The sequence below is a fragment of the Gigantopelta aegis genome, chromosome 9 (assembly GCF_016097555.1).
Source record: "Gigantopelta aegis isolate Gae_Host chromosome 9, Gae_host_genome, whole genome shotgun sequence".
NCBI lineage: Eukaryota > Metazoa > Mollusca > Gastropoda > Neomphalida > Peltospiridae > Gigantopelta > Gigantopelta aegis.
In genome coordinates, this window is record NC_054707.1 from 41467952 (window position 1) to 41612130 (window position 144179).

Below are 144179 nucleotides of genomic sequence, written 5' to 3' on the forward strand. Positions count from 1 at the left end.
TTAATTGGACCGTGTAATCACGTTAATTAATGTTTGCAAGATGAAAGGTTGGATCGGACTGAATCCAGTTGACAATTCTGTTGTCACGTATGGGTGCAGGTTTGGGTTTTCTCTCGGGACTGACTGAGGCAGCCTGCAGAGTTGGAACAGGACATTCAATTTGAGTTTATTCTCACATTAATTAAAGTTCAGAGGTTGGACTGACTGAGGCAGCCCAGCATGATAATGTTTGCACAGCACAAAATTGTTCTCACATAGATACAGTGAGCTTAAGAGTTCGTGGCATATGTGTTACTAAGTTTATTCTTTTTCTACACTATCAACTCTCTGTAGTTTTTGCAATATTTTGAATGTAATCAGATTGTGTTATGTTCTACTAAGACTGTATGAGTGATGAACTATGGTTGGTGACCAGTGGGATGTCGTGTTGTTCGATTATACAACACAAGTGGGTAGTACTTTGATTTATGTATCAGCCACGTGTGTGTGAAGGAACTAGTACATTTTGGCATTCCCATTAACTTGGTTGTTGGTTTGATTGTATCTACTACCAGAGGCATATTTTGGGTGGGGCAGCTGCTCCCTGTTGAACCGGCCTCGGTGGCGTCGTGGTTAGGTCATCGGTCTACAGGTTCGGATCCCAGTCGATGCATGGAATTTTTAATCCAGATACCAACTCCAAACCCTGGGTGAGTTCCCCGCAAGGCTCAGTGGGTAGGTGTAAACCACCTGCACCGACCAGTGATCCATAACTTGTTCAACAAAGGCCACGGTTTGTGTTATCCTGCCTGTGGGAAGCGCAAATAAAAGATCCCTTGCTGCTAATCGGAAAGAGTAGCCCATGTAGTGGCGACAGCGGGTTTCCTCTCAAAATCTGTGTGGTCCTTAACCATATGTCTGACGCCATATAACCGTAAATAAAATGTGTTGAGTGCGTCGTTAAATAAAACATTTCTTTCTTTCTGCTCCCTGTTGTTTCACAAGTTGTTGCATCTTTGTGGCGTTTTTTAAGCCCCACTTTCGCTCTTTGTAACTTAATAACAGCAAATTACCATATTTTATTTATAATTATATTATCAGCACTTGAGTTGTTACTAGTCATATGTGTTTGACTAACTTTACCATATGAATTATGTATGATATTCTTTTCATGACGTATGGTGTTTATTAAATGCTCAATCTGAAGCTACGTTTATAAACGTGTGGCATTTAATAAATTGCTCATATCACATTTTTGTTTCCTTTTGTTTTTAAGGATTGGGAGCGACCATAGCAAAAATATGCCTCTGGTTAATTCGTACTTATTTTCATTTAAGAGATCATAATTGGCTTTATGGCACATAAATAAATTTATGAGCTCTAAATATTTTGTATGGTTTCTATTGTAAATATAAATATTGTGGAGGTGTGCAACCTTTTGTTTTTTCTTATACTTCTGGAGTACTGTGGAGTTATTCCCCCATTTTTGTTTCAAGCGTGAGTACTACACGTAAATTAAAATTTGAATTTGAACCTCCGCCCCTCCACCAATCTGATTAAAATTAGCTCTACTGGATCCACCAGTAGATCTATCGGCATTGCGTGGACTCACATGTCCAGGTGACATTTCATCTATAAATAACAATTTTAATATCGAGCAATTACACTTCGCCTTTTGTAGCGTTATTCGGGAGCTTACAAATTCTAAAAATATCGGGCGAGACTATTTATGCAATAGGCAAACTTGTTGGGTCTATTTCAACATTGAAAAAAACAGGGGGAAATATGCAGTAATAAACTCTGGATCGTATACTAGTATAAACAGATTTTATGGCTATACCATCACGGTTTTTTGTTCGTCTTGAAACGAATTTTATATAAAATTTTATATTGCAATTAGTTTCCGGCATACTTCTTAATTCACCCGAATCATTTCGTATACACTCGGCATAATCCCGAATGTTTTCAAATTCTTTTCAAATCACTGGCATGATTTTGCAAGTAAAGTTTTGATTGGTCGAATGAAAGGTCAACTGGACATGAGCTCCAACGGGCTGCTGTTAGATCCACATGCAATAGTGGAGCTAATTTTAATTAGACTGCCCCTCCATCTTCCAATATTTCTTGTTTACAATAAATTTCTGTAGGGGCGTTTTTTAGGCCCCACCGTCGCTCTTTTTAACTTAATAACAGTAAATTACCATATTTTATTTCTAATTATATTATCAGCACTTGAGTTGTTTCTAGTCATATGTGTTTAACTTTAACTTTACCATATGCATTATGTATGGTATTCTTTTCATGACGTATGACATTTATTAAATGCTCAACCTGAAGCTACATTTATAAACTTGTGGCATTTAATAAATTGCTCAAATCACATTTTTGTTTCCTTTTCTTTTTAAGGATTGGGAGCGAACATAGCAAAAGTATGCCTTTGGTTAATTCGTACTTATTTTCATTTAAGACACCCATTAACCGATGATTAATAAATAAAATATGCTATAGTGGTGCATTAAACAAATCAAACTTTTAACTTTCCTTTAGTCCGTTTGCATCAAACGGGACCTGATGAACTGACATGTAATTTGGTAATGAACAACTTCACGTCTTCTAGAATGTTTATAAAATCCACTACACATGGGATAGTGTTTTAAAAATGTACTAGCCACGATTAAAGATTCACTAGCCCTACTTTACTTTAAGTTAATACAATTTTACTAAATAATAGTCATACTCAGATATATCACCTAAATAGGGAGATATAGCTTTAAAACACTAACATTGGGGTGTTGGGTGAGGGCAGGATATCCATATTTACAAAATAGACTTAACTGCAACATTTGACAAATGTTTTTCACTAGCCGTCGGGCATGGCAATAGTAGTTATTTAGTAGCTGAACACTGAACATCACTAGCCATGGGAGTGGGACTACCATAATCTAGAAGCCCTTATTATAAGTTATTATAACTTAGGTGCAACTATAAACCATATTTTGTGAGATATTGAGGTAAATGCGAAACTTTTAACTTTAAATTAACGCAAACGTATGGGTTTACAATTTAACCAAACAGAACTAACCGACATTCATCTTGGAACCCGGGTAAAACCTTTTGTATTTATTGCGATGCATATTTGACTGGTACTGATTTGTGTTCATGCTGGGTCTACAAAACACAGGCCTAATATAAAAACCAAAGATATTACACTAGGTCTCTCTCTCTCTCTCTCTCTCTCTCTCTCTCTCTCTCTCTCTCTCTCTCTCTCTCTCTCTCTCTCTCTCTCTCTCTCTCTCTCTCTCTCTCTCTGTCTACAAATTGGCCATAGTTTAAAATGTGATTAAAATGGCGTTATATAAACATACCTGTCCTAGGTCTATAAAATGAGAACACACTTAAGCTACTCCTACCAATTATCAGCAACAAAATTTATATACACTTGCCCATGTATGACAGTACCTACCCCGTTCTTTCAAAATTCATTAGTTGTGACATGGAAAATCATTTGTCCACTAAGAGCGACCTGTCTACAAATTTGATTATAAGTTAACACTGAAAATTTTAGCATCTATCTTCTAGTTTTTTTTGACTGGATTGTTGTGAACCTTGGTACAGTGATCTTCTGGGACAATCTTTACAAACTAACATAGAGTTATTTAGGAAATTATCGATTAAAAAAAAATAAAGTTTAGAAAATGAATGAATGAATGGATGTTTTATGACTCCCCAGCACAAAAATAGAGATGGGCTATTGGGTGTCAAACAAGGTAAGTACACCAGTATGATTATTTCCATTTAACATAAAAGTTGTATAATTATGTAAAACACAGTGTAAAGAGCAATGGGAAATAGAATAGAATACAGTACAATACAGATATCAAGCATGTATATTTTTAAAATGTTGTAGAATGCAAAAATCAAGGTAAGTATATTTTAAAACTTTGTATAGAAATCAAAATGTTTTTAAAATTTCAAAATTAATTTTGGCCTATTACTATAATTCAATCTTCCCCACCTACGATTCAAAACATTATTTTACTTGAATAGTTGATTTTAAAACTCGAAAACCTACAAAATTAAACATGCTCTACTGTCTATCTCAGTATATTCTATAAACTATATATGACCAATCAAGCTAAACTAATGTTCAATTTTTTGTGACATGAACAGAGAAGTACAGTTACACTAGATTTGAAAGAATGCCTTTTAACTTAATTTTATCCTTGCTGTTTGACAAAAAATAGCTTTGTAATTGCAAAAAGAACCTACATAATGCAAAACAGTATTGCATTATGTTGAAAATGTAAATAGTGTAGTTTCTTCCTGCAGATATTTTGGGTACATTTTACACAAATATTTGATTGATGTTTGGTTGCTAACTGGGAGGAAATGATCTGATATGATTAGATATGATTAGATTATGGTATGATATGTCGTGGTTATTATGGTATGGTGACAACTGAACTCAGTCTACATGAAACCGTCATGGAAGTGATTTGTAAAACGTTAGTCATGACACGTGAAAAGCGAATTTCTATGGAAACCCAGCGTTAGTGTTTAAAAACTAAGATATGTCACTTTAATAGCGAATACACGCGAGTTGATTAAACAGTGAATTTTGGTTTGTATTTTGCATTAATAAACGATGCCTTGGATATTACAACTTTAAGCATAATTAAGACCAATCATGTCAAAAAGACTGTTCGAAAAATGGGTAAATGTAACCCTCGCACAAAATCTAAAACTCGAAAGTAAAACTGAAATATTAACGAGACCCGATAAATCCTATTTCTTAAACAATAAATACATTTTAACAAGACAAGCTGGCGGGAATTGTTTTGAAAACAAAATTGTTTAAAAATATATTCATTGTTAATAAGTCACTATAGTCCTTTTCAATTATGTTTATGAACAAAATTGTAAAACACTATGGAAGAATGTGGTTGACAAGGTGTTATTTCAAATGATTTTTTATGTTTATATTTGATGATGATGTGTCATCTGTTTCTGACACTCCTGCACAGTTACTAAAGAAAATTAGTGTATTAGAACAATTTAGAAGTGTTTTTTGTAATACTGTGGCTGTGAATTAAAAAAAAGACTTAAGTCATTGTTTTTAGATATGGAAACATGAAAAATATTCTTTTTTAAATTTGAAATAGTATTGAGGTTGTATCAAATTATAGATCTTAGGTATTATGGTCTACCAGAACTAATATGGGCTAAAGCACAAACTTGCATTACACTATAAAAAACCCCATAATGGCTATAAATAGGTATCAACAGACATTTGATCATATTCCATGTACAGATTTATTTAAGATATTTGATGATATGGTAACTCCTATTTTATTTTATTATTCAGAAGTATGGGGTAGTTGTTACTGTGACATTATTGAGGATGTTAAGATTAAAATGTGTAAGTGGTTTCTAAAATCGGGGGAAAAACCCTTAATAGTATTATGGCTTTAGGTAAATGTGGTAGAACTCCTTTACGCCTTATTTACACTACCAGAGCTATTAAATATTGGTGTAGGTTACTATAACTGAATGAAAACCGGCTTACCGATCAGTGTCATAATATGTTATTGACATTTGATGAAGCAGGACGTAGCATATGGGTAGCATATTAAACATGTTCTTTTTAAAGTAGGATTTGCTCAGGATGCTGAAGATACAAAATGCTTTATAATTAATTTAGACAACGATTCACAACCTCCAAGACAAGTGATGTAGTTTTGTTACTTTACTGTAATTGTTAAATGTAGAACGTTATCTCACTGAAATCCCAGCTTATCTTAGAGTAAAATATACAAAATGTACATATAGTAATGCACTCTAGACTTGCTATAGACCAAGGAAGATATAACAATGTAACCTATACAGGCTATGCTATTAATTAAAAAATCAGCATGTATTATTTAATGTATGTCTTTATTTTTATATAATGTGCAAACAAAAGTAGAAATACATAAATGCTTAAATATACCTATATAATAGTCTGTGCAAATGTCAGCTACATGTATGAGCAAAATGTAACATATGCTTCTGATTGCATTATACTTTTAAACTTTGATACTGAATAAAATGTCTGTCTGTTCAATTATTTAAAACTTAAGTGTTTTCCTAATAGTATACTTAGTACCTATTCAGTTTTTCCTATCCTGTTTTTTCTGTACATACTCATGACAACGATATCAAATTCCAACAAATGTAACTAATAATCCATTCAATATTAAGCAAATCTTTGTTTTAAATGCAACATATTTGTTTTACAATTGCGCATAGATTGACAGCTACAAACAATTCTTTTTAACATTTGATTGATCGTATCTATATCTGAAGAAGTTTTTGTTTGTTTGTTTCCTTCTTTTTATCTATTCATCTTTCTGTTTCTTGTACTCATGTTTCCTAGTGTCCAGAACATTTCCCAATCAATTATGCAAAACCTTTGCTTCGCTAATATCCTACTTTTCCCGTATGACGTTTAACCAAACTGTTTAATCTTATTATTAAATATTATGCATGTGTACATACATCAGTGTGGATTTCTCGTGCTGCTTGTCTCCCCTTTTTTTTATATCGATGTGTGTTTATTCTTATTTCCAATCGCTTCTCTGTCCCTATCTCTCTTTATCTTTCTCTCTCTCAGAACGACACACACGCACACGCACACACACAGACACACACGCGTGCACACGCAGCGCAAGTACAGACTGACTAGACGAGGTTGACGTTTTACATATTAAAAAAGACGGTTTTATCTCGCTAGTTTTCGTTGTACATCACGAGAGCTCCTTTAAATCCCTTGGCATCTGGATCTGTTGTCATGTATTGTACTTCTAGAGAATCATTTTTTAATTGTGCCAAACAGTCCTTAGCCCATTTATTTTCATCTCCAATAGACATTGTCATGGGGATGTTACGAAGGCATGTTGTGTCTTGCAGGCATATTTCAGAAGTACTCATGTTGTGATGTTGTGATGTTTAGAGCATAATTTGTTTTTGGTAGAAATTGCTAACACTTGCTTTTTGCGTGTGTTGTGTTCAACTGCTGTATACACGACCTGGGTTGCAGGTTGATAAGGTGTCTTACCAACCCCTGAGTACAGCGGATTGTTATACATGTCTTCGCATTGTAGGTTGACAGTGTTCAATTTGGAGCCCCTTAATTTGTTTATGTCTCTTAGTGTCTCTCTCCTGTTTTTATGTCTGCGGTGTGTGATGTTACTATATTTTGTACAAACTTTATTTGCAGTTTTTTGGCATCCACTCGCTGATGGTGCAGGGATATTATACACAGACACAATAGACAGAAGTTGTTGGCATCTATGGGCACTTTTGTTAGCCCTACCTGGACTGTCACATTTGGCTGAGCTGCCCTCCGCCCCCTGGATCTTGCTTCAGTGTTCCCCACTTCATCATACAAGGTAAATGTATTGGAGAGGTAACTACATTTCTCACAGAAAACCTTCAACCGCGTGCAGATACCCCTCCATTCTTCCATATCAAAGTCGAAACGAAATACACCACAGCAATTAAGGGACGAGTCAGCATGTTCGATCGGATTGGTGTTAATAAGCTCCTCCAACCTCCCTATATGTAGCACCCTGTAGATGTTTGCTTCAGATCTATTAAATAAAAATGAAAATAATAAATTGCTTTTTTTCCTGCAATGCTAAGTGTATTTTAATGTACATTGTATTGTCAAACTAGATTATTTCCCTTTGGTCACGTGCTAGATTAATAGCATGCTACTGGTTCTAATAGACCAAATCAATTCCTATTGCCGATAATGTTAACGTTTACTAATAAAACTGACATAAGCAGCGCATCATCACTACTGTAATCTGACTTCAGTGACAAATATTTGAGTGACACTTGTAGTTATCACAAAGAAACAGAAACTGCATTACAAATAATGTCTTAGGCAAAATGTTACATTTCGGTATAAATTTCCCTATCATTTTGTTAATATTTGAGCAATTTTCACCCATAAAATGTAAATAAATACCATTACAGCAAGTATATCAAAATATGTAGTGTGTCTACTCTAAGACATGAAATCAGTTACCTTGAGCCGGGTACTTTCTTTGAAGTTATTTCCAATTCAGTTGGTGGGTCTGGTACTGAACGTAGAAGCCGATACGGCTCACCAGTCGACATTTCACTCACTTGTACTCCATGGGCATTACAGTCGATAACATGTTTAGTCATTGATTTATACAGTCTGACTGTCCTACTTTTAGCAGTAGGTGTTGTTAGTTTCCTACACGTTCTGCATTAGTTGTTTGAGAGATATCCCTTTTTGAAACCACGTTTTCCTTTCGTAGTAAGTGGCGGCATTTTTAAATTACTTTAATTTTAAGACAATATGGTTGAAGTTGTTTTCAATCAAGTACCCTTTGTGAAATGACTGGGGTTACCTGCTTACAACTGATAAACTTAGAGCAGCTGACCTAATTACCAGTGATTATAATTAATATGGACAGGGGCAGCCATTACTGGGTCAGTGTTTTCAAACTTATCCTGCTGATGACAACAATCTGTCATGCTTGTTTGAAACAGACATTGTTTCTCAATTTAGTGTGCATTCCAGCAGTACTTGAGAAGAGTTCTTTGACACTGGATTAATTGTTTGATTAATATAGGTTAATGTTCTGATTTTTCTCATTTCTGGGTTACCAGAGTAAATTCGACCCTGTTCTCTGTTAGGAGGTAATGTAGTGCACTCAGTATGCTTGTTCTAACATGTAAGTGATGCACAGTACATACAACTAAATTGAGATGAGTGTAATACATTGTAATCTTTACACACAAAAGAAAAGGCAAAATGTGTTATATATCACATGTTTAATTTTTATTTACAAATATTGTTCTATATACATTTTAAACTTTCACCCTGTATTTAATATAATTCTGATAAATTATTTGTATATTATTTAGGACATGTAAGGCTGTCCTCAAATGCAGCCCACTGAACACTTTCTGAAAGTGTGTGGTAGCAGTATAGGTAGTAGTCTACCAAATAGCATCTCGTCCAGGTCAAAGTTCGAAGTGCACCCAACTTTTGATACAGCACTTCATGGTTCCTCTAATGCCATTAGTGATATATGTGACAGGACTTGTAATAAAGTGTTGTTTTATGTGACCAAAAACTTGCTGTGATTTGATTTGAACCAGTGCTAGTGTTCCACGTACTGTGATGCTTGAAAGATAGGTGGGACGCCATAAAAATAAGCTTGTCAATTTTTGTGCGGGACAGCGGTCGTGAAGGACGCTTCCTGTTATTTCAGAAACTAGCATCTTGACCCCCCCATTTTTTGTGATTTATTTCATGGGTAAGGTGTTCTAGTATTGATATCTGTTGTGTGTATGTTGATTTTTACGTTACATGTAACTGTTATAGCCCCATATGTTGCTATGGTCGTCTATGGGATTTTATTTTCTGTTATACACTCTATAACACTTGTAAAATAACATCTTAATTCAATTTGTAGTAAATCACAGTAATAAAGTCGCCGCCATCGGTAATATGACGTCATCACGATTAGCAGAAATTAGTTTGACGTCACACATTTAAAATAAATCTCTGAAAACGTTACACAGGTCTTGTTGGCTTGTAAGGAAATGGCCCATCCACAACAACACATTACCAAGAGACTTTGCAAATGTGCATACCATTATTAACCGGGTTAATACATTAAATTATCACATGGGTTTATGACATGGATATCATGGGTAAGTTATATGATAAATTGCAATATGGGTTTATTTTATCGTATACAGTTTGACCATATTGTTGCATACATAATTATTTTAAAACATACTGTGATGACTGTGTTATGAAAATAGCACTAAGTATAAACTTGCATTGAAAACATAAAACGACTTTTTAAATTGAAACCTTAATGTCTTTTAGATGAATTATATATAAAATGTGTTCGTTTGAATGTGCATGTAAAAAACCCAGGAATTGGATAGAAATTAAAAATGTAGTATTAGCAAAATGCCGAGGCTTTAAATAATTGAACAGAAAATCAATATTTGCTTTAACTGAGAAATATGCAATTTATTTTGAAAAAGTTAAGAAAGAATCTAAAGGCAAGCAGTATCTATAATTTATATGTGTATAATACTGAGTATCCCTAAGATGCCTGTGAGCCTTCATCTGATCTGCTTATTTAAGGACTGTCTCGTTTTAGTTCATTCTTTTCAGTTCGTCATTAACGTCTGATTTACCATCTCTCTGTGCAACACACCGACAATGAAAATGTGTATGGAGACCGCGTTTTGTAAATTCAAGGTATATTTCTGCACTATATTCATACACGCATCTTTGGTCATTTTCATGACAGAAATAATTAATGCGAACCCAGGACGTTCAGACCAATACAGTTTGGTTACCAGTGCGAGATCGTCGGTAATTTCGTGTGCCGCAAAATGCACAAGGACGGAACAATGCAAAATGATTCACTTTGTGAAAGACAATCAAACGTGTGAGTTATCGGACTCGGATCCGAATGCACTGCGTGATGTTTTGTATAGTAACGGTTCGTCGTGCTATCGACAAATGGCCGAGGCGTTTGTATCTAAAACAGAAAACATGCATTTGTTTGTATACGTCAAGTGCTCGCCACAAGATAACCCTCTGATCTGTCCCCATCCGGACAAGTTAGCCCACGCGAAAGCCTCCTATGAGAATCGCGTAGCAGGTTCGACAGTAAAATACGAATGCGATTCTGGTTACAAATTTTGCGGTTTAACCGAAAATAAAATAACGTGCCTTGACAATGGAACATGGGAAACTCACGACGATGTCTGTTTACAAGTGTGTGGATAAGACCAAGGGTGTTCTGGGGCCACCACCTGAATTGTTCACTCAAAATAAGCTCGTCAGTGGAAATTATAGAAATGCCACACAACTCGCCTTCTAACGCAATTAGTATGAACCTCCTTAACAAAGGAAAGTAGTAAACACAACGGCTGACATATTGAAAATGAAGGAAATGTTTTATTTAACGACGCATTTAAATACATTTTATTTATGGTTATATGCCGTCGGTATTGAAAAAGAGATCCAGATCTGAAATACTGTGTACCGACCCAAATGGTGAAAGTGATGTCTCTAAAAATTGGGTGTTTAACAATGGACAAAAAGTTCAACTTGACAATTAGCATAAGGAAGGCAGGCTACCACATCCTGGTTGATGGAAGAAAAGTAACAATGTGCAAACACCTGACTCCATTCCAGAAGATCGACGAGTTCACTTTTGAGGAAAACGAATTGCTACAGATATACCACTTTTGAATTCATGCTTAAAAGTACTCAATCGCATATACACTGCAAATAACAATGCTTTAAAATTAATAATCTCTAGCTTTGTTATCGGCTTATAGGTTTCTCAACAATGTATTTTACATTCACCTATGTATTTGGTTAATTGTGTCATAATATAGCACCATATTTTTAAAAGATCGTGAGTACTAACTATCTATATGACCAATATATTGCACTTGTTCGTGAAATGGTCATTATTTGCAATATTTCTATTATGTTTTACTATACTTACAGCTTCGAAAAATTTAGGATTTCGATTGGCATATTTACAACTATATATATATATATATATATATATATATATATATATATATATATATATATATATATATATATATATATATATATATATATATATATATTGTTTACATAAGACAATGGTGTTGTTTAATAAGATACTCTGTAAAGGATTCACAAGTAATGTTTCGATTATATTAAGATTTACAATCAAACCTGTTTTATCACTAAACCACATTTTGAATTGTTGCTAAAACGTTTGAGAAAGAGAGGAAAAAAAAAAAAAAAAAAAAAAAAACCCAACATAACTTGTCACTTTGTATACAACATTTTTATAGGTAAGTATTCGTCGTCAGAATGCGATGCATAAGTTTGAACTGGAAATTCCGAGTTTTAATATCTATTATTATTTTTTTTATGCCATTTCAAAACATTTAGACAGAAATGTTTCAATAATGTCATTAAGGTTTGTGACCATTTGCAGCTCATGTTAGACATGGATGACTGAATTATATTCACATATAAATTATATATGACAGGAATTATTTATTTTTGTGCAGTCTTGTTACTAAACAATTATTATCTAGGTTATTAAAATAATTTTCTGTCGTCTTATTCTATGTAACCGGTTTTTGGGAATGTAGTTAATTAATCTGAAATAAAGCAAATAATTACCATCAAATTAAATTTTCTTTGTAGCGATTTAAAAATTTGAATTTCCCTGTTTGGGGAAAGTATATCTTCTGTACGTTTTAGGCCGTTGGTGTACCAATTAAGAAATAGTTTGATTGATTTGGGAGGGAGAAAGTTTAGCAGTGATGTTTCAATAACTTGTTTCGCTCTGAAATCCAGTTGTTTTTGCCACTGCGAAATCAGATAAGACGTCTTTCCAAAATAAATTTGGAATGCATTTTGAAACTTTAACTAATTAATCTTTTAGGAATGTAAATGCATTTGTACCCCCAAATTCTAGCAATAACGTTTCTGTTAGTTTTTGCCACAATCCATCTGAAATTAATAGTCGTTATATCCATATATTTACACAAAGCTATCGGGTCTACCATTTTGAGCCCGCTGTTTGTATAATCATTCATTAACATTGTCCGCTTAATGCTGTCCCTTTTGCCGTTCCAGATACATTTATAAAGTAGTGTATTTAATTTCTTGAAAAAACGTTTTATCTGGATCGGGAAGAGCAACGAATAAGTGTTAGGAGAGGAAGAATTTGAGATTTAATAATAGTTATTCTTCCATTAATTGTCAAAGACCTATTAGACCAAGAACATAATATCCTTCTTGATGGCTGTTTTTCAAAATTGAGAGAGAACACTTGACATAGATCTGTCGAAAAGATTATTCCGAGAATTTTAGATGGTTCTTTTAACCAATGCAGCAGTATGTGAGGACACAGTTTTTTTTTATTTGAACCTATCTTTGAGCCAAACCATATCGCCACACTCTTGTCTGCATTAAGCTTTAGTCCAGAACTTTGGGCAAGCGTTTTAATAGTTCTGTTAACGTTCTTTCTGATTCATCTAAAGTAAATTTTGTATCGTCTGCGTATTGAAATATGGTGTACATTTGATTATTTATGTGTATGTCTTTAATATGTTCATTTCTTTTTACCGCAAGAGACAATAATTAGACACATACAAGGAATAAATAAGGAGAAATAGGGTCACCCTGTCTACACCCCTGTTCACATTTGAAGAAATCAGAAAAATAACCAAAATTAATATTTGCACTACAGATATCCTTAAAAAATGAGTTTATCCATTTACGGAAAGAATGTCCAAAATTAAAAGTGATTTATTAATGAACTCCCACTCTACTGTATCAAAGGATTTTTCAAAATCAGTTGTCAGTAATAGACCCGGGATATCATTTGGTTTACAGTAGCTGATAATATCATAAAGAATTCGAGTAATTTCCGTAATAAATCGACCTTTTTAAAAACCTGTTTGTGATTCATCGATTATATTTGGTAAGACCTTTTTCATTCTTTGAGCAATAACTCCAGATACAACTTTATAATCTACATTTAATAAAGTAATGGGTCTCCAGTTTTTTTTTATTAACCTTCTTTCTGTCTCTAACTTCTTTTGAAATGCAGGTTATAATACCTTGCCTCTGAAAATCGGAAAATCTACCAGAATTATATGCAAAATTGATGGAACGCCAGAGGAAAATACCAATTTCTTCCCAAAAATAGTTATAAAATTCTGCACTAAATCCATCTGATCCTGGACTTTTACCATTTTTCATCTGTTTAATTACTGCTGTACATTCATTAAAATATATAGTTCCTTCACATGCGTCCCTTTCATTTTCTGACAATTTTACATTAATATTCGTGAAATTATTTATATTTTCTTGTGCTAATATATCTGTTGATACTAAAAATAGCCCACTCTGCTTTGTTTGGCTAATGTTTCTGCCACCATGTATACTGATGTTTATCAGGGTTTAGTAGTCTCCACGGAACATCTAAATCTAAATAGTGCTTTATTTCTATAATTTTGTTATGAGATAAAATATTGCTTTTCTGTTTGTAATTATAGTTATCTTGTGTATGTATGTACACACACACACACACACACACACACACACACACACACACACATATATACATGCACATACACATATACACACGCACGTACGTACGTACGTACACACACACACACACACACACACATATATACACACACACACACACACACACACACACACACACACATATATATATATATATATATATATATATATATATACACACACACATAATTATATATATACATACATACATACATACACACATATATAATTCATCCATACATAGAAAAACAAACTCGTTATGCGTGCATACCTTCATTTGAAAACAAATATATACTGGGATTTCCCTTATTTAAGCCCACGGGAAATTAAGCCCATGGGCTTAAATATGGATACAAATTTATTGTTACCTCCCCTGGGTTACCAAACAATTATGTCATATTTATAAAAAATAAATTTGGAGGACATAAAATGGAAGATTTAAACAAAGTATTCAGAATTAAGATTTTGGATATATTCTCATTAATAAAAAACAAATTTACTGTTGTGGGATGGGGCGTAGTCGTTACTATTGTACGTTTTGAGTATGCCCGCTTGACATTCGATATTTACATTTTTACCAATCCTTTCAACCACAAAAACATATCAGAACCACAGGCACATGCGCCTCCAATTTACTGTTTATTATGTAGTGTATATAGCAATCTCGTAGCGTTACTGATTAGGGACACCTGTAGTCAAAACAGCAAGCAAATGACTGTATTATCAGTGATATAAAATTTTTTAAAATCATTCTATATGAGTAATAACAAAAATTTATAAATAACAAAACAAATGTATATATAAAAAGGCAGACGTAATGTTTGTTAGCACCTCACCGGAAACAAAATTTATTTCGTTTAGGCCTAATACTTTATATATTGGTTACTGCACAATATCTTCAGCCTCTGGATATTTCTGGAGGTGTGAATGGCCCATTCAAAGCTAAGCTCCGAGAAGACTGACAGGACTGGCTAATAAATGGTCCCAAAGAGTTCACCGCTGGAGGAAACAGAAAGAGACCATCTTATGAATGTCTCGTTGATTCAGAAATCTGTTACTCGATCGTTTGAGTTGTGTGGCATTGCTGAGAAGGGTAATAATCTAACCATACATCTCCTGAATGGACGACTCCGTCAGCTATTGGGATTCCAACTGGGATTTGAAGAAACCTGTGCCATGTCCGATGAAGATGATGATGTTAGTGACCATGATTATCCGTTTGAACCATCTTCAGAAGACGAGATGGACCTCCTGGAAGCAGGGAATGCTAACTAATAAGCCATAAGTCGATTAAAAAAAAACGATTGACAAGTTAACAGTTACATTAAAATAGTTTTATGAATATTACATATTTTTGCTTCACGTTTGTAGTTTCATATAAAATGCGCGCAGATGACTGGCATCAATGAGAATCGTGAAATGGACTTTAATATTAGGCTATAACAATGTCCGAGTTTAACAAACTTCTGGATAGTTTCATCATGTCACTGCTTTTACATATCCACGTGTAATTTGAAACCGAATTATTCGTTTTATATATTTATGTTAATCATGTATGTAAACAGTTCCCGTTACATTTGTATCAGTGTTCACACATACCATTCTTTGATAAGCAATAGCTATGTCATTTTGTTATGTTGACGTTTGAAGTTTATTTGATTTGACAAAGTTAATTTTTCACAATTGTGGGGAAAAAAGGCTGTTAACAAAGTCTGCTGTATTAATAAATACTATTTACAATTTTCTAATAGTCAGCCCTGTTACTTCAGTGGGTTATAGTGTGTAAAACTATAATTTTCCTAATTTAAACCCTGGGCCTAATTACGGATAAAAAGTTACCGTCTTGAACGCGGCATTTTCCCTATTTAAGCCCGGGGCTTAAATACGGAAAATCCCAGTAGCCCCTTCACACATACACAACATACATGAATATATACTTAAAATACACATATACACTAAAATACTCGCGTACACATGATAACAAACTCAGACGTGTACATTGATCTAATGTCATGTGTAACTCATCATATACAATGTTGTTTTTCTCCGTGTGCACACTATATACATATATGGAGTTCATTGAATATTTATTAATTAGCCACATGAATATGTCGCCATTGTTGTTATTTATTCCACTCTTCTTCGTCGTCGTTGTCGGTCTCGGATTCGTAAGCATCCGCATTCAAAAATGAAACTGAGTCCACGCGGGTTACATGTTCCGTTGACGTCAACTTGACAAAAGCGACTGACTCGTGCTCTTGTTGTTTCGGTAAATAGGATAGGAATGAATGAATGAATGAATGAATGTTTAACGACACCCCAGGACGAAAAATACATCGGTTATTGGGTGTCAAACTATGGTAATGCAAACAAATAAGGTGATGATCAACATTAATATAAAAATTCAAGATCAAACAAAAACAGTGTAAAGAACTGTGCAAACATACAAATATCACAGATAGATACTGACTTTTACTCAAAATTTCAATTTGTGCTGTATTGGCCATTCTCAAAGAGAATGTTACACCCCTGCACCACGGTGAGGTTACAGCACGCGCAGGGGTAAATAGGATAGGTGTTTTACTGTCAAGTCTTCACATATTCCCATCCCAGTTCCTTTTAGCTTACGTCTTGGATGCAGTACTCGGTGTTTGTGAATTCGCGAGACAAATTTGACTTCGACTTCGACTTTGAAACAGTATTTACATGTCTCAATCCACTAGGGTTCAGGCATGAAAAAGTAAAAAATGGGGTAAATTTTGACTTGAAACCAAAAGGGATATGGGAGTTTAATAATAGTCATTGCTGATTGGAAGGTTATTAATATTTAGATTTTTGCAAAGTTTATGCATATCAATTCCAAATGAATCACCCACGCCCTCTGTTGATTTAAATCCCAATCCTACTATAGGTGTGTATAACACCAAATAAAATCCCATAGACGAGCATAGTAACATATGGGGGTATAACAGTTAGATGCAACGTATCAATCAACATACACACAAAATATATAAATACTAGAACACCTCACCCTTGAAATAAATCACAGAAAATGGGGGGTCAAGCTGCTAGTTTCTGATATAACAGGAAGCGTCCTTCACGACCGCTGTCTCGCACAAAAATTGACAAACTTATTTTTATTACATCCCACCTATCTTTCAAGCATCACAGTACGTGGTACACTAACACTGGTTCAAATCAAATCATAGCAAGTTTTTGGTCACGTAAGACAACACTTTATTACAACAAGTCCTGTCACATATGTCACCAATGGCATTCGAGGAACCATGAAGTGCTGTATCAAAAGTTGGGTGCACCTCGAACTCTGACCTGGACGAGATGGTATTTGGTAGACTACTACCTATACTGTTACCACACACTTTCAGAAAGTGTCCAGTGGGCTACATTTGAGAAGGACAGCCTTACATGTCCTAAAATATACAAACAAATAATTGATCAGAATTGTTTTAAATGCAGGGTGACAGTTTGAAATGTATATAGGACAATATTTGTAAATAAAAATTAAACATGTGATATATAACACATCTTGCCTTTTATTTTATGTATAATGAGTACAATTTATCACACTCATCTCAATTTAGTTGTGTGTACTGTGTATCACTTACATGTTAGAACAAGCAAACTGAATGCACTACATTACCTCCTAACACAGAACAGAGTCGAATTTACTCTCGTAACCCAGAAATGAGAAACATCAGCAAAAATGGATCAAATTAACCTATATTAATCAAACATTTAATCCAGTGTCAAAGATCACTTCTCTTGTGCTGACTCGTACAAGACCACGTACTGCTGGAATGCACGCTAAATTGAGAAGCAATGTCTGTTTCAAACATGCCTGGCAGATTGTTGTCATCAGCAGGATAAGTTTGAAAACACTGACCCAGTAATGGCTGCCCCTGTCCACATTAATTATAATCACTAGTAATTAGGTCAGCTGCTCTAAGTTTATAAGTTGTAAGCAGGTAACCCCAGTCATTTCACTAAGAGTACTTGATTGAAAACAACTGCATCCATATTGTCTTAAAATTAAAGTAATTTAAAAATGCCGCCACTTACTACGAAAGGAAAATGTGGTTTCAAAAAGGGATATCTCCCATACAAAAAACACAGAACTTGTAGGAAACTAACAACACGTAATGCTAAAAGTAGCAGGACAGTCAGACTGTGCAAATCAATGACTGAAAAGGTTATCAACTGCCATGCCCATGGAGTACAAGTGAGTGAAATGTCAACTGGTGAACCGTATCGGCTTCTACGTTCAGTACCAGACCCACCAACTGAATTGGAAAAAACTTCAAAGAAAGTACCCGGCTCAAGGTAACTGATTTCATGTCTTAGAGTAGACACACTGCAAAATTTGATATACCTAATGTAATAGTACTTATTTACATTCTATGGGTGAAAATTGCTAAAAACTGAACAAAATGATAGGGAAATTTATACCGAAATGTAATATTTTTCCCAAGAAATTATTTGTAAGGCCTGTCACATGCAGTTTTTTTCTTTGTGACAACTACACTTTCTCTCTAACCATAAACAAACACGCAACAAGTGTCACTCAAATATTTGTCACTGAAGTCAGATTACAGTAACATGCTACTAATCTAGCAAGTGGCCAAAGGGAGATAATCTAGTTTGACAATGCAATGTACATTAAAATACATTTAGCACTGCAGGAAAAAAAAGCAATTTGTTTTAATTTTTTTATTTAACAGACCTGAAGCAAACACCTACATATGGGGAGGTTGGAGGAGCTTATTAACACCAGTCAGGTCAAACATGCCGACTCGTCCCCTAATTGCTGCGGTGTGTTTCGCTTCGACTTTGATAGGGAAGAACGGAGGGGCATCTGTACACAGTTGAATGTTTTCTGTGAGAAATGCAGTTACCTCTCCAATACATTTAACTTGTATGACGAAGTGGAGAAAACTAAAGTAAGATCCAGGGGCGGAGGGCAGCTCAGCCAAATGTGACAGTTCAGGTTGGGCTAACAAAAATGCCTATAGGTGCCGAAAACTTCCGTCTATTGTGTTTGCACATGAATATCCCTGCACCATCAGCCAGTGGATGCCAAAGAACTGCAAATAAAGTTTGTAAAAACATAGTAACATCAAACACTGCAGACATGAAAGCCAGGAGAGAGACACTTAAGGCACATAAACAAATTAAGGGGCTCCAAACCTAACACTGTCAACCTACAATGCGATGGCATGTACAACAATCCACTGTACTCAGGGGTTGGTGAGACACCTTATCAACCTGCGACCCAGGTCGTGTATACAGCAGTTGAACACAACACACACAAAAAGCAGGTGTTAGCAATTTCTACCAAAAACAACTTATGCTCTAAACATCACAACATTAGTACTTCTGAAACATGCCTGCAAGACCTAACATGCTCTCGTAACATCCCCATGTCAATGTCTATTGGAGATGAGAAAAAAATGGGCTAAGGACTGTTTGGCACAATTAAAAAATGATTCTCTCGAAGTACAATACATGACAACGGACCCAGATGCCAAGGGATTTAAAGGAGCTCTCGAGATGTACAACGAAAACAATAGCGAGATAAAACCCCAAATGTTACTAGACACCCGACATCTGTCCGAAAATCACAGAAAATTTGTAAAAAATTCTAAATTTGTTGAAAACATGATGCCAGGACGGACAGTGTCTAATAGAAAGAAAATGCAAATAAGATTCTCCAATGACATTGCCATGAGGTGCCAAGCAGAGTTTGAACAAGCTTACAAACAACATGCCGGAAACACTAAAAAATTTATGCATGCATTAAGGTACATTAGCGATGCCATCGCAGCCTGTTATCAAGGCGTACACAACAAATGTAAGAGACACTCATTTGTTTGCAAAAAGAAAAACTGGCTCACAAAGAGTAGCTTTCTAAATTCTGATTTCAAAATTCCTAAATCCATACAAAACAACACAAACCTTAGGAAGTGCATTGATTATCGTCTCGGCCCAAAAATGTTGCACCTTACAAAATTTAACACACACACACACAAATGTGAAGCTGTGAACAAATGCATTCGAAAATCTTTACCCAGACACACCACCTTCAGCAGGAATTTCGCAGCTAGGGCCCACAGTGCAGTCCATACCATTAACAATGGGCCTGCAGAATCTTTACTCTTACTTTCAAAAGACATGGGCTGTACGTTTTCTGCCGGCAGTAAAGTTGTTGCAGATCTCTCTAAAGTTGAAACACTGCAAACTCAGCAACTGATTAGAAAGAAAAAAACCACTTACAAAATTAAACGATGTGAATAGAGAAAGGCCCTCTATGAAATGTATGAAAGACACCAAAACGATGAACTGTATGAAAAAAAATAGCCTTATGCGAAATCTCGTTCCGAAAACCACACAAAATAGTACGAAAAAAACATGTAATAATAAAAAATAAAATACATAATGTACAATCTTACATGTACATACAGTGGAAATAATATAATTTAGTATTTCACAGCACAGTGTGGCCTGTGCCCTTTTTGACACCCCCCCTGGTCTTTACAATGTACCCTGTCACTGTTACTTGCATGACTCTCCAATACTAAGTGCTCAGGATTAATGCACTGCCGATTATGGCACAGATGGGAAACTTCTAAAACACCGGCACATGCAGCCATGTCAGAAGGAAGTAGCTTGTTACAGATCATGTAGGAAAGTCTGTGAGCTTTCTCTATTTTTGGTTTGTCCATTTTAGGCCAATTAACTTTCTGTCTGCCATAACCAACTTCATTCACAGATCCTAACCATACTGTACAGTCATATTTTCCGACATGAAAATCACTTTTCCTGTCCAAAAGATATTGCAAGTGTTGAAAAAAAGTTTCCATAATAACTGACACAAACAATGTTGCTTCAAGTGAAAAGCAAAACCAGAATAAATTATTATAATTATGTACCGCAACAAAATGTGAAATTCCTGTATAGGGTGTATAACACCAAATAAAATCCCATAGACGACCATAGTAACATATGGGGGTATAACAGTTAGATGCAACGTATCAATCAACATACACACAACATATATAAATACTAGAACACCTCACCCTTGAAATAAATCACAGAAAATGGGGGGTCAAGCTGCTAGTTTCTGAGATAACAGGAAGCGTCCTTCACAACCGCTGTCCCGCACTACACTTGACAAGCTTATTTTTATTACATCCCACCTATCTTTCAAGCATCACAGTACGTGGTACACTAACACTGGTTCAAATCAAATCATAGCAAGTTTTTGGTCACATAAGACAACACTTTATTACAACAAGTCCTGTCACATGAGGAACCATGAAGTGCTGTATCAAACGTTGGGTGCACCTCGAACTCTGACCTGGACGAGATGCTATTTGGTAGACTACTACCTTTAAAGGCTGGATGAGTGTACAGGTTTAAGGGGAGTTAAATGTTTGCATTTCATCCAGTATTTAAGACAAAGTTTATTTCGTATTTGAACCAAAGGCGGGACTCCAAATTCAGCTTGGATATTTACAGTTGGAGTGGTAATACAAGCTTTTGAAATGATCTTTAAAGCTTTGTTTTGAACACTATGTAATAAATTTTAAATGTTAGGATCTGCGCAACAGAAGGTTTGGGCTCCATATTGTAACTTGGATACAATAAAAACATTGTATAATATTAGTAAAGTTTTTCTGTCTGCACCCCAGTTTGTGCCGGACAGTATCCTGAGAATATTGATGTATGAACCACTATGGGCTACAATATCATCAATATGGTTTTTAAAAGTGAGGGACTGGTCGAAAATTACTCCAAGGAATCTAACTTTATTAACTTGCGTTAATGCTTTATCATTTAAAGTTAAATTTAGATAAATAAATACAGTTTTTGTTTCTGAGATTTTGACACCACAGGTGTCGGACCATTTTTCAAGTTTAACAATGTCAGACTGGATAGACTTTTAAAGAACATTGCCATCTATTCCAGATCGCCAAACAGCAGTATCATCTGCAAATACCCGATTCTAAATTTTGCACTTTTATACTGTAGATTATCAGTAATTGCATCAACCAAATCTGTGATAAAAATACTGAATAAAGTAGGAGCAATGACTGATCCCTGTGGTATGCCATTATTTAAATTAGTTAATGATGAAAAAAGCCATTAAAGGGACATTCCTGAGTTTGCTGCAATTTTAAGATGTTATCGACTAACAAAGACTTTTTAACGATTGTAATTAAATATCAAATATATTGTTCTACATAAAATATTAGTGGCTATATATTAAACGTGTTTCTGATCGTTATAATATTTGTACTAAAATATAATTTTTTCGTACGTACGAAATTATTTGATGATAAAATCCAGTTTGGGCTTCTTACAAATATTAAGACGACCAGAAACACATTGAATATACAGACACTGATATTCTGAACCAGAAAATGTATTTAATATGTAAGTTTAATCGTAGAAATATTTTATTAGTCCCAAAAATCTTATAATGCAGCAAACTCAGGAATGTCCCTTTAACATCTACTTTAAATATACGATTTGAAATAAATTTTTCATTAAAATTACAAAAATTACCTTTAATTCCCATTTTGTATAATTTTTCAAGCAAACCATGGCGCGAAACCATGTCATAAGCCTTTTCTATGTCAACAAAGACCGCTGCCACCGTGTGCCTTTTTGAAAAAGCTTTGTTGATTTCTGATTGCAAACGTACAAGGTGATCTATGGTTAAATGGTTTTTCCGAAATCCACTTTGAAATTTAGTAATTAATTTTTTTTTTTCCAAATACAAAGTTGATCTATTGTTGACCATGGTTTTGCACACATTTAAAGTTAAAGATATAGGCCTATAATTAGTAAGAATACTAGCATCTTTACCCTTCTTGTAAAGACTAAAAACAGTGGCAATTTTCCAACGTAGTGGTACGTAGCTCTGTGTCCAGGAAGATACCAAGGGTTTCTTCAGGCATATGTTTAAAGAAGACATAGCTAAAATTATCAGGGCGGGTAGCAGTACCTTTCCTATGGATAAAACCCTAGATAAATTCCTGTTTAGTAAAGTTATTATTAAGGTCTAAATTGTCTGCATTAAATTTAGCATTTAGTGGTATTTTTTTATTTTCTTTATTTACTCTATTTTTCTGAATTTTTTTTTATAGTAAAATTGCTGTTACTGTAATTTTAGCAAATAATTCTGCAAAGATATTTGCTTTTTGTTGATTAGTTTTGTACTGTTTATTGTTAGCTAAAGAGACTTGATTAGAATGTTTTTTGTGTTTTTTTACCTTGTATTCGTTTAATTTTCGACTGTTAGTATCCTGTGAAATTGAAGAACTTAAGTTTTCCCCGGATAACATTTTTGCACTTAGTACCACTTGGGTAACTAAGTACTTACTGTGTTTGTATTTATATATGTTGGCATCAGATTTATTTTTTTCATTATAGCCCTATTTTTATTACGTTGTTTTATAAGGTCTCCAATTTAGTCCACCAGGTGACTTTTTGCGTGGAAATAGGTATTGATTTTTCTGCAATTTTAATTAGGTTCTTAATTAACTCATCATAATATTTATCTATATTACTAGATTTAATGTCTTTTGAATTAATTTGTTTACATAAATTATAAAATAATTGCCAATCGACTTTTTAAAAATTATATTTATTTTAATAATTTGGTAATTTTCTCCAATCACTGTTTATATCATAATTAATTAAAATAGGTAGGTGGTCACTTCCAAGATTGTTAAGAACCTCCCATTCACAGCTTGGAGCCAGCTGGCTAGAGACCAATGTCAAATCTATGCATGTGAAGGCAGAATTGTTATCAGAAATAAAAGTTGTTGAGCCATCATTCGAACAAACCAAATTATGATGGTCCATAAAATCTTCTATCATTCTGCCTTGCTTACAAGTTGTTTCGGACCCCCGAACGATATTCCTGCTGTTAAAATCTCCTACTAAAATAGTTGTTTGTTTATTATCTATAAGCTTACTGTAATGATTATCTGTGATATCTTTTTGTTTTTCCCCTGGGTGAATATAAATATTATATAAATTAATTTCATAGACAGAAATGCCATTGACCTCTATATTGTCATGTAGTTCCAAACTAGGTAATTTAGAATAGGCTATATTGTCCCTAACAAAACAGGCCAAGCCACCTCTAGTGGTAATATTAGCGTTGGTATAAATGGCTATAAATCCTTGAATAGAAACGGGATACATTGATATATTGACATTTTATCTGTATACCAGGTTTCCTGGATACATACAATATCTATTTTAGGGATATTATATATAAAAGCTTTTAGTTCATCACCATGATTCATAGATTTAAGCCCCATGGCATTCCATTGAAGAATGGTTGGACCGTTATTTAATCAATTTATTGGATAATCATTATCTTTTTTAACTTTAAAACTAACATTTTTAGCATTAATAACCTTAGAGCTGTGTCCCATTATCATTAATGGTTTGGTGAAGGAGGACGTCCATGTACTGGTTGCTCCACACCACAGCATTCTTAATATTAAGTGGTGGGTTTTCAATTCTTAGCTTGGTGAGCAAGTCCGCACCTGAACATCCTACACTTTTTGTTTTTACAATAAATCTAAACTGATAAATAACATCAAAATTCTGGTGTTTTTTTTAACTTCCAAACAAGATTTGTTTTCTTCAGTAGCATTGGTTTCACTCTGAAAGACCTGTTTAACTTTAGTTGACTTATTTCCAAGTAGAATTACCACATAAAAAAGAACTGTTCTGTTTATCTGCAGGTTTCTGCTTTATTTTGTTTTCGGATTATAAAATGTTAATATTAACTTTGGTTTCAGTTGTTTGATTATCCAGATTATTGATCAGTTCTGGAAATTCTTCCTCTTTATCAATTGAGTCCAATTTTTTGGGCATAGTTGGTTGAGCTTTAGTAGAAGATAATTTAGTTATTTTGCTGTTTAGATTCTGATCAACATTTTTGGTTTTAATAAACTCAGTTTGGTTAAGTTTGTTTTCGATGACAGGATTTAAATTGTATTTGGAAAAGGAAAGACCGGGAGCACGTCCGTTAGCCACTGTGTGTCTGCCGGATGCAGTACCGTATTAGCCCATGGCAGGGCCCTTAGGCTTCGAGCTTCTTTGGGCCCCTCGACATCCCCCAACGCCCCTCCTAAAAGAAAAAAAAGAGGTTGCATGGGCCCCTGGTTTTGGTAGGCCCCTAGGCTTCAGCCTAGTCAGCCTTAGGGATAATGCGGCACTGGTCGGATGCGCTTCCGCTCCTTGGATCAGATTTGGTACGCGGATCAGCACAAAATTTACTATTTGTCCCCTGAAGTGGTTGAACAGGCCCTTGGCGTTCAGAGCCTCCTCTCTGGAACCGCTCCTGTCGCGCCTTCAGTAGCCTGCTAAATACTTACATCTACCACCATGTCCGAGTCTCCCCCCCCCCCCCCCCCCCCCCCCCACGCTCGCAAGGTCATTACCAGGTGAGGTCAGGTCATTTCAGGTAAATGTTTTATGTGCGTATATACCACTAAGGTTTCACGCACGTCTGTCACGGGCTTAATTTCTGACTTTCGCCAGTGACTTAAGTCCGGGCCGGTGTGTGGTGTGTGTGTGTGTGTGTGTGTGTGTGTTAAGTTTCAGGTGGGCGGAATTTGGAATAAAATTTAGAAGTTAGGTCAATTTGACCTAAAGCCAAAAAGAGCTGCATTTGTCTGGACAAAATTTAAAATCCAAAAATAATATCAGCGTGCTGGGCCTAGAATGTTTTAAGGTGATTGAGCAATTTTGACGGGCTGCCAAAGTAAAGTGTGTCAGACTGTTTACCAAAAAATAAACATAAAATCCGACTAAGCCCCAAAAAGGAGGTTACCTGTCCTAGGAAAGGTTGGCTAAGGTGAGCTGATGAGTGGAGTCGCAGCAAATCGGGGGATGAAGCGCTTCCATTTCTGATGTTGTAAATGGCTGATGACGCTTCCGTAGTCGTCGCCGAAAAGAGCCTTGACGATCCGATGAATGATGTGGCTATCCATTTCGTTGATCAGGATCGCTTGGCGGTAGACATCTCCTCGGCGTTGAGTGACGACTTGCCCCGACTTGCCGGTTGGGGACTTGATGGAGTGCAGCTCGAAGGCGCTTCCACCAGAGAGGGGCTGTAATTCTTCGTCCACTACTCCACCAAGCAACGTTGCCTTGTCCTTAGTGTCGCCCTGTATAAACTTCAGAAAGCCGGACCTGATCTTCCCGATCTGTACTTGCCAGACGGCATTCGAGCCCACAGGGGCAGGAGCTGGTGGTGTTTTCGGTGTTGGAGGAGGCCGGGCCTTGTCAGGTTGGTGGCTCGGCTGAGCGACGGTTTTCCTCTTCCCAACGGCCGGTGGCTTGAGGACTGGCGGTACTTATGAATTTTTATTTATTTATTGATTTTTTTTAAAAGTTTAACATGGATGTTTTGACTTTGTACTTTTGGTTGGACAATCCCGGAATCACGTTCATCCTCTGAATATGTAGGGGTGGGTGGGCAATACCTATTTTGATAGGAGCCTTCCTGGGGAGGAGGGTAGTGATTTTTCCAAATGTGACTGAAATTTCTTTATTGCTATCGAGGTCTGGCCTCAAAATCAAGATGGAACCTATTATTTCCAGTGCTGATTCACAAGCTCTAATGAAGGTCTCTCCATTTTGCAGTTGAGAATAGAAGAAAACTTCATTCTTTATTTGAGGTTTCTGCAATTTTTTAATTTCTGTCATTGAATTTTGGAGAAATAAACATTCATAGGTTGAGGGGTTATCGTTGTTAAAACAAACCTGTCTAATATCAGGTATTGGCAGGTTTGGTTTGCTTTTCTTTGGGTTTTTTGGGAGTAGAATTTTCAAGAGAGTCCCTCTCAAATTCAATGTCACTTTCTGACAAATTTTCAAGGAGATTCCATCTATTTGAGATAGGGATATCTGGATTTAGTGAGTGTCTATCATCTTCCTGAGAAGAATTAAGAACTTCAGCAGTTCTTTTTCTAGAGATGTTTCCATCTTGAAGATTCAAGCTGGAAGCATTTTGTTTACTTTTTTTATTTATCATTTTTCTCTTCAAGTTTTTTGGTTTGAGGGGTATCGGGTTTTCTCCCAGTTGTTGTTGTTGCATTATAAATAAACACAGTCTGAGTAAAAGCTTTATTTGACAAAGTAGAAAATGGCTCCACTTGCGATCTTCCAGTGATGTAGTTTCCATCAAAGTTTTCCTGGAGTTGGAACGGGAAAATTCGCGTTTACTAGAGGTATTTCGGATACCATTGGTTTTTCCAGTAGTTGGTTGTTTGTGTTGATGTTACCAACCAAATTACAAGCGTTCGTTGGTGTGTTTACATTGGGCGGTTGGGACTGGATATCAGAGGTATCGGAAGCATTGGAGCCGGTGGATACAATATTAACATCCAAGTTACCTGTTTCGTTGAGTGATGTGTTGTAGACTATCACCAGATGTTCTTGTAGTGTAGCACTCCCGGCGTCAACCTTACCTGTGAGCTCTGTACTTTTCTTGTCTTCATGGTCTTTCACCCGAGCTGAGGTGGACTGCTTCTTAGACCTCTTGACTGTTGGTGGGCTTTTATCAGCAGAGTCGCCCAGCTCACCAGACTCCTTGGTCACATTAATAAAGGAACTTGTGTCCACTCGGCTACTAATGACTAGCCTATCTAGATGGGAGTCGTCCGCCAAGGATTCATTGGCGGTTAAGGTGCTATTGGGGGCTGACATTTAGAACTCACCATTGTCCCATGTTAAAGAGATATTCTTACCGCTATTATTAATTTGAGCCATGACTCAGGTATAACACAGCTATCACTATGCAATAAGTGAGAGTCAGAACACTACTACTATGGTTGGAATGGGAAATTATACAGTATAGGAGGTCTTAGCTGACACTAATACCTTCTACACGAAACACCACTAATTTTAATTATAACACAACAATATTAAACAGCCTATCGTCCAATATGACTTGTAATGTAATAATAACGGGATGGTCAGGTCAGGTAATTTTTAAACATGCTCACATACCACTAAGGCTTCGAGCATTCTGTCCCGGGGCCGATCTCTGAATAGCCAGAAGTCAGTCCCAGGACAGAGACGGGTTGGAATGGTATATATGATGGTCCGGCAGTATAAACTGGCACTAAACATGGAGCGCAGCGGATAAGGTTTAATGTGCACATGTACCATGAAGGTTTCGCACACGCCTGTCACAGGCTTAGCCTCTGACATTGCCAGGTGGGCTGAATTTGTAATAAAAATTTAGAAGTTAAACCTAAGACCAAAATAAGCTGACTCGATTCTGCTCATGTTTTGACAACAAAAAAAAACAAAAACAAAAAAAAATCCAAAAATAAATTAAAGTGCTCGGCCAAAAAGGTTTTAAGGTGATTTGAGCAATTTAGATGGGCTACCAAATTAAAATGCGTTGAACTGTTTACAAAAAAAATAAAAAATAAAAATAAACATAAAATTTTGAATGCCGAAGAGCAGCGTGGCACTCAGGTTCGGGCTTTGATCCTTTTTGGTCAACAAGTCTGCAATGACGACGTGGTACCCGGCGCCGCAGATGGTCTTCACATTCCTGTGTATGGTGTGGCTATCCATTTCAACAAGCAGGATTGCTTGGCGGAAGACCCCTTGGCGCCAGTGCGTCACTATCAGTCCCGATCGGTTGCTCAGTATCCTGAGTGTGTGGAGCTCGTAGGCCCTCCCGTCTGGCAGTGGCTTCCAGTCATGATTGGAAAATCTGCCCCTCAGCGTCGTCGTATCCGTCGTGTCGTGTCCCCCTGAATGAACAGGCTGCTCACAACGGGAGCGGTCGGTATAATTGACCGCTTCACCGGAGTGGGCTTCGACTTCGAAGTGGGGGTGGGGGGCGGCGACTGGGTGTTAGCCATAGTCATTGCTTCACTGGATGCATCAGAGGTTGCGCCGGCCGGTGGCGTCTTCTTCCTCTTCTGCTGGGTCGGCGGGGTCGACGGTTAAGCCGCCAACTCTGAATCCCCTGTGCTGCCCCCGGCGCACGTCTCCTCGTCCCTCCTCTTCTTTACCGAGTCGCCATACACTAAGGTCACGGTTGCCCGTGACCCAGTGTACGCGACTCGGTACCCCATCAAAGCACCGTACGTAGCTATCAAGCCCCCGAGGTGTGTGTGTGTGTGTGTGTGGGGGGGGGGGGGGGGGGTGCAAGTCGAGAGTGAGTAACTCGTTTTACTGCGCATATACCATGAAGGTCTCGCACACGCCTGTCACGGGCTTAGCCTCTGATATCATTTTTCCTAGTGTCCAGAACATATCGCCATCAATTATGCAAGACCTTTGCTTCGCTAATATCCTACTTTTTCCGTGTCACGTTTAACCAAACTATTTAATCTTATTTTTGAATAGTATACATGTGTACATACGTCAGTGTGGATTTCTCGTGCTACTTGTCTCCCCCTTTTTATATCGCTGTGTGTTGATTCTTATTTCCAATCGCTTCTCTGTCCCTATCTCTCTCTCTGATCGACACACACACACACACACACACGCGCGCGCGCGCGCGCGCAGAGTTCGCAAGTACAGATTGACTAGACGAGGTTGACGTTTTGCATATTAAAAAAGACGAGTGGCGAATTGTTTTTTTCCTATAAGTAGTAGTCTACCAAATAGCATCTCGTCCACGTCAAAGTTCGGGGTGCGGGACAGCGGTTGTGAAGGATGCTTCCTGTTATCTCAGAAAGTAGCAGCTTGATTGTGACGGAACATGCTCTTAATTTTGTTTTCGCCTGTGGCGATATTAATTGTTTTAGAGGGCTATATGCAGTTCTCAATACACACCCAGCCCAAGTGCGGAGGCCATGTGGCCAGTACTTACGTAATACCTCCGCGCGACCATGGAATCTCTAGCGAACTGGCGACAGTAAGTCTGGCGATCTAAGAAAAATATACCGCTTGGTCGCTGTGAAAATAGCACTTGTAGGGATTCGGTGCCGCGATGTACCCCCAGGCGATATTCGGTTTTATGATAAATAGCTAAGGTTTTAGAGATATCAGGGAGAAACATAGGAAGGCTTCCAGGGGGAACGTTAGTCCGTCCGGACTGGTAAATATATATTTTCAGCTCTGTGTATAACCTTGATGTGATTGATGTGACTTTAAATATTTTAATACTGTATTATACCAATATTATTTAGACGGTGCTGCCGGCCATCTGACGCAGTAAACTGTAGGCTCACTGATCTAATATATATAAGGCTTAGCCAGTCATCCTAGAGGACCTAGGTAAACTGTAGGTTATTGTCTTTATTGTGATAGGTACCAGTATTAAGTCTGTATTACAAGGTTATTGAATGAGTAGTTAAGGGTTAATTAAAAATTAACCAGTTAGGAATAGAGTTGTAATTCCTTTATTAATTAAGTTCCCCTGGAAGCGTTTCTCAATTATCACACGTTGCTGAACGAGTAGTAAGGGTTAATTAAAAATTAACCAGTTAGGAATAGAGTTGTAATTCCTTTATTAAGTAAGTTCTCCTGGAAGCGTTTCTCAATTATCACACGTGTGGGTGTTGTGTCACGGTGAAGTGATTAGCATATTGTGTAAACTAGACACCTAGAGATTAACTAATTAAGTGATCAGTTCTGGGTTGTTATTATTTGTTGTTGTTAATTAACTACTGCGGCAGTACATTTGTCAGCGTAGGTTAATACAGATTCCAAAGTGTATTGTGTTTTTGTTGTGTTTTCTAGTGAACTAAACGTGCTATATTATATATACTTTATATACGATCGTATCTCTGATCATACCTAGAAGAGCCACACTAGGGTTTTAAACTGCCCGTTACAGAGAGATCTAATAGATATACAGTTAGGAGAGATATTTGGATAATCGTGTTTTATTCGGTTACGGGTATATTAGGATCCCCGTGACATTGATCCACCATTTTCTGTGATTTATTTCAAGGGTGAGGTGTTCTACTGTAGATATGTTGTGTGTATGTTGATTGATACGTTGCATGTAACCGTTATAGCCCCATATGTTACTATGATCGTCTATGGAATTTTATTTGGTGTTATGCACCCTATACAGGATTTTCACATTTTGTTGCAGTACATCATTATAATAAGTTATTCTGGTTTTCCTTTTCACTTGAAGCAACATTGTTTGTGTTAGTTATTATGGATACTTTGTTTCAACACTATGACTGTACAGTATGGTTAGGATCTGCGAATGAAGTTGGTTATGGCAGATAGAAAGTCAATTGGCCTAAAATGGACAAACCAAAAATAGAGAAAGCTCATAGACTTGCCGATATGATCTGTAACAAGCTACTTCTTTCTGACATGGTTGCATATGCCATTTGTGCCATAATCGGCGGTGCATTAATCCTGAGCACTTGGTATTGGAGAGTCATGCAAGTAACAGTGACAGGGTGCATTTTAAAGACACAGATCACACTGTCTGCTGTGAAATACTAAATTATATTATTACCATTGTATGTACATGTAGTATTCTACATTATTTATTTTATTTTTTATTATAAATTTGTTTTCGTACTATTTTGTGCGGTTATCGGAGCGAGATTTCGCATAAAGCTATTTTTTTCATACAGTTAATTGTTTTGGTGTCTTTCATACATTTTCCCCTGCGCGTGCTGTAACATTCTCTTGTAAAATGGCCAATACAGCACAAATCCCCTTGTTTTTTTCGAGATACAATTGAAATTTTGAGTAAAAGTCAGTATCTATCTGTGATATTGTATTTTTACACAATTCTTTATACTGTTTTTATTTAAATCTTAAATTTTTATATTGATGTTGATCATCACTTTATTTGTTTGCATTACCATAGTTTGACTTCCAATAGCCGATGTATTTTTCGTGCTAGGGTGTCGTTAAACATTCATTCATTCATTCATACATTTCATAAAGGGCCTTTCTCTTTTCACATCGTTTAATTTTTAAAGTTTTTTTTCTTTCTTTTCAGTGAGATCTGAAACAACTTACTGCCGGCAGAAAACGTACAGCCCATGTATTTTGAAAGTAAGAGTAAAAATTCTGCAGGCTCATTGTTAATGGTATGGACTGCACTGTGGGCCCTAGCTGCGAAATTCCTGCTGAAGGTGGTGTGTCTGGGTGACGATTTTCGAATACATTTGTTCTCGGCTTCACATTTGTGTGTGTGTGTGTGTGTGTGTTAAATTTTGTGAGGTGCAACATTTTTGGGCCGAGACGATAATCAATACACTTCCTTAGGTTTGTGTTGTTTTGTTTGGATTTAGGAATTTTGAAATCAAAATGTAGAAAGCTACTCTTTTTGAGCCAGTTTGTTTTGCAAACAAATCAGTGTCTGTTACATTTGTTGTGTATGCCTTGATAACAGGCTGCGATGGCGTCACTAATGTATCTTAATGCATGCATACATTTTTGAGTGTTTGTAGCATGTTGTTTGTAAGCTTGTTCAAACTCTGCTTGGCACCCCATGGCAATATAATTGGAGAATCTTATTTGCATTTTCTTTCTATTAGACACTGTCCGTCCTGGCATCATGTTTTCAACAAATTTAGAAAAATGTTTTTACAAATTGTCGGTGATTTTCGGACAACTGTCGGGTGTTTAGTAACATTTGAGGTTTTATCTCGCTAGGTTTCGTTGTACATCTCGAGAGCTCCTTTAAATTCCTTGGCATCTGGATCTGTACTTCGAGATAATCATTTTTTAATTGTGCCAAACAGTCCTTAGCCCATTTTTCTCTCATCTCCAATAGACATTGATATGGGGATGTTACGAAAGCATGTTGAGTCTTGCAGGCATATTTCAGAAGTACTCATGTTGTGATGTTTAGAGCATAATTTGTTTTTGGTAGAAATTGCTAATACTTACTTTTTGCGTGTGTTGTGTTCAGCTGCTGTATACACGTCCTGGCTTTCATGTCTGCGGTGTCTGATGTTACTATATGTTGTACAAACTTTATTTGCAGTTTTTTTGGCATCCACTGGCTGATACTGCAGGGATATTCATACACAGACACAATAGACGGACGTTTTCAGCACCTATGGGCATTTTTGTTAGCCCAACCTGAACTGTTACATTTGGCTGAGCTGCCCTCCGCCCCCTGGATCTTGCTTCAGTGTTCTCCACTCCATCATACAAGGTAAATGTATTGGAGAGGTAACTGCATTTCTCACAGAAAACCTTCAACTGCGTGCAGATGCCCCTCCATTCTTCCGTATCAAAGTCGAAACGAAACACACAACAGCAATTAAGGGACGAGTCAGCATGTTCGACCTGATTTGTGTTAATAAGGTCCTCCAACCTCCCCATATGTAGTACCCTGTAGATGTTTGCTTCAGGTCTATTAAATAAAAATAATAAATTGCTTTTTTTTTCCTGCAATGCTAAGTGTATTTTAATGTACATTGCATTGTCAAACTAGATTATTTCCCGTTGGTCACTTGCTTGATTAGTAGCATGTTAATGGTTCTAATAGACCAAATCAATTCCTATTGCCAATAATGGTAACGTTTACTAATAAAACTGACATAAGCAGCGTATCAACACTACTGTAATCTGACTTCAGTGACAGATATCTGAGTGACACTTGTTGCGTGTTTGTTTATAGTTGCAGAGAAAGTGTAGTTATCACAAGGAAACTGCATGTGACAAGCATTACAAATAATGTCTTAGGCAGTTTGTTCAGTTTTGAGCCATTTTTACCCATAGAATGTAAATAAGTACCATTAACAGCAAGTATATCAAAATATGTAGTGTGTCTACTCTAAGACATGAAATCAGTTACCTTGAGCCGGGTACTTTCTTTGAAGTTATTTCCAATTCAGTTTGTGGGTCTGGTACTGAACGTAGAAGCCGATACGGCTAACCAGTCGACATTTCACTCACTTGTACTCCATGGGCATGACAGTCGATAACATATTCATTCATTGATTTACACAGTCTAACTGTCCTCCTTTTAGCAGTAGGTGTTGTTAGTTTCCGACACGTTCTGCATTTGTTGTTTGGGGGATATCCATTTTTGAAACCAAATTTTACTTTCGTAGTAAGTGGCGGCATTTAAAAAATACTTTAATTTTAAGACAACATGGGTGCAGTCGTTTTCAATAAAGTACCCTTTGTGAAATGACTGGGGTTACCTGCTTACAACTGATAAACATAGAACAGCTGGCCTAATTACCAGTGATTATAATAAATATGGACAGGGGCAGCCATTACTGGGTCAGTGTTTTTAAACTTATCCTGCTGATGACAACAATCTGCCATGCCTGTTTGAAACAGACATTGTTTCTCAATTTAGTGTGCATTCCAGCAGTACTTGGTCTTGTACGAGGCAGCACGAGAGAAGTGAACTTTGACACTGGATTAATTGTTTGATTAATATAGGTTAATGTTATCCATTGTTGCTGATTTTTCTCATTTCTGGGTTACGAGAGTAAATTCGACTCTGTTCTCTATTAGGAGGTAATGTAGTGCATTCAGTATGCTTGTTCTAACATGTAAGTGATACACAGTACATACAACTAAATTGAGATGAGTGTGATACATTGTACTCTTTACACACAAAAGAAAAGGCAAAATGTGTTATATATCAAAAATATTGTCCTATATACATTTTAAACTTTCACCCTGTATTTAATATAATTCTGATAAATTATTTGTATATTTTAGGACATGTAAGGCTGTCCTTCTCAAATGCAGCCCACTGGACACTTTCTGAAAGTGTGTGGTAGCAGTATAGGTAGTTGATGATGATAACTAGTTTAACGTGCCCATATACCACTAGGGTTTCGAACACGCCCATCCCGAGTCCGACCTCCGATAAGATCGGTGGCCTGACTCGGGATGGAGCGGGGGAGGGGGGGGGGGGGGTGAAAATGGGCAGAATTTTGAAAATAGCAATTAGTAAAAAAGTTAATAGATTAAAGAAAAAAAAGAAAAAGGTTACAAGCCAAAAAGAAAAAAAGAATTGACTGCTCGGCCGAATATTTATATAATTTGGAGCATTTTAGAAGGACAGTCCAAAATTAAATAAGAGAAAGAAGAGAGGATCGGACTATTTAATAATATTACAAAAAAGAAGTAATTTCGACATAAAATTCTGAACGCAGATCTAAACGTTTAAAGTCCGATCGATATGTCCACGCGAGTGGCCTCGTTAAGGCCGTTTGGGTGCACAGCTTAAAGGGACGAGATGGGTTGCATCCCGTCAAGAAAACCCCTAGATTGACAGTCGATAGACGTTGAAGGTGTAGTGCTGTGCTGAAATACAGATCTTGAGAAGCCGGATTCGTCTGAACGAGTAGAGTATCAGACTAGGGTATAGTCCAGTCGTCATGGGTTGGTATAGTGGTGCGGACGGGCCCGACTCCGGAGGATACGAGATGGTATCACTATAAAACAATGTAAAGTCTAGAAAAAGAGTAGTAGGGGCCGACCCCGCTTCCTATTTGTTCTTAGAGTGGGGCGGTCAATCTTCCAGTGCTGCTAGGACAGGCTCGGACATGTAGAGACTAAACGCGAACAACCGTGGCGTTCTGCAGAATGGCCGTCATACGAGTCACGAAAAAACAAGTCAACATAGTCAGACGGAGAAAAACGTGGAGGCGAGGAATCTCGCTGAAAAAGAATCCAACCTGGTGGTGCAGACTGTCGAAACGAGAAGCGTTCCAGCGTTCAATCAGTTCCAATGGCCGCATACATCCCAGTAGAAAACTTCATTTCGCTGACAAAAACAACGAAATGAAGGACCCCCAAGTCGAGCACACGAAAGCACGTGCAGTGTGCACAACCGAAACAAACACGTCTTACCGCGTGGAGCTCCAGACTGGGAATGGTATAGGTAGTAGTCTACCAAATAGCATCTCGTCCAGGTCAAAGTTCGAAGTGCTCCCAACTTTTGATACAGCACTTCATGGTTCCTCTAATGCCATTAGTGATATATGTGACAGGACTTGTTGTAATAAAGTGTTGTTTTATGTGACCAAAAACTTGCTGTGATTTGATTTGAACCAGTGCTAGTGTTCCACGTACTTTGATGCTTGAACGATAGGTGGGATGCCATAAAAATAAGCTTGTCAATTTTTGTGCGGAACAGCGGTCGTGAAGGACGCTTCCTGTTATTTCAGAAACTAGCAGCTTGACCCCCCCCCCCCCCCCCCCCCCCCCCCCCCCCATTTTTGTCTGATTTATTTCAAGGGTGAGGTGTTCTAGTATTGATATGTGTTGTGTGTATGTTGATTGATACGTTGCATGTAACTGTTATAGCCCCATATGTTGCTATGGTCGTCTATGGGATTTTATTTTCTGTTATACACCCTATAACACTTGTAAAATAACATCTTAATTCAATTTGTAGTAAATCACAGTAATAAAGTCGCCGCCATCGGTAATATGACGTCATCACGATTAGCAGAAATTAGTTTGACATCACACATTTAAAATAAATCTCTGAAAATGTTAGGCTCAGGTACACAGGTCTTTTCGGCTTGTAAGGAAATGGCCCATCCACAACAACACATTACCAAGAGACTTTGCAAATTTGCATACCATTATTAACCGGGTTAATACATTAAATTATCACGTGGGTTTATGACATGGATATCATGGGTAAGTTATATGATAAATTGCAATATGGGTTTATTTTATCGTATACGGTTTGACCATATTGTTGCATACATAATTATTTTAAAACATACTGTGATGACTGTGTTATGAAAATAGCACTAAAAGTATAAACTTGCATTGAAAACATAAAGCGACTTTTTAAATTGAAACCTTAATGTCTTTTAGATGAATTATATATAAAATGTGTTCGTTTTAATGTGCATGTAAAGAAAACAGGAATTGGATAGAAATTAAAAATGTAGTATTAGCAAAATGCAGAGGCTTTATATAATTGAACAGAAAATCAATATTTGCTTTAAGTGGGAAATATGCAATTTATTTTGAAACAATTAAGAAAGAATCTAAAGGCAAGCAGTATCTATAATTTATATGTGTATAATACTGAGTACCCCTAAGATTCCTGTGAGCCTTCATCTGATCTGCTTATTTAAGGATTGTCTCGTTTTAGTTCATTCTTTTCAGTTCGTCATTAACGTCTGATTTACCGTCTCTCTGTGCAACACACTGATAATGAAAACGTGTATGGATACCGCATTTTGTAAATTCAAGCTATATGTCTGCAGTATATTCGTACACGCATCTTTGGTCATTTTCATGACAGAAATAATTTTTGCGAACCCAGGAAGTTCAGACCAATACAGTTTGGTTACCAGTGCGAGCTCGTCGTTAATTACGTGTGCCGCAAGATGCACAAGGACGGAACAATGCAAAATTATCCACTTTGTGAAAGACAACCAAACGTGTGAGTTATCGAACTCGGATCCAAAGGCACCGGGTGATGATTTGGATCGTAACGGTTCGTTGTGCTATCAACAAATAGCTAAGGCGTTTATCTCTAAAACAGAAAAACGTCTGCGTTCGTCAAGTGCTCGCCACAAGACAAAGCTGTGACCTGTCCCCATCCGGACAAGTTAGTCCACGCGAAAGCGTCCTATGAGAATCGTGTAGCAGGTTCGACAGTAAAATACGAATGTTATTCTGGTTACTCGTTTTGCAGTATAACCAAAAAGGAATTAACGTGCCTTGGCGATGGAACATGGGAAACTCATGATGATGCCTGTTTACAAAATGTGTGGATAAGACCAATGGTGTTCACTCAAAGTAAGCTCGTCAGTGGAATTTATCGGAATGCCAAACAACTCGCCTTTTAGCGTAATTAGTATGCACCTCCTTAAGAAAGGAAATACAGTAGTAAACATAACGGTCAACATATTGAAAAAGAGATCCAGATCTGAAATACTATGTACCGACCCAAATGGTAAAAGTGATGTCTCTACAAATTTGGCGTTTGGCAATGGACAAAAGTTCAACTTGACAATTAGTATAAGGAAGGACGGCTACAACATCCTGGTTAATGGAAGAAAAGTAACAATGTGCAAACACCTGTCTCCATTCCAGGAGATCGAGGAGTTCACTTTTGAGAAAAGCAGATTGCTACAGATATATCGCTTTCGAATTCGTGCTTAAAAGTACTCAATTGCATATGCACTGCAAATAACAATGCTTTAAAAAGAACTGGGAAATAGTTAAATAGTCTAAAAGTTCTTGTATATAAGCATCTATGTTCGTATGCAGCCAGTGAAAAGCTGTATAGATTGGCAGACGAGATAACAAAGCTAAAGAACTTTCTAACTATAGTTTGTTTAAGCGGTTATATTTAACAACTATTTATACAATCCGTTGTGATCGCATGTTAAAATTCAAGATAGATGACGTGGTTTGAAACATTGCCAGCATTGCTTGTTTTGTTCCTCGATGATTTGATAATCATATCTCAACGTTTCACAGAGTATACCTAAACATGCACGCATAATTCTTGTTTCCTACATAAGACCATGGATTAAAATACGACAATTTGTACACTACATATAATTGGAAGATAGTTTACCGAGTCTAAACGACAAAACCGTTACCGTGATCAAACGTAATATGTCTGCACAATGCAGAGTTATAGAGATGTTTTCGCAAGGTCGTAATTGCTACCATGAACCACCGTCATGCATTTGTCCTCACCTGTCTACGGGAGGATTGCCACTATCAGGACTAGTTCGACAAACTTGTACAATACAGAACTCCATAAATGTCTGTACACACAGCGTTGATCACATACGTCTGTACACACGTTGCAAAGGGTTGTAATGCTTACTGTTTAGAAGTATCCTTGTTGAACGTTTTATCAATTTCTAACGTGTAAGGAACTGACATGCTTGGCTTAATTTTAAATACTCTTGAGTTCTTGTTTGTAAGCTTATATTATTGGATGTGCACACAACTAATTGTTTATTAAAGTAAATGTTCTTTGAAATTTAAGTTTCGAGCGTTCACCTAAGAAAGTCAAAAGTGTATTTGTATACGAGTCGCTTCAAGAAAAGAGAAATTAAAAAGTTAATATGACCCATCCCCCCCCCCCCCCCCACACACACACACACTATAGAGGATGTGACCCCCACTCCAGGTATTGTCCCTACGGGCCTTACACACACACACACACACACACACACACACACACACACACACACATTCACGTACAATGCTATTAGTGACTGAAATTTGGTCTACAACCACCAAGTGCCCAATTACTTCTTTCTTTCTCTACTCGTGTAAACCGGATTAGACTGACATATCTTCTTTCATTTCGGTTTATTAAAAGTTTAATGACAGACTTGCGACCATTTTAGAAAGGTATATTACATAATTAAAATGTAACTTTTACTTAGAATTGTGAATTTTATCTCAGGAATATATATTGCTCCTTAATGAAATACATTTTCATTCAAACACATTCAGTCGTATTTTAAGATACGGTTATTACGGAAGAAAAATCATGGTTAGTTGTAAGTTGTTTGTTAGAGAAAGTCAAAGTCGTGTCTTACTGACCCACTAAAACTCAATCTAAGATAGTATCAGAATTGTGATGACTATTACTGAGTAGTATGGGCTTGGAGCTAATTACGATCCAAGCACGCATTCCTCAGCTATCAGAGGCGGATCTAGGGAGGGGGGGGGGGGCTAAATTTTGCGATAGTTATAATTTTTTTCATTTTTTTACGATTCCCCTTCAAACCTCCCCCAAAGTTCCCTTGGTATTCCACCTCATGTCACCCCCCCCCCCCCCCCCATCCAAATGGATTTTCTGGTTCCGTCACTGGCTATTTAGGCTGTCTGTCTGTCGGGGCAGTGGGTTAAATATACATCGTTGCCTCAAAGTTACATAAAGACTTAAACTATATATTATTTTTTTCTTGTGAAATGTACAGATATAATATTATCTTTAATTTATACCCACAAAAACTGTATCCAAATAATTCCATTTACTGCCATATTAAAACTTCAGGGTGGGACGTTGGATCGCGGTAAAGCGCTTGCCTGATGCGCGGTCGTTCTAGGATCGATCCCCGCCGATGGGCCCATTGGGCTATTTCTCATTCCAAGCACTGCACCACGAATGGTATATCAAAGGCCATGATATCAACTATCCTGTCTGTCGGATGGTGCATGTAAAAAATCCCTTGCTACTAATGGAAAAATATTGCGGGTTTACTCTGCAAGACTTTATGTCAAAATAACCAAATGTTTGACATCCAATAGTGGACGATTAATAAATCAAAGTGCTCTAGTGGTGTCGTTAAAACAAAACACACTTTAAACACACTTTTAATTATTTTATAAACTCATGACGCGACAGTTTAAATTTGAAGTTTCTTTTAGTATATTAACAAAGAACTGGCTGCCGTTTTGATGGATAATTGATGAACATTTTCTATGTACATTATATTTTTTGCCAAGGATTCCTAAAAACCCCACTGTGTAGGCTTAGACCGAGTGGCGATTTTACAATGTTAATATTCTTGAGTGAATTATGCAAAAGTTATATGTGGGATCAATTAATGTGTTATGTATCTCAAATACATGTTAAAAATGTGAAATATGTGACTTGTAACAGCTATACTATATAACACCTCTCATGGTTAGTTGTTAAATACTAACTCAGTACGTACCAACCGTAAACTCGAGATCCGTTTAAAAAGGCTAAACATTCGAAAGATTGCTTACCTCAAGGTGTGAATATTTATATCATACAAAATAGATCGCAATTGCTCGTTGAATGTTCGTCCGCCTGAACACGCCACATTCATTTCAATTTATTTTGTTTTACTATATCCAATTAAAGTTCAAACATGCTACCCTGGGTATACCATATACGAATCCAAGGGTGGGGGGTATTTGAGGACCTCGTCTTCCTCGATTAGTAAAGCAATTGTCAAAGGGATGCCCTTTTAACGAGTTGGTCCATGTGTGGCATTTAGCTCAATCGGATGAGTGTTCGCATGAGGTGCTTGCGTCACAGGATCGAACCACCTCGGTGGATCCATTCATCTGATTTGGTTTTGCCTCGTTCCAACCAGTGAACCACAACTGGTCAAAGGCCGTGGTATGTGTTTTCCTGTCTGTGGGAAAGTGCATACTCTCTGATGACTAAGGGGCGAGACGTAGTCCAGTGGTAAAGCTCTCGCTCGATGCGCGGTCGGTCTGGAATCGATCCCTGTCGGTGGGCCCATTGGGCTATTTCTCGTTCCAGCCAGTGCACCACGCCTGGCATATCAAAGGCCGTGGTATGTACTACCCTGTCTTTGGGATGGTGCATATAAAAGATCCCTTGCTGCTAATCGAAAAGAGTAGCCCATGAAGCGGCGACAGCGGGTTTCCTCTCTCAATATCTGTGTGGTCCTAAACCATATGTCTGACGGCATATAACCGTAAATAAAATGTGTTGTGTGCGTCGTTAAATAAAACTTCTTTTTATTTCTTTCTTATGACTACGTGTCAGTTACCAAATGTTTGACATCCAATAGCCGATGATTAATTGATCAATGTGTTCTAGTGGTGTCGTTAGACAAAACAAACTTTCAAAAAACTTTGCCCCAAATATGTTCTGGGTCCGCCCGTACATTCACCTCAGCTATCTGGGCTGTCTGTCCAGGACAAAGGCTAACGTTTGGCGGCTTTACACCTCCACACTGAACCGTTATAACTCACTCTAGTTGGAAGCCGGCACCGGGGTGCGAACCAACTACCTACCAACTTTAATGTCGAAGTCTTAACCACTCCGACTACAAGGCCGATAACCATGATAGATTGCGCCATCGACGCCAGTCCGGTCGTTTACGTAACCGGTTTTATTATCTCTGAGCAACGCATAATCTAGTTCACGGTGGAGTGGTCGATGAGTCAAGATTTGTGATGTCCCCGTGGCCTACGGACATTGCCGTGGCTGTCAAGTCAATGTGTACAAAACAGCAGGTCACCTCATCACATATTGCGACAGAATTTATTTCTTCAGAAAGGCCCACAAAGAAATATGTAAAAAAAATATCCGAAATTTAAAGGGACATTCCTGAGTTTGCTGCTATTTTTAAGATTGTATCGACTAATAGACTTTTTAACGATTGTAATTACATATCAAACATATTTTTCTGCATAAAATATTAGTGGACGTATATTAAACGTGTTTCTGATCGTTCTGATATTTGTACTAGGTTAAGTTTCATTTTATTTCCTAAAATAAGTTTTTTTCGTACGTACGAAATTATTTGAAGACAAAATCCAGTTGGGCTTCTTACAAATATTAAGACGACCAGAAACACATTGAATATACAGGCACTGATATTCTAAACAAGAAAATATATTTAACAAAAAACAACAACAAAAAACCCCGAATAAAATATAAATAAATAAAACAACAAGAAACAACCCCTCCCCCCAAAATACCCCTCCCTAAAAAAAGAGAAAAAACTTCGTTTTTTTTTTTAAATAACAAAACATTCAATTTATGTATAATTCGTGAAAACATCAACATTGATCAAGATGTAAATGAAACAGGAATTGTGATAATGAATGAAAGTATTATTTTCATTTATTCCAATGTTTTTTTCTGAAGACCTTTAATATTCATAAAACCCCCACATCGATTTAAAATTAATAGCATTTAGTATTAAAACATAAACTGACTTGCATTATATATATATATATATATATATATATATATATATATATATATATATATATATACCAGATTTCCCAGAGGTACCCAAATAACTAAGATATTATATATGTATAGATTGTAGTAGTCGGTGATATATAATAATAATAATAATAATAATAATAATAATAATAATAATAATAATAATAATAATTATTATTATTATTATTATTAACTCTAATTTGTTGAATGTATTGATATTGTCATATGTTTTTGTACTGATTGTTTAAAACCTTTTGGGCCGATTTCATATGTCTAGGTTTCGAAACACCGGGTTATATCAAAACCTAGGTTTAACACTGGTTTACGTAAAACGCTGAAAAACTTGACCAAGACCTACACCCGTGGAGCATTTCACGTGTGTGAGTTTTACCCGTGTTTATAAAACCACGCTTTTGGCATGGGTTACCCGCAGATCTGGAAAGGGACATATTAATAATAATTTATTCGCCGTAAACATACAGTTCATAGGCACACATACATTATTCATACATACATACATACATATATACATACATACATATATATATATATATATATCACATAATTATACATACAAATAGTACATTATCTATAGTTTATCATATAATTATACATACACATATTATACATTAACCGTAATCCACCATATAATTGTATATTCATCTCATAATAGTATATAGCAGTACATTGTACAAAGTGATACGTAGATCTATTATACATATAAGTTATCGTTTCTCTCTGAGTTGTTGCTGCTAATAAATATTTACACAATGTTGTTAACCGCTTTATGCTATTAATGGACAGTAATTGTATTAATTTAAATGAAGATGGTCGTGTATAACAATATGGTTTAATATATCTGCCTCTCAGAGTAATATAAAATGGACAAACTAATATGAAGTGGAAGTCATCTTCAACTGCATGCATGTTGCACAAATTACAGTCTTTTTGATCTTTCTGTATTATTATATCTGCCCGTTTCTATAGCATGGCTGTGTGCAAATAGTCTATATTTACATAATATGTGTTTATACTTCAAAGCAATATATTTTTGTAATAATATTGCAAACATAAATTATCAACAAGATATTTGTATATAAAACATTTTGAGGATGTGTCAAGAATAGCATACATGGATTGGGTGAATTGGTCTTTCATTCTCTCTTTAAATTCCGTTAGAAATATAACACTGTCATGAACTTTCTGGTGGTACCAAATAGTAGCATATCCAAGGCTACAAAGCAAATCACGTACCTGACTCACCCAATCCACCGTGCTTGATTTTCGTAAACAATTATCATTTAATGTATTATAGCACTGATGTAAAATACAGTTATCCGTTTCCAACAATTTCAACCAATATTTAATAATACGTATATTTCTATTTATGTATAGTGGTAATCTTCCCAATTCACAGTATATCGTCATATTAGTCGTATTCCTTTTCACACCTAATATTCTTTTACATCCTTGCATATGTACAGTTTTCACGTTATTAGCTTTGTTGAATCCCCAAACTGTAACTTAAAATACTACGTACATACGTGTCAAACAATGATAATAATATCACTGTATTTTAGGATTAATTAGTCGTTTCATTCCATAAAGCAGCCATAGCTTCTTCTTTTTTCTTTTTTTTTACCTTGATTCGCTATATCCTTTTGAGCAACATTGAATTTACGATTATAATAATAACAAACTCCTAAATAGCTAAAACAATCAACAACTTCTAAATTCTCACCATTATAAAACCACGTTTCGTTTTGTTTTAAGTTATCCCCTTTTCTAAATACAACTATTTTCGTCTTGCTAATATTAATATTCAAATTCCACTTAGTACAGTACTCATACAGATTATTTAACATAGTCTGTAAATCAGATTAATTTTCTGAAATAAAAACCCCTACGGAAAGAAAGAAAGAAATATTTTATTTAACGACGCACTCAACACATTTTATTTACGGTTATATGGCGTCAGACATATGGTTAAGGACCACACAGATATTGAGAGGAAACCCGCTGTCGCCACTATATGGGCTACTCTTCCGATTTGCAGCAAGGGATTTTTTATTTGCGCTTCCCACAGGCAGGATAGCACAAACCATGGCCTTTGTTGAACCAGTTATGGATCACTGGTCGGTGCAAGTGGTTTATACCTACCCATTGAGCCTTGCGGAGCACTCACTCAGGGTTTGGAGTCGGTATCTGGATTAAAAATCCCATGCCTCGACTGGGATCCGAACCCAGTACCTACCAGCCTGTAGACCGATGGCCTACCACGACGCCACCGAGGCCGGTTGAAACCCCTACGGTGCCATCATCATACATTAATAAACAAAGATTGATGAAGTCCAGTTCATATGTTTGGTCGATAGTACTGAATAATTCCATTTCTAAGTCGTTGACAAACGAAGAAAATAGTAGAGGCGATAATGCTTCACCTTGAATTAAACCCGATTTACACAAACATTATTCTGATATGTTAATGCAATTTTACACAAGATTTTACCTGACTATACAACGATTTAATCACTTGAACAACTTTGCTGTTTAATCCAAGCTCTGTAATCTTAAACCACAATTTATCATGCGAAACACTATCAAAAGCTTTACTATAGTCTATGAAGGCACAGTACAATCTCTACCTTTTCCCAAGAGCGTTTGATATTAAAGATTGAAGAGCAAACATTGCATCGACATAAGCGAGGGATAGCTTACACTTCATCACTTTGTAGTTGAAATTAGTTACCGGTAGTTATTAGCAGTCGCGTACAAGATGGGGGATCAACTACCTCCACCCCCCCACAACAGTCTGGGGCAAACCTTTGCATTGGGGCAAAAATGATGGAGATGTTTGGGCAAAATTAGCTGGTCTGAAAACATTTCACCATGTATTTCCATCATTTTACTCACAATATTAGTTACAATCCATGTAACATGTGTAAAGAACCCTACATATCTGTTGGTAATAACGCAAATATGAATAAACGTTGTTACCCAGAATCGGGCATTTCCTTTTAATTTGGGCAAAAAGCAGCTTGCCACCCCAACCCCCAAAACAAAATACTACTAAATATAGAAATATTTTGAATTGGTGTAACGTACACTATTACTGGACGATTTGACACTTCGTCGGTACTAAATATGTCCTCACAATTTGGCTCGTAAAAGAGCAGCATATGTGGCGACAGCGGGTATCCTCTAAAAAACTGCCAGAATGATCATATGTTTGACGTCCAATAGCCGATTATAAGATAAAAAATCAATGTGCTCTAGTGGCGTAGTTAAATAAAACAAACTTCTTCTTTTTTTGAAATGGTGAAATACCCTCTAAAAATAAACTAAAACTCGACTCCATAACTGCTACTTCTCAAACGCACGTGCGTTTTTAAAAATATGAGAAATGCATTTTGTGATATTAAAAACACCAGAATGGACCAAAAACACGTGGATAATCTAAACAATAAAATCTAAGTAAATTATGATTTCAGTTATCAAAAACGGCTCTAATAGTAAAACCAATATGCCGTAGTGTTTAAAAACTAGGCTATGTTCCTTTAAAGAGTTTGCGTTCATGACTATGTGTTTGGTGTTAAATGTATAACAAAATGTCATTTTAATGCAATTCATTATAAAGAGAACTTTTGTTTTTGAAAATTATTTGTGAACGTGATCGAAATAAAAGGTTATAACAATACTCAGAACAGTGTGTAAAGTGGTTTACATCGTTTCTATACATATATGTGTATGTGAGTCTAAAATAAAGCCGTTTAGAGGAAAAAAATAGCTGGAATACTAAATAGAATAACAAACTCGGTACTAGTTATTATCAAATTTATGTCCCTCGTCAAATAATTTTCATTTGTCACTCTCTAAAGCTCGTGATGAATACAATTATTTTACATAAATTTTATATTATATCTCAGGCGCTTTGGAAGGAAATGTTTTATTTAACGACGCATTCAACACATTGTATTTACAGTTATATGGCGTTGGACATATGGTTAAGGACCACACAGATATTGAGAGAGGAAACCCGCTGTCGCCACTTAATGTGCTACTCTTTCCGATTAGCAGCAAGGGCTCTTTTATATGCACTATCCCACAGACAGGATAGTACATACCACAGCCTTTGTTACAACAGTTATGGAGCAATGGGCTTACCAACGGGGATCGATCCTAGATCGATCGCGAATCAGGCGAGCGCTGTACCACTGAGCTACGTCCCGCCACACTTAGGCGCTTTGTTGTTCGTTCGTCATCAAACATGGTGAATGCTTGTTAGGTGAAGCGGTGCATCTAATTATAGTCTTGATAAGAAAGGGCTTCTTGTCAAATGGGGGGGGGGGGGGGGGGTGGGGGGGGGGGGGGGGGGGGGGGGGGGGGGGGGGGGTGGGTGGGATGGGGGGTGGGTTACGAACCCCCTGACCCCCCATCCTTAATCCGCTACTGTAATGGGTTTAAATGGATACAATTGTAATCCAGTGTTAAACTAGGGTTATTGAAAGCCAGACGTGAAATGCACAGTAAACATGACCCAGGGTTTAACTTAGGTTTAACCCATATGTTTCCATAACCCACCGTTAACCCAGATATTTTGAGATTTGTTTGGCATACAGCTCCAAATGTGGAAATAAGTAAAATACTTCTTTAAATGACACCACTAGACCACATTTACTATTCATGTCAAACATTTAATAATTCTGATAATTATAGCAAGGTATCTTTTACAAGACAGCACACACCACGGCTTTTGATATACCAGTCAAGTCAAAATGTTGCATGCATACTTGCAATTAAATGCATCTTATCTTATTCACCAAACCTCTGCCCAGCACACTAGCCATGCACTCCACGGCTGAAAAAAGGAAATAAATAAATTTAGTTTTGTTTAACGACACCACTGGAGTACATTGATTAATTAATCATTGGCTATTATATGTTCAACGTCTGAAGACGGTTCCTGGGACACGAACCCAGTATCTGCCGGCCTTGAACTGATTGGCATGACCACTAGGCCACCGAGTCCGACTACTCGAGATTTTGTTTTTTGGTCATGCGATTTGCACACCAGTTGGCTGTGTATTTAAAACCCATTGTTTGTTTACAGCTGTAAACTTGTTTATTTTGCGAGCTAGGCGTGTAAAGACGAACTCTTTAATTTACTGACCAGCACGTCGTGCGTTTTATTCCTATGTAAAGGTTAATTACCGCACAGGTGTGAAGTTTAAGGAACTCCCGACGTCTTGAACGAAAAATTGAATGGGTGATACCCAGGTCGATAGTCGCAGTAGTTTCATAAAATAAATTGAAAAATTGATCAGAAATTCATTATCATTCACACGAATTTCATTTCTGCATAGACAGGTGTGCTGTTACATAGTTATAATTTTTTGTTCACTTCTTCAAATTAAAGGGGCGATAATTAACGTTGAAAAGTAAATATTGTTTTACACCGAATACACGTTGACCGAGACTAGTGCGATTCGTGTCAAAGTCCACGAAGGCGGGAACAGTTCACGGTCGGTTTTTGCGAAATCGATTCATCGTATAACGGTGGTTTCTATTTGCTTTATTGGAAGCTATTATGAACAGTTATGGTGAATTTCAAAAGATAAGGGTTTCTGTAAGTATCAAATGTATCGAAGATCTATCAGATGGCACGCACCGTGTCCACTTCGCCCAACGTCAAATCGTGACTTATAAAACGTCACGTGACGTAAGCAACTGGACGTTTTCAATGCATTCATGAAGGAGAGCCAGTCGATAATGGAAGACAAGTAGGGTGTTCGATGTTTATTTATCTATTATGTGACATCGAGGATTCCACATTTTCGGAACAATAAAAAAGAAAGAAAGCAGAGTTTACCCAGACGATTTTTATAGCGGTGAAGAGGGAGGATAAACCAGAGAGGACATTGTATCACACCCGGCAACGACTGCTGTTGAAATGGCTTTAATATTTATTTGTCTTATAGCAATTTTACGTAAGTTATTTTATACTTCTATTTATATTTATCGAAATGTACTATCTATAAATGTGTTGTATTTAAAATGGTGTTTTACAAAATGATTAAAGAGACATTCCTGAGTTTGCTGCAATTTTTAAGATGTTATCGACTAACAGTGACGTTTTAACGATTGTAATTACATATCAACTATATATTTCTGCACATTAAACATGTTTCTGATCGTCCTAATAGTTGTACTAGGTTAAATTTCATTTTATTTCTTAAAATATTTTTGTTTTGTACGTACGAAACTATTTGAAAACAAAATCCAGTTTGGGCTTCTTACAAACATTGGAACGACCAGAAACACATTGAATATACAGACACTGATATTCTAAATAAAAAATTATATTTAATATGTAAGTTTAATCGTAGAAATATTTTATTAGTCGGAAACATCTTACAATGCAGCAAACTCAGGAATGTCCTTTTAAAGTTATCCGGACTCGATGTGTGGTATATAACGTTTGTAATATGAAATGTATTATTATTTACTAAATATAGATATGAAATATATTGTGTATAGACTACTCACAATGTCTTTAGATATTCACTTTTAAATATAAGTTTACATATGTGTGTGTGTGTGTGTGCGTGTGTGCGCGCGCGCGCGCGTGTGTATGTGTGTTTGTGTGTGTGTTTTAAATAGAAAAGACAAAACTGATAGAAAAATATATCAGAAACAGGTTAAAAATCAAATACTATTAACAAAAAGAAAATTAAAAGTTTAAAGTTTGTTTTGCTTAACGACACCACTAGAGCACATTAATTTATTAATTATCGGCTACTGGATGTCAAACATTTGGTAATTTTGGCGTATAGTCTTAGGTAGGAAACCTGCCACATGTTTCCGTTAGTAACAAGGGATCTTTTATATGCACCATCCCACAGACAGGATAGCACATACCACGGCCTTTGATACACCAGTCATGGTGAACTGGCTGGAACGAGAGATAGCCCACTGGGTCCACCGACGGGGATCGATCCTAGATCGACAGCGCGTCAAGCGAGCACTTTACCACTGGGCTGCGTCCCGCCCCTTACAGAAAATTAATTTTTAATGTAATTTATTTTCGTGTTTATATGCAATTGAAGACAAAGTACGCTGTATTTGGAACACATCTCAGTGATATGGGATTATGGGAAGCCTGTCTAAGATGCCTCGATGGTGTAGTGGTTAAACCAAATGACTTAATGCTGGTAAGTACTGGGTTCGCATCCCGGTACCGGCTCCCAACCAGAGCGACTCAGTAAGTAAGTGTAAGATCACTACACTGACTGACTACTGTAACCAATAACCCACGGGACAGACAGCCCAAATAGCCGAAGACAAGACCGCGTGCGTGAACCTTAATTGGATATAAACATGAAAATTAGTACAAACAAACAGGATAGTAAGTTATTAGTGGTTAGTGAGAAACGTTTAGCATTTATTTTAATATCAACACGCGAATTTATCAAAATAAAAACAAAAATTCAATACACAAAAATAAACTTGGATTTGTACAAAATTTCACTGTTCTACATTACACATTGTTCCGGCTATATACAACTTCTACAGTGGGATATATATATATATATTATTAAAAAGGGGGTTGATTCATACCAATATAAAAAATCAGTAGTAAAAATAAATGTTTATATATATTATATTTATGAGCAAGCAATTCATTTTCTTTATTAGTTCGATAATTCATTCATTCATTCATTCATTCATTCGTTCATTCACTCGTTCGTTCATTCACCATATATAATCACTACTAATATAATGCCAATATAACTATGACTGCATCTTACATTTGTAATCTAAACGTATTGCTGCGGGCGGTTTCATGCAGTTGGTCGGACATCAAGGGAAACTGTTACCGATTAGATGCATCTGGCCACTGGCTAAGACTTCACGTTGATTATCATTCGCGTATTATCAGATATACATTACTAGTATTACGCAACAATACTCACAATATACAGCTTAAAGACAAGTACACATACATTGTGAACCATGTTCAAATCTGTCCCCGGTTAGGCTCCTGGCTATCCAGAGGCCGAACCCGGGACAGACATGCTCGAAACCACTGTGGTATATGAGCATGATCAAAAGTTATACACACACACACTCACACCATCTTCAAATAATAAAATAAAATAAAGAACTCGGTGATGTCGTGGTTCAGTCATCGGACATAAAGCTGGTAGGTACTGGGTTCGCAGCCCGGTACGGGATCCGGATCCCACCCAGAGCGAGTTTTAACGACTAGGCGTGGGTAGGCGTAAGACCACTACACCTACGTCTCTCTCACTAACAACTAACCCACTGTCCTGGACAGACAGCCCAGATAGCTGAGGTGTGTGCCCAGGACAGCGTGATGGAACCTTAATGGGATATAAGCACAAATAAATGAATTGAAAGAACTAAAGAAATCAAATTCTAAGTAAGCAAAACTTTCTAGAAACCTATTATATCCACCTTTCTCTATATCTCTGTATGTCTGTCCGTCCGTCCGTCCGTCCGTTTATGTATACATGTATGTTTATGTCTGTTCTGTATGTGTATACTATGTATGTGAGAGATGAACACATGCACACAAACATACTCAGAGAGAGAGAGAGAGAGAGAGAGAGAGAGAGAGAGAGAGAGAGAGAGAGAGAGAGAGAGAGAGAGAGAGAGAGAGAGAGAGAGAGAGAGAGAGAGAGACATACACACACAGAGACAGAGAGACAGACACCCAGATAAACATCTATATATATATACACAGAGAGAAAGAGAGACAGACAGACAAAAAGACATATATATATATATATATATATATATATATATATATATAGAGAGAGAGAGAGAGAGAGAGAGAGAGAGAGAGAGAGAGAGAGAGAGAGAGAGAGAGAGAGAGAGAGAGAGAGAGAATGGTCGAAAACATTTGTATAGAAGCTTGAAAAAGTGTTGGATTCAAAAAATAAAATAATACACTACTATTCAAAAACTCGACAAGCTCTGAATTTAATGGTTAACCCCCACCAACTCCCCCATCTCCATCCCCCAAAAAAGAAAGAGAGAAAAAATCCATGGGATGTTGTACACTATCTTGGTTTCCACAACATGCCATCAGAATCATTCATGAGCTTTTTCAAGCGTGACCCCGGAGCAGGATCCGTGTTTATAATGAGACCCATTTGTGGAATTAAGGATTAGAATATGCTAGCGATCTCTCTGTTCCCAACCAACCCGTAAACCCGTAAAACATTCAAGAAAAAATCTATTACTTGACTTGCCGAACATAACCACTCCCTGAAACGCGCTTTTTCTGTCCTATTCACGTACACTGGACCGGCCAGAGAATATTTTGTATTATTCTTTCCAATCGCCTTTCACCCACAAGGAATGAGTCTTAATTGTAAATCAGGAACCTAAAGGAAACCACCTCGAAAATCAATAGGCGATGTCGTATGTGCGTTTCGTCATTCAAGGACAAACGTTGTGAAATAAGCAATTAAATTGTACAATGGCTAGGTTGAGTTACGCCTAATTAGTAACTTAAAGAAGTATTGTACGTTGTGATATCCTTTCGATTTCGGCGATACGGTGTGCACAGCTACTTCTACACTACCCACCCCGATACGGTGTGCACAGCTACTTCTACACTACCCACCCCGAAACGGTGTGCACAGCTACTTCTACACTACCCACCCCGACTTCGAACAAAAAGTAAATACAAAAAAACACACCTAAATCTATTACCTGGCATGCATGAAGTCTATAATAATAATACAGGGGCGTAGCGTGATCGGGACCGGGTGTGTGTGTGTGTGTGTGTGTGTGTGTGTGTGTGTGTGTGTGTGTGTGTGTATATATGTGTGTGTGTGTGTGTGGGTATGTGTGTTCGAATATGAACAAGTTGACCCTTTTTCTATTTTGTTTTTGCACCGCCAGAAACTCCAATATGTATAATCCTACATGTTTTTGTTCTGAAAGCGGACCATTTGCCTGTAATAATAATAATAATAATAATAATAATAATAACATTAATGATCATCGTCTCCCATCATTATGATGATGATGATTATAATAATGAATAAGATGATGATGATAATCATCATCAGCATCATTAAGTAACATACTGAACGAAAAGCTATGCTTTGTTCCTGCGATTTAATAATAATTAGCAGTTAATTGGGTTTATTAAAATTAAAATTAAAGGGACATACCCTAGTTTCAACCCGTGAAAATTAACACTAAGTTTAGTTAATCTACAAACCTATAACACATCTGGATAAAGTTACAATAGAGTGAAACATGAGTCTGTGACTTTGAAATGGTGAAATGCCTTCTAAAAATAGACTAAAACTCGACTCCATAAGTGTTACTTCTCAGACGCACGTGCGTTTTTAAAAATATGAGAAATGCATTTTGTGATGTTAAAAACACCAGGATGACCAATAAGACTTCGAATGTACGGAATTGATAATCTAAACAATAAAATGTAAGTAAAGTATGATTTTAGTTATCAAAAACGGTTATAATAGTCAACAATATGCCTTAGTGTTTAAAAACTAGGGTATGTCCCTTTAACACTGTTGTAAAACATTTAAGACGGAGAAGAATCAAATATAACAAAACAACACAAGCACCTCGACTCCATCCATGGTAGCAGTTCAACATGTCCCAGCTGCCCAACATGTCATACAAGCCACCCCACACCCCCATCCAGGTAAAGTAAGTTTGAAATGTTAGGATCTTTACTATATTTCAGTGTTGTTCTGAAAACACTTTTATTTTAGTGGCATTGGTATTTAATTTGAATGCACAAAGCATTAATATTGCTGTTATACAGAAGAATATAAAGGCCGTATTTTATACTTGCTTTTATAAAACGAAAAACACGTAACAAGAGGCATTTGCCAAAATAAATTGGCCTCGGTGGCGCAGTGGTTAAGCCATCGGAGCACAGGCTGGTAGGTACCGGCTCCAACCCAGAGCGAGTTCTTAAGGGCTCAATGGGTAGGTGTGAGGTCACTACACCCTCTTCTCTCTCAAAAACCACTAACCAACTAATCCACCGTCCTGGGCAGACAGCCCAGATAGCTGAGGTGATTGCCTAGGACAGCGTGCTTGAACCTTAATTGGATATAAGCACGAAAATAAGTTGAAATAAAATGAATGCCAAGATAAAGTGTATTGTAGCGCACCGGTGGCCAACGTTTTGAATAAATGTTATAATAATAATAACATCCCTTACTGTATGTTATTCTTTAAAAGTGTAGATTGTATTAATTTATTAAACTATTTTCTATTAATACAACTCATGAATTAACGAATTTCTGTATATACTCCATTAAGGAGTTTGCAGGAGGGATGAAATCTCATATTACGGACCTACTAGGGGAGTGGCAGTCCTCCCGGTGAAGAGCACCTGATAGTAGATCATGGAAGCAATCATGACTTTGCCTAACATCATTTCGACTCTTTCTTGTGCAGATATATGATTTTGATCAATAAATACAGTTTTGTCGTTCAGATTTATGATTGGAACAAAAGGTCAATTTATGCAAAACCACGGACGTTTATGGCTAGGAAACAAAAAAGGATTTGAAAGTATCACCAATTCATGAAAATGCTATACACTTGTTACATAATTAATACATAAGAGCTCCGCCGTAAAGAACTTTGAAAGTGCACTGCCGTCCAAGATGCATACAAATGTCTTATGAACGACCGTAGACTACAGACAGCCAGACAGACAGACAGACAGATAGTTTATTAAAGTCTCACCTCATTACAACAAAATAAAAATACAACATATACATACAATCAATAAAAGTAATAAAATTGTAATGAACCACTCTATACTGAGTTACGAGAGACTATTGAATAAAAACAACAAATATACAACTAAAACAATTACAGCACAGATAAAACAATAAGATAGATACACGAATCATTTCATAGTGTACTGTGTAGGTTGAAGTCTAGAACATTTTAGATGTTCATAGTTCCATTCAGGTTCATATTAAATCAGCTTCGTTATTATTTAGACAGATTCCTTCACTAATAAATATATTTTTAGAGTTTCATGAACTGTTTTTCGGTTTAACAGAATGTGCACCGTGAATCAACAGTTGTAATATATATGTTTAGTGTTTCATGACGTGTTTTGCATTTTAGCAGAATGTGCACTATGAATCAAGTTGTAATATATACATATATTTAGGGTTTCATGAAGTGTTTTGCGTTTTAGTAGAATATTAACCGGAAAAAAAGTTGTGATATATATTTTCAGGGTTTCATGGAGTGTTTTGCAATTTAGCAGAATGTGCACCTGGAATCAACAGTTGTGCAGATACTATGTTCAGTGAGACGGCAGCTGCTGGCTCCAACTTCACCCTCGTCTGTCAGTAAGTATATACTTAAAGTCGCGCAGACCTAGTTTCAACCCTTTAAAATGGACACTAAGTTTACTTAGAACAGAGTAATATCCTTTAAAATAGACTTGAACTCGACTCCATAACCGTTACTTCTTAGACGCACGTGCGTTTTTATAAATATGAAAAATTCATTTTGTGGTATTAGAAACAGCAGGATGACCAGAAACACTTCGATTGTACGAAAATGGTAATTTAAAAAATACATTTCAGGGATTTATCCCTGATTTTTTTTCCCACCAGAGTCCTATGGCTGATCGGAATGGGAAAATTAGCGCGATTTTAGTAATACTTGGGAATTTTTGGGAGCCACTGAATTTATGCATCTGTAATATTATTTAAAACATATAATTAATTATATTAATTTTGTTTTAATACATTGTTCTTAATTTAATAAATAATGAAATAAAATTCACCTATTTTTATTGTTCGGACTTTCAGTTATATATAAAATGAAGACAACTGTTCTTAAATTTCGTTGATTCAACTCCATCATAACTTAAAAAAAAAAAATAGTTATTCACTCACAATGACACGAAGAGGAACTGAAGTTTTCAGTTTGGACTACATTTAACATCAATGTTCACAGTTCAGTACATGTAGATGTGGCAGCAACACATACCAATTTAAAGTTTTAACTTATTAAAGGGACGTTGAACGTGGTATTAAATTTCTGTTCCACAGTATATTACACATATTTAAGAATATACGTATTTAAAGGGACATTCCTGAGTTTGCTGCATTATATGATGTTTCCGACTAATAAAATATTTCTACGATTAAACTTACATATTAAATATATTTTCTTGTTTAGAATATCAATGTCTGTATATTCAATGTGTTTCTGGTCGTCTTAATATTTGTAAAAAGCCCAATCTGGATTTTGTCTTAAAATAATTTCGTACGTACGAACAAAATATATTTTAGGAAATAAAATGAAATTTAACCTAGTACAAATATTAGAACGATCAGAAACACGTTTAATATACAGCCACTAATATTTTATGCAGAAAAATATATTTTATATGTAATTACAATCGTTAAAATGTCTCTGTTAGTCGGTAACATTAAAAAATTGCAGCAAACTCAGGAATGTCCCTTTAAATAACTGTAAATAACATTTCTCAATACCATATAGTGACAACCCATCACATAATGATATATTAAAAAGAAGTCTAAAAGTGTAATACTGGTATGTGAAAAGTACCTATTAAAAAGAATAATATTAAAATAAATTAATATCCAATTATTTATGCAGATCTATGATAAAGAAAAAAACACACCTTTGTTAGCAAAACTGTATCACAGTTAGAAGGCTTGTAGTACTATACTCCCACCCAAATATTAGTAATAAAATGAGAAATAAAATAGGAACAATTGATTTTTCTATATAAGTGCATTTATATTACATTTGTGTTATTTCATCATCTAATGAACTTGAAAAATAAGTCTTGTAAGTCTTGCAATTTTAATTATGTAATGTTTGAAAAATAAATAAATAAAAATAAAACATAATTAAAAAAACACTTTAAAAGGTTCGCAAACATAAATGGCGACGTGCAACCTTAAAAAAGTCTGGTCACGGCTTGTATAATTACAACTGCACAGTGTTACAGTAACAGCTGTTGGCAGCTAGTGCAAGGCTTCTAGAATTTTCGAACAATCCTCTAGCCATATTTAAAAATCTATTAGCCCTACTTCTGTATGTTCTGTAAATTTGTACCAAAAATACTAGAATTACCCCCCCCCCCCACCCCCACCCCAATATGTCCAAATCACTTTATAATCACTATGTTAATAATTAGTAACATGTAATTTGTAATATATTTATTTTCAAGTGCAAATATCATTAACTATTCCAACTAAATTAATATATAATATTTAGTGTACTATTAAAAATACAGGGGCGGGACGTAACCCAGTGGTAAAGCGCCCGCTTGATGCGCGGTCGGTTTGGGATTGATCCCCGTCGGTGGGCCCATTGGGCTATTTTTCGTTCCAGCCAGTGCACCACGATTGGTATATCAAAGGTCGTGGTATGTACTACCCTGTCTGTGGGATGGTGCATATAAAAAATCCCTTGCTGCTAATCGAAAATAGTAGCCGATGAAATGGCGACAGCGGGTTTCCTCCCTCAATATCTGTGTGGTCATTAAGCATAATATGTATGACGTCATATAACCGTAAATAAAATGTGTTGAGTGCGTCGTTAAATAAAATATTTCCTTCCTTATTAAAATACAAAACTGGGGACTGCTAAATATACATATTTAAATATCTATCTATCTATCTATCTATCTATGTACATACATACATACATACATACATACACACATTGATTTGTAGTACTTGACTGGTTTCCGTTTGCATTACGCCTACAGCGTGTTACTTAATATACAAAATCACTGAATACCAGTGTAAACAGCATGTTCAGTATTTATTAGAAATCGTTTTTGTCTGTTCAGCTTAGATGTGAATAAAATTAAATTGGTAAGTAGATTGATTTTTAGATGTTATATATTGATTAGATTGTGATATGAGATTGGTGATTAATTGGACATTTATATCCAAGAAATTGGGAATTTTCTGTGACATTTGCTTTTGGGAAAGCGCCGATGTTCGGTATCGTATAAGGCCTGGATAAATCCCTGACAATATAATTAATATTTGATTTCAGTGATGATAAACGGCTTTAATAGTAAAACAAATATGCCTTGGTGTTTAAAAACTAGGGTCAGTCACTTTAAGCATCAATTCTAGGTTCTAATCATTGGCCAGAGGTGGAATCTATCTCACTCGAGCGCTCGACCGAGGTGCGTAGGTCAAAGAATGAACTCTGCTCGATTGGCACATTCTCTGATTGCCCCCCCCCCCCCCCGCATCGCAAGCAGTGCCTCACAACTGGTATATAAAAGCCCGTGGTATGTGCTGTGATCGGCTTTTGGGTGTCAAACATTTGGTAATTCTGACACGTAGATTTTAGAGAAAAGCCCGTACATGTTGCCTTTTACATATGCACTTTCCCACAGACATGGCAGCACATTCCATGACCTTTGAGGGGACTTGCTGGGGCGGGAAGAAATCCTGTCAGAGAATAGGTCCACGATAGGAATTCGATCCGTGGACCCATGCACGTCAGTCGAACGACCGGCCTCGGTGGCGTCGTGGTTAGGCCATCGGTCTACAGGCTGGCAGGTACTGGGTTCGGATCCCAGTCGAGGCATGGGATTTGTAATCCAGATACCGACTCCAAACCCTGAGTGAGTGCTCCGCAAGGCTCAGTGGGTAGGTGTAAACCACTTGCACCGACCAGTGATCCATAACTGGTTCAACAAAGGCCATGGTTTGTGCTATCCTGCCTGTGGGAAGCGCAAATAAAAGATCCCTTGCTGCTAATCGGAAAGAGTAGCCCATGTAGTGGCGACAACGGGTTTCCTCTCAAAATCTTTGTGGTCCTTAACCATATGTCTGACGCCATATAACCGTAAATAAAATGTGTTGAGTGCCTCGTTAAATTAAACATTTCTTTCTGTCAATCGAACGCTCTACCGATTGAGCTAGATCTCGCTCTTTAATCATAATGGATATGGACATAAGCCTCAACGTAGACCATGTGTATACCAACCTCTGAATGGGCAATCGAAAATACTGACCCATTGATTACATTAAAGCAATATCTTAAAGTTTGTTTTGTTTAACGACACCACTAGAGCACATTGATTTGTTAATCATCGGTTATTGGATGTCAAACATTTGGTAATTTTGACATGAAGTCTTAATGAGGAAACCCGCTACAGGAAAGCCCAGTCGTGGTGCACTGATTAGAACGAGAAATAGCCCATAAACTAATCCTACCGAAACAGCAGTCATGGTTATTTTGGTAATTTTTACATGTAGTCTTAGAGGGGAAACCAGCCACATTTTTCCATTTGTTGTTGAACTTATTTCCGTGCTTATATCCAATTAAGGTTCAATCACGCTGTCCTGGGCACACACACCTCGCCTATCTGAGCTGTCTGTCCAGGACAGTCGGTTAGTTGTTAGTGGTTAGTGAGAGAGAAGAGGGTGTAGTGGTCTTACACCTATCCATGGAGTGGTTAAAACTCGCTCTGGGTGGGAGCCGGTACCGGGCTGCGAAACTTGTACCTACCAGCCTTATGTCCGATGGGTTTTTCCATTAGTAGCAAGGGGTCTTTTATATGCACCATCCTACAGACAGGATAGCACATTCCACGGCCTTTAATATACCAGTCGTGGTGCTATGGCTGGAGCGAGAAATAGCCCAATGGACCCACCGACGGGGATTGATCCTAAACCGACCGCACACCAAGCGAATGCTTTACCACTGGGCTACGTATCGCTCCTAAAGCAATATGATGATATCAAACTACGTTAGTATCTTCTTGTTGCCACTACTGATTGTATATGACATTGTGATATTTAACACGACATAAGTGACTTCTGCTTTATTTGACACTAGATCCGTTGACAAGTCCCTCGCATGCATTGCCACCGACGCGGCGGACTGTGACTTACTGTCCAAGGCTGAGATTGCGGCCGCCATGTTGCCTTTCATCCAGTCGTACCAGGGGTCCGAATACAACTGTTCACTAGGTAGGTACCGTCTATTGTTGCTCTCACTTGGCGTTTAAAATGTATGCATTTCTGCTTTAAACCATTTTTAGTATCCCTTCAATTCATTCATTCATTCATTCGTGCATTCATTCATTCATTAATACATTCATTCATTCATTCATTCATTCATCCATACATTCATTCATTCATTCATCCACCCATCCATACATCCATTCATTCATCAATTCATTCATCCATCCATTTATCCATTCATCCATTCATTCATTCATTCATTCATTCATTCATTCATTCGTTCGTTCATTGATTGATTGTTATATTTTGAATGGTGTTAATATGGCTGTAACTCTTATATCAGTTCAGGACAACTGGCGAAGAGTATTTGTTGCAAACCTATATATTAAATAAAATGTTTTCCCCTTTGTTTACGGAATCTGAAGAAAGATTTCCCACAGGAAATGTGTCGACCATCCATCCAAATCCATCCATCAATTCGTCCATCCATTCATCCATCCATTCATCCACCCATTCATCCATCCATCTATCCAGCTGCCCTTCCACCCATTGATTGGTCCAAACATCTGCCCATGTCAGCAAGATATACATATTAAACTGTAATAATTAACTAATTTCTATAATAAGTGAAACAGGCTGTACGTATGTAAAACAGCGGTGCTTAAAGGAACATTCCTGTGTTTGCTGCAATTTTTATGATGTTATCGACTAACAGAGACTTTTTAACGATTGTAACGATATCAAATATATTTTTCTGCATAAAATGTTAGTGGCTGTATATTAAACGCGTTTCTGATCGTTCTAATGTTTGTACTAGGTTAAATTTCATTTTATTTCCTAAAATATTATTTTTGAATATACAGACACTGATATTCTAAACAAGAAAATATATGTAAGTTTAATCGTAGACATATTTTATTAGTCGGGAACATCTTACAATGCATCTAACTCAGGAATGTCCCTTTAACCATTATATCGGACGCCATGTAACCGTAAAGTACAAGCTGCTTTCATTGATAAGAAGTTGTTGATTCAACCAATCAACCATTTGAGTACACGCTCTACATTGTATAAATCGAAGAAAGAATTCCGAATTAGCCTCTTCTGGGACCCATTATTTTTTTTTTTGAAACAACATGAAAACTGTTTTTTAAAAATAGTAATTGTATATTTTATTCCAGCAAACTCTAACGACCCGACATTCCAAACAAACGATTGTACCGACGCCATTTCGTTGTGTACCAACTACTACTACGACGCCGAATACACAGAAAACCTGACTGACGCATGCGGGTAAGTTTGTAAACGATAAATATACGCACTGTACATCTACTTTTTAAAAATTTATTTATTTATTTTGTTTGTTTGTATGTTTTTTGTGTGTTTTTTTGTGTTTTTTTGGTGTGTGTGTGTGGATTTTGGAAGGGTGGTGGTGGTGCGCAAGTCCCGAAAAAGAACTTTTTTTCCAAATGCATGCTCCTCCTTAAAAGGTTTAAAACTAATTGAAGATTTCTGCTGGAGGCTAATAAATGACACACAGTTTGGTTATGCATGTTTACCCATGAGTTCTTTTAATACATTTTAAAATATGTTTCGCTAAAAATAGAGGGGCGTGACGTAGCCCAGTGGTGTAGGCCAGTCGTAAAGCGTTCGCTTCATGCACGGTCGGTCTAGGATCGATCCCCGTCGGTGGGCCCATTGGACTGTTTACTCGTTCCAGCAAGTGCACCACGACTGGTATATCAAAGGCCGTAGTATGTACTATTCTGTCTGGTGGATGGTGCATATAAAAGATATCTTGTTACTAATGGAAACATGTAGCGGGTTTCCTCTCTAAGACTATGTAGAACTTACAAAGATGAACAAATCTGGGAGTGGCTGTCCTCGTTTTGGCGGTAAAGGATCTCCTAGGGAGTGGCTGTCCTCCTATAGACCAGGCACTCATGGAATCGACCACTCTTTTGCCAAGTGCCCATTCGACTGCACTGTGCAGACATACGGTCCTGATCATGTTTTTGTCATTAATAAATCAATGAGCTCCAGTGGTGTCTGTAAACAAAACAAATTTTAAGTTTTTTTTTTCCTCTTGCAGCTTATTCGACACGTACTTTGAATGTATGGCGTCAAACACGTCTGTGTGTACGAATTCTGAAGCCATCACTGCCATACAAACTTCCGTCGACAAGGCCAAAGTGTTGGTGAATGGGGATACCTACTATTGTGAAGAAAGTAAGTGCTCCTCTTTATACATACGTAAAAACAGTAGCCGTTCAAAGTAAAATTTCCCATCAGATGTAAAATACACCAAACTCTTAAACATTTACATTAAACTGTACAATATGGATTGGAGATTATAGTTAGGTAGTGAATCAAATGAATGTTGAAATAGGGTATAACAAGCTAAAAACAAATTCACAGATTTGTTTAAAAATATGTTTTGAATGAAATTCTGTAGGGTTCCACTTTTGCATATTTGGGCAGTTTCTTTTTTAAAGTAATAAAAAAGCTGCCGCCAAGCCTGCATAAAATCATACATTCCAAAAAACCTTTTGTTAATAATGGATCTTTTTGAAGTATTTAAACATATTTGTATGTTTTCTGACATTAAAGGGACATTCCTGAGTTTGCTGCATTGTAAGATATTTCCGACTAATAAAATACTTCTACGATTAAACTTACATATTAAATATAGTTTCTTGTTTAGAATATCAGTGTCTGTATATTCAATGTGTTTCTGGTCGTCTTAATATTTGTAAGAAGCCCAAACTGGATTTCGTCTTCAAATAATTTGGTGCGTACGAAAAAATATAGTTTAGGAAATAAAATGAAATTTAACCTAGTGCAAATATTAGAACGACCAGAAACACGTTTAATATACAGCCACTAATATTTTATGCAGAAAAATATATTTGATATGTAATTACAATCGTTAAAAAGTCTCTGTTAGTCGGTAACATTTAACAAACTGCAGCAAACTCAGGAATGTCCATTTAGAACGTAACATTACAATTTACCATTTGCAATAGAAATTGTAAATGAATGTAGATTAAAAGTGACAACATGGATAGTTGACAACACATTGTCCGAGACTACTATCGAAGACGAGTTTCATTATCTGTTTATGTGTTAAACTCAAAAGAAGACAGAGTGACAAAAATGCTAATGTGTGAGACCTATCTGATGACACTGAAAGTATTCTTTGCAAAATGTGTGGGAATTTATTAACATTATAAATATCAAAATTTTCTCCTGAAAACCTATTTTATTTAATTTTATGTTCTGTAATTTTAGCATTTGTATTTGTTTATGTATAGGGTCGAGAATCTAGCTTTATTTGGAAGTGTCACGGGGATTCTATAATCCCCGTAACTGAATAAAACACGATTATCCAAATATCTCTCCTAACTGTATATCTATTAGATCTCTCTGTAACAGGCAGTTATAAACCGCTTTGGCTCGTCTAGGTATGATCAGAGATACGATCTTATATAAAGTATATATTATTATAGCACGTTTAGTTCACTAGAAAACACAACAAAAACACAATACACTTTGGAATCTGTATTAATCTACGCTGACAAATGTACTGCCGCAGTAGTTAATAAATAAGAACAATAATAACAACCCAGAACTGATAACTTAATTAGGAACAATAATAACAACCCAGAACTGATAACTTAATTAGTTAATCTCTAGGTGTCTAGTTTACACAATATGCTAATCACTTCACCGTGACACAACACCCACACGTGTGATAATTGAGAAACGCTTCTAGGGGAACTTAATTAATAAAGGAATTACAACACTATTCCTAACTGGTTAATTTTTAATTAACCCTTAACTACTCATTCAGTAACCTTGTAACACAGAATTAATACTGGTACCTATCACAATAAAGACAATAACCTACAGTTTACCTATGTCTTCTAGGATGACCGGCTAAGCTTTATATTACCAAATACTCGTATAATGTTAGAACAAAAAGTCTACGATTTACTTCGTCAGATGACCGAAGACACTGTCTAAAGAATATTGGTATAATACAGTATTAAAATATTTAAAAGTCACATCAATCACATCAAGGTTATACAACAGAGCAGAAATAAAATATTTACCAAAGTCCAACCGGACTGACGTTCCCCCGGGATACCTTCCTATCGTTCTGTCCTTTTTGCTTCCCCCAGATATCTCTAAACCCTAGCTATTTATTATAAAATCAGAAAATCGCCTGGGGGTACAAGGCGGTACCTCACGTATCATCTGAATTTCCACAGCGAGCAAGACGGCATATCTTTCTCTTAGATCGCCAGACTGGCTGTCGCCAACCGCGAGCAATCCCCTGGCCATAAACAGCACTACCGGAGATATTACGTAACTACTAGCCACATGGCCTCCACACCTGCTCTGGGCGTGTATTAGGCGTACGGATCGAGGACCGTCGCGCAGAAGTATTACGTAACAAGTTGCCCACCAGGCTAAGTGCAATTTGGAACTGCACACGGCCTTCTAAAACAATTAATCTCGCCACAGGCGAAAACAAAATTAAGAGCATGTACCGTCACACCCCCCCACCTCAAAAAGGATATTTCCTCTACTCTAGGAATAGGGAAATATACTACAATAAAACAAAATGGTGCGTTAACCGACGCATACGGGCATTTATAACACATGTAATAATAAGGTGACTACCAGTAATCACACTGAGTCTCTGAGTCCCTGGTATACAAAATAAAATATATATAAACAAAACAGAAATCAAGAATGTCAACACATTATCATAACGTTCAACTTCGGGACAGGGCATCAGAGATTACATTGGATGTGCCCTTGATATGTTCAATGGTAATTGGGTATTCCTGCAGAAGGAGACTCCATCTCAAAACTCTATGGTTGGAGGGTTTCATTAGGATGGTCCAGTCCGTCTTCGTCTTCTTGGAACAGCACAGCTCCAGCACCCACGTCACTGGCATCCACAGCTAGCTTGAATGGCATTCGGTAGTCTGGTGCTGCCATCACGGGAGACGAGTAGCGCATCTGCTTGAGACGGTTGAATGACTTCTCGCATTCACCTGACCACTGGAACTTCGTTTCTTTCTTTTTCAGTGTCGCACGTTTTCCAGGTTTTCTCCGATAGGCATGCTGTCGAATCGGTGTATCGTTGGGTTCCAAGCGCACATCCTGGCTTAAGGGGTTGGTAATCGTTGGAAAGTTCTGACAAATGGAAACATTGTCTTGTTTCAACGTAGTTAACTTTGCTCGCTGGGGGTTCAAGTCTGCTAGAATCTGGCTGTTGGCCAATTTTCTCTCTGCAGTCTTGACGTCATCACAGGAAATTGAGTGACTCTCAATTTGGACCGGTAACTCTGGAACTATCGGCAGTCTGTCAAAATAACCTTTTAGCAAATTGATGTGACAATACCTACTTTTCCTAACCCTATCAGGAGTGTTTATCACATACCCTTTCTCATTAACCCGTTTGAGCACAACATAGGGCCCGAAATAACTGTTCTGCACAGAACCCCGTTTAATGGGAAGGTACGGCAGCACCTTATCCCCTGGTTTAAATTCCCGACTCCTAGTCTTCCTATCAAACACTGATTTTATTTTGCTCTGAGCATGGCTCAGTTGCTTCCTATCCTTTCTATCAAACACTGATTTTATTTTGCTCTGAGCATGGCTCAGTTGCTTCCTAGCCTTCCTATCTCTAACTCTCTTATTCATTAATACTCCCTTGTCCATATCATAACCTGACATCTGATCCTCCATCTCACCCTTAGTTAACAACGTAGTGCGAGCTGCCAACAATTTTGGATCAGCCCCCTGCTCTAGAATTAACTCTTGTCTATTACAAGGTAATTCCCCTCTATCAAGCACAACTGGTTCAATTCCCCTCTGCGGGAGATCAACAGGTTCCACCACATTTAATTCCTCAGTTGACTTATCTACCATTTTACTGATAACCTCATCCACTCCAATTTCATGGCTCACACACGTATCAGACAAATCACAAATATCCTCTGGGTATCGTGTTACCCTACTGGCCATAGCCCTAGTCACTACACACGCAGGATATCTAATCTCATCAACCTCACTCTCTCCTACTCGTAAAGGGCTGTCTTTAATTAACAACTGGTCACATTTCGGCTGACAACACTGACTAGTCAAATCATTTCCCAACAAAACGCCTATGTTTTCAACGGGCAAGTCCTTCACAACACCCATAATGACTGGTCCCATCACAAACTTCGAACACAAGAAAGCGTTATGTAACCGAACAACCATTTTTTCTCCAGTAACCGAGGTTAAAGCCAAACTACGTCCTGAATCAGAATTTTCAATACCAGCTAAACACTTTTGCGTGATCAAACTCTGACTACACCCGGTATCTCTATAGATTGATATAGCCTTAGGACTCAATTCTTGTTTCACATCACAAACCATACCAGTGGACACATACGGGTTTACTTTCTCTGCCATGGGACTAAACATTAACTCTCTCGCTAACGGAGCTGACCTCACTAAACCGACCACGTGCGCATTATTGCGTTTCCTTTTAAAACAGTCCGCAACAAGATGGTTATCCTTTTTACAGTAACTGCAATGTGGACGAAAAGTTCGTACATTGGCTGATAATGCAGGCCTATCCTTACTTTGCCCACCAGGTACATTCCTTGCCTGACTAGCTGACCAACTAGATGACTCTCCCCGATAGCTACTTTCCCGGGAAAAATCTGGCTGAAATTTCTTCTTATCACCCTGTTGTAAAGAGCTACCCTGTACTGCCTGAGCTTTGTGTATTAACACGTAATCATCTGCCACTATGCCTGCTTCCTCTATCCTTTTGACATCACGATCCTCTAAATGAATACGTAAGCTAACTGGTAATCCATTTTTAATGTCCTGTAAGATCAACAACTCCCGTAACTCGGTATATGACTCTACCTGATGAGAAACCACCCATTTATCAAACATCCCTGCCTTCTTAGTCACTCAGAAACTCACTATAAGACTGACCCTGCGTTTTTCTCAAATCGCTATACCGTAAACGATAATCCTCAGGTCGTAATTCATAAGCCCTCAACACTGCAGCCTTAACTAGGTCGTACTGACTTGCTCGCTCGTCACTCATTGAATTATAAGCTACACTAGCCTTCCCCTTAAACTTAGACACGGCTAACAATGTCCACTTAGACTGCGGCCAATTTAGCTGCTTAGCGGCCCGTTCAAAAAGTTGGAAGAACATATCTACCTCCTGGTCATCAAATACCGGCACTGATCTATAAGCCTCCGACATGTTAAACCCATTTCCGGCTTCTCGTCTGACTTCTTCAGTATTCAACTTTAACTCATGTTCCACTTTTAATTTTTCTAACTGGAATTCTCTATCCCTATGTCTATCTTCTCTATCTCTCTCTTCTCTTTCTCTCTCTCTCTCTCTCTATCCCTCTCTCTATCCCTATCTCTATCTTCTCTATCTCTATCTTCTTTCTCTCTATCTCTATCTTCTTTCTCTCTATCCCTCTCTTCTCTCTCTCTCTCTCTCTCTCTCTCTCTCTCTCTCTCTCTCTCTCTCTCTCTCTCTATCTAATGCACGTTCTTCTCTTTCGTACTCAAGTTTTTTAAAAGCTAATTGTTGTTCCACACTTAACTCATTTATCTCTATCTCTGGAACTATCTCACTGTCTTCCATAACAGGCCTATCACCAAAAACTTCCTGGATAATAATTATCTTTATATCACCTAAGTTTTTAGCTGATGTTAAATCAATTTCTCGCTCACCCGCGATTTCAACTAACTCGGCCTTACGTGCTCGCTTAATCTCCACTACACTGAGCGTAGGCCTATCCAGCAAATTCTTATCCATGTTTAGATATGACGCACTTAATATTAATTAATTTTCTAGTGAACAACGTTGCTACTTCTAGTTAATTTGTAAAATTAATTTATAAAGCCCCCATTTACAAACAATACTTTTTTAAATATGCATGTCCCGTTTCAGATCCGGGACGAGCGCCTCAATTTTCTACTCCTGTCACGGGGATTCTATAATACCCGTAACTGAATAAAACACGATTATCCAAATATATCTCCTAACTGTATATCTATTAGATCTCTCTGTAACAGGCAGTTATAAACCGCTTTGGCTCGTCTAGGTATGATCAGAGATACGATCTTATATAAAGTATATATTATTATAGCACGTTTAGTTCACTAGAAAACACAACAAAAACACAATAAACTTTGGAATCTGTATTAATCTACGCTGACAAATGTACTGCCGCAGTAGTTAATTAATTAGGAACAATAATAACAACCCAGAACTGATAACTTAATTAGTTAATCTCTAGGTGTCTAGTTTACACAATATGCTAATCACTTCACCGTGACACAACACCCACACGTGTGATAATTGAGAAACGCTTCTAGGGGAACTTAATTAATAAAGGAATTACAACACTATTCCTAACTGGTTAATTTTTAATTAACCCTTAACTACTCATTCAATAACCTTGTAACACAGAATTAATACTGGTACCTATCACAATAAAGACAATAACCTACAGTTTACCTATGTCTTCTAAGATGACCGGCTAAGCTTTATATTACCAAATACTCGTATAATGTTAGAACAAAAAGTCTACGATTTACTTCGTCAGATGACCGAAGACACTGTCTAAAGAATATTGGTATAATACAGTATTAAAATATTTAAAAGTCACATCAATCACATCAAGGTTATACAACAGAGCAGAAATAAAATATTTACCAAAGTCCAACCGGACTAACGTTCCCCCGGGATACCTTCCTATCGTTCTGTCCTTTTTGCTTCCCCCAGATATCTCTAAACCCTAGCTATTTATTATAAAATCAGAAAATCGCCTGGGGGTACAAGGCGGTACCTCACGTATCATCTGAATTTCCACAGCGACCAAGACGGCATATCTTTCTCTTAGATCGCCAGACTGGCTGTCGCCAACCGCGAGCAATCCCCTGGCCATAAACAGCACTACCGGAGATATTACGTAACTACTAGCCACATGGCCTCCACACCTGCTCTGGGTGTGTATTAGGCGTACCGATCGAGGACCGTCGCGCAGAAGTATTACGTAACAAGTTGCCCACCTGGCTAAGTGCAATTTGGAACTGCACACGGCCTTCTAAAACAATTAATATCGCCACAGGCGAAAACAAAATTAAGAGCATGTACCGTCACAGGTAGAGTACTTACCTGAGGTGCTTGGGTCATAGGGTCGAACCCCTTCGGCAGACCCATTACCTAGATAGTGTTTTCCCCATCCCAAGCATTGTCATTATCAAAGGTCTTAGTATGTGCTATCCTGTATTTGGGAACATGCGTATAAAATATGTGTTGCTACTAATGAAAAAATGTAGAAGGTATTCTATATGTCAGAATTATCAAATATTTGACATTCAATAGCTGATGATTAGTAAAGCAATGTGATATAGTGGTGTTGTTAACAAACCCTGCAATTATGAAAACATGCCTCGAAAAAAAGCACAAAAAGTTAACAGAAAAAAACCCGCTGCCGTGGAGAATTAAAAATACCACACCTCTACGGCATTGCCTATTGCCGTGAGCAATTGCATGATTTGGCAAAACAAAACAAACTCTTAAATGTTTTTGAATGTAATCTAGACTATGACTCTTGAGTGAAATAAAGATCTCTGTTGGAGGAATGTTCATGCTTACTTTGAAGTTTGCTGACTGCGTGATAGAACATAACCCGTTTACATCATAAATACATTTTGAACATGCTACTGGGGTTTTTTCAATTTGAGTAAATATAATAACAATTATATAACTAAAAATACCCCTTCACTTTAGGAAAGACTTACACACTGGAGGCTTGTGATAGTGGATTTGACAACTGTGTGGCACCGATTTCCGACATCGGCATTACCATGAATACTTCCAGTCAAGCGTGTCCGTAAGTTTAAAGAATTATATATGTTTTAGCATTATATTGGTTTTGACTCAGGAAAAGTGTCCCGACTCACTTCTTTTCAGTCATACTGGGTATGGTATAAAATGTGTGGCATTCATTTGTTTGTGATGCTTGGTTGCAGAAATACATGCATGTTTGTGTTGGTCCAGTAAAGGCCACAAGAAATTGGTTGTACCGAGAAACGAGAGTAACGCATGGCTTTAATGCAAATCATTGCGGTTGTTTTGATTATGTCAAATATAGAACACCCACAATCAACTGTGTTTCTTCGTAATACAAATACAAATGAAAAGGAATGGAAGAGAGAGAGAGAGAGAGAGAGAGAGAGAGAGAGAGAGAGAGAGAGAGAGAGAGAGAGAGAGAGAGAGAGAGAGAGAGAGAGAGAGAGAGAGAGAGAGAGAGAGAGAGAGAGAGAGAGAGAGAGAGAGAGAGAGAGAGAGAGCGCGCGCAGAGGAGTGGAATAAAAATGAAATGAAATGAATGGAATGCAAATGGACTGGAATGGGAACTGAATAAGAATTAAATAAAATGTGAATGGAATATGAAAGGGATGGAATAGGAATGGCATGGCAATAGAACTAGATTGGGATGGAATAGGAATGCAATGGAACAGGATTGAGAATAGCAATGGAATTTCATGGAATAAGAATGAAATGGAATTCAGTAGAATAGCAATGCCATTCAGCATAACCACTACCAATAAGGTAAACTAGAAAAATATATATCGAAATTAAGTGTTTTAAGATAATCAAATTCAATGGTTTAACCCTGTATTCATTAGGATGAATTCAACCATATAATTACTTTGTTGTAGGATAGTGGACACGATGAACTCGTGTGTTGTGACTCTAACGGCTCCTACAAGCGTTGAATGCAGTCCTCGGTTATCTGCCCTTTACCAGGAATCCATTGCGAATCTATCAGCAGACTTCCAGGGAACCCCGTTCTACTGCGGCTCGGGTACGGCTGTAGTACTACATTCATTTGGGTTTACTGGTATTAACTACTCAGTAGAGCATCCGCCTGAGTGCGATATTATATCCATTGATGTAACGTGTGAAGTATTGTAAGTATTGGAGTTTGAATTTAAACATCTAACCAGCTTCGGATGTTTGTTTTATTTACTGACAATATTAAATCTAAATAGGTAAATAAATAATTGAATTTTAGAAAGCCTGTTCAAAACAGGCGCATGCTTTTATATTTCAATGAGTACTGTTCAACGTTGGATTGCGCTTCATAAAATAAATAAATATTTTATATGTAGAAATGGTATACCATCAAGGCAAACAAATTATAAAGGTACATTGCGAAAAAGGTGATTTATTTATGTTTTAACCATTATTCTCCAGTCCATGTCAAAAATTATTATTATATATATATATATATATATATATATATATATATATATATATATATATACTATCTTAATATTTTAGCTAACCCGTGCATGGAGCTGTTCAATGACTGCTATAATTCACAAACAACGGGCGTTACGGATCCATGCAGGTATGTATACACAGTTGGTATCAGAGGTTACCATCATGTTATTTTGGTTAAGACTATATTAAATGATCTGGGGAAATAAATGTATAAAAAAAAAAAAAAAAAAAAAAAATTAAACTCAAAACCATGTCTCACTATTACTAATAATGTTAAATACAGACACACCTACAGTTTAAAAACAAAACGTGTGCTATCGAAAATTATCGTTATCGTCAACCGTCTTCATGCAACATAAACGCGTGTCGCACTTTAAAAACACAAACAAATGAGTTACGAAGTGTGAAGACTACAGAAATCGTGGTTAATGGACCACCCTTAAGAGTTCTATGTGGCTGGCATCAGTAGCTTGAAAGATAGCTGGGCGAAATATAGCAAGGCCAAGGATGAATATATTGGAAAAGAGTTTAAAATTCGTTTAACGACACCACTAGAAGCACATTGATTTATGAATCATCGCTATTGGATGTCAAACATTTGGTAATTTTGACACGCGCGCGCACACACACACACACACACACACACACCACACACACACACACACACACACACACACACACACACACACACACGCACCCACATATTAGAGGGAATTGTTTACAAATGATCTCATGCTTCTATTTTTGGTAGGAATAGTTGGAGGAGACAGCAGGTAAACGTCCGTCCCTCAATCAAGTCTCGAAATAACCGAATGTTTGTTTGTTGTGTTTTACAACACCACTAGAACACATTGATTAAGCAATCATCATATTGGATGTCAACAGTGGAAACCCACTACATTTTTACTAATGCAGCAAGGGATCTGTTATAAGCGCTTTCCCACAGACAGCAAAGCACATACCACGGCCTTTTGACTAGTTGTGGTACACTAGTCGGAACGACAAAAAACCCAATCAGTTGAACATTTGGAGAGGCAAGGACTGGGATGTGGAGGTGGACAGCGAAAGAAGTTGAAAGATAGGAGGAGTTGCCAAATCGGGAAGAAATGAGATGGAGTTCTAAGGAGAGAAAGGAAAGGGGACAGTGGAATAAAAAAGAAAAGAAAAAAAAAAGCAGAAAAAAAGCATCTCAGGCGAGCTCTCAACTAATTAAGCTAAATCCCGCCACTAACCAAATGCTAGGCAGCCAATAGTTTACAGGGGCGGGACCTAGCCCTGTCTCGGTAGATCGTAGGATCGAATCTCCTCGGTGGGCCCATTCTCTGATCATGTTTTTTCCCATACCAAAAGATGTCCCACGACTGGTATGTCAAAGGCCGTATTACGCATAAGCGTACGGAACGAGACGGGTGGGGCCAAATGCCATCCGCCCCTAGTGCTGGAGCAAAACCTCAAATTCGGGCCAAAAATGATAGAGATATTCGAGAAAAATGTGCTAACCTGAGACCTTTTCATGATGCATTTCCATCATTCTACCCTCAAACTGAGCTATAATCCATGTAAAAATGCGCATTGATTCGTTTGAAAACCTATGTAGCTGTTTGATAGTAATGCTAACATGAATAAATGTTTTTATCTAGCCATCCATCCAGCCTCCCCCACTCCCCATTACAAACATGGGGGTACGTGCTGTCCTGTTCTTAGTAAAGATCCCTAGCTGCTAATGGAAACATGCCAGAATTATCAAATGGTTGGCTTCCAATAGACAAAAATTAATTATTCAGTGTGCTCCAGTGGTGTCGTTAAACTCAACAAACATTTATCAAATAGTTTAAAATGTCTTAAAGTTTCAAATATTTCTTTCCTTTACTGGGTCTATTGCAGCTTAGTGACCGCAAACAACTACTGTTTGTCGTCGGTGCAGGACATCTGTGATGTGGACACGTACACGACAACGGCGACTGAAATAAGTGCACAAGTAGTCACCTTAGACGCACAGTGTAAGTCAAGCTTTATAATGTTAACAAGGATCAAGTCCGCTGGCCTCTATGGTGTGTGTGAGAGAGAGAGAGAGAGAGAGAGAGAGAGAGAGAGAGAGAGAGAGAGAGAGAGAGAGAGAGAGAGAGAGAGAGAGAGAAAGAGAATTCCATTTTACTAAAATTTAACCAAGAGCAGAAAACCATAGTTTTGGTCAATTGCAATTTGAACATCAATTAAAAATAAATCAGAATCCTTATAGTAAATTATTGTAATGTGGAATGACGTTTAAAAATAAGTACCCAACATATCAGCATCCGGACAGTAAATCAACAAAATGATATCACTCTTCCCGTAATGACTATATTGGTCGTATTTAATTATTTCTCCATTATGTCAAGTCACTCATGTTAATTGTAATAAAACATATATAACTTATAAGCAACGTTACATAAGAATGCATTTGTTTATTAAATGATCAATCCAGAACTTAAAATAACCTAGTTCATCAAGATTAACCTCGAATTCGAGGTTAATCTTAATGAACTAAAAATAACCATGGACATTTGCGATTGTTAATTAATTTTATTGTATTACAGGCCAATCAACTACAGCAACTACGACAACAAGTACATTTTCTATTATATGTACAAATATCCCCTTCTATCTTATCGGTTCTGATAAACAATCAATTAAAGAAACAAACAAACAAAACAAACAATCAAACACTTACCTCTATTGATCCTTCCACTCAACATTTGCAGAAAATATTACAACAGAACCGCACAGTAGTTAGATATCGCCATTGAATAGTAATAATTTCATGCACAGATATTTTATATTTATACACATTTAAAACAAATATGGTTATGTTAAACAGTGATCTTTTCTCACATTTCTGAAGTTATTAACTATATTCAGATAAATGACGTCAATAAGCATTGTTGACGTCACGTCCAAAGAATGTTGGTTTTCGGTAATTTTCGTAACTTAACGGAAAATGTCGAAATACCATTCAAATGCGCACCCCCAACACCCTCTCCCTGGATCAGTGCCTGACAAGGAATAAACGTAGCGCAGAACTATATACAATAATAATCCACTGACCATCACCGGCAGGACTCATGATACAAAAAAAATAAAAATATATAAAGTACATACAAATATTCATGTATTAAAATAACAGCCTGTTCTTTGTCAAATTCCAAGTGTATCGTCAGGTCTTACCGTATGAACCATCCCCTACTAGCGCAAAGTATCGCTCGACTGAGGTGCGATGGGTCGCAGGATCGATCGACTCAGGTACCGCAGACTTTAACATACCACCCATGAAGCAATGCTTGGGACGGAAAAAAGTCAATAAAGGCTACCAATCCTGTAGACCATCAAACCTCTACCATCGAGTGGACGGAACGTAGGTGTTAAAGCGCTCGCCTGATGCGCGATCGGTCTAGGATCGATTCCCGTCAGTGGGCCCTTTGAACTATTTCTCGTTCCAGCCAGTGCACAACGACTGTTATATTAAAGACATTGCTACGTGCTATCCTAACAGTGGGATGTTGCATATAAAAGATCCATTGCTACTAATGGGAAAATATAGCGGTTTTCCTCTCAAAGAGTATATTTCAAAATGACCAATGTTTGACATCCAATATCAGATGATTAATAAACCAATGTGCTCTTGTGGTGAATAGTCTTAGAGAGGAAACCCGCTACATTTTAAATTGGTAGCAAGGGATCTTTATATGCACCATCCCACAGACAACGGTAGCACATACCACGGCCTTTGATATACCAGTCATGTGTCACTGGTTGGAACAGAAAATAGCACAATGGACCCGCCGACGGGAATTGATCCTAGACCGACCGCGCATCAAGCGAATACTTTAATACTGGGCTACGTCCCGCCCCTAACTTTATGATAAGAGTCGGGAGCTCTCCATACAGAGAAAGGCTGGTGTTATTGTTTTTAGAGAACTATGTTCCGTTAATGTCCAACTATTCCAATATCCCTCTCCACTACACTTGATACGGGCCTGGTTGGTGCACATGTACTGTGGAACAGGTGAGCGGTGTGAATCTGTCCCTACAAAACACCTGTAAGTACACGTACGACAGCTAGGTGGTGTCATTAGGGGTGGGGTGAACATTGTACAAATATCTTTTTTAATTATGTGTACTGAAACTAAGGTAAGTGAATACACATCTAACAAGATGTAGAAACAGATATAAAATAAAACCAATAAAAAAAACAGTCAATAAAAAAACGTCTAATAAGTAATATTTAAGGTTTTAGTGAAGTAAAATTATTATATTACAGGCCAATCCACGACAACAGACACACCGTCAACTACAACAACTGCAACGACGACTACAACTACAACTGCAACTACGACAACTACAGCAACAACAACTACAACTGCACCAACGTCGGCGACGACAGGTATTATTTGTGATAATGTAGGCAACACATTGTAGTTGATAAACCATTGATGCCTGGGTCATCGATGACTTTTGATAGCATGACATAAATTTAAAATAATAAATAGTGCTGCTGTTATTAATATCACCGTCTAGTCCGCCCCCATCATCACCGTATAGTCCACACCCATCATCACCGTCTAGTCCGCCCCCATCATCACCGTCTAGTCCACACCCATCATCAGAGTCTAGTCCGCCCCCATCATTACCGTCTAGTCCACACCCATCATCACCGTCTAGTCCGCCCCCATCATCACCGTCTAGTCCACACCCATCATCAGAGTCTAGTCCGCCCCCATCATCACCGTCTAGTCCACACCCATCATCACCGTCTAGTCCGCCCCCATCATCACAGTCTAGTCCGCCCCCATCATCAGAGTCTAGTCCGCCCCCATCATCACCGTCTAGTCCACACCCATCATCACCGTCTAGTCCGCCCCCATCATCACAGTCTAGTCCGCCCCCATCATCACCGTCTAGACCACACCCACCATCACCGTCTAGTCCGCCCCCATCATCACCGTCTAGTCCGCCCCCATCACCAACGTCTAGTCCACACCCATCGTCACCTTTTAGTCCGCCCCGTCATCACCGTCTAGTCCGCCCCCATCATCACCGTCGAGTCCGCCCGAATCATCACGTCACATCACTGCTACGTCAATCGCCACCACATCCACTACTGCTATCACTATCACCATCACCACCAACACCATAACCACACGACCACCAGTCCTTCTGATACCTCAGCTGCCAAACTCACTATACCACCACCGCTACTAACGATATGTTGTGGTTGTTACTGCTACTAACACTGTCTACTACACCATTAATACTACTATCGCCACATCTGCTGCCACTTCTACAAAAAGTTTGTTTTGTTTAACGACACCACTAGAGCACATTGTTAATTAATCATCGGCTGTTGGATGTCAAACGTGGTAATTATGACTCCTACTCCACTCCTACTACAACTTGATAATACAAACACAGTGCAAACTTTATTCCCCCAATTGCTTTACCCATGGAGATTATGTTGTATTAATTTCAGGTTCGACTACAACCACACCTACCTCCACCAGTACATGTAAGAATTGTATTCTTCCTAAAATCATTGTCGATTTAAAAAATGTGCTAGAATTAAATTAAATATTTGTTTTTCTTTATTCAAGTCATGGCAGTAAGAGAGAGAGAGAGAGAGAGAGAGAGAGAGAGAGAGAGAGAGAGAGAGAGAGAGAGAGAGAGAGAGAGAGAGAGAGAGAGAGAGAGAGAGAGAAACCTGGTTGAAAGTCTGAAACAGTGGCATGTCATTCCATATACGAATACTGAAATGCGTTTGACCATAGTATTGGGAGAGTATATGTTAATAAAGACTGTTTTAAACGATTTCGTCCCTATAAAAAAAACCCACTCCCATTTCACTGAAAGCTATTTTATACTATTTTCTTGCCCATGCACCTTCATGCTTTTAGCATCATTTCAAACTATCTTTCAGCTTCAGCTGTTCCTTCTACCACCAGCACAGGTAAAACACGTTTGCTAATAATATTTAAAAACAGTGGCAGTTAGCAGGAATCAAAACCTCACGGTCATCTTCCACAAGTAGTTATGCTAGATATTTCCATGTAATTACTTATGGGTATTATTATACCGGCATTTAACTAATATAAAATATTTTCAAAAATTTGACAGAAGATAACCGATGCAATAGACAATATTGTATTTAGACATCGTATACGGTTAAACGTCGTTAAAATCGACCTCCGTTATTTTGGTATCCCAGGTTATATACGTTTTTTTAACAAGTTGTGAGATAAGTGGTATTTAACAGACATGAATGTATTATTCTATTTGTTACATATCCTCAAAAACCAGGTTTTAAGCACATTTTAACATCTTTATCGACTAAAAGATATTTACAACCCTTTGCACTTGTAGCTGCCTTACTCGTCACAGACACATGGTTACCAGGTTAACTATACGTCACAGTATAATCTATTTCCATAGTGCTGTTTTTATTGGATGTATGGCATTGGTACCCTGGGCCCAATTTCACAAAACATCGTAAGCCTTGTTTTGCACGTAAACGTAAATCTACGACTAAGCCACAATTCCTATTACTATTATAGTACAACAAATATAGTTAGACAACACATATTTCATTTTCCTTTGTCTTTAAAATGTTTCATCTTCCGTAATGATGCAATTTTCTACGTGAAACAGACGCCAAACACTTGTAAACGCACGACCGGTATAACTGCTAGTAGCAGACGTAAACATACGATGTTTAGTGACATAGGCCCCTGGGCCCCGTTCCACGAAGCGACCTTAGCACTAAGATCACCATAACTGCACAGCTAACATATGCAATTAAGGTGATCTTTGCACTAAGATCGTTTTGTGGAACGGGGCCCTGGTCATGACCTAGGAGCAGCCAGTCGTACGTCTTGAAATTGTTAACATACGTACGTGTGTAAACAATTATGTGCTATAAAAAATAACGCATGGTGTTCTCACCAACGAGTGTGTCAGAAAACAATATTAACATAAACCACAACAATTCAAGCTTCTAAATAATATCTATTTCAGCTTCTACTGCAACTTCTTCTCAAAGCACTACTAGCAGAGGTAAAGAAATATTATATAAAATAAGTTCAAAAATTAACAGCAATTATCAACACTTTTTTATATTTAACAGCAGCGATCAACAGCTCTCTGGATTATTTAAACAGTATATATGATATATGTGTTGTTTATATTCTTAAATTCGTGAAATATATAGTGCAACCTGATTTAATGCCACCCATGAGCTTTGAAAAACCCTTTACTGTTACGTTCAGGTGGATTATACATGTAGGCTATATTAATTTATATAAAATATGGAAGAGAATATCTGAACTGATCTCTGTAGAATTGTTATTGCTACACAAGATTCACATTATAACAGATTTGACTACGCCAAACTGTGGCTATATCTTAAATATAATTAGTTTATTATCGTCGTTCATATGTATAATGTCATAAAGTCAACACACGTTTTATTGAAACACTATTAATGTTGTTTACAAAACATCGCCTTTGAAGTATTTCTCTCACTGCATTCTATTCACGCTTGCGTCTTTTAAAAAAAATATCTATTTCAGCTTCTTCTGCAACTTCTTCTCTGAGCTCTGCTACCTCAGGTAAAGAAATATTAAATCAATTAACTTCAATAAGTAATAGCAGTAGTAAATTATTTTCTCAAATATTTAAAGGGCATGAAACATGAATACGTTTAAACGAACATTCAGTAAACGGCAGAACCTGGCTATATAGCTACTAAAGGAACGTACTACGTGCAGTACAGCTTTTAAAGGGACATTCCTGAGTTTGCTGCATCCACATTGCCTGACATTTACCATAGTTTGACACCCAATAGCCGATGTATTTTTTTTCTTGCTGGGGTGTCGTTAAACATTCATTCATTCATTCATTCAATCCACATTGCCTGAAAGGGACATTCCTGAGTTTACTGCATTGTAAGATGTTTCCGATTAATAAAATATTTCTACGATTAAACTTACATATTAGATATATTTTCTTGTTTAGAATATCAGTGTCTGTATATTCAATGTGTTTCTGGTCGTCTTAATATTTGTAAGAAGCCAAAATTGGATTTTGTCTTCAAATAATTTCGTACGTACGAAAAAATATTTTTAAGGAAATATAATGAAATTTAACCTATTACAAATATTAGAACGATCAGAAACACGTTTAATATACAGCCACTAATATTTTATGCAGAAAAAATGTATTTGATATGTCATTACAATCGTTAAAAAGTTTCTGTTAGTCGATAACATCTTAAAACGTGCAGCAAACTCAGGAATGTCCCTTTAAGATCAGGTGGATTATAGAAATAAGTAAACTATATTAATTTGTGTATGGACAAATATAAACTGTCTTATGTAGACGGATGGGTCGGTCTTATACCAGATACCCGTAATGACAGATTATGTTTGAGATTACTTTGAGTCCCTTCAACGTCTATATATCGATTTTTATATTTTCATCAAAATGTGTTTTGTTTTTATTACCGGAAAACTCACAGACCCCTTTTAGTGTTCTTTTTTTTTATGAAATATCTTTTTCAGAAACGACCTCTAGTACCATTATCACATTTGAATTTTTTTTTTATCATACTAAAATATCACAAACCTCATTAAGGGTAGGATTTAATACACCTACCTACTTGAAACTTGTTTGTCATTCAGTATTATTTGTCATCCACAAACGATGGCAGTATTGATGTTGTTTTACAGTTTTAAAATGTCAGATCTTAGGATATTGTACAATACTGTTATGATTATGTATTGATTAAATGTTTTTTTATGCTGCGTGGTTCGACTTCACAATAAACCATTACTATTAATACATTATTAGGATAATCTACAACATATCTCCCTTTCTATGTTATCTTTCTCACTGCTTTCTTTTAATGGTTTAAGCTTTTAAGATAATATATCTTTCAGCTTCCACTGCACCTTCGTCTCAAAGCACCCTTAGCACAGGTAAAGAACATTATATAAAATGACTAAAACTTGCATATATATATATATATATATATATATATATATATATATATATATATATATAAAATAATAACTGCAGCCATCTACATCAGTTTGAATGTATTTTAAACAGAATAAATAATATATGTCTGGTTTATATTCTTAAATACGTGGAATATACAGCGGAACCTGATTTAATGCCACCCAAGAGGCATACAAAACGTAGCTGATACGTTCAGGTGGATTTTGCATGAAAACTATATTAATTTATATATAATATGGAAGTGTATATCTGAAATGTTAAGTAGATAGGTGGTCGTTACACAAGATAAACATTATAGCAGATTGGACTGTACCAAGGTATGGTTACATCAGTTTTATCATTATGGTTTACACGTATACTGTTTATTTAAACATTGTTAATATAGTTTAAAACAAATCTGTTCTTGAATATTTCTCTCACTGCATTCTCTTTTACGCTTTAGCTTTTTCTTCTAAAATATATATCTATTTCAGCTTCTTCTGCAACGTCTTCTCAGAGCTCTGCTACCTCGGGTAAAGAAACATTAAATCAAGTAACTTCAATAAGTAATAGCAGTAGTAAAATATTGTCAGCATGGAACATAGGTGCATTAAAACTTACATTCAGTAAACGGCGGAACTTGACTATAATTAATTATAGCTACTAAAGGAATTTGCTATGTGCAGTACAGCTTTTAAGATCAGGTCAATTTTAGATATAAGTAAAATGTATTCATTTGTGTATAGACAAATATATAGCTGAACTGTCTTCTGTCTTATACCAGATGCACATAATGGCAGATATGACTATCAAAATCTGTTTGAGATTAGTTTTAATATGATCCGTAAAACAGTTATGTTTATCTCGAGCTGTTTTGTGGAGTCCTTCAACGTCTATATATCGATTTTTGTATTTTGATCAAAACGTGTTTTTGGTTTCATTACCAGAAGACTGACTCAAACACCCCTTATAGTGCTATTTTTTTTTTTACGAAATATCTTTTTCAGCTACAACCCCTAGTATCACTACCACTACCACAGGTGAATTTTTTTTTTATCATACAAAAATATCACAGAACTCATTAAGGGTGGGCGTTAATACACCCCACCTATTAGAAGCTTGTCTGTCGATCTGTATCATTTGTCGTGCACGAACGATGGCAGTATTAATGTTATTTTACAGTTTTAAAGTTTTAGATCTTAGAATATTGTACAATACTGTTATGGTTATGTCTTGATTAAATGTTTTATTATGTTGCATCGTTCGGCTTCACATTAAACCATTAAAATCAAAATATGTTCTATTAAAATAATATTCACATAATCTACAACGAATCTGCCTTTTTATGCTATGCTTCTCACTGGTTTCTATGAATGGTTCAAGCTTTTAAAATAATATCTCTTTCAGCTTTCATGGCAACTTCTTCTCAAAGCACTGCTAGCACAGGTAAAGACACAACTTCAACAATTAACAGCAATGATCAAAACTTGTATATAAAAAACTTACAATAATTAATAGCTGTCTGAATTATTTAAACAGTATAAATGATATATGTATTCTTAAATACGTGTAATATACCGTGGAACAGAAATTAAATACCACGTTCAACGTCTAGATAACGATGTTCGTATTTTTATCGAAATGTATTGTTTTTTGTTTGTTTTATTACCGCAATACTCTCAGACGCCGTTTAGTGTTATTTTTATAATATCTGTTTCAACAACAACGACTCCTAGTACCACTACCACAGGTGAATTATTTTTATGATACTAAGAAATCACAGAACTGATTAAGTGTAGACGTAATACACACCACCAGAAGTATGTCTGTCATTCTGTATCATTTATCATCCCCAAATGCCGACAGTACTGTTGTTGCTTACTTACTTACTTACCTATAAGGTTCAAGCACACTGCCCTGGGGACACAGTCCATCAGTCTGGACTGCCTCTCCAGGACAGAAGTAGCATTACAGTTGTAAAGTTATATATCTTATTATGCAATACAGTTATGGTTTTGTCTTGATTCAATAGTGTTTTTTATGCCGCATGCTTCTTCTTCACATTAAGCCATTAAAATCAAAACATGTTATTTTAACACAATATTAACATAATTTACAATAAATCTGCCTGTATTATGTAACGATTCAAGCCGTTAAGACAATATCTATTTCAGCTTCTACTGCAACGTCTTCTCAAAGCACTACTAACAGAGGTATAGAAACATTATATATAACAAATTCAATAATTAACAGCAATGAAAAATCTTATATAACTTATATAAAACATTTTCAATGTTTTACCGCACCTATCTTCAGTAGTCTGAATTATTGAAACAGTATTTACATATATTTATCCTATAACTTACCCATGATATCCATGTTATATACCCATGTTATATACCCATATGGTAAATTAGTGTATTAACTCGGTTCATAATGGTATGCAAATTTAAAGGTATATGCAAATTTGCAAGGTCGATAGATAATGGATTGAGGTCGATGGGTCATTTTTTTTTACAAGCCAACAAGAGCTGTACACCTGAGCGTAACGTGTTCATAAGATTTAGTTAAAATACGTGACGTCAAACTAATTTGTGCTAATCTTGATGACGTCATATTACCGATGGAGGTACTGTGCTTTACTAAATATCAATGAAAATGTTATTTTAGAAATGTTGTAGGATAAATAGAATTCGCTACTCGTGTTTTAATACGTAACATATCAATACCCCCTGCTCTCTGACTTCTATAAATAAGAGATCGTTGCAAAAAATAAGAGAACAAAAAAAGATTCGTCTGTATGGTTACGTCTTAAATATAAGTAAATATACTCTTCAAAAAGTAGGGGAACAAAATTGTAAGATATATTAGCTGTGGGAATGGTTATATGATAATAGTGAATTAATTGGGCAAACATTACAACTGGTAGTTCAGTATGACAGTAGGTTTTATGACCACCAAAGATCTTGAAGGATGATTGGGATCAGAAGTGAAATTTGACAGTTGACAGTCTTTTTATCAGTAAATCGCAAATTCAAACAATAAAAATGACTAAAAACAAAAACAATAACAACAGAATGAAAAAGATTGACAGTTAATGTTCCACAGTGATTAATGGACCTTCCTGAAAATTGTCAAAATCGAGAATGACTCACCACGCACCTATACGAGGCAACTGCGTGATGCACGTGCAAACTATGAAATGTGTTTCGGTATGTTGATAAACAGACCTGAACGTTCTTTACTAGGATGTATGTGGTCAAAACGTATGTTCGATCTAATTGTTGATATTAACATTAATATGTCAGGTTCCCCAACTGTTTTTGAAGAGAATATAAGCTGAGTCGAATAGGCATTTGGCAAAATAGTGGTTGATTCCATAAATCTCTATCTAATATAATCTACACAAAATCTGCCTTTATATTGTTATGCTTCTCGCTGCTTTCTATTGTAAAGATTCATGCTTTTAACATAATATCTATTACAGCTTCCACTGCAACATCTTCCCAAAGCACTGCTAGCACAGGTAAAGAAACATTATATAATTAAATGCAATTATCAAAACATGTATATAAATGATCTTCACAAATGATATTCAGTAATCCACAACTGTGTGAATTAGTTAAGTAGTACACATGATATATGTGTCGTTTATATTCTTAAATACATGATGGAACCTGACTTTAATGCCACCAAAGATACTTACAAAACATACCTGTTAGGTAGAAGTGGATGGTACATGCAAGCTATATTCATTTATATATAATATGGAAGATGTTTTCTTTGTAGATAGTTGATCGTTACACAAGATACACATTATATCAGATTCAACTATACGAAACTATGGTTACGTCTAAAATATAATTAGTTCATATTGCATGATTCACATGTATAATGTTATTGAAGTCAACAAACGTCCTATTGAAACATTATTAATGTAGTCTACAACAGATCTGCTCTTAAATATTTTTCTCACTAAGTTCTCTTGTCACGCTTTCGGCTTTTTATCCAAAGTATCTATTTCAGCTTCTTCTGCAACGTCTTCTGCAACTTCTTCTCAAAACAATGCTACCTCAGGTAATGAATATTATATCAAATAACGTCAAAACTAGTAATTAACAGCAGTAGTAAAACAATTCTCAAATATTTCAACAACATGTAACACAGGCACTAGTACACTATATTCGGTGGAACCTGGTTATATAGCTACTTAAGGGATTTACCACATGTAGCATTTAAAGGGACATTCCTGAGTTCGCTGCAACTTTTAAGATGTTATCGACTAACAGACACTTTTTAACGATTGCAATTACATGTACATATCAAATATATTTTTCTGCATACAATATTAGTGGCTGTATATTAAACGTGTTTCTGATCGTTCTAATATCTGTATTAGGTTAAATTTCATTTTATTTTCTAATTATTTGAAGACAACACACAGTTTGGGTGTCTTAGAAATATTAAGACGACCAGAAACACATTGAATATACAGACACTGATATTCTAAACAAGAAACTATATTTAATATGAAAGTTTAATCGTAGAAATATTTTATTTGTCGGAAACATGTTACAATGCAACAAACAAGGTGAGGGGAATTTTAGATAAAATATTGTCATTTGTGTATGGAAAACTATATAGCTGAACTACCCTTAGCAGACATGTGGTTGTTATACCAGATGCGTTTTATAGCAGATCCGACTGTATCAGAGTATTTTGAGATGTGTTATAATCTGGACAAATCCGTTTCATTTCCCTGAACTCACCATTATCTTGAGCTGTTCGGTTCTGTCCCTTTAACATCGAGACAATATTGTTTATATTTGCATCATTTGTTTTGTATCACCGTAAGAATCGCCAACCCCTTTTAGTGTTATATTTAAAAACAATTATTTTCAGCAACGACTTCTACCACTACTACAGATAACTTATGTTTATTATACTAAAATATCGCATTGAGGGTGTGATTTAATACACCCCACCTATTAAATGTTTGTCGGTCATTCTTTGTCTTTGCCATAGGCATACGGACTCCTATATTTAAGTTTGCAGACTGGCTTTTGCCCGAATTAAATGAGTGTGCCCCCGAATCTGGATAACATTATTTTTTTATATTAAGATTACTGCCAAACAGCTATATAGTGCTGCAAACGAATCACTACACATTTTTACATGGATTACAATTAATTTTGAGGGTAGAATGATGTAAATAGATGGTAAAAAGGTCTCAGGTTAGCACATTTTGCCCGAATATCTGTATAATATTTACCCGAATTTGAAGTTGTGCTCCAGCACTAAGGGGGCAGTTGCCCCCCCCCCCCGCCCCTGTCTCGTACGCTTATGGTGTTCGCCGAATGATGGCAGTACTGATATATTGTATTATAATTTAAAGTTAAACATCTTATCTTATCTAAAATTATAGACCATACAGTTATGATTATGGCTTAAATAATATTATTTTACGCTGCATAGTTCGACTACAAACTAAGTCATTAAATTAAGTATGATTAATATAATCTAAATCAAATTTGCCTGTATTTTGTTATGCTTGTCACTACTTTCTTTAAAACTTCATGCTTTTAAAACTATATATATTTCAGCTTCCACTGCAACTTCGTCTCAAAGCACTGCTAGCACAGGTAAAAAACAAACAAACCCACAAACTCAATAATTAAAGGGACACACCCTAGTTACGTTTATTTGTTAACCATTACGGCGTTGTTTTTCGCTATTAAACCCCATTTTTCACAAATAAAATTGCACTTTACTTACATTTTATTATTTAGAATACACATTTCCATTCACCTGAAGTGCGTTTTGGTAATCCTGATGTTTGTGAAACCACGAAACGTGTTGTCGAGAAAAAAACCGTTAAGCAAGCGAGGTCCAATCTATTTTTAGAGGGGATATTTCCATTTCAATGTCACAGACGTTGGTATATCACGTGACCGTTATCATTTTGGTTCGGTTTGTTTTCTCGTGCACGGTTCGCGCAATAAACATCCGATTTGTTGTTGTTCATTTGTGAGATTTTTCTTCACAGTTCGTGAACATTTTCAGTAACAATAAAGTTCAGACAAGTAAGTGTCTCAATACAAAACGTTACAAACCCTTAAACAAATAATTTTGCTAAGTCTTACGATATCTGGAGAGGGGATATAGAGGCACTGATTTTCCGTTTCAGATTTTTCCCTTTTTCGTTTCATAATGTTACAAATTCCGTTTTTTTCCGTTTCAGTATTAAACAAATTCTGTTTTTGTTTCACACACACACACACACACACACACACACACACACACACACACACACACACACACCACACACACCGCGCAATTAATTGCTGGTGTAAAATAAATATGCAATGAGGTAAAATATGTCAGTAGTTTGTATTTATTTTTGGTTTAAATTTAAACACGAATACGCCACGACACAGACTTCGGACATTTTCGGTTTTCTTTACGATATGATCGGGAAAATAATTACAAACGATCACACTATAAACCACTTCCCTTGTATAATTTATTTTGAACAAAGCCTGGCATACAATATGCAATTACTGCATTCCTTTGTGAGATCGGAAATATGGCAATGCCGCAAATGTTAAAAATTAATAAGCAAACATAACATATCTTTCACTTGAGTAAATATCGGACAATTTTAGCTCACAATGTTCGGTTTTTCCCGTTAAATCGCCGGGAATAAGCGAAAAAACACGACTGGTAAAACGTCTAGATACTCTACATTTGGCGTAACATACAAAGGTACTAGTGTCGTAGCGTAGCACAGGCAGATGTCGGTGTCCATAGTTTCTAGTTCGAAAAATAATTTTTAATTAATCAAATGCGCTATTTAAAGTTAAATAATGTTTTGGAAAAAAATCGGGAATTCCGTTTCAGATAGGTATTTCCGCGATTCCGGAAAATCAGTGCCTCTAGGGATAAGACCAGGACAAAACAGTTGGAACATGTCCAGGAGACGTGAAACGAACGCACCCCAAAGTCTGTGAAATTTGTCGTGACGTAGGCATTGTTGTGCTTCAAGCGACATCTACCGGTGACATCAGAATACTAACTTTCAAAATTATTTCAAGCAATTGGGACATGGGGATTCCCATGGTATTTATCGATATAAAACCTGCTTTTTCACTCCATTTGATAAAAACGTGATCTAAGTGTGTTACAGGTTTGTAGATTAACCAAATTATAATTTATTTTCGCTGGATGGAACTAGGGTGTGCGGCTTTAAGAGCCAGAATAAACAATTGAATATAAAATATATTCAATAATAACAGTAATCTAAAAATCGGAAATATTGAAACTATGTAGATATGGGCGATACGGGTCGTTTGTATTCTTAAATACGTGCAACACACAGAGCCTGATTTTAATGCCACCCAAGGACATGCAAAGCGTAGGTGGATTTTACATGTAAGATACATTCATTCTGTATGGAAGGGAATGTCTGTTCCGGCCTCTGTAAATAGCTGATTGTTACACAAGAAAAACACACTGTATCACATTCCACTGTACCAAGCCATGGTTAAGGAAGGAACTGGTTTATTTAACGACGCACTCAACTCATTTTATTTACGGTTATATGGCGTCAGACATATGGTTAAAAGGACATTCCTGAGTTTGCTGCAATTTTTAAGATGTTATCGACTAACAGAGACTTTTTAACGATTGTAATTACATATCAAATATATTTTTCGGCATAAAATATTAGTGGCTATATATTAAATGTGTATCTGATCGTTCTAATATTTGTACTAGGTAAAATTTCATTTTATTTCCTAATAAAACCCGCTGTCGCCACTTAATTGGCTACTCTTTTCGATTAGCAGCAAGGGATGTTTTATATGCACCATCCCACATACAGGATAGTACATACCACGGCCTTTGTTACACCAATTGTGGAGCACAGTCTGGAACGAGTAAGTCATGGTTACGTCTTAAATATAAATAGTTTATACTACCTGTTTGATATGTATATAGCTTACGTCAAATCTGCTGCTGATGTATTTCCTTTATAACGCTTTCTGCTGTTCTTTTCTTAAATATCTATTTCAGCATCCACTGCATCTTCTTCTCCGAGCACTGCTAGCACAGGTACAAAAACATTATACAAAATAATTTCAATAATTAATAGCACCAGTAAAATACTGTATCAAATATTTAAACAGTATGAGACATAGGTACTCGGTGAAACCTGGCTTGTGTAGCCAATCAGGTGGAATTTAGATACAATATACTGAACTCCACGGAAAACGCACAACTCTGTTTTTAGTTGTTAATGCACTCGCATGTGTGATATTGCTTATAAATACACAATGACCCTAACCCTTATATAAACGTTTGGCAAATCCGAATATATCGGAGTATTATGAGATTACTGATACTGTTAAATAATAACATATTAAACTTTTCCTCCTTGGGGCTTAATACATGATAGTACAAATTTAATTGTAAATATTTTTGTTTGTTTTGTTTTTTGGATTAGCCTGCTCCAAATTTGCGCCTACTAAATAATTTCTTTCAGAATAAATTAACATAACAGTTAGATACAAGAGAGAGAGAGAGAGAGAGAGAGAGATGAGAGAGAGAGAGAGAGAGAGAGAGAGAGAGAGAGAGAGAGAGAGAGAGAGAGAGAGAGAGAGAGAGAGAGAGAGAGAGAGTGTGTGTGTGTTTTGTTTAACGACACCACTGGAGAACATTAATTAATCATCGGCTATCGGATGTCAAACATTTGGTAATTCTGACTCGTAGTTATCAGAGGAAACCAGCTACATTTTTTTCTAATGCAGCAACGGATGTTTTATATGCACTTTCCCACAGACAAGAAAGTACATACCACGGCCTTTGTCCAGTTGTGGAGCACTGGTTGGAACGAGAAAAAATACAATCAGCTGAATGGATCCACCGAGATGGTTCGATCCTGCCACGCAAGCACCTCAAGAGAGCACTCAACCGATTGAACTAAATCCCGCCCGAAAGAGACAGACAGTGAGAGTGAGAGTGAGAGTGAGAGAGAGTGTGTGTGTGAGAGAGAGAGAGAGAGAGAGAGAGAGAGAGAGAGAGAGAGAGAGAGAGAGAGAGAGAGAGAGAGAGAGAGAGAGAGAGAGAGAGAGAGATTTGATGGCACACTCATGAATGATCTAAGGTGAGCATATCCTGCCCCAGATAAAATGTTGTAGTTTAGTATTTAAAATTTTATTTTAGCAGCACAGTTGTGTGCGCTTATGGCCAAAAGGAAATAAGTTAAATGCCGATTAAGCAAGATATAAAATTATTAACACAATTTGCTTTTACTGTTTTCACACTGTTGTCTCGTGTCACGCTTTTATCATTTCAAAATACCCATTTCAGCTTCTACTGCAACCTCTCACCAAAGCACCGCTCGCACAGGTAAACAAACATTATAGATAACAACCTCAATACTACACTTGTCTGAACTATTTCAACAGTATAAGACTTAAGTATGTGTAAGCTGTATGCATTATACTGTGGAATCCGACTATGAAGCCACTGAAGGAATATTATAATTTAAGCTGTTACAATTTGATGAATTTTAAATACAAATAAAATAAAATGCATTTGTATATGGAAGGGATATGCAGATTATCTATTGTCATAACAGATTCGGTATTGTCCAATATAGCAAATTCGACTGTACCAAAATATATGAGTTTATTTACAACTATGTTGAATTTAACAATTTGCGACGTCAATGCTGGTTTCTATATATATATATATATATATATATATATATATATATATATATATATATATATATATATATATATATGTATATATATATATTACAATTAAAAACAAAAAGCCACAGGCAGTAAAATAATTATTAATCCATTTAAACCACAAACGCTTTCATTATCATCAGATGGTTTATAAAAAGTGAAGAAATTTCTATGTAACGTTAAAATAAATTATTCTTAACTAAATAATAGAATGACATCAGCAAATGCAACAATAGGCCGAGCACTCGCGAATAATTTGACCGGCACCACCGTCCTATAAATGGATTAACAATTGTTTTACTGCCTCTGTGGTTTTACGTTGGTTTTATATACATATTCCGGCAAAAGGTTTTGCCTACACGTTTACAATATATATGAGTATCAATGTATCGGAGAACTCAATGTATGGGAGAATGACATTTCTCTGACAAAGTTTGAAATATTTTATTCTAACACAAGTACTGAATATATGTTTTAATTGTTTTCACTGCGTTCACTTTTCACGCCTCTTTATTGCATTTTTAAAACTATATGTTTCAGCTTCTACTGCACCTTCCACCCAATCCACCATCACCACAGGTAATAAATAATAAAATATTTTCAGTAGTTATTGCCCACTCCGCTGAATTTTCGTTACTAGATTTGATATAAGCCAACGTTATTACGTTTTGAGGTGACCTTTTGTCATGATAATCATTCCGAATATTTTTAAGTTGGCAGCAAATATAATTTCATTATAACTGTAGACTATAATAACCTCAATCATTTAAGTATATTACTACATGTATGTGATACTTTTTTTTATATTTCTTGCAACAGAGAATCGTGGAAGGATAATAATGTAGATAAGGAAGGTATTTAGGATAATAATGTAAATAAGGAAGGTATTTAGACAAAAAAAGTGTTTTGCTGTCTCCTTAAAAACATTTTTTTTATTACAGCCAATAGCAAGAAACCACCAGTAATCTCCACGAAAGCTGCCTCAGTCAACAAGGAAACGACGGAGGACAGAAGTGGACACATCACTCTCAAATATGGTTTGTATACAATGACGAAACACTGGTTTACAAATGATCCAAATAATGGTGCCTGGGAGATCTTGTTATCCAATGCCCATGATACAGATATTAAAATTAAATGATTCACATCTTATTCATGAATGAAATCAGAATACCTAGCATACATGAATTATATAAAATATTTACAAAATGAATATAGAAATTAGCTTTTCATTATTAAGAAAATTATAAACGAAAATGTACTCTATGAAACAGTCTCCGGTTCTGCAAACAGTTGTTAGTAAATCGGGAAAATGAATGAGTAATAAGGCACATAATTTCAGTTACACTCAATGCTTGTGAGCTGACATAAAGTGTACGACCATGTCGTGAACAATCTCTAATGATGAACAAATCATTATTGACAATTCTAGCAATTATCAAGATGTAACAAAAATCTTGCTCATATAATAAAGATAACAGTAAATTCCAGAACCCATTTCGCTTCTTGCCTTAGTTCTGAACCATCTTTAATAACACCACATATTGGAGAGCTAGCTGTTGTTTTTATTCCACATACCAGACCTTGGCTGTCTAACCTCAAACATATGCCTCAGTCTTATGGCTATCTGTGCGCCAATTGATGCTATTCTCTTAGTATGAAATGATAAATAGATGGAACAGTCAGCATGTACTTTATGTCAGAAAAACAAGAAATAGTTTTCTCATATATATATATATATATATATATATATATATATATATATATATATATATATATATATATATATATATGGGGAACAACGTAGCTACCAAATGTCTTTTAGTTATATCTCGTGTTGTATAGATTAATCTATAGACAGGTGTCAATGTTCTGCTTGTATAATCCAAGTAATAATATATCTCTCGCTGTATTCTTTTTCAGATGACGCCTCTTCCACGAAGACCTTGTCAATGGCAGCCTGTGTATTTGCTGCTTTGGCCTATTTGATGATATAAAATACGGAACACTCAAATTCATACCTGGGTTTGCTGGATAAGACTTAGAATCTTTTGCTTATGTTCTGCTTTGTGTGTTAGCGACTCGACTGTAACCAGAGTAGTGTTGTGAGGGAGATCACATGAAAAGATATAATAATTGTGCGAAGCCATCTAATATACTAGCATATAATTTAGTTTTGTATCACTAATACGAGAAACCACGTTGTGGATATGCTTTATAAACATACTATTATTATTCCAATTTACACAATCGGGTTTAAAATAAATACATATTACTAATTAAATTAAAGTCTATAAATATATTAGAATACATTTACCATAGTTTGACACCCAGTAGCCGATGCATTTCTCATGCTGGGGTGTCGTTAAACATTCATTCATTCGTATTTGAATACTATAGCTGATCCCAATGTGTTTAATTATGTAGGATCAAATTTAAGGAAGCAAAGAATAGACGTCCACCTAACATGAAGAATATTGTACGTCTGTGATATAATAATACATTTCGAGCGAATTTTTTCAAAATAAATGTTAGCAAATGGGCTTTTGTACATCAAAAAGTGTACGCGTGAGAATGTAACTTATAATAAGAAACAAGGTATATATGCTAGATACCATCATTTTCACTAGATATGCGCGCACATCTATAGTTATGTGCATGTATGCCGTAAGCTGTGATATCTGCCTATTTCGTTCTTTTTCTATAGTTTGACGATCGTGGAGAAGACTCCACGTGACGGCTTCGTTATATAATAACTATTGCAGATTTATGCATATTTGTATATCTATATTGCACTCAGTACAGTTTATCATATCCATGTTTCTGTTAACAGTGTCGCGTTATGATAATTTGTTTGGCTTCTGATATTTGAATTTTTATTGAACCCCAGACATTAATTTAACAGTCCTGCGACTCGGTCGTTACTATAACATGTATTTTCAGAAACTCTACACTGAAACTTTCATTGGAATAGAAAAATTATATGACAGATTATTATATTGATCTCGATTTTAGGTAATGATGGCATAAATATAACAAGGTCCATGACAATTTTATAGTTATCAGTGTAATATTTTGTGAGAGTAACATACTTGTGTCCAATGATATGTATTGATATATCACTAATATGCTGGTTGCCATTCCTATATGTACCAATAACTGTACTGTACATTTGATAAAATATATAATTCATATTTATAATTATTTATTTATATTATTTTGAGGGAAGACATCAGTAAAGTATTGTTTTTGTATAAAAGTAAAATCCACTATGTTCACTGTATTATATTTTGTATCATGAGGTATTTTTGCAAATAAAGCATATTAAAATAAATCTTGTGTATTTGCTGAAACTGTTACCGCTTCTCTGTTTTCATTGTTGTTTTCATTAAATGTTATATCTAATTAATGATGAAGGACGCAAGTCATGATACACTCCTCGGCCATCGGTTTGTTATGACGTGGTATAACATGCACTTGTTCTGAACTAGTCATGATTATTTATGTGAATATTGTTAAAATTTTCTTTTGTTTAACGACACCACTAGAGCACATTGGTTTATTAATCATCGGCTATTGGATGTCAAACATTTGGTAATTCTGACATAGTATTGGAGAAACACGCTAAATGTTTCATTCATTAGCAGCCGATCTTTTGTAAGCGCTTTCCCACAGGCACGACAGCACATACCATGGCCTTTGATATACCAGTCGCGGGACGAAACAAGCCCAATCAGAGAATGTCTCCATTGAGGTGGTTTGATCCGATGACGCAAGCACCTCAAGCGACTAAGCTATTGATACTTACCTCATCCACATTGCCTGATATTTACCATAGTTTGACACCCAATAGCCGTTGTATTTTTCGTGCTGGGGTGTCGTTAAACCTTCATTCATTCATTCATTCCACATTGCCTGAATGGCAATGTTTAGATTTAACCTAATAGTAATTGTGTACACGCAGACTTTTCCAGTCGGTACATCTAAGGATCTAAATTGTTCATATGAGGTGCTTTTGTCGTCAGAGATAAAATCCGTTGGCGGACTAAAAGTGTTTTGTTTAACGTCACTACTAGAGCACATTGATTTATTAATCATCGGATGTCAGAAATTTGGTAATTCTGACATATAGTCTTAGAGAGGAAACCCGCTACAATTGTATACGCCCGTCTATGATGGGTCGTATTATAGTATGGCGTATTATAGTATGTGCGTATTATAGTATGCCCATCCGTCCGTTAACGTTTCCTTGTCCGGACCATATCTTGCATACAGATGCATATAAGACCATCAAACCTCACATGTAGGAACAACTTGGGATGGCGGTGTGTCGCGTACTAGTTTGACAACCAATAACCGAGGTATTTTTTGTGTTGGGGTGTCGTTATACATTCATTCATTCCTTCATTGCACACAACAATAAATCCTTGTCCGGATCATATCTTGCATACAGATGCATACAGGACCATCAAACCTCACATGTAGGAACAACTTGAGATAGTGGTGTGTCCCACTGTGATACAACAAAATAAAATAAAAATCGAATAATTTGTCTACATTCTGAACATCGTAGGAAAATCTTGTTTAGACTGTTCATCCATCCCATTGCAAAAATTTAACGTAATTAGAATTGAATCATACCCATAACATATTCATTGGTGTCTATGGTTTTCCCATCAAACTCCTGACGTGAGTATCATGTACCTCACCGGTACTCTTGTTCCATTAGTAGCAAGGGATCCGTTCGGTGGACAATGTTGGTGGATCCATTCTCCAGACTGTTTTTGTCCTCTCCTAACAGTGTCCTGTTACTGATGGATCAAATACCATGGTATGTGATATCCTGCCTGTGAAAACAAGCATACAGAAGATTGGTTGTGTTAATGGGAAAATGTACTTGTTTCCTCTCAAGACTACGTGCCAGAATTACTGAACAGCCGACTATGAGTAAATCAATGTGTTCTAGCGATGTCGTCAAACAAAGCAAAAACAACAACAACAACAACAACAACAAAAAAAAAAAAAAATAATAATACAAACAACAACAACAAAAAACCCCACAACTTGTTATATTTAAATAAAGATTAAATATGGCCTGTGCTTTTACAAATGTTTTAAAGAGACTGTCCTCAGACTGACAGAAATTACACATTATAAACAGTTTCTTGTTCGGAATATCAGTGCTGTATATCCATTGAGTTTCTGGTCTTCCCAACGTGTCTTTCTGGTTCAAGCTATTTCCTAATATATTTTGGTTTTCATATGTATGAAAAAAGAAGAAGTTTGTTTTGTTTAATGACACCACTAGAGCACATTGATATATTAATCATCGGCTATTAAATGTCAAACATTTGGTAATTGACAAATAATCTTAGAGGAGAAACCTGCTACACTATTTTCATTAGTAGCAAGTGATCTTTTATACGAACCATCCCACAGACATGATAGCACATGCCACGGCCTTTAATATACCAGTCGTGGTGCCCTGGTTGGAATGAGAAATAGCCCAATGGGCCTACCAACATGGGTCCAGCCGACCGGGCATCAAGCGAGCGCTTTGACACGGGACTACGTCCCACACCCTTCATATGTAAACTACATGTACATCTATTTAGTGTGTAACATTTGATCATTTTGACATATGATCAACAGAGAGAATGAGAAGAAATCCACCGCCGATATTTATACTACTAACGATAAAGCAACAAATGATCTCTAATATTATGCAATTTCCCATAGACAGGACAGTACAGGCCACTGCTTTTGATTTACCTGATATGGGTACTCGTTGGGACGGAGGAACTCTCAGAATCTTTTGAGTGCAATCGATCCTGCGATGGTATCCCACCCCATTATAAATAACAATATACATGTATACATACATACATACATACATACATACATACATATACATGTATACATACATACATACATACATAATATACATACATACATATACATATATATATATATATATATATATATATATATATATATATATATATATATATATAGACACACACACACACACACACTGGTGGCACCTAAGTCTGCGCACCTATACATTTGTGTTATATTTGAAAGTTAAAATATTTCTTTAAAAATATTTGTTTCACCGCCACAGTACAACTGAACAATAAACGTGTTACAACTAAAGTTATTTTAATTTTAATGTTTTCTTAAACTCAAGTAATGAGCGCATTTTTAGTGGGACCTCCACCCCCCCCCCCCCCCCACCCCCCGCATTCACTGGCTTGCATGACGGTACATAAGTCTTGCGCAGCAAACATTAAAACAGCCACTAATGTTTACATAAAAGAGCAACAAATAATGGATCCAACTTTTTGTTCTAAACAACAAACACTTCCTGTTATAGTTTGTTTCAGAAATATTTAGATTGTGGAAATGAGATAAATATAAATGGTGTTCCATGCTCCTTAGTTTGAACAACACAAAATGAAAAATATAAAAAAGCCAATCTCAAAATGTTTGATCATTATTCAACAAAAGTTGTCTGTTATTAACTGTGTAAATGAGCACAAATAGTGTTTGTTAGAAATATAGGACAATCAATGATAATGTTAAAACAGACTATAGCTAAAATAGTCCATGCTGTAAGTGCAATATTCAAAGTCTATATGTATCTCTCTCTCTCTCTCTCTCTCTCTCTCTCTCTCTCTCTCTCTCTCTCTCTCTCTCTCTCTCTCTCTCTCTCTCTCTCTCTCTCTCTCTCTGTGTGTGTGTAAATTTAATTAGAAACATAACATTGTTACAATGGCAGCAAACGTAGCACAGTCTCTTTAAACGTCTGCAGGATCGAAACACCTCAGTGGACCCGTGTGTTGCTGTCTGTCGGAAAGTGCATATAAAGATATATTGCTGCTATTCGGCGAGAGTAGCCTATGTTATAGCAGCATGCTTGCTTTCTCACAAAATATACCAAATATCGGAGGGGGGAGGGTGGGAGGGAGAAGAGAAGACATGTTGGATACCATTTTAACCGTAGTTTAAAATGTGCCGAGATGACGTTAAATAAACATTCCTTTTCTTTCCCTAGTTGTGGGGTTAATTATAAGTTTTAAGTTTGAGCTTTTTAGGTTATGTCACCGCGGTTAAATCAATAAGTACGATGTTAATATACAAGAAATGGCTTATTGCATGATACATATAAAACCCAGAGTGGTATTTATACCACACGTTACATTATTTGTCTGGTTCCTTTGATATGTTGGTTTTCCTTACCTCCTTACAACGTCGAGGGTGGGGCGGAGATCCCAATCAGTATCGTTGTTTGACGTTCTCGTTTGATGTCCCTCGTAAATTATTTTTGCATGTTCATTGATTGATGCCAATGCCGGCTGCCTGCCCGAGAATTAATCGGAGACGAACATACATGGTTACAAATGTTTGCGTGAAGGATTCAGACTTTGTTTTGCAATTATTGACACAGCTGACTAACTCATGCCATGTTGATGGGCACATTTTCTCTGAGACTGGTGAGACATTTGTCTTTAATTTGTTGTCGTCTGTGTAAGCGATCTTCGTCCTGCCACTGGCTGATTTTCTAGCTCCCAATCCTTGTTTCATATCTTTTTAATTATCGTACTGACATACAAACCAATGATTATTGCATGCTGTCCCGTCAGGAACAAGTAATCATTTTCGAACTAAGGACTGGACACAACAGGCTGAACCAGCATATGCATAAGAGGTTCCGGCTGGTACCTTCTTCCATGTGCTCCTGTGGAGAAGCAGAACAGACGACCGAACATGTCATCCAAGACTGCATAAACCTACAGCAGATGAGGGAGACTACCTGAACAACTACAACAACTCTCTAGAGGCTGCACGGAACAAGAAGTGATCTACAGAGAACAGTATCGTTCATAGTCACTGCTGGCCTCGACACGTAGTCAACAAGCGAACGAAAAGAAGAAAAATACTGACATTCTGTATTTTCCATTTCTTCCCAAGAAACTCCACATCATCCTTTTTTTTCTCAAACAGGCTCAATTACTGCTTTATCTTTCTCGCTAAAAGGCTGACAACTTTTTGGAATCTCAGAACTGAAACTGCCAGAAAATAAAAAATGTTTGAACGTTTTATTGTTCATATGTAATATGTAGCGACTGTATTACGTAATATTCATAGCAATGCGACACTGATTGACAGGTGTCATGCCGGGAATTCCAGACATGCTGGTGGGAGCATGTCTGCTAAGGTTTTGCATAAAGGATATTATATATTTTAACATGTCATTTTGCATGATTCGCCATTTCAAAGGTATTTGGTTCATCATGAGTAAATTTTCACCACCCCTAGATAACACGGGGCGTTTGTGATAGGCAGTTACCGATCATGTTCTCATTCATAAAAACAAACAGATTAACAACAACCTGTGACATATGTACACAGTTGAACAAGTCTCAGTTTATCCATCGCCCATACAACTCCCACCGCCTATGACTGTGTTCCCACAAGAACGTTTTTTGCTTTAATCTCTACTTCGGTTAATCGGACGTTCATTTTGTTTGGCAAACCTCGTGGACTCTCAAATGCTACACGGGTCGGTGCAGTAGGTTGAATACTGCCCGTTACGCTTTGTGTTTACGTTATGTACACTATATAGGGCAGGACGTACCACAGTCCCATGTATTATGGGCCGTATTTACAAATCCTGTTTAAGCTTACACGCGTGTAACTACATGCATTTACAATGCTTAAATTCGGTACTATACATTTTGTGTGGAACTCGTTCGTACGGAGAACCCGAATCCATCAAGTCCATTGAAGTCAGAGGTGGGAACTCTATCACTGTACAACATTCCCACCACAGGTTTCCACAACTACAGTTATTAAATGAAAATAGGGACACTGAAAAAAAGTTTGTTTTGTTTAACGACACCACTAGAGCACATTGTTTTATTAATAGTCGGCTATTGAATGCCAAACGTTTGTAATTTGGACATATAGTCTTAGAGAGGAAACCCCCTACATTTTTTCCATTAGCAAGGGACCTTTTATGTGCACCATCCCACATAAAGGGTAGCACATACCACAGCCTTTGATATATCCCAGTCGTGGTGCACTGACCTGAGGCTGGTAGATATTCGGTTCGTGTCCCACTTGTGGCAAATGGATATTTTTCATTTCAGCACCGCTAGACTCAATAGGAAGATATAAAGTAAAGTTTGTTTTATTTAACGACGCCACTAGAGCACATTGATTTTTTTTTATCTTATCATCGGCTATTGGACGTCAAACATATGGTCATTCTAACACTATTTTATTTGGTGGAAGCCCGCTGTAGCCACATAGGCTACTCTTTTACGACAGACAGCAAGGGATCTTTTATTTACGCTTCCCACAGGCAGGATAGTACAAACCATGGATCACTGGTCGGTGTAAGTGGTTTACACCTGTAGACCGATGACCTAACCACGACGCCAGCGAGGCCGGTATATAATAGGATGGGTGGGGGGTCGGGGGGGGGGGGGGAAGAGGAGGGGGGTAGGGGAAGAGGGGAGGGGCTGAATAAAAAATATTACTGGTAGTAAATCTACAGGCAGAGGTGAATTTTACTTGTAGAATGCAAGATATTGCATTTCAGGACATCTAGTTTTCAAACTTTTACGAGAGAACATGCCCCCGAACCCCTTAGACACTTTGTTTTGCGCCCTCGGTCAACTCCTCCAATGTCTACTTGCTTCTGCCGTGCCTGTGTTGAATACACATTACCCAGGCCTTACTCAATTTTTAGAATGCAATGCAATATGTCATATCGACCTGGGACACAACACATATGATATGTTTGTGGGGGCGAGACGTAGCCCAGTGGTAAAGCGCTCGCTTGATGCGCGATCGGTTTGGGATCGATCCCCGACAGTGGGCCCATTGGGCTATTTCTCGCTCGAGCTAGTGCACTACGACTGGTATATCAAAGGCTGTGGTATGTGCTATCCTGTCTATGGGATGGTGCATACAAAAGATCCCTAGCTGCTATTCGAAAAGAGTAGTCCATGAAGTGGCGACAGCGGGTTTCTTCACTCAATATCTGTTTGGTCCTTAACCATATGTCCGACGCCATATAACCGTAAATAACATGTGTTGAGTGCGTCGTTAAATAAACCATTTCCTTCCTTCACTCCTTGTCTTAAACAACCTGTACATACGACAGAAATGTGACTCATTGCTTAGCAAGTAGTAAAAGGAAAGATTTTGGTTTGGATGGGTGTGAGAGAGGTAAAACTACCTAACCTACGGGATCTTTTGTTGATAGTCCAATTTCCCTTATCATAACTGAACATTACAAAGTGGTACAATCGTGTCATCCAAAACTGTGAAGAAAAAGAACACAAAAACAAAAATACTAAAAACAGAGAAGAAAGCAAACAACCCAAAACAACAACCCATAATGCTGGCATTTTGGTGGTTAACGTAAATGCTCAATGGACAATAACCGATTTCTTTAAATTTGATTTGCATTTAAAAGGTATTCGCCCAGTGGTAAAGTGCTTGTGGAATTATCCGCGTCGGTGGACCAACCGGGCTATTTTTCGTTCTAGTTAGTACACCACGACTGGTATATCAAAGGCCGTGCTATGTGCTATCTTGTCTGTGGGATGGTCACTATAAAACAGACCTTGCTACTAATGGAAATATGTAGCGGGTTTCCCCTCTAATAGAAAGACAATGCAATTAAAATATTTCACATGGTTATTGTAGTATATTTGTGGTCTTCCTATTAAGAAGACACATTTTTCGCCAATCTGTTATGCTTCTTAAGTCCATCTCGACTTGGGCTTGGTTACTCTATGGACGTGCCAGTATCCAATAAATGTTCAAGTACGCCTACACCGGCACTGCCTCTGATTTTACCAGTGATGGAATCTGGGACAGAATTCATCGCACTCTTTCAGTCGATATAAGAGAACATATGTAATTATCACACTTGTCTGCGACCTGCTACCCAATCCCAGCAGCTATTTTTGATGACTTGTACGACAATCACTCATAGCATCACTCATGGCATTACTATTACTTAATTCCGTACTGTTAGTTAATGCCTTTAAATTTACCAAGAAGCGGGTGAAGTTTCTCAAAGTATACATTGCCGGTATATAGCCCAGTGGTAAAGCGCTCGCTTGATGAGCGGTCGGTCTAGGATCGATCCCTGTCGGTTGGCCCATTGGGCTATTTCTCGTTCCAGCCAGTGCCCCACGACTGCTATATCAAAGGCTGTGGTATGTGCTATCCTGACTGTGGGATGGTGCATATAAAAAATCTCTTGCTACCAATGGAAAACAAATGTGTCGGGTTTCTCTCTACATCTATACGTCAAAATAATTAAATGTTTGACATCCAATATATGATGATTCATAAATCAATGGGCTCTTGACATGTCGTTACACAAAACAATCTTTAACATTGTCTGTTACAAGCTGTACATTTATCAATGTCCTGGGCAGGTGTGAAAATTAGGACCGTTAGTGGTTCTCAGTGGTACGTATCCCATTTCTAAGTAAAGATCAACCACTTCTGAGGTGTGAAGAGAAAATTAATTGTCGAGGGTTCTGTTATAAAATGTGACTATCATTGTATCATCGTTCACACGGTATGCGTTTGTGTCGATATATGCGTAGTAACATAGGTTTTTCAAATAAACACCGATCATTTCCTCGTAAAACAAATATTGTTTTACACTAACACATGACGATTATTCAGAAAGAAAACGAACGAAGACGTGCCAAACATGGATGTAGACGAACAGAGTTATGAGAAGCTGTTTTTATCACATAATGGTTGTTTCTTTTGCTTTATTGTATCCCATTATAAAGATATGCGCCTTTCTATAGGTATCGATATCAATAGGTATAATGTGTATCTGCTTCAAATGTAGTCTCTCATGGGAAAGATTCTACACGCTCCTACTCTAACGCCAGAGCGTGACTTATAAAGGTAATTGTCAAACTAAACGTTCTAATTGCTTTTTAGAAACATAGTCGGCCATTTACGGGAACAAACAGATTTTTTTCACTTGTTAACAAGTGAGATCGAAGAGACAGGATTTTCAGGATAAAAAAGAAAGAAATATTAAAATTTAACCAGACGATTACTACAGCTTGGACAAGAAAGAAAGAAGACGTTTTGTCAAACCGCCAAGACTTATATGAGATGGCATTATTACTTATTTGTCTTGTAGCCGTTTTACGTAAGTTGTTCTATTTTTCTATTTCTATCACAATTATTATATTATTGCATTGTCTTGTAGCCATTTTGGGTACGAAAGAAATGCTTCATTTAACGACGCACTCAACACATTTTATTTACGGTTATATGGCGTCGGACATATGGTTAAGAACCACACAGATGTTGAGAGAGAAACCCGCTGTCGCCACTTCATGGGCTACTCTTTTCGATTAGCAACAAGGGTTCTTTTATATGCACCATCCCACAGACAGGGTAGTACATACCACGACCTTTGATATGCCAGTCGTGGTACACTGGCTGGAACGAGAAATAGCCCAATGGGCCCACCGACGGGGATCGATCCTAGACCGACCGCGCATCAAGCGAGCGCTTTACCACTGGGCTACATCCCTCCCCGCATTTTGCGTACGATGCTGTATGTTTATATCATACTAATATAATAATAGTAATTATAATTATTAGTATTTCATGTAACATACAACATCCCATGTTAAATTAATGTGTTCTGGTGGTGTCGTTGAGATTTTTAAAGATGGCATTGCTAAATATCCTATAGCCAGTTTACATAAGTTCTTGTATATTTTCTATCATAATTATTATATTATTGTATTTGACACCCAACAGACGATGATTAATAAATCAATGTGCTCTAGTGATGTCGTTAAGCAAAACAAACTTTAACTTTTTTAATTACCAATGTTAAAATTAATGAATAACATTTAGGATCTGATTGTCTAAATGTTTGTTTTGTTTAACGACACCACTAGAGCACATTGATTAATTAATCATCGGCTAATGGATGTCAAACGTTTGGTAATTTTGACATAGCGTCTAAGAAAGGAAACCCGCTACATTTTTCCTAATGCAGCAAGGGGTCTTGCAATATGCAATTTCCCACAGACAGGATAGCACATACCACGGCCTTTGACCAGTTGTGGTGCACCGGTTGGAACGAAAAAACAACAACCAGTTGAATGGATTCATAGAGGTGGTTCGATCCTGCGATGCAAGCACATGAAACTAGCAGTCAACTGACTGAGCTAAATCCCGTCCCCTCGTATTACCCCCCCCCCCCCAACAATGTGATGCTATTTTTAATAATTTATTATATACATATTTCCGAATTGTTTGTTTTTTTGTTAATAGCTTTCGCTTATCCTATCGAAAACACGTAACACCTTTATATATATGTTCTGTTGGAACTTTTCCAGAAAATGTACTTGACCAAGGACTTTTTAAAAGAAATATGAATAAAATGTATCCATATTTAATTATTAAATTAATAATTATTTAATAATACTGCTGTGAAAACATACCTGACAGAGAGATCCTCCCCCCCAAAATAACCTCATCCACAAAAACAACGCATGAATCGAACCCAAGTTAAACTTACACTCAACAACAGGACATTTCATCATTATTTAGCTTCATACTCAAGCAGATTTAAATGTTGTATCGAAATTGCACTTCATATCCATTTTATAAGTACAATTGTTTAAATTACATGTTTTTCTTTTTTTAAATACGATTTGATACATTAGTAATCACCAAACTTTAAAACGACGAGGCGACACAGACCTCAATAATTAAAACGTGATAATTTACAATGGAGATAATTGAATCATGAATTTGTCCCCCCCACCCCCCCCCAAAAAAAAAAAACCCAAACAAAAACCACCCCAACAAAAAAACCCCCACCAATTTCTATATTTTCACTTTAACAGTGAAAATATGACTTTGAACGAATAGTACTTTTTTTTCTGTTGATCTATATATTTCATAGCTATGTACATAATACATGTTGTTACTCGTATTTCTCGAATGCAAAGAATCATGGTAAGTAGTTTAATCTCGAGACAGAACAGAACGTGATACTTTACAATGGAAGGAAATGTTTTATTTAACGACGCACTCAACACATCTTTACAATGGAGAAAAATGATGATAAATTTGTGCCCCCACCAATCCCCCCCCCACCCCCCCCCCCCCCCCCACACACACAACAACAATAATAAATATAATTTCTATATTTTCACTGTAACTAAAATACAGTGAAAATCTGACTTATCACCGAATATCACTTTTATGGTTTTTGTAGGTCTAGGCTATATACCAGTATTTCATACCTATGTATATAATAAATGTTGTTACTCGTATTTCTCGAATGCAAAGAATCATGGTAAGTAGTTTAAACTCGAGGTCTCTGTTTTCTTATTGGCACATTACTACGTATTTAAAAAAGCAAAACAAATACTACTGAATAACATGAAAGTGTATGTCTATTGTAAAAGTCAATTAGACTTCAATCTAGTTAATGAACAAAGTCAATTTTATCGAAAGAACCCCCTCCCCCCCCCCGCAACAAAAACAACAACAAAAAAACAAACAAAAACAAAAAACAAAAACAGACAAATAAAAACCCCTAAAAAACTCTAACAAAATACAACATACAACAAACGACGTTATATTGTGAAAAATCCATGAATAAAGCCAGTTTGAATGTAATAATATTCTATATTGTAAATTACTATTACTAATAGTTACACAGATTGCTATTTCTTTATCATTCTGTTTTACAACACATTTATTTACTTCCATATTTTATGTTTATTTAAGGTTTCCACGAAGCATTTGGTGATTTGTCTGATTGTGCACCTGGGATGAATGCTTGTGCAGATACCATGGCCAGTGAAATAGATGCAGCAACAGGCGATACAAGCCTCGTTTGTCAGTAGGTATTAAATATAATATACATGTAAATGTAAGTATTAGATATATTATGCAAGTGAATATAAATATTATTTATATCATTCATGTGAATACAATTATTACATATATTAAACATGTGAATATGCATATGAATGGAATTATTACATATTTACGTAAATTTAAGCATTTGGGTGTAATTATGCATTTGAAATAATGTAAGTACATGCATTCTATATATTGTATATGTGAATGTACGTATTACTTATGTATGTGCACTTACGTTATGTCTACTTACTATACAACAAATTAAAAAAATATCAAATATTTAATAGTATTACATGTCTTTAAAATAGTTTGTATAGCTCTGTAAACAATTTCCGATTACGTTTTTAGGATTTAAATAATTAATACAGAAAGTTTCTTACAGCATGCAACATAGCAAGTCTTTCTAGTGTCATCCGAATTTTAGTTTTTATCACCACACAGATGACGTTAGCAGGGTGATATCATTTGTCCATTAACATTTGTTATCTATTCAGAAATATTACCTAAAATCATAAAAAATTAGACAAAATATAGAAATAAAATGACGATTTAGAATTTTCTGGTAAGGCCGATAAAAAAGTTGGTCTCTGGTCAGACCAAAGATCCAAAATTGATGCGGGGATGGGGGTTTTTCGTGTTTTTTTTTCAAAGCATGGATTGCACAAAAAAGGAGGGTATATTTAGTTTATTTTGTTTTTTTTTCATCTGCCTTGATCCATCCTCAATGGCCATGGTGACCCCTCCTTTGCCTTGGTATTTTAAATATTCTCCTAAATAGTAGCAAGTAGCTATCCTGCCTGTGGGAAGTGCAAATAAAAGATCCCTTGCTGCTAATTGGAAAGAGTAGCCCATGAAGTGGCGACAGCGGGTTTCCTCTCAAAATTTGTGTGGTCCTTAACCATATGTCTGACGCCATATAACCGTAAATAAAATGTGTTGAGTGCGTCGTTAAATAAAACATTTCTTTCTTTCTTTCTTTCGACATATTACTACGGTTCATGAAAAGTGTAAACTATAAATATGTTCAAGAAGGCCAATATCTGATTTTATATACAGCAATTAGATGGAAGGGCAACTGCGACGACGTTTTTCTTGTTAACGTCAGCAATTAACCATTAACTCTTTGGGCGAGACGTAGCCCAGTAGTAAAGTGCTCGCTTGATGCGCGGTCGGTTTGGTATCAATCCCCGTCAGTGGGCCCATTGGGCTATTTCTTGTTCCAGCCAGTGCACCACGACTGGTACATCAAAGACCGTGGTATGTGCTATCCTGTCTATGACATGATCCATTGCTGGTAATCCAAAAAAGTAGCCCATGAAGTGGCGACAGCGGGTTTCCTCCCTCAATATCTGTGTGGTCCTTAAAAATATGTCCGACGCCATATAACCGTAAATAAAATGTGTTGAGTTCGTCGTTAAATAAACCATTTCCTTCCATTAACTCTTTGGGCAGACAGCTTTCTGAACTTTAAGTAGATATAAGCACGAACATAAGAAATGAAAACGAAATTAATTAAAAGATGGCCTTTAGAGGCAAGTCGCCTTTAAAACTGGACTAATCACCTGTTGTGTTATCTACCGTGACTGTGTAATAAGATGTTCTTACTCATGTTCAGTCTGAAATATGATGGAACATATTAATGTTATCTAAGAGATAGGTCCATTGACTAACAAAAACACAAATAATGATGACATCTTTTAAAAATTTAATTGTGTTAATAACTTAATAACTCAGTTTTGAAAGTACTGTATTTGAGGTAAAATGGGAGCCATAATAATTATCGATCTGGCAAATTCAACAAGCAGGTATAATTGACCATTTCTCTTAGAAATCATTCATTGTAATCTCATAAAGACAAAACCAGTTGAAAATAACGAGTGGAACCGTCACATGCTAAAATGAAAACCTCTAACGTTCTTTTAATTCGGAGGAAGGGTGTGTGCGTGTGTGTGTGTGTGTGTGTGTGTGTGTGTGTGTGAATCTGATACAAGCTGCTGCAGCCACTCCCAAATCAATGCAGCCAAGGCTTCTAGAACATCTTCCACGTAGTACTAAACCAAATAACGTCCGGCTGTGTCAAAGTTCGAGGTGCACCCAACTTTTGATAGAGGAGTGATTGGTGGATAAATGTGAGTGTGTTGGTTGTAAAAAAAATAGTTTCATCTGGGCAAAAAATTTATGCAATTTTATTTCATCTAATACCACTGTGTCAAGTAGCCTTGTGTTTGAAACATGTATGGTGTACCTGTAAAAAAAGTACTCAAATTTTGTGCGGAACTAGGGTAGTCATAGACGCTACTTATCACTTTAAGGGTGAGGTGTGGTAGTATTTATATCCGTGGCGTTTATATCGACTGATACGCTGCAGGTAGGAGTTTTAGCCACATGTGTTACTATTGTCTATGAGATTTAATTTTGTAGTATACACCTTCCAGTTTCAAATGGTAATTCAGTGTCCCTTATTACTTCAGTAGTGTTTAATTAATATATCAGTGAATACATTTATTTGTATATGGAAAATAATCTGCCATGTCCATTCAATACAACCTGCTGGTAAAAAAGGACAAACGACAGTTTTTATTTTCTATGCGCAATGCACAGAAAAGAACTAAGGTAAAATAAGACCCATTGTGTTTGGCAACTTAAAATAATGACACTAATTAAACGGACATCCCATGTGTTATTGCGTACTCTTTATATGAGAATTGTATAAATGTTCACATAAATATTGCATTAATGAACGAAATGTTTGTTCTTTTTCTAGAGCTGTAGATAAGTCTCTTTCGTGCATTGCCACGGAAACGTCTTCATGCGATGTACTCGCCAAGGCTCAAATTGCAGGCGCTATGACGAATTTCATCGAAACTTACATAGGACCTGACTTCAACTGTACACTAGGTAAGCGTAATCACTCATCGCCATATTCCATCAATTGGTGTCAATGCAAAGTAAAGTAAAGTTTGTTTTATTTTAACGACGCCACTAGAGCACATTGATTTTTTTTATCTTATCATCGGCTATTGGACGTCAAACATATGGTCATTCTGACACTGTTTTTAGAGGAAAACCGCTGTCGCCACACAGGCTACTCTTTTACGACAGGCAGCAAGGAATCGTTTATTTGCGCTTCCCACAGGCAGGATAGCACAAACCATGGCCTTTGTTGGACCAGTTATGGATCACTGGTCGGTGCAAGTGGTTCACTGAGCCTTGCGGAGCACTCACTCAGGGTTTGGAGTCGGTATCTGGATTAAAAATCCCATGCCTCGACTGGGATCCGAACCCAGTACCTACCAGCCTGTAGACCGATGGCCTAACCACGACGCCGGTGGCGTCAATGCGTGCTTACGATTATGATTACGGTTATCTCCACGTAATAGTAACCGATTGTCGTCTAGACCTATAGGTTGTACTAAACCAAATAACACCCGGCTGGAACAAAGTTCAAGATGCCCCTAAGTAATAGTTAGAGGACGAGAAACAATACTTTATCGGCGAATAAAGGTAGTGTCGCACGAGACAAAGGCGAGGCGTTAGCCGAGCGTTTTCTCGTGCGACACTACCTTTATACGCCGATAAAGTATTGTTACTCGTCCTCCAACTGTCTTAGAGCAGAGCCAAAATCTCGTGCAGCAATACCGCTTATAAAGTGAATGTCTGAAGTACTTTATCGGGATATAAATGTACTTCACGTGACCAAATATGAAGCTCTCAATTCAACTGTGCTCTAACTTTTGTTCAACTGTGCTCTAACTGTGCTCTAACAAAAGTTAGAGCACAGTTGAATTTCTAGTCCAATGAGAGCTTCATATTTGGTCAGAGCACAGTTGAACAAAAGTTAGAGCACAGTTGAATTGAGAGCTTCATATTTGGTCACGTGAAGTACATTTATATCCCGATAAAGTACTTCAGACATTCACTTTATAAGCGGTATTGCTGCACGAGATTTTGGCTCTGCTCTAAGACAGTTAGAGGACGAGTAACAATACTTTATCGGCGTATAAAGGTAGTGTCGCACGAGAAAACGCTCGGCTAACGCCTCGCCTTTGTCTCGTGCGACACTACCTTTATATACCGATAAAGTAGTGTTTCTCGTCCTCTAACTATTACATAGAACAGTTAATACCACTGTTGGTGATGAATGTGACGGTGTTTGTTGTGATAAAATATTGTTTCATCTGGCCAGTACATTTCTGTAATTTAATTTGAACTAGTGTCAGTGTACCACCTACCGTTGTGCTTGAATAGTGTGAGGAGTCCTATTAAAAATAGCATAGCAATATTTGTGCGGAACTAAGGTAGTGATAGACACTAACCCTTATCTCTGACATGAGCAGCTTAAAGGGACATTCCTGAGTTTGCTGCAATTTTTAAGATGTTATCGACTAACAGAGACTTTTTTAACGATTGTAATTACATATCAAATATTTTTTTCTGCATAAAATATTAGTGGGTGTATATTAAACGTGTTTCTGATCGTTTTAATATTTGTACTAGGTTAAATTTCATTTTATTTCCAAAAATAATTTGTTTTCGTACGTACGAAATTATTTGAAGACAAAATCCAGTTTGGGCTTCTTACAACTGTTAAGACGACCAGAAACACATTGAATATATAGACACTGATATTCTAAACAAGACAATATATTTAATATGTAAGTTTAATCGTAGAAGTATTTTATTTGTCGGAAACATCTTACAATGCAGCGAACTCGGGAATGTCCCTTTAAATAAAAGGGCTGTCATGAAGTGGCTGCCACTGTACAATGATTGTGACTAATAAAGCCTTTTATAACTAAAATCGTATTATTAAAAGCATTTTTGGGGATACAGTATATCTCTGATCGCCCCAAGGAAGGTCAGTGTTTAATGTGGGTTGTTTTTTTGTATAACAAAATAAAACAAGTGGGGTAAGGGGATTTTGTTTTTGAAAACTACTTTTTGTGTTGATGCCATTTAGATTTAACCGTAAGCATTATCTTTCTGGGTGTATTCCACCTAATCAAATCCCACAGACGACAGTAGTAGCATATGTGGCAAAAACTCCTACTTGCAGCGTATCAATCGACATATATACACCATGGATGTAAATACTACCACCCCTCACCCTTAAAGTAAATCAGAACAAATGGGGGGGGGGGGGGGGCTGGGGTGTTAAGAAAATATAGCTATTTGAGAGGATAAATAAAACTTATGTGTGTTCTACTATCTGATTCCAGCTAACGCCAATGACCCAGCATTCCAGACAGACGCCTGCGGTGACGCCATGTCATACTGTAGCAACTTCTACTTCGAGGCTGAATTCTCCCAAGAAATGATCGACGCATGCGCGTAAGTTCATCAACACTTTCCTCTTAAAGAGAATACCTGAGTGAAAATACTTGATTTAAAAATATTTTTTTTAGTATTGTACACATTTGTCACTTCTTGACATAATTTAGTCAAGAATATTAGGGTGTGTTTCTTTCTTTCTTTTTTTAAATAGTAAATACTAGAGATAAAAATATCACTTATAATGAAACTCCTTGACCACAATTATTTATATTACTTGAAATATTAATACAAATCACTTAACTAGCCCGCACCCCATATTTCCCCATAAGACATCAGTTTCCGCTTCCCTTTGAGTGTTACATAATTGTTGAATCATAACTACAAGAAAACCAATTCGAAACTACCTAAATCCACTCGATCTCTAGCAGTTGTTTTCTGTTGTATTTATTTGCACTGCGTGAAATGATTTCATTGATGAAAGTAGATTAGTGAAATGTTTAAAATATAATTAAATTCGACTAAAAACAGTTATTGATGCGAGTTGGTGAATGTGGCGCAGTTACGCAACTGCCGATCCACTTGTTTTAATATATACTACTCAAAAGAATTTAAGGGTCAAAAATGTATAACCAAATAAGTTTCAGAGTGTATTAGATTGATGATGTAAACTACACCAATTTTTTTATTTATTGTTCCATATTTACAAAAAACCCACAAATAAACGTCACTGTATACAAGAAAGTCACATGACATGCTGTCAAAGTTGAAGGTTGTCAAACATGGATTTTACACATTAGAACATTCGTTTAATAGTGTGTGAATCCACCCCTGGCGTGAATACACTCGACACATCGTTGCCTCATGCTGTTGATCAGACGTCTGAAGAACTCTTGAGGAATGGCCTGCCACTCTGCCATAAGAAGTTGACCCAGATCATGAAGGTTGGCCGGAGGGGCATGGTTATCCCGAACTCTCCTGCCTAATTCGTCCCAGGCGTCTCTATTGGGGCCAAGTCAGGCGAATATGCTGGCCAATCCATCCTGGCGATACCTTGTTGTCTGAGAAAGTCCATTACCACCCTGGCGCGGTGGGGTCTGGCATTGTCATCCTGCAGAACTGCCCCGCCGCCAATCTGCTGAAGGCCTGGGAGAACCAACGGCCGGATAATCTCATTCAGATAGCGGATTCCATTCAGATTGCCATCCACCACATAGAGGGGGGTCCTGTGGTGGATAGAGATGCCGCCCCACACCATGACGCTGCCACCACCGAACCGGTGACGTTGTCTAAGCGCTCCCCAGGACGTCTGTAGACACGAACCCGACCGTCGTTGAACTGGAGACTAAACCTGGACTCATCAGTGAACATCACTCGACTCCACTGAACACGTTGCCACCGCAGATGAAGCGTGCACCAGTGACGTCTGGCCGTTCTGTGACGTGGTAGGAGCGGTGGTCGAACAGCCTGACGACGGCAGCGTAGATTATTGGCTCTCAGACGATTGCGTATGGTTTGATCAGACACTCGAGTTCCAGTGCAGTCCGCAGATTGTCACGTAATCGGCGTGCAGTGGTTGTGCGTTGACGTAGAGCCATATTGGTGATGTAGCGGTCCTCTCTATTTGTAGTGCTTCGGGGTCTTCCCGAACGTGGACGATTTCGAACAGAATTCGTTTCTTGGTACCGTTGCCACAGTCGCCCAACGACACTGACTGACACCAAGTCTCAGAGCAACATTTCTTTGCGTATTGCCATCCTGAAGCCAAGCAATAGCCCTTCCTCGATCTTCGATAGTCAGTTGAAGTCGTACCATTGTCGAATTTGGAGTGTGCACCGTACACGAACGCAAGCTCCAATTATACGGAAATTCAGCATTGGGAACATGGAATACACGTGCAAAGCGTGCAAATGAAGCGCTTTGTGAAAAAGCAAGTTATGGGCACTTAGCAGACCTTTCGCTTTCGCCCTAATTTACGTGCAAATGTAAGCATGTTTTCGCCATTAGAACTAGTCGACAGTGTCAATGACAGTGGATTTTAATTCATTTATGGGTTGCTTAGACCCACTTTCGTCAAAATAGAACAATACCATGCGTGACATTATGGTCTAGCTAATATAATTGACATTCAGAAAATAATGTCGAAAATATCGTCTGACCCTTAAATTCTTTTGAGTAGTTATACTAACGACCCTTGTGTTTGTAGATTGTTCGACCAGTATTTCACGTGCATGTCGACAAATACATCTGTATGCACGGACCCGACTGCTGTCACAGAGATCCAAAACGCTGTCGACAAGACCAGGACAATGGCAAATGGAGAATTCTACTTTTGTGAAGAAAGTGAGTTTAAGGATGTACTTTTTCTATAAGGCCGTAAGCGGCGGCGAGGATGTTGTAATAATGTTGGTAAAAGTACGAGAAATTGCCATTTTCGTTTAGCTAGAGACACGATATATTCTTTTGATATTCCAACTTATTGTGATGGAGGATATAATGTTTGCTGAGGTACTTTGATCGTAGGATCGAAAGAAAGAAAGAAAGAAATGTTTTATTTAACGACGCACTCAACACATTTTATTTACGGTTATATGGCGTCAGACATATGGTTAAGGACCACACAGATTTTGAGAGCAAACCCGCTGTCGCCACTACATGGGCTACTCTTTCCGATTAGCAGCAAGGGATCTTTTATTTGCGCTTCACACAGGCAGGATAGCACAAACCATGGCCTTTGTTGAACAGTTATGAATCACTGATCGGTGCAAGTGGTTTACACCTACCCATTGAGCCTTGCGGAGCACTCACTCAGGGTTTGGAGTCGGTATCTGGATTAAAAATCCCATGCCTCGACTGGGATCCGAACCCAGAACCTACCAGCCTGTAGACCGATGGCCTAACCACGACGCCACCGAGGCCGGTGTAAAAGGAACGCAGGTCCGTAGGAACAGTAGTCCTATCGGACCTCCATAGCTGAGGAACCATAGTCCTACCCGGACTTTCATTCCAGGTTTATTTTTAAGTTGTTTTTACCCTAGGACTTGTATTCCTACCGGACTTAAATTCCTTCTACTAGTCCGGCAAATTAGATGTCCGTTTATTATACTCTGCAATTTGCACGAGCTGCCAGAAAGAGACGAGAAAAAAGTAAGGTTTTGGCAGCCTTCCCTCGTAGTGTGATGGATAAGTGTACCAGTTTCTTAAGATTATTGTGTGTTCAAACCTCCATGTCAAAAATATTTTTAAGTTAGAGTATCAATTTAATTTTTTTTTTAACGTCATAGACTTGTGGATCAGACACGTGAAGTGAATTTTTGTAGTCGTCTTACATTTTTGTTAGCATATTGAAGTAGGACGAATATCTTGCTTTTTTCAGAAGTATGTAATGCAACTACAGATATAAAGTAGGCTATATGTCCATGTGTTCAACACGAAGAAATATGTAGTCCAAAATTGTTTAAAAAATATATATATGAAAACGGGTAACTCCAAAAAACTTAACATTTGGTGAACAACAAAAGACAATTCCTATATACACCAACATAATTTTTAATAATATGTTTTGTAGGTTTATATTTTGACGGTAAGTCACAATCTGATTAATTGTGATTTTCTTAATCTTTGTCCGATCGGACTTCCATTCCTCGGAATCCTAGTCTGTTGGACCTGTATCCCTAGGAATTTAAGTCTGTGGGACGTGCATTCCGAGGAATGGAAGTCTGTGGGACTTTTATTCCTGGTACTCCTAGTCCACAGGACTTTCAATCCTAGTATTCCTAGTCCTCTGGAATTTATTTCCGATAGTTTGCTTATTACATATATATCTGATTCCAGAAAATCCCTGAAATAAAACTTTAAAAACTGTACTTAGTTCTAGTAGTTAGTACTTATAACTAGTACTATAATGACCAGTTACTACAATATAAAATAACAGGAATAATAAGCATGGAAATTTGACTTTTATTGATGAATAATTAAAAATAGCATCAAAACACTTAATTATGACCGACTGCCTTATGACAGTTTTGACCATAAAAAGCATAAGAAATGAGTTGGGGAAAGGGTCTGTATTATTATACCTGGCCGTTAAGAACATCATAAGCATTCAAGATTGGGTGGAGGTGGGTGTCGAGGGATCACTACCCCAGTGGGGGGGGGGGGGGGGGGGGGGGGAGGGACAATGAACACGTTCGGGCAAAATGAGCTGGCCTAAAATCTTCACCATGCATTTCCATAATTTTAGTCACAATGTTAGTTGTAGTCCATGTAAAAATGCAGACTGATTTGTTTGGAATCCCATTTAGCGTCTTGGTAGTAATGCGAATTTAAATATACGTTGTGTTCCAGATTCTGACATTTTCGTTTCATTTGGCCAATAAAAATCAGCAAAAAGGAGCCTGAATGCCTATTGCGACCAAAACTGGTGGTGTAAAAGTGTCATGAATAGTTAGTCTGTTTAAATGGATCTTTGTAAATTGTGTGTGCATATTATTGAGAGTATGACAATTGTTCAGGGGTTACTGTTTCGTTTTAGTCGGTGTAGTAGCCCATTGAGCTGCTAAAACCCACTCTTAGTCATTGATATTTCTCTTAATTGATAAACATTAATGAAAATCATTTAACGTATTTTTTTTATCGATGATATGGTTTGTTGGGACTAAGATATCATAGAGGCCCGGACTTGATATCCTGGCAGTCAGACCAGTATTCCTTAGGAACGTAAGTCCTAGGACTTGCATTCCTAGGTATATTAGACCTAGGACCTGCATTCCTAGGCGATTTAAGTCCGGTCAGACAACTGTTCCCACGGACTTGCATTCCGTTTACACCGGTCGTCGTAGGATCGAAGTCCGTCAACGCATCCATTGTCTAATTGGGTTTACCCGGTTGCAATCAGTTCCCCGCAACTGGTATACCAAAGGCCGAGATGTTTGTTGTCCTGTCTGTTCGAAAGTGTGTATATTAAAGATTCCTGGCTGCTAATGGAAAACATAAATTGGTTTACTCTAAGACCACGTGTCAGTATTATCAAATGTTTGACACCCAATAGCCGATGGTTAATCAATTAATGTGCTATTGTGGTATCGTTGAACAAAATAAACTAACTTTTAAACCCAGGCCAGGATGACTATGTGTTAAAGATTGAAGTCAACACCTTATTACAATTGTTCATGCCACATGACCAACGCAGCGTATAACCAATAAATATTTTGCTTTAGTAATCTCCCTTGCTGTCAAATAGTAGGAATATCTGTTCTGACACTGTCTAACTGTTTTACGTCGATGTGTCATTAAACAATTACTATTTCCTGCTGATTGCAGGTTAATAATTATGTGCTATGTTATATGACGTTAAAAAACCCCTAGTAAGCTGACCTCTTTGGATGGTTGCTTAAATCAATACAGGTGGTGACTTGAGTGTCCAATGTACATATCAAATCTTATGAACCTCAATTCGTATATTAAAGGGACTGTCCTGAATTTTCAGTCGTAGCGAGATATCTGTTTGTCTCTAAACACACATCCTGCTTTGCCCCGTTTTTCTTTTAAAACACTATCTTACCGTAACATGTTTTAAGTATAAACCATATAGATAAATACATTTGGGATTACCTTTGGCTGAATAAGTTTAAATTTCGTTTGAAATAATAAATTCTTACGTACGAAAATATGTTTCAGACAAAAATCGATTCTAAGATATTACAAAACATTGCGATGTTAAGAAATGCATTAGTGGTAGGAATGAATGAAATGTTTTATTTAATGACGCACTCAATACATATTATTTACGGTTATATGGCGTCGGACATATGGTTAAGGACCACACAGATATTGAGAGAGGAAACCCGCTGTCGCCACTTCATGAGTTACTCTTTTCAATGAGCAACAAGGGATCTTTTATATGCACCATCCCACAGAAAGGATAACACATACCACGGACTTTGATATACCAGTCGTGAAGCACTGGCTGGCGCGAGGAACAGCCCAACAGGTCCACCGACAGGGATCGATCCAAGCCCGACCGCGTACCAAGCGAACGCTTTACCACTGGGCTACGTCGCGCCCCGCATTAGTGCTAGAGATATTCATATACTAAACAAGGAAATGTAAGTACACTGTAATTGTAAAATTAGTACTGTAAAAATATTCCTTTACCAAACACCTTTTTAAATGGCTACAGACTGAAGATAATCACTTTAAATGAAAATTCATCTCGTTCATAGCATTTTTATATTGATGTTTCTTTATCACTTACATTTTGCATTTACCATAGTTTGACACCCAATAGTCGATGTATTTTTCGTGCTGGGGTGTCGTTAAACGTTCATTCATTCATTCATTTCAGGAAAGCAGTATTCACTGGATGCTTGTGATAGCGGATTTGATCAATGCGTGGCCCCAATTTCCAGTGTAGGAAGTGGAAAGGAAGCTTGTCAGTAAGTCTAAGATCATGCCCATATTTTCACTTTATGCATGCTCCTTGATTAATTTGTGATCAGCTGATATATTCTAAATATGTGTTCTAGACAAGTATTTCGTTCCAGTTTATCCATTGATTTAATGTCAACCGATATATTCAAACAGAAGAGCACATTCAGCTATGTAGAAAAATATCCTGTATCAAATTAAGAATTGACTTGGCATCAGGTGATACATTCTAAATATATTTTCTAGACGAGCACCTCATCCCAGTTTTTCCATTGAGTTGATGTCAACTGATATATTCTAACAGTTATCTAGAACAGCACCTTCAGCCGACAATTGGGATCGATCCCCGTTTGTGGGCCCATTGGGCTATTTCTCACTCCAGCCAGTGCACCACGACTGGTACATCAAAGGCCGTGGTATGTGCTATCCTGTTTATGTGATGGTACATATAAAAGATTCCTTGCTGCCAATCGAAAAGAGTAGCCCATGAAATAGCGACAGCGGGTTTCCTCCTACAATATCTGTGTGATCCTTAACCATATGTCTCACGCCATATAACCGTAAATAAAATGTGTTGAGTGTGTCGTTAAATAAAACATTTCCTTCCTTCCTTCAGCAGACAGTATCTAACAGTTATGTAGAAAAACCCCACCACGTTTCAAATTAAGCATTACTTACGCATCAGATGATACATTCTAAACATAATATGTGGCTGCACAAACAGTTTTTAAAACAACTTAACTTTCATACTAATACATAGTTTTTCCTCAAATAAAACAATAAAACATGTTATTTGGTGATTGTGTACAACCTGTCAAATTCTAATTGTCTTTAATTACGCAAGAATTAATCACTTATTTGGCTGAGTTTATTATAAAATCTTGGACTTTTCAACGCCAAGCATTGCATACCACTGGAAAGGTCGTGAACTCTACTTTCTAAATATAGCAAGTGCGCAGACATATTTGTCACGTAGGAGTAATGCGCATTGAGACAATTTCCGTGGCAAAATTCAACAATTACTTTTTCCCAAACTACAAAATAAGAAAAACGTGCGATCGTCTGTTCAATTTATGAAGTAAAAATGCATTTGAAGTAGTACTAAGACTGTGTATGTTGTAATGCGAGACGTGAAACGTATTTAAATCAAGCTAAATCGAGACGAACATGTAAAAAAACCAAGTGCCTGCTCGATTCACGGTATCAATTGAGAAAATGGCGGCGCCCGTGAGACCAGCATGTGTAATGACAAAGGAAGCTGAGGTGGCTCGCCAGTTGAATTCGCTGTTAAACATCAATGCCAGTATGAGAAACATTGCTTCTGACGATGTGTTACAAGACATTATTATGGACTACTTTGTAAGTAGGGATCAGAGTGAGTCAGAATCGGATTTCGAATCAAACGAATCTATTTACTGAAATCGAGGTGGTCATCGGGCTCATTACTCTGGCCGTGTTACAACCTGGTATGTGAGAACTTACTGTATGTTCAAAGCTGGAGAACTATTGACTTATGTTTGACTAAATATTCCTGTCTAGTCATAGCATTCATATTTGGTGTGAGCACTGATAGTTTCTCATTTTATTGATGGTGGATACTATTGTGCATTTTTTTTTTTTTTTTTTTTTTTTTTAAAGGGGTGGGGGGGGGGGGGATGTATAATGGAGGTTCAATATAAATTCTTGTCAATGGCATATACTGTTAAAACAAATATTGCGTGGTTACAGAGTACAGAATAACTTGGTTGGCATATATTATTATTATTAATGAAGATTTCAAGCAATAATGAATCAGGTTTTTTATGTAAAACTTCGGACTTCATTTTCTCAAAGATGGTCCTTTGGAAAAAATCATAATTGTATGTACAAAAAGTTCAATATTTCGGAAAGTTTTCATCCGATTTTCATAATTAAAACAGAATTTTGCTCTGTAGAATGTGCTTTATCTTATTCCTCCAAAAACACCTCTTTTTTTTTTTTGACCATGTGGCACCTTTTGTCATGCAGCCACACAATTATTATTTTTAAAAGAGGCTCAAGTTTCTAATTATATTTTAGGCTTTACTTCAGCAGATTAACGATGATGTCTAGAAGAAACTACGAGTAAAAGTTTATTGTAACGGCTATATTCTAGATCAGAAGATCTAAATGACCGATTTTTCGAAGCCTGTTTTAATAAACAAAAGCGTTTAAGCTTTGTAAATAATACTTACACGCGTGTATGAGAAAAACAGGCTTTGTAAATAATACTTACACGCGTGTATGAGAAAAACAGGCTTTGTAAATAATACTTCCACGCGTGTATGAGAAAAACAGGCTTTGTAAATTCGGCCCGTAGTTGCGTCAAATTATAGCGGTTGCAAAATATGTTACAAACTGAAGTTTTTACTCAGTAAGAGAGACACACACTGTACAAAATATATGATTTTTTTATTTTTATTAAAATGTAGTTTTCAAAGATGCTCTATGTGTTTTTTATTTTAAAAAACCCCATTCACGCTAGTATCATAATTGTTTTATTATAACGCAGATATCGTGAAATCTTTAGAGTACCATAATTTTTATTCCCCATTTAGACATTATGGGTTACATTAGTAGTAACTTGTGGAATATAAATATACATGTATATATATATTTTAATTATTAGATCTTTAGAAATCCTCTGTATACCACAATCTGAAGGTCAGTTTGAAATGGGTTAGTTGTTAGTGGTTCTCACGGGGGATAATTGGATGCGATGACTTTTCACCTACCTACCAAATTGTTAAAATTCACTCTGGGTTTGAACAGTACTGGGATATGAACGAACAACCAACCAGTTTAAACACAAGCGGCCTACCTACATAGCCACCAAGATCCTTATTATAATAATCCCGTTAAAAACAGTGTTCATAACTTGGTTTGTTGTAGGACAGTGGATACGATGATTTCGTGCGTTGGAACGTTAACGGCTCTCGCCAGTGGGACCTGTAGTCCCAGACAGTCTACTCTCTACCAAGGAACCGCCAAGACCATGTCTGAATCCTTCACAGGAAGCCCGAACTTCTGTCTCTGGGGTAAGATGCAAATTCCATTTTAATAACAACATTTCATCTGAGAAACCCGGAATACTGTCAAAGCTTTTCTTGCATATATACATACATTAAAATTATGATATGGGGCCTAATTCATGAAACCCTGGCAACATTACAATCACGCAGTTCAATGAAAAAAGACTTGCATTTCAACCAATCTGACCCTATACTGACATTTGAGTAGAGTACCCGAGGTGTTTTTTGTTTAAAAGTGACCTTTTTTGCCAATCTGGAGAAGACCAAATATTGATGTGTCCCAATGCATTTTCTAATTAACAAATTCCCCATAAAACCTGTTACTTTGGGCTAGGTACGACGCTAGCCTTACTCCGTAAACTTGGTATTTTGGGCTAGGCAAATGTTTTTTTCTGATTGTTAGTTTTGTTATTTGTTTGCTTTATATTTTTCAGACGACAACGCCTCTTCAACGAATATTTTGTCAACAGTTAACGCTGCAGTAGCTGTTTTGGCATACTTAATGACGTCGTAAACATCTGGATCATTGCATATGCATAGGTCTAACTACATTGTTTTATGACATGCGGTCTTTACATTGATGTTTGTATGTAAGACTGGGTTATTGTAGCTGACATGTTTTTGAGCCAATATTTATTTGATAAATATACGTTCAGAAACTCAGTTACAAACCATTCTGTTAACAAACGTTGTCGTAATTTTAAATATGTATTTATTTGCTGAACCAGTTAAAATACTATATAAATTAGTATTCCGTTTAATACATTATAAAAGTGTCATTGTAATGTTAACCAAAATATATCTATATACTAATTTTACAAACAAACTACCAAAACAAAATCAACGAATATTATTATTGGGATTTTTATTATTCTTTTAAAGAAAAATATATGTCTTTTGTTATTTCTGAATGCAGTTCAGCATAATTTGTTATATTTTGAAAAGATATATGTGATGTCATGTTTAGGTTATTTATTTGAATACATATAATAATACGTATAGTTCTATGTATGTCCACATTGCCTTTAAAGATCTGTGATAATTTGACGATTTGCTCATCGAAGTACGAAATTAGCACTTATTCTATCTGGCTCTGTATTCCTTTTTAAATAAGTTTTTAAAAAATTGTAGCAGACCCGACAAAACGTAGCGCCTTTAGTCTAGCGGCGGAGGACAATGCAAATTGTTTACCAATTTCAAGAACCATCTTAAAACAAACCATGTGAAAAACATCTTAGTGTGAAACCCCAATTCAAACTTGACATCTGAACCCACCCATAAATCGGAATCGTAGAAGTAGTGTGAGAATCGTTGACCTACCAGTAAACTAAAATATAACTTGTTTCAAAACGAACGCTTGATCATCTCAACATTCATGTACTTTTGTAAGCAAAATAACCGCATGAGACAGCTTCTCTCTTGTTAAACGGGCTTTTCCCCTTTAAATACTGTGTACAATATTTCTACACAAGCGTGCATAAATTCAGAGGTACCAATGTTTACGGTAGCTATCTACAGAAAAGTCTGTACGGACTCGCACTAACAGTGGCAGTCCTCCTACATATGGTAACCGTATATCGTGGTCAAGATCAGCTGTCTACAACAAAGGACACAGCAAATCATTCACGCCTGCTTAGTGCTTACCCCCATGACTCTGCTTCTAATAGTTATATTACATACGTTTTATATTTTATATTACTTAGGTGTATTACTTGTGTGTAGATTAACGCATATTATCATCAACCGCGGAAAAAGATATCTTCGTTCTGAGGATAACGTTCCTTTAGGTAGTACTAAACCAAATAACTTCCGGCTGGATCAAAGTTCGAGGTGCACCCAACTTTTGATAGAGAAGTGAACAACACAAGCCCTGTGATTGGTGATAAATGTGATTGTGTTGGTTGTAAAAAAAAAAATGTATACAATTTTATTTCATCTAGTACCACTGAGTCATATAGCCTTGTGCTTGAAACATGTATGGGGTACCTGTAAAACAAAAGTACCCGAATTTTGTGTGGAACTAGGGTAGTCATAGACGCTACCCGTTATCTCAGAAATGAGCAGCTTGACCCCCATTTTTTCTGATTCATTTTAAGGGTGAGGGGTGGTAGTATTTATATCCGTGGCATTTATGTCGATTGATACGCTTAAGGTAGGAGTTTTAGCTACATATGTTACTATTGTCGTCTATGGAATTTGATTTGGTAGCATATACCCTTTAACTTTGAATCCGCTCACCTTTTGTTGTTTTGACAATCATGGAATATGATCCCGTGTGATAGTGTGTTATTTGAAGATTACTATTTGTAGCTCAGCCCAAACTTATATAAAAAATAATGTTGGTTTCTGTATCCCGGCCAACTTAACGTTTTTCTCAGACAATGTTTAATATACAATAAAATTATTAAATAATAATAAAAGTATAATAAAATGAAAATGAAAATAAAAAACAAAAATAAAATAAAGTAAAAGAAATAAAAATAAAATGGTCGGATTACAGCAAAGAATATTATTTTTGAAGGATGGCCTTATCACATATATATTTCGTCATTTTGTACATACTTATCCGTATCCAGCAGCTTTTAATATTATTAAGAATACTTTGAACTAATTTCTTAGATTTGGTAGTAGTATATTATACTACAAAATGTTGAGTGGACATGACTGTATTGTGAATGCAATAGCATGATGAAAACTTTGTATACAAAGAGCTGACAACAAGAACTGATTATGTCCTAAGTCATGGGTTTCAGAAAAAACCCTAAGTTTTAATCTTTAAACATTTCTGAATCTACTAAAAGAAACCAATTTTATTTATTTATTTACTTATTCACATTATGTAACTTTCTGTCATTCATATTACGTATATGTCCTACAAAATTAACTAGAGTTAAAAAGGGTAAACAGAACCAGTTCTCGGAGTCTTAATTCACAAAGCTCTCGTGAACATCTTCGCCTCATCCTGGCAAGTATATTTAGACTGCACTGCGATAGTTCAGTGAATTAAGCCCTTTTGTTGTCCGCTCTCGATAAATATGCTACTACTGTAAATGTTATGGAAATAAAAATATATATATTTTATTGTTATTGATTTTAATTGATACATAACAAGGAAATAATTTCCTTTGAATTTATTATTGTAGACTGACTGATGTAATGTGCTATAATATATTATTTACCGATGGTATTTCAAAAGCATTAATGTGAAAAGTTTGAAACTTGTTGTTTATTATTTCTTTTTGTTTCAATTAGTAGGCCTAAATGTTTTAAATTTTATTTTATTTTTGGGATGTTCTCAAATTGTAATTTTCATGGACGCGCAATGAATAAAATTAAATAAGAAAACAATTTCAATTATTTTCATTATTAAATTTCTAGCTAATTCACGTAATACAAAACTGGTAACTCGAACGCCTCCCCATCTACGGACATCTTGTTTAATCATCTATGAACTAGCTCTTATCGAGAATTTGCTTGAAGCATATTACAACAATTTAGCGTATTATCTTTTTAATGTAGCAACTGATGTTATAAATAACACAATTGAGGATATAACAATAAAACAAATTGCTGTTGATTATGATATAACCTAGTTTCATGAACATATCCCACTAAGTTTCAAACACCTATATACTGGTCACATAATTTAAGGGTGGCAAAGTGTATTTGTCTGTGCGAGAGACAGAGATAGACAGATAGAGAGAGAGAGAGAGAGAGAGAGAGAGAGAGAGAGAGAGAGAGAGAGAGAGAGAGAGAGAAGGAAGGAACTGGCTTATTTAACGACGCACTCAACACATTTTATTTACGGTTATATGGCGTCAGACATATGGTTAAGGACCACACAGATATTGAGAGAGGAAACTCGCGGTCGCCACTTCATGGGCTACTCTTTTCGATTAGCAGCAAGGGATCTTTTATATGCACCATACCACAGACAGAGTAGTACATACCACGGCCTTTGATATACCATTCGTGATACACTGGCTGGAACGAGAAATAGCCCAGTGGGCCCACCGACGGGGATCGATCCCAGACCGACCGTGCATCGAGCGAGCGCTTTACCACTGGGCTACGTCCCGCCCCGAGAGAGAGAGAGAGAGAGAGAGAGAGAGAGAGACAGAGAGAGACCGCAATTACATGAATTCAAACCGAGGTGCCTTTGTTGTTTCAGGAAACGAGCACACCTTATCACCCAGCCTGTTCAACATGTGCGAAAAACGTACAACAGAATAACATATTCAACATAATAAAATACTTTATTCAACATCAAATATATAGATTGCATACATCTGCTAATACGTAATCTAAACAGACATGTTGTGCTATCACCTCGCATAAAACTCCAAAATTACAACAGAACAATATTAATTAATTTTGTACACCATTGTGCGTCATACGACCAGAAAACACAACACAATAACATTTTCTATTGAACCTGATCCCTGATATGTTTGGAACAAAAATACGTGAACAAATGCACGCATTTCGGTAACAATTCCAAGATCAACTTGCAAAAAGTAGATAGATGGTCGAGAGTTCAAAATTCAGGATAAGAAAACAAAATATTTTCTTGAGTGTCTGAATCGTTTTGTTTTTGTTTTTTTGTTTATTATTCCATCAAAATCTATAGGATGACACCCAACAATTAACAACTGGCTTTGCATTTGGGACCATTAACCAAAAGATCTTAAAAAACAGTTAATAAATCGTGTATTAAAATGTATGAACAATATATAAGATTTTGATTAACAAAAATATATGGGTATGTCTTTGGATTCCTCATGGTCATTAAGTGACATCCTTTTTATGTTACCTCTCAGACCCCACCCCAAAACCTAGAACTTTTCAACAAGGGATAATACTGATACTAAACTGTAGAAACATGTTAAATGACAAAACTAATAAACGAATATATTTATGCGTTCAAATACATTAAACAAATTCAACAGTTCAGCTAATATATATAAAGCGAATATTACAGAGCATAGATTATCATACAATGCAGCAAAGATGGATTGTCTAAACTGAAATACAAGTAGGCTATTAAACTGTTTCTCCTTCATCGTTAGAACATTACTGTTCTGGTTTTGTTTATCTAAAATACCAGAATCGTCAATTATATATATATATATATATATAATTAGGACACAGTGTTCTAACTTGAAGAGCATAAGTACAACCATGTTAATTTGTATATATGATCATTGTGTATGTCATCAATCTCTGATTGAATTCGAAATTATTTCTTCATTTTAAAAATATAAATAAAGAGCTCATATTCCAAGCGTCACCGGCACGAATAATAAAGTTTGTTTTGTTTAATGACACCACTAGAGCACATTAATTAATTAATTATCGGCTACTGGATGTCAAACATTTAGTAATTCTGACATAGTCATCAGAGAAAACCCGCTACATTTTTCTATTAGCAGCACAGACAGGAAAACACATACCACGGCCTTTGACCAGTTGTAATGCATTGGTTGGAACGAAAAACGAAACCCAATCAGTTGAATGGATCCACCGAGGTGGTTCCAACACGAATAATGTCAATAATATACTTATTTGCAAAACAAACGAAATTCAAACATAGATACGTTACTGTTCTTTTGTTTTTATTGTTTTTATATACACGTGTATTAACTTTATAGAAAAGGAAAGATTGCTGATAAATAACAAATTGAAACCTGATGGATATTCAGAAATAACTTAATATAGTAACTTAAAACAAATGAACAGTGATAATAGTAAATAAACACGTATATAGTCAGGGATTCTGATTTCAATTACATTATTTGAAAAAAAGTTTTATCCGTATTTACAACATTGTATAATGTATGTCTAGTCCACGCCAATTAAAGCACCAGAAATGCACAACAGACTATGCTAGGTATTAATCATCAAGTAAAGTATACCTACATAATTAAATAGCTAAGAAAAACTATTTTAAAAAAATTAACTACAAAAAACAACACAATCATACGAAACACATTAATGTATAAGACTAATTACTGTGCCATAAACCTACCAATTTTACGGAAATATAAACATGCAAAAATCTGCTTTGCTATCAAGGGATGATACTCTTGTTATACGCAGGTTTTTGACGTAAGAACAGAGTTACCCCCCAGAAACAAAATACTCGATTTACATTACAGCTGAAAATAATATGTGAGAGAGAGAGAGAGAGAGAGAGAGAGAGAGAGAGAGAGAGAGAGAGAGAGAGAGAGAGAGAGAGAGAGAGAGAGAGAGAGCGTCCAAGTGATGTTTACAAAAGGCAAATGTTAGTACCATGTCAAATCATTCGTAATGCTAGATGTTCTCGAATGAGAAATTATATTATAAGCCTTACTAGCTGCAATTATTCAAATACGGGAGTTGCTGTTATATCAAAAGTGTGTATATATGTATGTATTTAACATAAAGAACATCACAGACATGCGTTTTTATTACTCCATAAACTGTTCAGGTAGGAAGAACGTAAGCAGATCCTCTGTTCTCTGTTCTTTTCGCCTGGTAAATTCGTCCTGTTTCCTGCAACATCAAAAATCCATCGGCTACCATTTTCATCAATATCAAGTTCATAGCAGATTCAACAATCTTATATTGTTCTATTTAGTAGTATTCACAAACCAATGTCAAATGTTCTCCACAATCTGTACAGAGCGCTGACCGTTTCGTCTGATCCCACAGTAAAGCAGCACATCGCCTTGCCTTAAATAGATCCACCCCATCCAGAGATTTTTTTCAACGCGTGGAAAAGTTTACGATGTTTACAATGCCGTGACGCAGGTCTCGACAAAACAGCCAGCAAAGAGGAACGGTAAAGGACTTGGCAAAGTACAACCAGAACCCGATGATGGCCACCCAGTTGAGGGCGTGGCACTCATCCCGTGAGTCGCATCCCGTCTTCCCAACCGGTGACAGCAGGATGAAGAAGGGGACCAGGAAGAGGATGGTGACGAAACTGGCCAGGACTAGATCGACCGGAGCCCGGACGCGTTCACCCGCCACGTCGAGTCCAGTGTATCTTCTGGAGAAAAGGTAGAGAACTCCGGCCACGATGAAGGACACGAAAACCAAGATTGCTTGCGGGAAGAAGCTCATTGTGATGAACGCCACGGAGGACGCCGAATAGGACTTCAGAGCTCGGACGCATAAAGGAGATCCGTCGATCCTTCTGGATGTTGTCGCGTCGAAATACAGAGGAATCATGATTATGAACGTAATGATCCAGGGCAGCAGAAGAAGTGTAAAGAAAATCCGAGCGTTGTGCTTCGCGCTGGCGTAGTAATACCAGGTGAGCTTGAAGATGTAATCCAGGTTGATGACGAACAAGGCCAGAGTGGCAATGGACGGTACCAGAGAGACCGTGAAGAATCGGAGGGCGTTGATGGTGGAACACGGGAGACCCTGCTCTCCGTGGAGTGTCACGTGGGTGTACACTGGACAGATAAACAGGCCGACTATGAGGTCGCAGACGGCAAGGTTGACGACGAAAATGTGCTTGAACGATCTCCTAAGCCAGGGGTTTCTGAACACGGCCACGATGATGATGATGTTGACCACCAGGATGGTGATGTTGAACACAATAAGTAATGCAGCAGTTATCTCCCTCGCTGACTGGGCATAGCGTGCAATATCTGGAAACAACATCTGAAATAAAAACAGAACATAAAATAATAAAAATAAAATATTATAATAATTGCATATTTACATTATTTTGATGTTATTTTTTAACATTTTAAGATTCTAGCACATAATAATTAACAAACGCACAATACTAAAATATTTCGCAACACATCTCCCCTCCCCTCCGCTCCCCCCAACGGAAAAAGGTGGGAAATACGTTTTATTTTTGCAGGGGTGTAGCCGCGGGAGGGGGCGCACACGAGCCATGCCCCCCCCCCCCCCATGAAATTTGAAATTGGAGTAGTGTCATAATGATAATACAAAATAATGCTATCATCCTAATATGCAATATTATTAAGTTATAACTGAAAAAGCATATCGCTGGAACTGTGTTACGTAGTTGCTTATATTATAACACTTTAATTATATATGGATTAAGTTTGGAGGATTCTTTGCAGTCGAATGGCCTTCGCTGTACTTGAAGACGTTTAGAAATTTTTTTAAAGGTTTGGTTTTCGATACCAGGATTTTTTTCTTTGGGGCCAACTCGTGAAAAGAGCAACCAAAATAATTGTTTTAACCGGTTAAAAAGAAGCTCTTTAGTACATTTAGGGGGACGGGTCACCTGGTCTCCCTTGAATCCACCTCTGACTAAAGGTAACGGTTAGACGAATGTGACGTAGACTTTCAGTATATAACACCCTCTCTCCCCACCCCCACCCCAAAAAAAAGAGAGAAAAAAAAAAAGTAAGGAAAAACATATTTATTTCAACGACACTTCAGCACATGCTAAACTACAGTATTTGATCTATTTCAAAACGTGGTCTAGGAAATGTGAGAAGAAACCCACCGCCGTCAAATTTACTACTATGAGATAGCAGAACAGTACCACGGTCTTTGTCGCGTCGTTACTTGCTGTAGCAGCTTAATATAGTCCGGTTCAGAAAATAATTCATTAAAAAAATACTACAAAATTCTGATATGCCTTTTGAAATCTTTCTTTGATGATTACAAGTAGACTGACCTCTGTAGTATTTAAATTACCCATTGGTTTGAAGCTACTTGCTATAATGTAGTACTAACTGATAACAACTGTACAAGTGGTATAGTGTCACTTGTATAACAGCAACACAGGGCGGTACATGAGGGTGGCTGACTGAAACATTTCATGGTCGACCTATGTTAATTTTTTACACAGTACTTGTCAGTTGAGAGCACTCCCTAAAATTAGTAGTGACATGACCCTCTTGACAGTGTTATATTTTTTCACAGAATATATTCTGACATATAAATTTTATTGAACTGCATGGAGTAATTAATTGTGGTGTGGAACTTTTAGTATACTAGTCGTGGATGTCTGTTTGGAACCGGAAAACACCCCGGCGGGTCCACTGAGATCGATTATAATATTGTACCCGAGACGAGGCTCAACCACTTAACAACGTTCGACATCCTTGACCTGGATGATGCATGCAACAATGTTATTATTGTCCATGTAGAAAATAGCGTGCAAATGTTTCTAACATGCATCTCAGAAGCATGTACTTGGACCCCTGCCATGATCCGCCGCCAGAACTGCAGAAAAACAAATGTTTACATGAAACAGTGCCTGCACTTGTTAACATAACCTTCCAAGAAATGTCGGCCCTTCGTTTCAGGTGGTTAAAAATACTAGATTCAAGATTTACCGATAAATATTGACATAAGAACTGAAATAAGAAACGTATAGTGCAGAAAAAAAGAGAAGAAAAGAGAAGAAAATTAAGGAAAAAGATTTTTTTGTTTAAAAGAACGCATGCGATGTGTGTAAAAAAAAAAAAAATCGCATTACTAAAAATGTTGAGGTGGGAATCACACCCCTCAAAATCACTGGCGTAGGAAGGGGGGCGGGGGGCGGGGGCAAGTTGGCATGCGCCCCCACTTTTCAGATATTTTGCTTTATATTTGCTTTATAATAGTGTAAAAGTGTGTAAATATAAAAGTGTGCCCCCCAGTGAAAATTATTATTTTGATTTATAACATGCAATGGAGTTGTTTTTATCATTGTGAATTGGATCCTATAAATTAAATTGGCAAGCTTGGAATTTTTTTTCATGGTTTCTTTAGAGTTAGTCTGACAAAATATGGGCGTGGTGTTTGCACTTGTCATTATAATCTGACGGGGGAGAACAGACACAGTCGCGTTCAGACCCTCAAAAATGAACGACTGAAAATAAAATATCATATACATGTATTAGAAAAACCGAATACGTTTGAAAATTTAAAATGGTATTAACTGATTTTCAAAAAGCCAGATATGTCTGATAAACGTTGATTAACATAAACATATCAAATGTTTCATTAAAGTTATTTGCAGACATGATAATCCAAGAGAGGAGACCCACTGCCGCCACATAGGCTATCCTTAACAATATATATATATATATATATATATATAATATATATATATATATATATATATATATATATATATATATATGATCTTTCCCACAGACAGAGAAAGTACATACCACAGCCTTATAAGTACTAGCCACGGGACACTGGTTGTGACCGAAAAAAAACCTAAATCCATAGTGGGCGATCGATCCTCCGACCCATCGCACCTCGGACGGGTGCTCTACAGTTAAGCAATATATCGTCTCTCTTAAGAACGATGGATTCTTAACAGACGTGGCCACTTAAGCAAATCTGACGCTACCTGTGTATAGAATGAATCATCTTCGTTTACCTCGCTAATGATCTCACTTTCCAAAAAAAAGCTTTTCAGGATATTTTTTATGTGCTCGGCACTTCTAACAGAACATAACGCATGTCAGTGTAATCGCCTTACGGAAAAGTGATTTAAAGCGAGTACTCCCTTGGTGCGTCTTACGTTATCTTTGCACTCACTATTTACCAGTAGCCGGTTACCGGGATATTAATATCTGCGGATATGCTGCGAACTTTTGAACTCCCCAAAAATAACTCGACAATATATATCTGATGGATATAAGTAACACGCATATTATTATTATGACTGATGTATGTAACATACGACATAGCAACCACCAATCGTAGGATTGTAACTATGGCATCTAACTACTTCACAACAGAGAAATTCCATCTTAACTAGTGCCTATAGGAGGACACATCGTTACTATCACCCTCCCTTTCAAGTGAATATTATCACCGGTCTCAGTGGAGTAGTGATTAAAGTAATAGGACTTAAGGCTGCTAGATACTGAGTTCGCGTCCCCGTCACAGAGTTTGTTTTGTTTGACACCACTATTTATGCTATATATTAAGCAATATGAAAACATAAAATATGGCTGTGCAGTTGTATTCTAAACCTTAAGTTGAATTTATTTTTAACAAAATAATTTATACAAAATGTCATACAAAAATATTGCACTGTAATTTCGACAGGCTATTCATGAATATTAATATTCCTGAAATAAGGCAGATACATGTATTATGCCACACTAAACTTTCACATGGAACGCATCACGTGAAACGTGCCAGCGATCTATCAGATAGCCCGTTGAAACAGGGAACTAATATAGATACGGTGAACTTTTCCGTTTTTCATTCCAGGACTATTGCGCAGAAGTAACATACAAGTCTTAGAAGGTACATACATGTAATACGTACAGCTAGTGTATATAATCCTTCAAGTATATACACATGTAATAAAAGTTTGTTTTGTTTAATGACACCACTAGAACACATTGATTATTAATCATCGGCTATTGGATGTCAAACATATGGTCATTTTGACGCAGTCATAGAGAGGAAACCCGCTACATTTTTCCATTAGTAGCAAGGTATATTTTATATGCACCATCCCACAGACAGGAAAGAACATGCCACGGCCTTTGATATACCAGTCGTGGTGCACTGGCTGGAACGAGAAATAGGCGAATGGGCCCACCGACGGGAATCGATCCTAGACCGACCGAGCATCAGGCGTGCGCTTTACCACTGGGCTACGTCCCGCCCCTATTAATACGTTTAGTGTTACAAAAAGGAAATAATAATAATAATAATAATAATAATAATAATAATAATAGTATATATATATATATATATAATATATATATATATATATATATATATATATATGTATATGTATATGTATATGTATATATATATATATATATATATATATATATATATATATATAATATTTTACGTTGGCTTTTTTGGTGTGTGTGTGTGTGTGTGTGTGTGTGTGCGTGCGTGCGTGCGTGTGTGTAAAAACCTAATCTTCTGGTGTACATATTTTGCATAAAACATAATATGATTTTTATCCTATCGAGTAAACCATGTAATTTTGTATCATGCGACATGTGTTATATGAAACTGCAGATTTTACAATGTGATATATACATCATACTGCACTGGAAACGTAATTTTATGTTATTAGTAAACTTTGGTCAATTTGCTTTTACCGTCAAAAATACTACCGGAAGTCCATTAACACCACTGTTATCGATACGCCTGGCTTATATACAAAAGAATGCTAATTTAAACAATGCAAGTAGATAGTTTATTTAACATCTACTTAGCAGTGGATATTAACGTATTAAGCATATTATTAATAGCCTTGACGTGCACACTTTATATATGTTGATATGTAAACAAAACTGTGACCAGATCGCATATTAATAAGATGACTTTCATCGCTACAAAAAACTACAACCCCCCCCCTAAAAAAAACACACAAAAAAAACCCACCAACCCCCCCCCCCCCCCCCCCCCCCAAAAAAAAAAAACCCAACAAAACAATATACCACGACTTACCAACAACGGCGAGCTTCAACAGTGATTAAATTTAAGTTTTTAAAATTTATCTTGTGTTTATTTGCGTTTTTCACAACTTTCCAGATTGCTGAAATATGTGCCCAAGACAATAAAATACAACTCTTACAAAAACAAACAAACACACACACACACACACACACACACACACACACACACACACACACACACACACACACACCAAAAAACCCCAAATCACCTCACCCCCAACGAAAACCCCCATAAAAATCACGACCTCTCTAAAAAAAACCCACCCCCGAAACAAACCACCAAACAAAAAGAGAAGCAATAACATTAAAATATATGAATCAGTCATTCACAAAACATACTGAGAACAAAAATACCAAAAAATACCGTTTCCTTCTAACAGTTATTTGACAGTTTGCCAAAAACAGTCGATCTCTTTTTTTCCTGCCGTTAACACCAATTTGAACGTAAGAACATCAAAAGCTCGACTTCCGCTTGTGTTACGCAGCGTCTATATAAAAAGCCTGTCGGTTGGTTTATAAAGTTAATGACCCCGATTACCAGTAAACCTCACGTAACAAGTTCATATAGAAAATGTTTCCAAAACATTTAGTTTCTAATATTAACAAAATCAGAAACATATATTTACTGGTAATAAGTAGATTAAAAACAGTTATTTATTTATATCAACGAAAACAGAAGTATGTATTTCATAAAGAGGTTTTCCTGAGTTTGCTGTCATTGCAAGACCTTTCTAACTCAGTATCAGAGCATTTTCAACAAATAAAATTACATATTATACACAGTATAAAAAGGTAATGTCTGTATATATAATTAATGTGTTGTCGTCCTAATGTCTGTAGAAGGCCAAACTAGATGTTAATTCAAAATAATTTCATTCGTATATATATAAATATATATATAACCACTAATAAGAGATATTAGGAAGTAAAATTTTAAGTACTAGAAACTTTGAATGACAAGAAATACATCGGATATACAGACATTGATACTGTGAAAAAACAACTGTATGTAATAAATAATTTTAGTCTTTATAAAGGCACTATGAGACAGAAACATGTTACAAGTCAGCAAACTCAGGATAATACCGTTAATGAGCAGAAATAGTTGTTTAATGTTAAGAACGCAAACAAAAATATTTATTTACTAATATTAATGGAAAAGTGAAATATAATATGTTTACCATGGAAGCAGAAGTGTAATTCCCAGACACTATGTTTGATTTGTGAGATTCCCCAGAGAAGAAAAGTCAAAGCACAAACCACGATGCCACTGGCAGGTCGACGCTGACTATTAGCAAATGTTACGCTGACACATGGAACCAATTACACTTACGGAGAGAAGCACCACGCCTGGGTTTACCTGTGCCATTCAGGAAACAGAAAACACACTTTACCTGCATACCTGTATTCTCTCTAGTAACGCAACATGTTTTGCGAATATTAGGTGGATTTTGAAACGCAAATTCTTTATTTACATCTCACCTTGTGTACATGATTAAATAAAAACAAGAGTTCAACAGTAATAATACAATAATATAGCAATAAAAGTACACAGGCCACTCCTATGAGTTGACAAAAAAAAAACCTCTGAAGGGGGGAGGGCTTAAACAACCACCCCTATGACAAAACATAACAAAACAAAAACAACATTGAGGGGTAGGCTTAGTGTATAGAGATATTTTTGTTCTAAATGTAATAAAAAGAAAATACTTTGAAAGTGAAATAAAAAGTAAAAAATAATATTACTGGTAAATTGTTACTTTTATCAGTTCAGTTTCTATGACAACCATGTAATAACAAAAAAAAAACCCCGTATAAAATAAATATTAAAAAAAGTATATAAATTTTACAAAATAATTAGATTATTTTTCTTTTCACACCATTATTCACTTCAAAATCATTGATTTGATATACCTTTCCCAAAGTCTCTAACGGAGCTAAACAATTTGGCTATTATATGTATAATACGCATGCAAATATCATACTTGAAAGAAAAAATGAAAACAAACAAACAAACGAAACAAAACATATCACTGTTCCCCTAAAAAGGTTCGACCATGCGACCCTTCGCTAACGCTTTGCCACTGTGGTATTTGCTCGAATCGTGAGAAATGCATTTTTGAAATATGCACCATATGTACCGATTAAACTGGTAATAAAACTTTACAAGTAAAATATACAACACATGTACCATTAAGGCACCAATAAAACGTTACAACCACTGGGAAACATTAGTCGCGTATCACACGTGTAAAGTATACACACAGAGCTTTAAACATGTTTCACATATGGTTAGGTCATGCGATTGCTATGTCTAAAAATAAATCACAAACACCACCACAGGAAAGTGGCATTTCTGATTAAGGGCGTACACACTTCGGAATCTAATCTTTACGAAACGGTGGCTGGAATTACAGATGGTATTATTACGAAACAGAAGTCAGAATCACCACGAACGTCAGTCTGATCTACATTATATTAAATATACAAACACCAGCAGAAGCCTGGGGCGGAACGTAGCCCAGTGGTAAAGCGTACGCTTGATGCGCGGTCGGTCTAGGATCGATCCCCGTCGATGGACCCATTGGGCTATTTCTCGTCCCAACCAGTGCTCCACAGCTGGTATAACAAAGGCCGTGGTATGTCCTATCCTGTCTGTGGGATGGTGCATATGAAAGATCCCTTGCTGCTAATCGAAAAGAGTAGCCCATGAAATGGCGACAGCGGGTTTCCTCTCTCAATATCTGTGTGGTCCTTAACCATATGTCTGACGCCATATAACCGTAAATAAAATGTGTTGAGTGCGTCGTTAAATAAAACATTTTTCTTTTTCCTTCCAACAGAAGCCATCTGGAATGTTAGCCAAATCTGCATCTTTCCTCTCAATATTGGATTATGCCATTCTGTGGGGGACATAACAGCGTGCTCTCATAAAACTTATTAATTAGATAGTGATAGCACTACATGGATATGCGCTTGTAGCCTAAGGTAAATACAAATACAGGTACCGGTATGTTTATTAAACGTATGTAATAAAGAAGGGACGTAGCCCAGTGGCAATGGGATCGATCCCCGTCTGTGAGCACATTTGACTATATTTTGTTCTAGCCAGTGCACCACGATTGGCATATCAAACTGTTGAATTTTTATATTTATGGTTATCATCACATTATTGTTGCATAGCCGATGTATTTTTCGTGCCGGGGTGTCGTTAAGCATTAATTAATTCATTTATGGTTGAGGGGGGTAGGAGTGAAATAACATTTGACTGGTAATCGCATTTTGTTAGCGAATATCACCTATTAAGAAAGGTTATGCTCACAGTTTGCGAATATCAAGCGCTATCGTGAATTCCAACCTGCTAGCTCTCGAAATAAACATATTTAGTAGCGCTTGCTCGAAATAAGGACGTATATAATAGCGCTCGCTTGAAATAAACCAATTTATTAAAGTTCGCTCTAAATAAATCTATATAACATAGTACCGTTTGCTCGAAATAGACACGTATCCTGTACTGTTAAGATTTCCAACTTTTGATACGGCAATTAGTATCGATTTTCTTTTCAATCCAAAACACGTCAAAATATCTTGCTTTGAGAACACAAACACACACAGTCACACTACCTTTCAGTGCTCGTGTACTTTTGTTCAATTCATAGGATGTATTATACATGTGTTGTGTAAAGGAGGAAGAGCGCTCGAGAAGAAACTGACTGGTACCACCATGTAATAAGTCATCACAGTTCATTTAATATTTGGTATAGAGACCAATCTAGCTACAAACCGCGAACGCTCTACCTCCTAAACATGCCTCTAATGTTGCAACCCATTTGCGGTATTTCTCGTTCCAACAGAACACCACGACTGGCATATATAACCCATCGTGGTATGTGCTATCCTGTATGCGGGGTGTTTCATATAAAAAGAACCATTGCAACTAACACTATATATCGAGATTACCAAATGTTTGATATCCAGTAGCCGATAATTAATAATTCAATGTGGTCTAGTGGTGTTGTTAAACAAAACAAACTTTGACTGATACCACACATATAGCTAAATATGTTGCCTATGTTTAAGGTAGCTGGCAACTGGTCGTGTTTCTTAGAAATAGACAATGATGTGATGACAGCAAAGGCACGTGGCTGTTGTACTAACGTGCTGACAAGACGGCGATAGAGAGATCGGAGTTCAAACGAGCGTGAAACTACAAGTTTATACCGCAACCAGCAGGCTACTTCCTGTATCGAGAGAGTTGTTAGAATTTCTGAAATATCCGCTCTAAGTATCTGAAGGCAAACTGCGTGATGGGCAGTAATTACCATTATATATTTTCCACGCCTTGGTAACATGGATACATACGAGCGGTTACTAGAGGTGGGGAAGTTGTGTGGAAAGTATAAGTGAAGACAAGCAGGGGCGTGCGCAGGAAATTTTGCGGGGGTGGGGGTCGAGGTGTCTGGCGAAGCCCGACACCGCGAGCGCCGCAGGCGGGAGGCCTGGGGGGATATGATTTTTTTTTCGCCTTGAGCGGGGGGGGGGGGGGGGGGGGGGGGTTTCGACAAGTTAACATGGATACATACGAGCGGTTACTAGAGGTGGGGAAGTTGTGTAGAAAGTATAAGTGAAGGCACGTTAACGTTAACATGGATACATACGAGCGGTTACTAGTGGTGGGGACCCCTGCGTGTGCTGTAACCTCACCGTGGTGCAGGGGTGTAACATTCTCCTTGAGAATGGCCAATACAGCACACAATTGAAGTTTTAAGTAAAATTCAGTATCCCCACAGAGGCTACTTGTTGCTAATGGAAGAAATGCAATGTTTACGTGTCAAATGTGTCACCAAATGTTTGACATCTAATAGCCGATAATCGATTAATTAATGTGCTCTAGTGGCGTTAGTTAACACACTTTTTAATCGTTTGATATAGAGTGTAAGAGAGGAAACCGACTGCTGCAATATAAGCTACTCCTACAAAACAGACACAGACTAGAAATAGGCGACAGTGGTCTTGACGGGACAAAAAACAATGGGTGCACCAAGATGGATTGATCCTACAACCCAGCATACCTCAGGTGAGGTGTTTTACTACCTAGCGACACCTCATCCTGTCCCCAACATCAATAGACACGCATTGCATGACGTTCTCCGAATCCATCCTCATTTGTTTTTGTCCAATTACATATAACGTGTGCACATAGACATGTAATTAGAAACACACACAAACCCTATAAACAAATAAAACACAAATGTAACAAAAACTCCACCCCCAAAACAAACTCTGATAAAATAGAACGTTAAGATCGCGATGCATTTTTCAAGCTTGCTTTTAGCATATTTTGATTTCGGACAATAGCACCCTCACTTGCTTTACTTTATTAATATAATGACCATGGACAACTAACAGAACTATACTGAAGAAGGAATTATATAGGTGGAAATAAAGATCTTTAGGTTTTATTGTACATTTTATCGATTTGGAAACTATGAAATTAAACCACTTGTTAATAATTATAGTATTTATACCCAAACTTCATAAAGACACCCGCAGCAATAACACACACACACACACACACACACACACACGCCCGGTAATCCATAAGTAATAAATACACACTAACACGTAACATTGATAACTACTGTAACGATTCTGCCTTTGCAAACAGGAAGGAAATGGTTTATTTAACGACGCACTCAACACATTTTATTTACGGTTATATGGCGTCAGACATATGGTTAAGGACCATACAGATATTACGGGAGGAAACCCGCTGTCGCCACTTCATGGGCTACTTTTTTCGATTAGCAGCAAGGGATCTTTTATATGCACCATCCAACAGACAGGATAGCACATACCACGGCCTTTGATGTACCAGTCGTGGTGCACTGGCTGGAGCGAGAAATAGCCTAATGGGCCCACTGACGGGGATCGATCCCAAACCGACCGTGCATCAAGCAAGCGCTTTACCACTGGGCTACGTCTCGCCCCCGCCTTTGAAAACAGATGAAAATTCAGTTTCATAACGATGACACTAATAATAGCTATACATTTACTTAACACGAAAATGCTCATTTCTTTACCGTCTGTCTTATTTTAATGTTTAATTTTACTTATCCGTTCTGCACAGAAAACATAGGCTCCTGGGCCCCTATTTTCGAAGCCATCTTAGGGCCACGAAATCGTAAAACCATCGTAGGTTGTGACGACACTGCAGCACACATCATATTGACGTCGTAGCTTACGATGGCTTTACGATTTCGTAGGCTAAGATTGTTTTGAAAATAGGGACCCTGGGTTGTGTGCCCAGGAGAGCGTACCTGAACCATGACTGGATTACGAGGGCGTTGTTACTTTAATAAAAGTACGAGACCACCATCATATCAAGCGGAGAACAGTTCCCTGTAAGTGAAATTCTAGAAGCAGTGCATGCGTGATGCGAAAACACGTAATGGAATCTCAGCAAGTGGTTCCAGCCAAGTGTCAGAAATACTTTACAGTCCATCGATAAAAATAAACCACCACTGAAATATACTAATTAATGGTTTCGTTTTTACCCATGCTATAACACCATACATGTACTTCTGAGCATTGGAAAACAATATTTTGCAGTCTTTAAATATATATAACCTCGCGGTTTTCTAATTTCTTATATATATTTTTATTATTATTATTTTTTAAATCTGGAAAATCTTTGAACCAAATTTTCATGACTACAGCAACAATGCAATTCATTACAAAGTAATGACATATCAGCGAGTTAAATATTTTTTGTCTCAATAATCTAAAAACCATCTAGCAGGCTGTTTGATGCCAACTGTACATACTAGCAGTAGAAACCTACCTTGCGTGGTTTAGATTTAGTCAGTTTATACAGTACACAGAGCCTTCAGCATCAACGGATCGCGTGCTCCGGTACGTAAACCACCGAAAAGTGATGGCTTTCTCTCTCTTCTCACTCTCGCCCGAAGAGTCCCGCTTTACGTAAACCACCGAAAACGTATGGCTTTCTCTTTCTCTCTCTCGCTCTCTATTTTTTTTCGCTCTCGCCTAGGTTCCGTCCCGCTAGAAGCAAATCGCTGTTTACAATCTACGCCGATTTTTCTCACTCTGACGTCAAATATTCCATACCTGATGGGAATGAGAAAGGGTGAAGATAGATAGTTGGCTAAGTATTTATAACTGGTACCGATGAGGCCAGACGATATCCAGGAATCTGTTTGCTACAGCCAATGCCAAGCGGCCGGAGGAATCATTAATCTTTTGAAAGAAAAAAAAAAACAAAAAAAACAAAAAACAAACGCCAAATACAAAAACTGTTTATTGTTTAAGTAGCTTTGTTGTGGTTTAGCGGTTTGTATATTTTACCAAACCTCGGGGTTTTCTAATATCTTAAAAGGTTTGTGTGGAATACGAGATTGTTTATATTGTTTTAATGATTTCGATTTGATTTGCAGGATTCTGTATTTTAGCAAAGTTTTGCTTCATAACTGTTTAACATCTTAACATACCACATACTATTGTATACGTATATCATATCACGGTATCCCGCAAAGTTTTGCTTGTATCGAAATACGATTTTGAATACGACATGAACTTTGAAGTTTTGATTTGTATACACAGGTGGTTAAGCAGGTGGTTATATTTAGCGTCTGTCAGAAGGGTTAATTAATTGATTAGTTGATTATTTTAGGGCACATGTGTCACAACCACTAGACATCGAATCAGAACAAATGTGAAACATGCCAATATCTTCAGGTGGCATGCAATGACTTTAACGGGAGCTGGATTTATCTCAGTCGGTAGAGCGCTCACCCGAGGTGCCGAGTGTCGCAGGATCGTTCACCCTGTATGGATTCAGTTTTTTCTTTCTCTCTGGTCCCCACCAGTGCTCTACGACTGATGCATCAAAGTCCCTGGTATGTACTGTCTATGGGCAAATGCATATACACGTTTCCATGCTGCTTTTGCGGTAAGTGTAGCATATGTAATAATATGGAGACACTGATTTTTCTCTGTCTCTTTTTCTCAAAGGTGCTGAACGTAGCCCAGTGGTAAATCACTCGCCTGACCCGCGGTCGGTCTAGGATCGATCCCCGTTGGTGAACGCATTGGCTTATATTTCATTCCGACACGACTGGTACATCAAAGGCTGTGGTATGTGTTATCCTGTCTGTGGGATGGTGCATATAAAAGATCCCAATAGCTAATGGTTAATAAATCTATGTGCTCTAGCGGTGTCGTTTTTCTCGACATTAACCGACAATAACCATACGTTAGACATCAATGCAGACCTGGGCGGGACGTAGCCCAGTGGTAAGGCGTTCGCTTGATGTGCGGTCGGTTTTTGGATCGATCCACGTCGGTGGATCCATTGGGCTATTTCTCGTTCCAGCCAGTGCTCCACAACTGGTGTAACAAAGGTCGTGGTATGTACTATCCTGTTTGTGGGATGGTGCATATAAAAGATCCCTTGCTGCTAATCGAAAAGAATAACCCATGAAGTGTCGACAGCGGGTTTCCTCTCTCAATATCTGTGTGGTCCTTAACCACATGTCTGACGTCATATAACCGTAAATAAAATGTGTTGATTGCGTCGTTAAATAAAACATTTCCTTCCTTCAATGCAGACCTCGCCATTTAAGAGGAGCTATCAGTCGCGCTTCCCATCATACCCTTGAGTCTAGTTCAAGGAGAGTAATATTTAGCTTCTCGTAGCATGATAATTTATATGGTATCATTATGGTAATATCTTAAATGACTCCCCGCAATCTAAGTTAAGGAGAAATTAAATCATTCCTGTTCAAATTGTTTTCACGACGAGGGCTGCCAAGGAGCCGTGATTTAAAATGTACTGAGGTGTTGTTAAAAAAACATTTCTTTCTTTTCACTTGTTTAACTTTCAGAGAAAACGAAGAGACCAGTCAACCATGACTGGGATATCTACAATGAAACCTCACAATACCGGACCCTCTCTAAAACGGAAGTCCCTCAAAACTGGACGTTTTACAGAGTCCCTTTTATAAAACTAGGACAAAACTTAATCTTTCTAAACCGGATCCCTCTTAAACCGGACATTTGTCTTGGTTCTAAAGGCGTTCGGATTTCACTACATATATATACATAATCCCACAGACAAGATATCACATATCACAGCCTTTGATATACGAGTCGTGGCACACTTGCTGGAATCAGAAATAACTCAATGGGCCCACCGACGGGGATCGATCCCAAATCGACAGCGCACCAGGCGACTGCTTTATCTCTGGGTTACGTCACGCCCTCAGAAAAATATGTGATATCTGTTAATCTGCATGTGGTAAAACGTAAATAGCGGGCTTCTTCTGTGAAATTGTAGACCATGTGTCAAAACTTCCTGGTGATTACTGTTTAGAAATAACCTGGGAGTTATTAAGCAGAACGTTTCTTTTCTTTTCTCCCCATTTCAAACAATCATTTCGTTTCCAAGGATGCTAGTTATAGCTTATATCCTAAATCAAAACATACTGGTAATAAACCTCTTGAAGTCCTAACGATATTGTGACTTCTGGAATTTCGGTCCAGACTGAAAAAGCATAGCAGCGATAAGTGGAAGAGAAAATGCTGAGAACCTCATTACCAATGTATTTTGTGAATGGAAAGTTGTGAGATGAGGAGTGAAAAAAGGAAAGGAATATTTGTATAACAGCATTAGCTCAACACACTGTTCAGTCAGCAAAGAAAAGGAATGTTTCCGATGGGGTCATTGACGGGGATCGATCCTGTGATCCATCGCATTTCAGACGAACGCTCTACCTCCAAGCTACATCTCGTCCGTTCGCAAGGGCAAATCCAAAGGAGGGGAGAGGACCTGTCCCCCCTATAAAAATTGGAGTTCCCTCTTTAGTGACAATTTATTTCACGAGTTTTAAAGTTTTATTGAAATGCCCTTTTTAGGAGTTGGTTTATGTGTCCTTTTGTAGTTGATCCCCTCCCTAAAATATTTCCTGGGTCTAACCTTGCGTTTGTCTAATAAGATCCTGTTAAATAACTGATATACAGTAAATATAATGCTTTGTGTAAAGTGACGTAACGAACTGTTCTCACATTTTTGTTTCAATTTTCACAAGAATTGGCGATTCAGCGTTATATGCAGGAACGGATATATAGGGGTTCAGAGAGAGAGAGAGAGAGAGAGAGAGAGAGAGAGAGAGAGAGAGAGAGAGAGAGAGAGAGAGAGAGAGAGAGAGAGAGAGAGAGAGAGAGAGAGAGCTCACCATCTTCAAGACTTCAACTGATTATGATAAATTAATGAACGGCCATTACTGAGTTAAACTCAGACCTAGACGTGAAAACGGTTTGAGCGGGGTGATTAATTGCTCCCTTAACTTAGATTATGGGGAGCTACTTAAGATATTACCATATTGATACCATATAAATTCATAGCCTAAGGGGAGTTGGAAATTAATCTCCCTAAACTAGTCTCGGAGGAGTGATAACCCCTTAAACGGCGAGGTATGTAAACCCTATTCTAAGAAAAATTGTAGATCCGTCCCTGGTGTGGGTATTAATTATAGTCCACCTACGTTTGCTAATGGGAAATATAGCATGCATGACAAATGTATAATCAATATTGTTTAATGTTTAGTTAGAATGCACTGAGATTGTATTGCGAAACCAGCTGTGTCCACCACGTCAGTTATTTGTTAGTACTCGAGGCGGCTACACATGAGGTGGGCGGACCCATAGAAAATCAAGAAAGCAAGACACACCCACACAGTAACATCACACTTTATTAAATAGCAGTCATTCCAGGAGTGTTTCACAGCATTATGCTTTGTATAACATCTTCCTCTTCCTTTTTTTTTTTTTGGCTTCTTATTGATAAACGGATAGTGTAGGAAAACGTTATTAGGCTAGGCACTGTTTAATTGAACATTGTCAAAGACATGGGATATGTCCTTACCGACATGTCAGCGCAAGAAAGAAGTATTTTATTTAATGACGTACTTAACACATTTCAGTTACGGTTATATTGCTTCGGACATATGGTAAAGGACCACAGAGATAATTAATCATCGGCTATTGGATGTCAAACATTTGGTAATTTTGACATATAGTCATTGAGAGGAAACCCGTTTCATTTTTCCATTAGTAGCAAGGGATTTTTTTATATGCACCACAGTGGTAATTAGAGGAAACCCGATTGTTTTACTCCATGGGCTACACTGTTTTATTAATTAGCAGCAAGGGATCTTTTATATGACAGGATAGTACATATCACGGCCTTTGTTACACCAGTTGTGGAACACTGGCGGGAACGAGAAATAACTCAATAGGCCCACCGACGAGGATCGATCCTAGATCGACATCGCATCTGGCGAGCGCTTTGCCACGGGACCACTGGGCTACGTACCGCCTCCGCTATTTGGTGTACTAGTATAATTATAATATGACTATTTCGACATCTGGTTTAAATGATCCGCTGTCGCCATATATCAAACTAATCAGATATTTTGTACATTTTTTTTGGAAAGGACAGTACATACCACATACTTTGATATAATATTTGTGAACCACTGGTTAAAAAGTTTGTTTTGTTTAACGATACCACTAGAACACATTGATTTATTAATCATCGGCTATTTAATTCCCACACTTTTGGTCATTTTGACATATAGTCTTAGAGCGGAAACCTGCGATATTTTTCCATTAGTAGCAAGGGATCTTTTATGTGCACTATCCCACAGGCAGGATAGCACATTCCACGGCCTTTGATATACCAGTCGTGGTGCCCTGAGTGTAACGAGAAATAGTCCAATGGGCCCACCAACCAGGATCGATCCTAGACCGACCGCGCAACAGACGAGCGCTTTACCACTAGGCTACATCCCGCCTGTTTGAAGCATTGGTTAGAACGGGATAAACTCCGATGTATCCAGTGCAGTTGATCCTATGAACGTCGTCTCGAGCGAGAGCTCTACTGAGCTACATAGTCAATAGTTGCTGAAAGAACACGGTGTGTTTCGTCGATTTGAAGAATAGTATTAAGGAGTGCTGGACCCA

The 144179-nt window shown here is 37.0% G+C and overlaps 2 protein-coding genes and 1 long non-coding RNA gene across 3 annotated transcripts; 1 reads left to right on the forward strand and 2 right to left on the reverse strand.

Annotated features, from left to right (window-relative positions):
- Nucleotides 1-47249: 47249 nt before the first annotated feature.
- LOC121380382 lies at nucleotides 47250-74085 on the reverse strand. Its single transcript, XR_005958925.1, has 3 exons — nucleotides 73924-74085; nucleotides 61718-61912; nucleotides 47250-47688 (listed from the first exon to the last, which is right to left on the reverse strand). It is a non-coding gene; the product is annotated as an uncharacterized LOC121380382 (long non-coding RNA).
- A 381-nt stretch (nucleotides 74086-74466) lies between these two features.
- LOC121381581 (flocculation protein FLO11-like) lies at nucleotides 74467-120226 on the forward strand. The gene is made up of 11 exons (XM_041510914.1): nucleotides 74467-74492; nucleotides 75511-75633; nucleotides 75768-76246; nucleotides 90940-91035; nucleotides 104825-104939; nucleotides 107727-107860; nucleotides 110182-110293; nucleotides 112440-112576; nucleotides 116580-116670; nucleotides 119573-119718; nucleotides 120147-120226. Exons 1-11 carry the CDS (start codon nucleotides 74467-74469, stop codon nucleotides 120224-120226), a joined length of 1539 nt encoding a protein of 512 aa, XP_041366848.1.
- Nucleotides 120227-123949: 3723 nt separating this feature from the next.
- On the reverse strand, nucleotides 123950-139255 carry LOC121381923 (melatonin receptor type 1B-like). Its single transcript, XM_041511348.1, has 2 exons — nucleotides 138979-139255; nucleotides 123950-127368 (listed from the first exon to the last, which is right to left on the reverse strand). The coding sequence occupies exon 2, from the start codon at nucleotides 127366-127368 to the stop codon at nucleotides 126460-126462; it is 909 nt and encodes a 302-aa protein (XP_041367282.1). The 5' UTR covers nucleotides 138979-139255; the 3' UTR covers nucleotides 123950-126459.
- Between the last annotated feature and the right edge of the window lie 4924 nt (nucleotides 139256-144179).

Bases quoted from the DNA above. Each gene is read 5' to 3' on its own strand.
- LOC121381923 (XM_041511348.1), bottom strand. From the start codon at position 127,368: ATGTTGTTTCCAGATATTGCACGCTATGCCCAGTCAGCGAGGGAGATA.
- LOC121381581 (XM_041510914.1), top strand. From the start codon at position 74,467: ATGGGTCGCAGGATCGATCGACTCAG. The intron at 74,493-75,510 runs GTACCGCAGACT...ATTATATTACAG, and splicing joins CGCAGGATCGATCGACTCAG to GCCAATCCACGACAACAGAC. The intron at 91,036-104,824 runs GTTTGTATACAA...TGTTTATTTAAG, and splicing joins ACACATCACTCTCAAATATG to GTTTCCACGAAGCATTTGGT.